The following is a 141,688-nucleotide window of genomic DNA, read 5'->3' as shown; positions in this document are numbered from 1 at the left end:
ACGTCATATTCTCTGTTAAATAAATCAGGAACGTCATGGAGACTCACAATCCGCTACGGAAAAACTCAAACCGGACCAGGACAGGACCAGACTCAGCTGAGCATACAGTACTCTACTTAAGTGTACTTTTAGGTATTTGTCCTTTACATAAGTACATTTTACAGTGGATATTGTTATGACTTTCTTTACCCTAAATCACATGTGTCAAACTCAAGGCCCGTGGGCCAAATTCGGCCCGCCACGTCATTTTATGTGGCTACGACAAAGTGAATTAAAAGGTATGACTGTCTTAAAATGTCAGTTTATCAGAAGATACACAGTTAAACAGCCATTTTTTTTCATGTCTCTTGCAAATCCAGATGCAATATTTGTGACGTGAATAAGTAATAAATAAAAACATAGTGACAATTATCTTACAGTTACCTTTGAGACCCTAAATCTTTACTTGTATTTGAAACAGCTCATTCTTTTACCCAATTTTAGATCTGGAGTCACAGTGGCACAGTTTTAATTGAAGCTGTGTGCCCCGATGGGGAAAGAAAACAAATTTAAAATCAACTGCTAATAATGAATTAAACTGGATATGTGCAAGATTAGTGCAACGCTTGTTTAAGAATGATTTTAAGTGTTTGTGTTGTGTAATTTGTCTCACATTCTACTAAAGGTTAGCGAATGTTCCAGTATTGTTATGGATCTTTTTGACCTAACCTTTGTGATATTATCTGTTGTTACTCGGGGGTGTGTCTCTTGTTTGTTGTGTCCAGCCGCCTCGAGACTTGTCCTGACGCTATAAACACACTGTATGTTTATTTGTCGGCTGAGGGTGAGACGACACGATTCCGACGACGATTATGCACAAATGATTCAATAAATCAGACTTTTTGTCAGGATTTGTTTTTTTTTGTTTTCTTGTGTGTATGTTCTGTGCTGTTTTCCCCCCTCCCGTCTGTGTTTGAGCCTGGAGCTGGGGGCGGAGACTCTGGCGACACCTCCGCACACCTCCTTCTCATCAGGCAATCAAGCTGCACCTGCGAGAAGAAAAGGACTGAGGAACCAAAACTCAGGGCCAAATCGGTTTACTTGCTCGTCTTTCCACTGTGATCCCACTCCCTTTAATCTACCCTGCTCCTCCGTCTCCGACCCAGCTCTCCATGTCCGGTACGAACACCCCTTTGCCCCTACGCCTTTGAACCTGCTTACAACACCGCTCCCAATTTTCTGTTAAGACGACTGTAATCGCCCGGATAGCAACTTTAGCGGTTCAAAGAGGAACAGAGCAGAGCTGAGACAGTTAGTCCAGTGCAGACCCAAGTGCGTTTATTGTTCACCAAACAAATGTAAAAAAAAAAAACAAGAAAAAAGTTTAAAAGAATCAGCATTTGCAGTACCTGTTATACATACAGCCCCTCTCTCGTAGCCACTGAGATTTTCTCCTTTTATAGAGCCCCTCCATAATTGGCTGAGCCCATTCTGTATAACAGGTAAGTTTTTCCCAACTCCAATTCTTTTGTTAAATTTTAGCTCCAATCAACCAGTGTAATAATTTATTCAATTAAGTTGTTAATTGAAATAGAGCTCTATGTTTTACTTTAATTGATTTAACAGTGAAAACTAATCACATGTCATGATGTGTGTATTTCTGTTCCTGTTTTGTCTCCCTGTGTGCTCTTCCCCCTCCCTCACCTGCCTGAACACAGAGCTGGGCGGAGCTCTCTGCTCCTCCCGCGCGCACCTGCCTTCCATTAGCACAATCACAACCACCTGCTGCGGTGTATAAGAGGGGCTTGCTCCAGACACTCGGGGCCAGATCGTCTGCTCGTCTACACCCTGTTCCCAGGACCATCTCAGACCAGACATGAGGGGCCAGATGGTCTGCGTCTCAACGTGATGCTCCATCTTAGTTTTTGTATTTTGTTACCTGCCTGAAATTTTCTGACTTTCCGTTCGTTAAATCAATGATCCTAAGAGGATTTATAAAAAATACATCGCATTGATTTACCCGCAATAGGCGAAATCTGAAGTATCAGCTTTATTTTTTACTTTTATTTATCTGTTTTTGGCTGTAAAACCCCTCTCCACACACTTTATACACTTTTCTCTGACAGAACGCAATGCACGTTCATACGCTGGGAAAAAAAACCATGCAAAACTGCGCTAAAAAACATGCGAAACAGTGACGCGGCGGAAGGTAAACCTCGTTATTATCGTGAGGGACGAACAGAGCGACTGGGAGGGCATCCGGCTCTTCTGAAGGACCTGCTCAAACTCACACTAAAGCGACAGAAAAGGAGACTTCAACCTTTTTTTTTCTTTTTTTTCCCCCGACCTAATTCCTTGTCTCCTATGCCCTTGTTTCCTAAATCCTCGTTCCCTAAGTCCTCACTCAACCCCTCATTAACCACCACCTCTCCTAACTCCTTATTACCTACATCCTAAATCCTAATTCCTCGTCTCCTACATCCTCAGAAGTACATTAACCCCTCCTCCCTCCTCCTCCTCTTCCTCTCCTCCCTCCCCTCACTTACTCCTCTCCCTCTCTCGTTCTCTCTCTCTGAATAAAGTATCATAAAACCTCGGTGCGTTTAATGTGCCGGTGACAGTGGCTCCGATTAAACTCAGAAATATGAAGTGCAGATGGAGGAAGTGCAGATGTGAAAAACCTCCTGATCTAATGTAATAAAATATAATAAATATATAATGTGATGTGACACAGGAGCAGCTGAAGCAGACGAGACGACGGGCGAGCTGCAGGTGAATGGACCTTAATGACACAGACACAGGTCACCTTCAGCGTTCAGACCTCCTCACACCTCCTCACACCTCCTCACACCTCTTCAGACCTCCTCAGACCTCCTCACATCTCAGACCCTCACACCTCCTCACACCTCTTCAGACCTCCTCACAACTCAGGCCTCACACCTCCTCACACCTCTTCAGACCTCCTCAGACCTCCTCACATCTCAGACCCTCACACCTCCTCACACCTCTTCAGACCTCCTCACAACTCAGGCCTCACACCTCCTCACACCTCTTCAGACCTCCTCAGACCTCCTCACATCTCAGACCCTCACACCTCCTCACACCTCTTCAGACCTCCTCAGACCTCCTCACATCTCAGACCCTCACACCTCTTCAGACCTCCTCACACCTCCTCACATCTCAGGCTTCACACCTCCTCACACCTCTTCAGATGCCTTCAGACCTCCTCACATCTCAGACCCTCACACCTTCTCATTCCTCCATACATCTCCACACATCTCATCACATCTCAGGCCTCCCACCTCCTCCCACCTCTTCAGACCTCCTCACACCTCCTCACATTTCAGACCCTCACACCTCCTCACACCTCCTCACACCTACTCACACCTCCTCACATCTCAGGCCTCACATGTCCTCACACCTCTTCAAACCTCCTCACATCTCAGGCCTCACACCTCCTCACATTTCAGGCCTCACACCTCACACCTCATCATTCCTTCACACTTCTCCTCACATCTCCTCAGACCTCACATCTCCTAATTCCTCCTCACACCTCTTCAGACCTCCACACACCTCCACACATCTCAGGCCTCACACCTCCTCAGACCTCCTCAAACCTCCTCAGACCTCCTCACATCTCAGGCCTCACACCTCCTCACGCCTCCTCAGACCTCCTCACATCTCAGGCCTCACACCTCCTCACACCCCTTCAGACCTCCTCACACCTCCTCACATCTCAGGCCTCAGACCTCCTCACATCTCAGGCCTCACACCTCTTCAGACCTCCTCACATCTCAGGCCTCAGACCTCCTCACATCTCAGGCCTCACACCTCCTCACACCTCTTCAGACCTCCTCACACCTCCTCACATCTCAGACCTAACACCTAACACTGACACTTTATTTCTTATTGCATGACACTTTATTCTTATTGCACAAATTTTATTCTTATTTAAATGACTTTTTATTTTTATTCTTAAATTCTATCCTGTGGTTGTGGCATCTGGTAACTAAGAGAATTTCCCTTCGGGGATCAATAAAAGTGATTCTGATTCTGATTCTGATTCTTATTCCTCCACACTCCTACTCACTTCTCCTCACATCTTCACACAGGTCCTTACTCGTCCACACATCTTCTCAGACCCCACACCTCCTCATTCCTTCTCATTCATCCTCATTCCTCACTCCTCACGTCTCCACCCATCTACTCACATCTCCTCAGATCTCTTCATTCCTCCTCAGATCTCCTCACACCTCTTCACATCTTCTCAGATCTTCTCACATCTCTACACAAGTCTTTCTCCTCTTTACACCTCCACACATCTCCTCAGACCTCACATCTCCTAATTCCTCCTCACTCCTCCTCACATCTCCTCACATCTCCTCACACCTCCTTCCATCTCCACGCACACTTTTTTTTTTTTTGCATTTTTTTCTGTACATTTTTTCACATTTTTTCATCAGTTTACCACATTTTTCCCTAATTTTCCTTCAAAAGTTTCCTCATTTTTTCATCATTCAACTGCCAATCAAACCTGTTGCTATCGGGAGCAACCACAGTGAAAGAAGGCGCCTGATTGGTCTATGATTAATGTTCATATCTTGATTATTAATGTTCATATCTTGATTTAGGGACAAAATAGAGAAATAAAAAACCCCCAGGACCATGTAGAGCAGGTTAATACGAACATTTTAAGGTCAGAATGATGAGCCTGACAGCAGCAGTTACAGAGGGGCCACGGATTTTCTATAGAAAGTGAATTGGAGCCAGAGTCGATGAAGCTGAATCATGCCCATGCTTCTCACTTCCTGTTCTCTGTCATTGTCGTCCACATTATATTATGTACAGTGTGTGTGTGGAGTGGATGTGGGGGTTGAGGGGTGGGGTGGTGGGTGGGGGCCGCTCTGATGTGGTCCGACTCCGCAGGTCTCCAGGGGGGTCTGGACTGACAGGGTCTAATACAAGCTCGAGGAGGTCCTCAGCTCTGGTCTGTGATTTCAGAAGGGTCAGGCTAGGAGCGTGCACGAGAGAGTGTGCATGTGGAGAAGCGTGTGTGTGCGTGTGTGTGTGTGTGTGCGGAGGAGGGAGGTGGAGGAGGAGGAGGTGGGGAGGCTCGTCTCGAAAAGCAGAAACAAACTGGTCACAGTCGAAGGATTAAGCAATTAACTCCAGTTCTGACCTCCTCCACTTTTATTGCAACTGTTCATCTGAGGTCACCCCCGGGAATCGAACTCACAACCTCCGGACGAGACTAACCACTGTGCCACAGCAACACAGGGAATCGAACCCGGAACCTCCAAACAAGACTAACCACTGTGCCACAGGAGTCTGACATGCAACCTCCCACTGAGACTCCAAGACTAAACCAGGACTGAACCAGGTCTAAACCAGGTCTAAACCAGAACTAAACCAGGACTAAACCAGAACTAAACCAAGACTAAATGAGGCAAGAATGAACCAGGTCTAAACCAGGTCTAAACCAGGACTAAACCAGGACTAAACCAGATCTAAACCAGGACTAGACCAAGACTAAACCAGGACTAAACCAGGACTAGACCAGGATTAGACCAGGACTAAACCAAGACTAAATGAGGCAGGACTAAACCAGGATTAAGCCAGGACTAAACCAGGACTAAACTAAGATTAAACCAGGACTAAACTAAGATTAAACCAGAACTAAACCAGGACTAAACCAAGACTAAAGGAGGCAGGACTAAACGAGGACTAAACTAAGACTAAACCAGGACTAAGCCAGGACTGAACCAGGACTCAATTAGGACTGACCAACCACTCTGTCACAGGTGTGATTGGCAGGTGGTTGCCGCGGTTACGGCCTCATTAATGGGTTTATGAGCTCGTTAAAGGGGCGGAGTCATTAAACTGGACTCTGCCTCTGGACACGCCCCCAGACAAACGCCACTGGACTCCTCTTTTCTCGTGTCCTCTCTCATCGTTTCCTCATCTTCTTGTTTTCTTCCTTCTTTCCTCGTTTCCTCATCACTTCCCTTATTTCCTTCCTCGTCTTCTCCTTTCTTCATCTCCTTGTTTCTTTCCTTGTTTCCCCCCTTGTCTCTTCATCTCCTTATTTCCTTCCTTGTTTTTGTTCTTGTTTCCTTCCACATCTCTTCGTCTCCTCCCTTGTTTCTTCCCCTTGTCTCCTTGTTTCCATATCTCCTTATTTCCTTCCCTGTCTCCTCATTTCCTTCCTTTTCTTCTTGTTTCTTTCCCTGTCTCTTTGTCTCCTTCATCGTTTTCTTGTTTCTTTCCCTGTGTCTTCGTCCCATTTGTCGTCTCCTTGTTTCCTTCCCTGTCTCCTCGTCTCCTTTGTTGGTGTCCCATCTCCTTCCCTGTCTCCTCGTCTCCTTAGTCATCTTCTCATTTCCTTCCCCGTCTCTTCATCTCCTTCGTCGTCTTCTTGTTTCCTTCCCTGTCTCCTCGTCTCCTTAGTCGTCTCCTTGTTTCCTTCCCCGTCTCCTCATCTCCTTCATCGTCTTCTTGTTTCCTTCCCTGTCTCCTTGTCTCCTCGTTAGCGGAGGTCGTTAACTCTCTCGTTAGGAGCATCTCGTTAAAGTCTTTATGGAGATTTTAGTGTCGACCTTTGAACAAACTCTCAGCCTCCACACTTCAACTCGTCTCCTGTGTCCTAGCTCCTAGCTCCTACCTCCTTCTCTCCTTCCCTCTTTCTTTTCTTCATCGTTTTAATGGGACATGTTTAAAGGTTAATAAAATGAACCGTCTTGTCTGAGGACCTTGGAGCAGGACCTTAAAAGAGGGGGGTATTTTACTTCTATGGGGTATTAAAGAGGAAGTATTTTACTGTATGGAGTATTAAAGAGGAAGTATTTTAATGTATGGGGTATTAAAGAGGAGGTATTTTACTGTATGGGGTATTAAAGAGGAGGTATTTTACTGTATGAGGTATTAAAGAGGAGGTATTTTACTGTATGGGGTATTACAGAAGAGGTATTTTACTTCTATGGGGTATTAAAGAGGAGGCATTTTTCTTCTATGGGGTATTAAAGAGGAGGCATCTCACTGTATGGGGTATTAAAGAGGAGGCATTTTACTTCTTTGAGGTATTAAAGAGGGGGTATTTTACTTCTATGGGGTATTAAAGAGGAGGTATTTTACTGTATGAGGTATTAAAGAGGAGGTGTTTTACTGTATAGGGTATTAAAGAAGAGGTATTTTACTTTTATGGGGTATTAAAGAGGAGGCATTTTACTTCTTTGGGGTATTAAAGAGGGAGTATTTTACTTCTATGGGGTATTAAAGAGGAGGTATTTACTTCTATGGGGTATTAAAGAGGAGGTATTTCACTTCTACGGGGTATTACAGAGGAAGTATTTTACTGTATGGGGTATTAAAGAGGAGGGATTTTACTGTATGGGGTATTAAAGAGGAGGTATTTTACTTCTATGGGGTATTAAAGAGGAAGTATTTTAATGTATGGGGTATTAAAGAGGAGGTATTTTACTTCTATGGTGTATTAAAGAGGAGGTATTTTAATGTATGGGGTATTAAAGAGGAGGTATTTTACTGTATGGGGTATTAAAGAGGAGGCTTTTTACTTCTATGTGGTATTAAAGAGGAGGTATTTTACTGTATGGGGTATTAAAGAGGAGGTATTTTACTGTATGGGATATTAAAGAAGAGGTATTTTACTTCTATGGGGTATTAAAGAGGAGGCATTTTACTTCTTTGGGGTATTAAAGAGGGGGTATTTTACTTCTATGGGGTATTAAAGAGGAGGCATTTTACTTCTATGGGGTATTAAAGAGGAGGCATTTTACTTCTTTGGGGCATTAAAGAAGAGGTATTTTACTTCTTTGGGGTATTAAAGAAGAGGTATTTTACTTCTTTGGGGTATTAAAGAGGAGGCATTTTACTTCTTTGGGGCATTAAAGAAGAGGTATTTTACTTCTTTGGGGTATTAAAGAAGAGGTATTTTACTTCTTTGGGGTATTAAAGAGGAGGCATTTTACTTCTTTGGGGCATTAAAGAAGAGGTATTTTACTTCTTTGGGGCATTAAAGAAGAGGTATTTTACTTCTTTGGGGTATTAAAGAGGAGGCATTTTACTTCTTTGGGGTATTAAAGAGGAGGCATTTTACTTCTTTGGGGTATTAAAGAGGGGGTATTTTACTTCTATGGGGTATTAAAGAGGAGGTATTTTACTTCTGTGGGGTATTAAAGAGGAGGTATTTTACTGTATGGGGTATTAAATAGGAGGTATTTTACTGTATGGGGTATTAAAGAAGAGGTATTTTACTTCTATGGGGTATTAAAGAGGAGGCATTTTACTTCTTTGGGGTATTAAAGAGGGGGTATTTTACTTCTATGGGGTATTAAAGAGGAGGCATTTTACTTCTATGGGGTATTAAACAGGAGGTATTTTACTTCTATCGGGTATAAAAGAGGAGGCATTTTACTTCTATGGGGTATTAAAGAGGAGGTATTTCACTGTATGGGGTATTAAAGAGGAGGCATTTTACTTCTTTGGGGCATTAAAGAAGAGGTATTTTACTTCTATGGGGTATTAAAGAGGAGGCATTTTACTTCTTTGGGGTATTAAAGAGGAGGCATTTTACTTCTTTGGGGTATTAAAGAGGAGGCATTTTACTTCTTTGGGGTATTAAAGAGGAGGCATTTTACTTCTTTGGGGTATTAAAGAGGGGGTATTTTACTTCTATGGGGTATTAAAGAGGAGGTATTTTACTTCTGTGGGGTATTAAAGAGGAGGTATTTTACTGTATGGGGTATTAAATAGGAGGTATTTTACTGCATGGGGTATTAAAGAAGAGGTATTTTACTTCTATGGGGTATTAAAGAGGAGGCATTTTACTTCTTTGGGGTATTAAAGAGGGGTTTTTTTTTACTTCTATGGGGTATTAAAGAGGAGGCATTTTACTTCTATGGGGTATTAAAGAGGAGGTATTTTACTTCTTTGGGGTATTAAAGAGGAGGCATTTTACTTCTTTGGGGTATTAAAGAGGGTTTTTTTTTTACTTCTATGGGGTATTAAAGAGGAGGCATTTTACTTCTTTGGGGTATTAAAGAGGTTTTTTTTACTTCTATGGGGTATTAAAGAGGAGGCATTTTACTACTATGGGGTATTAAAGAGGAGGTATTTTACTTCTTTGGGGTATTAAAGAGGAGGCATTTTACTTGTATGGGGTATTAAAGAGGAGGCATTTCACTGTATGGGGTATTAAAGAGGAGGCATTTTACTTCTTTGGGGTATTAAAGAGGGGGTATTTTACTTCTATGGGGTATTAAAGAGGAGGTATTTTACTTCTATGGGGTATTAAAGAGGAGGTATTTTACTTCTATGGGGTATTAAAGAGGAAGTATTTTACTGTATGGGGTATTAAAGAGGAGGCATTTTACTTCTTTGGGGTATTAAAGAGGAGGTATTTTACTTCTTTGGGGTATTAAAGAGGTTTTTTTTTTACTTCTATGGGGTATTAATTTAAATAAACAGTTTAATTTCACAAAAGTGATTTCAGGTTTGAGCTGCGTTTAAATCTGAAAATAAAAAGAGAATAAAACTCTTCACTGTGTTTTATATTCATCATTTTCCTCCCTCTTTACTCTCACTCCTCTCCATCCTCTTCTCCTCTCTCTTTCCTCCCTGTCTCTCTCAATCCTTTTTCTCGCTCTTTCTTTTATTACAGATTTTTCTTAAAACATAAAACGCACTCTTTCCTTTGCTGCGTTCTGATTGGCGGACGGTCCCAGAGGAGAACTGTGATTGGCAGAAGAACACGGCACTAATTAACTCACTGTGAAATCCACAAGAGACTGAACCAGAACTAAACCAGGACTGAACCAAGACTAAACCAGGACTAAACCAGGACTGAACCAGGACTAAACCAGGACTAAACCAGGACTGAACCAGGACTAAACCAGGACTGAACCAAGACTAAACCAGGACTAAACCAGGACTGAACCAGGACTAAACCAGGACTAAACCAGGACTGAACCAGGGCTCAACCAGGACTAAACCAGGATTGAACCAAGACTAAACCAGGACTGAACCAGGACTAAACCAGGACTAAACCAGCACTAAACCAGGGCTGAACCAAGACTAAACCAGGACTAAACCAGGACTGAACCAGGACTAAACCAGCACTGAACCAAGACTAAACCAGGACTAAACCAGGACTGAACCAGGACTGAACCAGGGCTCAACCAGAACTAAACCAGGATTGAACCAAGACTAAACCAGGACTAAACCAGGACTGAACCAGGACTAAACCAGGACTAAACCAGCACTAAACCAGGGCTGAACCAAGACTAAACCAGGACTAAACCAAGACTGAACCAGGACTAAACCAGCACTGAACCAAGACTAAACCAGGACTAAACCAGGACTGAACCAGGACTAAACCAGGACTGAACCAGGGCTCAACCAGGACTAAACCAGGACTAAACCAGGATTGAACCAAGACTAAACCAGGACTAAACCAGGACTAAACCAGGACTAAACCAGGACTGAACCAGGACTGAACCAGGACTGAACTAGGACTAAACCAGGACTTAACCAGGACTAAACCAAATCTAAACCAGGACTAAACCAGGACTAAACCATGACTGAACCAGGACTAAACCAGGACTAAACCAGGACTAAATGAGGACTAATCCAGGTCTGTGAGGTTCTGAAGTTGGAGGACAGAGTCTGAGGATCCTTTAGATAAAAACACAAAAGTGAAGTCTGAGACGCTCCTGTCCGTCAAAGCCCTCCTCCTCCTCTCCCTCCTCTCCCTCTCAGCTGCTCCTCTTCTCCTCAGCTCCTGCCTCTCTGAAAACTCTACTTAGACTTTTTTACCCCAGATGCCCTCCCGGAGCCTTACATCACAGTGTTCAGCTGTTCCTAACTCTAGTCTTTACACTATAATTTAAATGCAACTGCATTTAAATGCAACTGCGTACAAAAGTATTCAAAGTATTCAGAGTACAGTACTCTGACTGGACCATGTACTAGAGTACATTACAAAACACATTTTAATTCAGATATTCAGTGTTCTATAACTAAATACATTTTCAAACTTTTATTCCCATCACTGCAGAAATGAAACACAAACCAGGACCTCAACACTGTCTCTGTGAGGTCAGGGCCTCAACACTGTCTTTGTGAGGTCAGGGCCTCAACACTGTCTGAGGACGAACTCGTCTAAATAACACACCAGGACAAATATGTGGGTTTGGTCTAAAGAACTGGTCTAGTTCATTTACATTAGGCGCAGACCTGGAGAGGCGTTCAACTGCACAAGGTAAAATACAGACAGGTAAATGTTAGATGACTGTTTGGACATTTTTCATTTTAGATCTGCAGCGATGAGCACATGCAGCTTTGTTTTGGTTTGGTACATTAAAGTATCCCCCATTCACAGCTATTTGTTTCTTTGACCTTTGACCTTCTGTCGAGTGGGACAAGAGTCTGAGGTTTTGGGCAAAGACGATTTAAACTGAGGTGGATTTCTTTGTGCTTGTAAATGCTGTGACTACTAGAGTAATAAACCAGGACACAGGTCTTGGTCTCCTCTCGTCTTTGCTCCCGTTTCTACAGCGTCAGCGTTTTAGTTTGAAATGAAATGTTTTATTGTGAAAAGGCCTGAGGCAGAGCTGTGAGTGACAGCTGTGATCGTCCAATCAGAGCGAGTCCTGAGGCGGGAACAAGAACACACAAAAAATGACATTTCATTAAATTTACACTAAAATCAATCAGAAATATCTCCTCCCTTTGCAAAACGTGCAGCCCCAACAAGACCTGCTCAGACCCTCCCGTAGACCGGTTATGATCCTGTTAAACCCACTCGGATCCTCCCGTAGACTGGTTATGATCCTGTTAAACCCGCTCATACCCTCCTTTAGACCGGTTATGATCCTGTTAAACCCGCTCAGACCCTCCTGTAGACCGGTTATGATCCTGTTAAACCCGCTCATACCCTCCTTTAGACCAGTTGTGATCCTGGTTAAACCTGCTCAGACCCTCCCGTAGACCGGTTATGATCCTGTTAAACCCCCTCAGATCCTCCCGTAGACCAATTATGATCCTGTTAAACCCGCTCAGATCCTCCCGTAGACCGGTTATGATCCTGTTAAACCCGCTCGGATCCTCCCGTAGACCGGTTATGATCCTGTTAAACCCGCTCAGACCCTCCCGTAGACCGGTTATGATCCTGTTAAACCCGCTCAGATCCTCCTGTAGACCGGTTATGATCCTGGTTAAACTCGCTCAGATCCTCCCATAGACCGGTTATGATCCTGTTAAACCCGCTCAGATCCTCCCGTAGACCGGTTATGATCCTGGTTAAACTCGCTCAGACCCTCCCGTAGACCGGTTATGATCCTGTTAAACCCCCTCAGATCCTCCCGTAGACCGGTTATGATCCTGTTAAACCCGCTCATACCCTCCTTTAGACCAGTTGTGATCCTGGTTAAACCCGCTCAGACCCTCCCGTAGACCGGTTATGATCCTGTTAAACCCGCTCAGATCCTCCCGTAGACCGGTTATGATCCTGGTTAAACTCGCTCAGATCCTCCCATAGACCGGTTATGATCCTGTTAAACCCGCTCAGATCCTCCCATAGACCGGTTATGATCCTGGTTAAACTCGCTCAGACCCTCCCGTAGACCGGTTATGATCCTGTTAAACTCGCTCGGATCCTCCCGTAGACCGGTTATGATCCTGTTAAACCCGCTCAGATCCTCCTGTAGACCGGTTATGATCCCAGTTAAACCCGCTCAGACTTATTTTTGTTTTCTACCTTGCACATGTGTCATTCATTTTGTTGCTTCAGTGACAATGTGTAGTGTAAATAATCTTGGAAATAAAGAAGAAACATAAATGAACTGAAATGAACAAACTTTTGACTGGTCTTGTAGATATATTTTTTCTTTTTCTTTCTTTCTGCAGGTTGTATATTTTGAGTGTCAATGCTGTTTTGCACGTTCCACATGTATAGTATATTGCTGTATATTGGGGGATATTGTTTTGCTCGGTGACATTTGGGGGACTTCCTGTTGAGATCAAAGATGCCTCGATCATGTGACCCTCTCAGCTGGAGTCATGTGACCTGACATTCTCTCTGCGCGTCTGATTGGTCGACGGCGACAATGGAGAGAGTGAGGTTCCGTGAAGGAGGAACACGTTTAGAGTCACAACAGAAATCTGAAAATACTCTGTCCTGGTCCGGGGTTAGTATCAGTGTAGTCCGGGTCCTAGTTCTGATCCTAGTCCTAATCGTAGTCCTGGTCGTAGTCCTGATATTAGTCCAGTCTGATCTTGGTCTGATCTTTGCTCTCTGATCTCTGTTCTGGTCCTGGTCTCTGGTCCTATCTGGTCCTGGTCTGGTCCTGGTCTGGTCTCTGGTCTGGTCTCTGGTCTGGTCTCTGGTCCTGGTCTGGTCCTGGTCTGGTCTCTGGTCCTGGTCTGGTCCTTGTCTGGTCTCTGGTCTGGTCCTGGTCTGGTTCTGGTCTGGTCCTGGTCTGGTCCTGGTCTGGTCCTGGTCTGGTTCTGGTTCTGGTTCTGGTTCTGGTTCTGGTCTGGTCCTGGTCTGGTCTGGTCATGGTCTGGTTCTGGTCCTGGTCTGGTCCTGGTCTGGTCCTGGTCTGGTTCTGGTCTGGTCCTGGTCTGGTCTTGGTCTGGTTCTGGTCTGGTTCTGGTCTGGTCTGGTCCTGGTCTGGTTCTGGTCTGGTCCTGGTCTGGTCCTGGTCTGGTTCTGGTCCTGGTCTGGTCCTGGTCTGGTCCTGGTCTTGGTCTGGTTCTGGTTCTGGTCTGGTCCTGGTCTGGTTCTGGTCTGGTCCTGGTCTGGTCCTGGTCTGGTTCTGGTCCTGGTCTGGTCCTGGTCTGGTCCTGGTCTGGTTCTGGTTCTGGTTCTGGTCTGGTCCTGGTCTGGTCCTGGTCTGGTCCTGGTCTGGTCCTGGTCTGGTTCTGGTCTGGTCCTGGTCTGGTCCTGGTCTGGTCCTGGTCTGGTTCTGGTCTGGTCCTGGTCTGGTCTTGGTCTTGGTCTGGTTCTGGTCTGGTTCTGGTCTGGTCCTGGTCTGGTTCTGGTCTGGTCCTGGTCTGGTCCTGGTCTGGTTCTGGTCCTGGTCTGGTCCTGGTCTGGTCCTGGTCTGTTTCAGTTTTATTTCCATGTAGTTTCTTTCTGAATATTTAACTCTGTTTAAGGTGGAATGATTTAACAGCGCTGCCTTAAAGAGCCATTAACCTCTGAATGAAATATTAGACTCTGAAACCAAAGAAGGAGAGAGGAGAGAGGGAGGAGAAAGAGGGAGAGACGGAGAGGAGGGAAACAGGAGAAAGAGGGAGGAAGAGAGAGAGGAGGGAGGGAGAGGAGGGAAAGAGGTGAAAGAGGGAGGGAGAGAGAAGAGGGAAAGAGAGAGGGGAGGGAAAGACTGAGGGAGAGAGAAGGGAAAGAGAAGAAAGAGGGAGGGAGGGAGGAGAGAGGGAGGAGCGAAAGAGAAGAACAACTGCGAGAGAGAGGAGGGAAAGAGAAGATAGAGTGAGGGAGAGAGGAAGGAGAGAGAGGGAAAAGAATGAGAAGAATGACTGCGAGAGAGAGAGAGGAGGGGAAGAGAAGAAAGAGGGAGGGAGAGAGGAAGGAAAGAGAGAGAGGAGGGAAAGAGAAGAAAGAGGGAGGGAGAGAGCAAGAAGACACAGTGAGGAGAGAGAGAAAATGGGGAGAGAGAGAGAAAGAGGAGAGAGAGAGAGAAAAGGGACAGAGAAGAAAGAGTGAGGGAGAGAGAGAGGAGGTCAAATGAGAGGGGGAGAGTAAAGGACAACTGAAGAAAAAGTGAGGAAGAGAGAGAGGGGGAGAAGGGCGATAAAGAGGGAGAGAAAGAAGAAAGAGGAGGGAAAAGCAGAAAGAGAGAGGAGGGAAAGAGAAGAAAGAGTGAAGGAGAGAGCGTGAGGAGAACAGGAGGGACAGAGTGAGAGAGATGAAGGAGAGAAGGAGAGAGAGATGGGGAGAAGAGGTCAGGGGTTGAAGGGTAGAGGAGAAGAGAGGGCGGAGCTCTGAGAGAACTGGACCTGAGTCACACATTACAGAGTTTTTGGTTGTTGTTTTTTTTGTCTTTTTTGTTTGTTTTGTTCATCTGATCTTTAAAGCAGACACACTGTGCTTGTTTCTGCTCTATAGTTATAATCTCTGACACTCGTGGATCATTATGTTATAATTTAGACATTTTAAATCACAATATTGATCTAAAACGACTAAATAAAAGTAACAAATCTGCTGTAAATCCCACAACTGAGAAGCAGATTTTTTATGGAAATTTGTACAAAAATAACAACACGACGCTGCCAAATCTTATATCTATCACTGATTAAGAAAATAAAAGAAGGAAGTGTGTACGTGAAAAAGGGGGTAGATCAGAACAATGACGTCTTAAATACAAAAGAATAAAGATTACTCAAATACAAAAACACAACTTCAGAGGGTCAATGAGAAGGAGAGTAGGTCTGATTTAATGAAATACTTAAGTTAATTATTTCTTTAAAGTTGCTGAATCTCTGTAAAAACCCGAAAGTCAAACTCCGAGACTCAGACTGTGTTTTTCTCAGAGCAGAAATTCGTGCTTCACAAAGTCCAGATTCTTTGCGCCCCCCACAGTCCGGCCGGGGTCAGAGGTCAGCGCTTTAATCCCACTTCCTGTCCATTTTCCGTCAGAGCTGTCCACTTCCTGTCACTGCCTGATCCGTGCTCCTGATCCGCATCACGCTGCAGATTTGTCGTTTTTCTGTTATTCTGTCGTTCACAGGGTCACATCATTACGGAGGCCGGCCGAGCGGAAAAAACGCACACACACACACACCCCCACACCGCTTAACCACACACACACACACACACATACACACAAACAGCATAACCACACACACATACACACGCTGCAAGCCGGAGAGAAACTGGGAGTGTGCACGAGGATTAGACTCACAAACACACACACACATCGATACCAACGCCGCAGAGAGAGCAGGGAGTGTGCACGAGGCAGGGACGTGCACGAGGAGGAGCATACACAAGCGCACACACACATCAACACCAACGCCACACAGAGAGGGTGCACGGGGAGGAACACAAACACACAACTAAACACTCGCACAGGCCTCAGAGAAGGGCCTTCACACGAGAGAGGAGAGTGCATGAGGAGAGTGCACGAGAGAGGAGAGTACACGAGAGAGGAGAGTGCATGAGGAGAGTGCACAAGAGAGGAGAGTGCATGAGGAGAGTGCACGAGAGAGGAGAGTGCACAAGAGAGGAGAGTGCATGAGGAGAGTGCACGAGAGAGGAGAGTGCACGAGAGAGGAGAGTGCACGAGAGAGGAGAGTGCATGAGGTAAGTGCATGAGAGAGGAGAGTGCACGAGAGAGGAGAGTGCACAAGATAGGAGAGTGCACGAGAGAGGAGAGTGCACGAGAGAGGAGAGTGCATGAGGAGAGTGAACGAGAGAGGAGAGTGCACAAGAGAGGAGAGTGCACGAGAGAGGAGAGTGCACGAGAGAGGAGAGTGCACGAGAGAGGAGAGTGCACGAGGGGTATTGTGGCTTGACTCCGTGACCACAAATATTCCGTGTAATTAAAACTACTTATGTTTCGTGCTCCATTTCTACTGAGGTTCTGATGAGATCCCACCCAGACACAGGGAGAACATGCAAACTCCAATTAGACACAGGGAGAACATGCAAACTCCAATTAGACACAGGGAGAACATGCAAACTCCAATTAGACACAGGGAGAACATGCAAACTCCACTTAGACACAGGGAGAACATGCAAACTCCACACACAGACACAAGGAGAAAGTGCAAACTCCTGTATCTGAGACAGGGCGAACATGAAAACTTCACACAGACACAGAGAGAACATGCAAATTCCACACAGACACCAGGAGAACATGTAAACTCCACTTAGACACAGGGAGAACATGTAAATTCCACAGACACAGGGGGAACGTGCAAACTCCACACAGACACAGGAAGAACACCAAAACTCCACACAGACACAAGGAGAACGTGCAAACGTCACACAGACACAAGGAAAGGTCCGGGAGTCGAACCGGAGACCCTCTGGCTGTGAGTGTGAGGAGGCCGTGTTTAACCTTCATCGATGAGGAAGAGGAGTTTGAGACGTTTCACACCAGAGGGTTTATGACTCTGCTCCAGTCCTCGGCTCTCCATCTCACTTTGAGATTCTACCACTGCTCATTATGATTACAGAGGGAGGGAGGGAGGGAGGGAGGAGAGGGGGAGACAGAGGAGGAGGAGGGAGAGGAGGAGAGGGAGTGAAGGAGAGGGAGACAGGACTCTGCTCCATCCTCATCTCTCCATCTCACTTTGAGCTCATCTGAGTCTGTGACAGGAGGTAATTCTACTGCTGTTCATTATCAATAATATCTATTACAAGAGGAGGAGGAGGAGAGGAGGGTATAAAAGGTAAGACACAGGTTGATTCTATTAAGAGACAAAATGTCTTGTCTCTCTCGAAATATAGAGTCCCCCCCACCACCACCACCACCATCGCTCTCTCTCTCCTCCTCTCCCCATACTCTGTCCTCCCTCTCTCCTCCTCTTCTCCTCTCTTTCTTCAGTACTTTCTTTAGTACATCTGTAACATTACAGTGCAGTCACATTCACAGACACTTATTCACATTAGACTCCTCTCTCTCTCTGTCTCTCTGTGTCTCTTACTCTCCCTCCTCTCTTCCCCCTCTCCTCCTCTCTTTCTTTTCTCTTTCTTGTGGACATTAGAGTCAGTCACATTCACAGACACTTATTCACATTAGACTCATCAGCTTCCTCTCCCCCTCGTCCCCCCTCCTCTCCCTCTCTCACACCTCCCTCTCTCCCCCCTCTTCCTCTCCCTCTCTCCCTCCTCCCCCTCTCCTCCCCATCTCTCACTCCTCTCCCTCTCTTTTTATTCACATTAGACCCATAGTGTGAAAATGACTTTAATAAAACTCATTATTCTGAATCTGACAATAAAACTACAGCCCTCAACACACACTACTGTTCAAAGAGTCACATGTGTGAGTGTGCACGTGTGGGAGCGTGCACGTGAGAGAGTGCATGTGCAGGTGTCTGATGAGCCTGAGTTCTGCGAAAGTGTGACAGATCTGAGTCTGGTCCATTTCACTGTGGCAGGTTAAATAAAACCAGTTTAACCCTCGTCTCGAACGTTTAAATAAAACCAGTTTAACCCTCGTCTCGAACGTTTAAATAAAACCAGTTTAACCCTCGTCTCGAACGTTTAAATAAAAACAGTTTAACCCTCGTCTCAAACGTTTAAATAAAAACAGTTTAACCCTCGTCTCGAACGTTTAAATAAAAACAGTTTAACCCTTATCTGAAATGTTTAAATAAAAACAGTTTAACCCTCATCTCGAACGTTTAAATAAAAACAGTTTAACCCTCGTCTCAAACGTTTAAATAAAAACAGTTTAACCCTCGTCTCGAACGTTTAAATAAAAACAGTTTAACCCTTATCTGAAATGTTTAAATAAAAACAGTTTAACATTTGTCGCCAAATGTTTAAATAAAACCAGTGTAACCCTCGCCTCAAACGTTTAAATAAAAACAGTTTAACCCTCGTCTGAAACGTTTAAATAAAAACAGTTTAACCTTCGTCTGAAACGTTTAAATAAAAACAGTTTAACCCTCGTCTGAAACGTTTAAATAAAAACAGTTTAACCCTCTTCTCAAATGTTTAAATAAAAACAGTTTAACCCTCATCTGAAAAGTTTAAATAAAAACAGTTTAACATTTGTCACCAAATGTTTAAATTAAAACAGTTCAACTCTCGACTGAAACGTTTAAATAAAAACAGTTTGACTCTCATCCCAAATGTTTAAATAAAACAGTTTAATAATCGTCCCAAATGTTTAAATAAAAATAGCTTAACCTTCCTCTCAAATGTTTAAATAAAAACAGTTTAAGCCTTGTCCCAAATGTTTAAATAAAATCAATTTAACCCTTGTTTGAAACGTTTAAATAAAACCAGTATAACCCTCGTCTCAAACGTTTAAATAAAAACAGCTTAACACTTGTCTCACACGTTTAAATAAAAACACTTTAACCCTCGTCTCAAACATTTACATAAAACCAGTATAACCCTCGTGTCAAATGTTTAAATAAAACCAGTATAACCCTCATCTCAAATGTTTAAATAAAAACAGTTTAACACTTGTCCCAAATGTTTAAATAAAAATAGCTTAACCTTCCTCTCAAATGTTTAAATAAAAACAGTTTAAGCCTTGTCCCAAATGTTTAAATAAAATTAATTTAACCCTTGTTTGAAACGTTTAAATAAAACCAGTATAACTCTCGTCTCAGACGTTTAAATAAAAACTGTTTAACACTTGTCCGAAATGTTTAAATAAAAACAGTTCAACACTTGTCTCAAACATTTAAATAAAAACACTTTAACCCTCGTCTCAAATGTTTAAATAAAACCAGTATAATCCTCGTCTCAAACGTTTAAATAAAAACAGTTTAACACTTGTCCCAAATGTTTAAATAAAAACAATTTAACCCTCAAACATTTAAATAAAAACAATTAAACCCTTGTCTCAAACATTTAAATAAAGCTGTAACCTGTGATCCATCCTAAACTCTGACCTCCAGATCCTCTTGAAAAACAAATTCTCCAAAACATATTTAAATGATCAGAATAGAATTTTTTATTAGTCTATTAGTTTTTATAATCATCATCAACACTCTTCCACAGTGTTAGTTAGTCAATTGTACCGTCACCTTGTCTCCTCTCTTTGTCTCCTCTCCTCATCTCCTCGTCTCCTTTCCTCTTGTTATTACGACCTTTCACTTCTCATATTTCTTGTAAAATCTGCAGACTCAGCACCGACTCTAAACGCTGCACTGTGATTGGCCAACACCCCCTTCCCTTTACTCTGATTGGCTGACATTTCCCACGGTCCCGCCCCTCGCCCTGACAGGTGAAGTACACCTGAGTTACTGTTAAATTTACGGCAGGTGTTAACCTTCTGCTCAGAGGCTCTTTATTTCACATTTTACATTAAAATTTTATATCTCATCATAAAGAGTTCTTCAGACTGTTATGAAGTATAAAGAGATCAGGAGTCGAACCCACAACCTCAGGATAACCACTCTGCCACAGTCACACAGGGAGAACATGCACACAACACTTAGACAGGAGGAGGAGACAAGGAAACGAGGAAGGAAACGAAGAAGGAGACAAGGAGGCAAGTGAAGAGATAAGGACATGAGGAGACAGGAGGCAAGGGAGGATGAAACGAAGAAGGAAGAAACGAAGACATGAGGGAAGAGACAAGGAAACGAGGAGGCGAGAAGAGAAGAGACAAGGGGGGAAGTAAGGAGACAAGGAAGGGAATGAGGAAGGAGTCAATGAAGGAAACGAGGAGACAAGAAGTCAGGAGGCAAGGGAGGAAACAAGGAGACAAGGGATGAAACAAGGAAGGAAATGAAGAAGGAAACAAAAAGACAACGTTTGCTGACAAGGAGAGGAGGAGACGAGGAGAAGGACAGGCGAGGAGATGAGGGGAGAGGAGACGAGGGGAGAGGAGACGAGGGGAGAGGAGACGAGGGGAGAGGAGACGAGGGGAGAGGAGTCCAGTAGGGGTGTGTACAGAGGCTGAGTCCAGTTTAACAACTCCGCCCCTTTAATGAGCTCATAAACTCCTTAATGAGGCTGTAACTGCGGATACCACCTGCCAATCAAACCTGTGGCAGAGTGGTTAGTCCTGATTCAGTCCTGGTTTAGTCCTGGTTCAGTCCTGGTTTAGTCCTGGTTTAGTCCTGGTTTAGTCCTGGTTTAGTCCTGATTCAGTCCTGGTTTAGTCCTGGTTTAGTCCTTGTTCAGTCCTGGTTCAACCCTGGTTTAGTCCTGGTTCAGTCCTGTTTTAGTCCTGGTTCAGTCCTGGTTTAGTCCTCGTTCAGTCCTGGTTCAGTCCTGGTTTAGTCCTGTTTTAGTCCTTGTTCAGTCCTGGTTCAGTCCTGGTTTAGTCCTGGTTTAGTCCTGGTTCAGTCCTGGCGTCTCACGAGGAGGTTGTGGGTTTCACTCCTGCCGTGTCTTGCTGTAGCAGAGTGGTTAGCCTCATTAGCGCTCGTCTCTCTGGTTTCTCTACAGAATCGATATTTCTTCTTTGCATAAACACTTATTTAAAATCGTCGCTTTATGACGTTTTATGATTTATTATATTTACTGGGGCCTGGGTTTGATGCTGACCTTTGACCTCTGCAGTGCGGCCGGTTTCATAATGAGTTAATAAAGACGATTATTTTAAAAAGCAGAAGTGAGACCAAGAATCTGCAGTCAGCGAAAACAAAACAAAAACACACGGAAAGTTTTGTGAAGCGGACGACTCTACGTGCATTCTACATGTATGTCTATGGTGGTATGTTCAGCGGTTACCACAGTGACACGATGCACAGTTAGCAAATGCAGCCTGATGAGTTTTAAGATCGTCTGAAAACTCAAGAAAAAAAATACAAAATGGATTTAAACGGCGCATTTTCAATATGAGCGTTCAAAAAGATGAATGAAAAACGTCAGACAGAGCAGAGCCTCCAGTTAGCGTCACATCTCGGCGAATGGGTGACATCAGCTGCAAAGTATCAATAAAACTATGACATAAATCTAGGACAAATGCACTCAGGTTTTTTCATCATTTAATGTTTTAATTTGTTATAAATGTATTGAAAAAGAAGAAAAAAGAAAAACAACAACATTACTATCAAAATAAAAAAATATAAAATGTGTCATGAGGTAAACTGACCCGTGTCATTCAGGATTCAGAAACTCAGAAAGAACTTGAGTTTTTACAGATTTTAGTTTTAGAAAAATCACTTTTGAAGCACAAATATGAAGGACACATGAAGGACACGTCGTTTTCTGAGCTCTGAGTTCAATTCCTCTTTTATCCATCCCTCCTTCTCTCCTTCTCTCCTTCTAACCTTCTAACTTCCTCTTCCTTCTCCCTTTTCCCTGTTTCCTTCCCCTCTCTCTCCCTCGTTCCCTTCTCTCCTTCTCCCTCTCTTCTGTTTCTTCTGTGTTTTCGTTTATCGGGTGAAACAGGCTCTGAGGCTGGACTCAGACCTGACAAAGTCCTGGTCCAGATCCGAGACCCTCCTGAGGGACTTTAATCCAGGATTCTGGTCTAGACCTGTTTCTCACAGATTAGACTGAGACAGACCTGGTTTGGTCCTGGTTTAGACCTGGTTTAGTCCTGGTTTAGTCCCGGTTTAGTCCTGGATTAATCCTGGTTTAGTCCTGGTTTAGACCTGGTTTAGTCCTGGTTTAGTCCTGGTATAGTCCTACTTTAGACTTGCTTTAATCCTGGTTTAGTTTTGGTTCAGTCCTGGTTTAGTCCTGGTATAGTCCTGGTTCAGTCCTGGTTTAGTCCTGGTTTAGTCCTGATTTAGTCCTGGTTTAGTCCAGGTTCAGTCCAGGTTCAGTCCTGGTTCAGTCCTAGTTTAGTCCTGGTTCAGTCCTGGTTTAGTCCTGGTTTAGTCCTGGTTCAGTCCTGGTTTGGTCCTTTTTTATTCTGTTATTTTTTTTATGTATTTATCAGAAATAGTTAAATAAAGAGTCTTTTTTCCTGAATCGTTCAAAAACACATTTATTTGATCAAATCTGATCAAACATTTGTGTCTGAGCCGTGCAGACAGAGTGCCCCCTGCAGGACACTCACAGTCATAACAGCTGTATTTTTTACTTTATTTACTTTTATTGAGTTAGTTTGACTGTTTTTGTTGCTTTGGGACTTTTATGACTGATTTAAATCTGCTGCAGATAAAATAACTAAATATTTGTATGTACAGTTCACATTTAACATTACACACACAGTATTTCCATAGTAGCTCAAAGAGGAGGAGGCTGAAGTTTATACAGATGCAAAGATGCTCAGCTAAGGTGAATTTAGGGGTCAAATTTGTCGGTACGTAATTTTAGTAGTTACTGAGGTTTATATGAGTTTTTGTTGTATTCTGTACATTATGTTTCCAGACTCAGTTCTGACATTTGCAGCTTTTGGGACTTGCTGGACTTTATTTAAGTTTATCACACCTCTGCTTCATAATGGAAAGAAATCCAAATATTCACAACTAAATATTAAATGTTGACTTACTGGGGATTCACTGTGCTTTGGTAGGATGTTTTTTACACTATTGTCTTGACCAAACAAGTCAGTTCTTTATTTGGAAAGTTGAGAATGTTTTATGTCTGCATCAGTGGATCTGTGCACAGGCCCACTGTGATAGAGAATGTTTCACAATGAGCTTTTTGCCTGAGTCATGTTAAATGTATTTATCCTCACAGATCTTTGGTTAACTTTTATTCAAATGTTCACAGCATGAACAGTTTACACAGCTCTTCTTCTTCTTCTTCTTCTTCTTCTTCTTCTTCTTCTTCTTCTTCTTCTTCTTCTTCTTCTTCTTCTTCTTCTGTGGAGTTGTTCATTGGCTGACATAAAGTGTTTCATCTCATGGTGTTTGTCCTTTAATTTAATTTAATTTAATGTATTTTCACATCAGATCTTCACAGGGAGATGCACTGACAAGGACTAAACCAGAACTAAACCAGGACTAAACCAGAACTAAACCAGAACTAAACCAGAACTAAACCAGAACTAAACCAGGACTAAACCAGGACTAAACCAGAACTAAACCAGGACTAAACCAGAACTAAACCAGAACTAAACCAGGACTAAACCAGGACTAAACCAGGATTAAACTAGAACTAAACCAGGACTAAACCAGAACTAAACCAGGACTAAACCAGAACTAAACCAGAACTAAACCAGGACTAAACCAGGACTAAATCAGGACTAAACCAGGACTAAACCAGAACTAAACCAGGACTAAACCAGGACTAAATCAGGACTAAACCAGGATTAAACTAGAACTAAACCAGGACTAAACCAGGACTAAATCAGAATTAAATCAGGACTAAACCAGGACTAAACCAGGACTAAATCAGGACTAAACCAGGTTTAAACCAGGACTAAACCAACTAAACTAATCGCTGTTGACAAACTGAGTCATGAGTTTATAGTTCTGTCCTAGTTTTGTCATGATCATAAACATGGTCCTGGTTTAGTCCTGGTTTAGTCCTGGTCTAGTCATGGTCCAGTCCTGGTCTAGTCCTGGTCCAGTCCTGGTTTAGTCCTTGTGTTTTTCAGTAAATACTCTTTAAACTCTGGGATGGCGGTTTGTCGTGTTTTTCGCTCTGTTTGGTGAACACAGTTTTCCAGCCGCTGCTCGGCCTTCTGGGAAACGCGGTCCGGTCTGAGGCAGCCGCTCGGGGCTTGTGGGAAACGCAGTACACGGCTCTGCACTAAGTGTAGTTTCTGCTCCAGTGAATGAGGAGGTCGCTGGTTTGAGTCTCACAGGGACAGAGACCGGGACAGGGTCAGAGAGCGCCCCCCTGTGGACTGACCATAAACTACTGCTCAGACTCAGAGCAGAAGAAACATGAGATTTACTTAAACACTTTACAATCATCTTATGCAGTGATGGGAGGAATACTTTGAACATGTATTTAGGTACAGAATACTAAAAACTGTCTCATAGAAATCGTAGTCGTTTCAGTGGCTTCTGGGATTTCTACGATTCTCTGCCGATGCCCGATATCAACCGATACCAGAGCAGAGACTGAAAAAAGCATTTATGTCCTTAAAACTAAAATAAAATAAGACAAAACTGATCCATGTGTGTTATGTAGCTGCTTTTTATCTTAAGTAACTACGGAACAACTTTATGTACATTTCTGGGCCGACTCCGACCATCTGATATTTCAATATTATTTAACAGTCTTGAATTTAAACTATTTTACCAAATGAATCAACATTTTCACCTTTTTAAAACCAAATATTCAACATGTTCTGTGTTTTGGGAGGCTGGGGGAATGTGAGAGAACTCAGACACAGGCAGAAAATGCAAACCACAGAGAAAGACCTCGCTCTGCTCACTCTGCTCTTCTCACTCTGCTCTGATCACTCTGCTCACTCTGCTCTGCTTATTCTGCTCACTCTGCTCACTCTACTGGCTCTACTCACTCTGCTCTGCTCTACTCACTCTGCTTTGCTCACTCTGCTTGCTCTGATCACTCTGCTCTGCTCACTCTGCTCTGCTCATTCTGCTCACTCTACTGGCTCTGCTCACTCTGCTCTGCTCTACTCACTCTGCTTTGCTCACTCTGCTTGCTCTGATCACTCTGCTCTGCTCACTCTGCTCTGATCACTCTGCTCTGATCACTCTGCTCTGCTCACTCTGCTCTACTCACTCTGCTCACTCTGCTCTGCTCACTCTGCTCTGCTCACTTTGCTCTGCTCACTCTGCTTTGCTCACTCTGCTCTGCTCGCTCTGCTCACTCTGCTCTGCTCACTCTGCTTTGCTCACTCTGCTTTGCTCGCTCTGCTCTGCTCACTCTGCTCTGCTCACTCTGCTTTGCTCACTCTGCTCAGCTCACTCTGCTCAGCTCACTCTGCTCTGCTCACTCTGCTTTGCTCACTCTGCTTTGCTCACTCTGCTCTGCTCACTCTGCTCTGCTCACTTTGCTCTGCTCACTCTGCTCTGCTCACTCTGGTCTGCTCACTCTGCTCTGCTCACTCTGCTCTGCTCACTCTGCTCACTCTGTTCTGCTCACTCTAGTCTGATGGTTTGGAGGTCTTGTCCTCAGAGCGTCGGGTCTGAAGGATACGACAAGCTGAGAGGGACCAGGGTCATGAGCGTCAAAGGAAAGATGTATCGTCTTTGAAGAAGAGAAGACGCCTCCAATGTCCAGGAGGTTTGACCTGCGGCTCAGGTCACAGAATAAGACTCGAGTTCAGTTGAATTAATAAACTGTTGACTTGAAAATCTACATTTGGAAAAATGTGAAAAAGCAGCAGTGTGTAATGAAGTACAAGGAGTAAAGTACTGTTTTATGAAGTAAAGGTTTAGTTCTGTTAGATCTCAAAATCTGGGCAAAATCATTTTTACTTTTTACTGTCTAAGTACACTTTTAAAGAGATGCTTTAATACTTTTACTTCAGTAGATTTTTTCATGTGATACTTTTACTATTTTACTCTATCATCTGTGTTTTTACTTAAGTAACAAAACTGAGTTCTTCTTCCACTGAAAATCAGCTACAGTAATTTGAATAAAAACATGTCAAAAGACGTGGAATATTTTTGGGAGAACTGGGAGTTTTACCTCCTCGGGTGTTGTCACTTTTGTTCCACAGAGATGAGGAGGAGATGAGGAGGAGATGAAGAGGAGATGAGGAGGAGATAAGGAGATGAGGAGGAGATGAGGAGGGGATGAGGAAAGCTCAGCCCTTGTGTGTCTCTTTCCTCCTTTTCTGCTCGAGGATCTGGTCAGTGACGTCCAGCTGTGTCTTTTATCTGGATCTCAGTCATGGCAATTTATATGAATTTACTTTAGTCAAAGGGTCCTGGTTTAGTCCTGGTTTAGTCCTAGTTTAGTCCTGGTTTAGTCCTGGTTTAGTCCTGGTTAAGTCCTGGTTTAGTCCTGGTTCAGTCCTGGTTCAGTCCTGGTTTAGTCCTGGTTTAGTCCTGGTTCAGTCTTGGTTCAGTCCTGGTTTAGTCCTGGTTTAGTCCTAGTTTAGTCCTGGTTTAGTCCTAGTTTAGTCCTGGCTTAGACCTGGTTTAGTCATGGTTTAGTCCTAGTTTAGTCCTGGTTTAGTCCTAGTTTAGTCCTGGCTTAGACCTGGTTTAGTCATGGTTTTGTGTTGTGTTTGGACGCCCTCTGGTGGACACATGTCTGAACTACATGTTTAAAGAATCACAGATGTAGTGTATGAGCTGTCCTTTCAGAATAAAACACAGACCACAGAAAAGACCTTCAGAATAAAAGCCTCAGGCTGATGCAGTCATTTTATTTCATTTTTACAGAAAGAAGAATAAATATCTGTCTTTTATTTTGACACAAATAAAAAGTTCGACTCGAGTCGACGTTTTCAGCACCAAAACAGACGGAAGTCAGTAAACAGCCAGGACGGAGGGAGAGAGGGAAGAGAGGTGGAGGAGGAGGAGGAGGAGAGGAGGAAAGGAAGAGAGAGGGAGGAGAGAAGGAGGAGAAGAGGAGGAGAAGAAAGGATAGGAAGAGGGAGAGAGAGGAGGAGAGGAGAAGAAGGAGGAGAGAAGAGAGGAGGACCAAAACAGACAGAAGTCAGTAAACAGCCAGGAGAGGAGAGGAAGAGGAGAGAAGGGAGAGGAGGAGAGAAGGAGAGAACGGAGAGGAGGAGAGGAAGAGAGAAGAGGAAAAGAGGAGACGTGGAAGAGGAGAGGAGCAGAGAAGACAGGATGAGAGGAGGAGGAGAAGATGAGAGGAGAGGAGGAGACAATGGAGGAAGTCCATAAAGTCCAGTAAACTGTGGTTAAGGTTCACCTCTGATCCATACCAAGTTTAGTCCTTCTTCTGATCCGGGGTTAGACGAGGTTTAGTCCGGTTATGATCTGGCTTTAGGACCACATTTAGTCTGGTTATGATCCAGGGTTAGGACCACATTTAGTCTGGTTGCGATCCAGGTGTGATCTGGAGTTAGGACCACTTTTAGTCCAGTTGTGATCCGGGATTAGGACCAAATTTAGTCTGGTTATGATTCAGTTGTGATCCGGGGTTAGGACCAGAGGATGAAGGCCAGAGAGAAGAAGAGGAACAGGAAGAGGAACTGAAACGTCACAATAAAAGCTCAGGTTAGAGTCTGTGACCTGCCCTTCACAATAAGAGCCTCAGACATAAAGCCCCAGCACAAGATCCAGTCCTAAAAAGGGCCTTGTGCTGAGACCCTTTCAGAATAAAAGAGCACTGAGACTGACCTTCTCCTCGAGCTCTTTGATCTGCCGTTTCTGTGCTTCGATCACCTCCTCCAAGTCTTTGTTTCTCTGGACACAAAAAGACAATATTTAAATTAAAGTGAGATTAGGGTCAATAAAAAAACCAAAACATTCAAACAAAATTCAGTTCAGTTTAAGACCAGGCTCTATGCTGCTGTTGTGTCCATGAGCAGCACACCTCCTCTCTTCGGTGTAAATGAATAAGTAGAAGTAATAGTAGTAGTACATATACTTACAGCAGGGCCGGCCCAGTCTATGCACAGACTGAGCAGCTGCTTAGGGCCCCCAGGCCACTAGAGGGCCCCCAAGAGCCCATACGTTTATAGTTAAAATAATGTTTGGAAAGTTTTTTTTTCTGAAAACTAAATGTCGCTCGTGTGTTCATACTAGTCTACATATCCATCTTAAATGAGTATATGTATTTTATTTCCAGTAGTTAGACATGTGCTGCTACATTTGTTTTTGAGTGGGGCAGTGGTGTGGGCAGCTACATGTGTGAAGGACCCCTCCCTCCAGGTGCACTCTGGGAAACAGAGGCAGAGGGACATTTGAATGAGTGTTTTACAAACTAAAAGACTATTTAGTGAAGTTCAGTTTATCTAAAGTACAAGACAATATATGAAAAGGCCCAGAGGGAGATGTTTTGGGGAAAGAGGAACTTTTCAGAGAAAACTCAAAATATGTCCCACTTGACACGTCGGACCTGTAGATAAAACAGAGATGGTGGACGTGTGTAATTGTGCAGAGAAGGACACACCTGAGAGGGACAGAGGACAGACAGGACACACCTGAGAAGGACAGAGGACAGACAGGACACACCTCAGAGGGACAGAGGACAGACAGGACACACCTCAGAGTCTGTTGTGTCTGGTCCTTTTGTCTCTAAACATCAGATGAAGTGCGTGTGGTTAAATCTTCTTCTGTGACATTAACACAGATGAACCTCTTTGTTACATCTGCTGGACCAAAGAACGACCTGAACGACTCCTGAATGTGAATACTCATATAGAGATGAACCGATACCACTGCGGAAACGAGTACTAGTACTTCATTTTGAGTACTCGCCGATACTGAGTAAAAATACAGTTTCCAGACATTATTTTTATCCATTTCGTAGGATTTTTATAGTATGGCCTAGTTTTTCATCTTAGAATTCTTATCTTATCACTGAAATCATTGTAGTAGCCCCTGGCTTTAATATGTACCTCTTTACAGACTGCGCTAACTGCTAACAGGCTAACTGCTAACGAGCCACTCTTAGCATAACAGAGACTGTTGTGTTACTTTTACCACAGACGCCATATGGACATGATATGCGTCTTTTTAAATCTCTGAACTCGCTCTATTCAGTCTCTAAATGTGTTTGTTAATTATAATAAGTTTCACTGCAGCACAAATAATCACCAGAGCCACTTAGCTACTGTTGTAAACACAGGCACTGCGCTGATCCTCTGTGAACGATACAAACATTTAGAGTCCTAAATATTTGTATATTTCATGTGTCACAGCTGAGCTTAATGTGCAGAACAGTGAATGTGCACTTTTATGGTCACCTCTGTGCATGTGCAGCTTTATGACTCTGATCTATGGAGAGACGAGCTGTGAGTCTCAAACAAGCAGCACAGACACAGTGGTATCGGCTCTTGGTATCGGCAGCCCATTGACGAGTACGAGTACTGGCTCCTGATACTGGTGTCGTATTGGTGCATCCTACTCTTTAATATTTGCATTTACGTGTAATCACAGGATCCAAAGCCTGACAATAAACATAAAAATAATATGATCCTAAAATCCTCTTATTTAAAGTTCAGTCCAAATGATCTGATGATTATAAATCTGATGTTATGTCCAGGATGTTTCTCTTGTACAACGACTTACTTGGATCAATACTTTGTACTTCTTGAGTTATGTGATTTTGAAGACAGTGTACTCTTTGTTTAAGTACGTCATTTGCCAACTCCATTCACTTCTGCATTTTATATAAAGAATATTTGACATAAAGAATTGATAAATGTAAGTCCACGTTAGTCAAATGAAACATTAAAATGCACCAGAAACCAAGAAAAAATGTCCATAATTTTAAAATTTCTCTGACAGACGCTCCTTCGTCTCATGTTTTTACTCTGTTGTGGTTATTTCTGTTGAGCCTGTAGCATGTTCAGTCTTTGTATCAGTGGTTGTGATGATGTCTTAAAGTTGTTAAATATAAATATGTGGCTCTGAAGTGGAGAGGGCCCCTGAGGACAGATTCAGATTAGGGCCCTTAAAGGTTTGGGCCGGCCCTGACTTAAGTGCAGCAGCTCCATTCGCTCCTTCAGGTAGTATTAATATTCGTTGTTGTTGTAGTTATAGTGGTAATAGTATAGTAACAGTAGTAGCAGCAGTAGTAGTACAGTATCAGTAGTAGTATTTATACAGCTGTTGTACTAGGTGCAGTAAAAACAGTAGTAGTAGAACTAGAATCAGTAGTAATACATTTGCTTATACATATATTAGCACCTGTTGTGCTAGATGCAGTACCTCCATTCACTCACTCAGGATTATTACTATTATGATAAGTTGTAGTATAAGTAGTAGTAGTTGTACAGTAACAACAGTAGAAGAAGTATTAATGTACCTGTTGTGCTAGGTGCAGTAATATTAGCAGTAGCAGCAGTAGTAGTAGTAGTAGTGGTAGCAGCATTTACTATGTAGTTGTAGTAGTAGTATCAGTAGGTCAATTTGCTATTTATTTATTTATTGATTTAATTTTAATATATTTCCAGTCTTAGTAGTGGTAGTAGTAGTAATAAACTAACAGTAGTAGTTGTAGTAGTACTTACTCATATATTTCTAGAGTACCTGTTGTGCTAAGTGCAGTAACTCCATCCGCTCCCTCAGGATTTGTGCGTCGCGTTCTCGGAGCTCACACATCACGTTGCGTTTCCATTGGTCCACGGCTCTGCTTAGCTCCGCCCTCTGCTCCTCCGTCAACCTATCAGCTCGCACCTCCTGTTTGAGAGACGTCTGCTCCTCGAGACGCAAGGCCTCGTACAGCATGGCCTCCAGCTCCAAGATACGCTGTGAGTATAATGAAATATAAAACACATAGTAATAATACAAATACAGTATTTAAAGTCTGTGTACCTCATTTTACCGTCTTAAAAATGTGAAAATCTACAGAAACTTACTCTAATTATTCACCACAATGAGTTTATAAGCACTTTTCACAGCTCTCAGAGACCAGAGCGCAGGTACAGTAAAAAATAAAAACAACTAGCATGCCAACACGCATTTCCTGATTCTCAGACAATAAAATGGGGTCAGACCTTATGAGCTTCATCCATCGACTGTTTCCTGAAGTCCAGCTCCTCATCCAGGTACCCCTTTAGTTTAGAGAACTGCTCCTGTAAACACAAGTACTGTCATAGTACTTGTACTACTACTGCTACTGCAGTATATAGATACCCCTTTAGTTTAGAGAACTGCTCCTGTAAATACAAGTACTGTCATAGTACTCGTACTACTACTGCTACTGCAGTATATAGATACCCCTTTAGTTTAGAGAACTGCTCCTGTAAATACAAGTACTGTCATAGTACTTGTACTACTACTGCTACTGCAGTATATAGATACCCCTTTAGTTTAGAGAACTGCTCCTGTAAATACAAGTACTGTCATAGTACTCGTACTACTAATACTACTACTACTACTACTACTGCTACTAATACTACTACTACTACTACTATTCCTGTTGCTATACAGATATTCCTTTATCTTGTACACAAATACAAGTACTCTCAGAGTACTACTACTACTACTAAAACTACTACCACTACTATTACAACTGAAGTATGCAGGTATACCTTCAGTTTAGCTTCTCCTTTGTGCTCATATGACTATTCATACTGTAGTACTGTTTAAAGTACTGTAGTACTACAGAGTATTATTCTGCAGTATTATGGGGGAGTGAAGTACCTTCTCGTTCTGGATGTCCAGTCTGGTTTGGTTCAGAGCAGAACGAGTCATTTCTATCGACTCCAACCACTGACAGAAAGAAAGAGAAGAGAAAAGAGAGGGAAGACAGGAGAGAAAGAGAAAAATGAGAGAGGGAAGACAGGAGAGAAAGAGAAAAATGAGAGAGGGAAGACAGGAGAGACGGAGAAAAATGAGACAGGGAAGACAGGAGAGACAGAGAGAGAAAAATAAGAGAGGGAAGACAGAGAGACAGACAGACAGAGAGAGAGAAGAGCGGAGAAAGAGATAGAGGAGAGGAAAAACAGGGAGACAGAAAAAGGAGAGGGAAGACGAGGAGAGAGAGAGAGAAGAGAAGGAAGAGAGGAGAGAAAGAGCAAAGAGAGGAGAGAGAGGGGAGAGAAACAAGAGATGGAGAGAGGGGAAAAAGAGGAGCAAAGGATGAGAGGAAAAATTAAGTAAGAACCACCATTATATGAACATATTTATTACAGAAGTGTCCAAACATTTGAAGTCACATGAAGAACTGACTTTGCTGAACTACAACAGATGAGCTAATCTGTGCCGTTAAACACGTCTCTCTCAAATAATATTAGTCACAGTGTAGCTGGCGTTAGCCAACAGTTTAGCCAATTTTGAACATTCCACCATAGACATGCATGTAGAACCCCCCAGTGTGATGTCACTGCAAAGAATCGATATTGTGATGAGTGTAAAAGTGTGTACCTTCTCCGCCAGAGTCAGCACCGTCCGCGCCTGTATCACCACCACCTGCTCCTCATTTGACAGGTTCTGAACAAAAGACCAGACTGAGACTGAGTCCAGATCTAAGGCCAGGTCTGAGTCCAGGTCTAAGGCCAGGTCTTAGTCCAGTTCTCTGGTCTGGTCTCTGGTTCCTGGTCTGGTTTAAGGTCTGAGGTCCCTGTTCCAGTCTAAGGTCTAAGGTCCCTGGTCTTTATGGCCCTGTATCAGCCTTTAAACAAATGTAACATAAATAAAGGAACATACACTTACGGCGTTATCGCCCAAAATGTCCAACTTCTTCATCAGATCAGTCATCACAATGTCCTGCAACAGAAGCACCAGACACATGGGGTTTCAGCCTGGTCTAAGGTCCAGGTCTGAGCCAGGACCCAGATCTGGTTATGATCCTGGTCAGGAGAACCTCTGGACCTTTCAGAACTGGTTATGATCCTAAGTACCTCTCTGGAGCTTTCAGAACTGGTTATGATCTTAAGTACCTCTCTGGACCTTTCAGATCTGGTTATGATCCAGGAGCCAAGTGCACCAGTTGGTCTTAAGTCGTGTTGGTCCTAGTTCTTCTCTGGGCTTAGCTACGTCCAACACAGTGAATGGAGTTAGTACAAGTGCAGCAGCTCAAGTTAAGCCCAGTCTCAGTTGCACATGGTCGTAGCTGCACCCAGTCGTAGTTGTGCCCGACTGAAGCTGTACCTGATCGTAGCGTGTGTCTGGCCGTAGCTGTGCCTGGGTTCTGTGCTTGTTTCCTGGTTCAACAAAGGTTCTTTAGTCAGTGTAAATTATCCAGTGGAGCTGCAGTACTGGAAGGATCTGTAATTAAAATATGAGTTCAGAGTGTGAAGCAGGCTGCAGTGGCCAGCACTGAGAGCACACGAGAGAGAAAGAGCCTACGGGACAGAGAGGGAAAGAGGAGAGAGGAAGAGAGAGAAAGAGCCTACGGGACAAAGAGGGAAAGAGGAGAGAGGAAGAGAGAGGGAGAGACCACAGGGCCAAGAGCGAGTCACCACATCCCCGCTGAATCAGAGCCACAGCAGTGGGCACATATGAGCAGACAGAGCAGTTTCTCATGTTCTCTCAGGACTTACACCTGCTCCACATTGAGAGTAAAGGTTACACCTGGGCGTAGCACTGGGTGGTGCACTGCTCCTAACTTTCAGATTTTAAGTCGGGCGCAAGGTTAAGACCATAGACTGTATAAACAAGTGGACTAAGTAAGTGTGACCCACAGTGTTCAGCTCCAAACAAAGCTCATCAAGGAGCAGTTATTCTGGCAAATCTGGAGTCCAGTTTCATATTTGAGGGTAACGCCCCTCCTACAGGGGGGCAAGTGCTTAGCAATACTGTCAATCAAACCAGTCGCTAATGCTAATGAGTGCAACCTCGAGCAAAGAAGGCGCCTGATTGGTCTGTTATTAATGTTCATATCTTTGACATGGTGAAATAAAAACCCCAATCATTTTAAGACCAAAAGGACCAGCCTGTCAGCAGCAGTTACAGGAAGAGGGGCCACAGTTTTTTTCAATAGAAAATTCAAGTTCAATAGAGTTGATGGATCTGAATCGTGCCCCTCCTCACTTCCTGTTCCAAACAGGAAGTGAGGAGGCTAGCAGGTTAGCTATGTCCAGACATATGTACAGTTTATGGTTAAGACTAGTCCTCAGTCAAACTGGTGCACTTGGCTCCTGAGTACTTGAGTACTTCTCTGGACCCTTTAGATCTGGTTATGATCCTGGTAGTACTCACAGTGATGCCCTCGGCCTGGCAGTAAATCTGCAGAGCACTGAGGCCTTCTGGGAAATGTAGTTGTTGGAAGGTGAGAGCTGGAGACCGGCGCTCCCTCTCCTATAGGGGGCAGACAAGCTCAGGGTTAGGGTCATAGGTCACAGAGGACAGGGGTCAGAAGTTAGGGGTCAGACTGACCTCCAGTTCTAGGATCCTAAACTCTAACAGTTCATTCTGGTCCCTCACGTCCTGGATTTCACTCCTCAGACGCAGCTCCTCACACTCAGAGTCTGACAACTGAAATACAACACAGATATGTTATAAACAGATACAGAACAAAAATACAACAGCAACTGTATAAAAACTACAGCTCCCATCATCTGTGAGGAGCACGCAGCTGTGATTACAGTGCTGCAGTAAAAGTACTCTGCACAGAGTATTATAAATGATGGTAAATGCTAATGTCCATCTGCAGGCCTACATACAGAGCAAACTCCATCTCCCATCATCCTCTCTGTTTGCCACAGTCTCCATGAAGCACAGAACATCTGACCTTCTCCAGGAGCTCCTGGTTCCTCTGGAACAGAGCCTGCTTCTCCTCCACCCACTTCAAGTCCTGAACAGATAAACACACACACATGTTCTATAGGTATAACACAAACACACACACATGTTCTATAGGTATAACACAAACACACACATATACACATGTTCTATAGATAAATAAAAAAATAAATACCTGTCCCTGTTGTTTGAGAGCTGACTCCAGGTCTGTGACTTTGGTTTGATATAAACTGAGCTCCACCAGAAGCTGCTCCCGACTCTGGAACATAAACAAAACACACAAACATTTAAACATGTAAATATAAAAACATCCATCCATCCATTTTCTTCCGCTTATCCGGGGCCGGGTCGCAGGGGCAGCAGTCTAAGCAGGGACTCCCAGACTTCCCTCACCCTGGACACTTCCTCCAGCTCCTCCGGTGGGACCCCAAGGCGTTCCCAGGCCAGAGAGACATAGTCCCTCCAGCGTGTCCTGGGTCTTCCCCGGGGCCTCCTCCCGGTGGGACATGTCCAGAACACCTCCCTAGGGAGGCGTCCAGGAGGCATCCTGAGCAGATGCCCGAGCCACCTCAGCTGGTTCCTCTCAACGTGTAGGAGCAGCGGCTCTACTCCGAGCTCCTCCCGTGTGACTGAGCTCCTCACCCTATCCCTAAGGGTGCGCCAAGCCACCCTGCGGAGGAAACCCATTTCAGCTGCTTGTAGGACCTTGTCCTTTCGGTCATTACCCAGAGCTTATGACCATAGGTGAGGGTAGGAACGTAGATTGACCGGTAAATCGAGAGCTTTGCCTTTGGGCTCAGCTCCTTCTTTACCACAACGGACCGATACAGCGACCGCATCACTGCAGATGCTGCACCGATCCGCCTGTCAATCTCATGCTCCATCCTTCCCTCACTCGTGAACAAGACCCCGAGATACTTGAACTCCTCCACTTGAGGCAGAAACTCACCACCCACCCGGAGAGAGCAAACCACCTTTTTCCGGTCGAGCACCATGGCCTCGGATTTGGAGGAGCTGATTCTCATCCCAGCTGCTTCACACTCGGCTGCAAACCGCCCCAGTGCCTGCTGCAGGTCCTGGCTCGAAGAAGCCATCAGGACAACATCATCCGCAAACAGCAGAGATGAAATCTTGTGGTTCCCAAACCAGACCCCCTTCGGCCCCTGGCTGCACCTAGAAATTCTGTCCATAAATATAATGAACAGAACCAGTGACAAAGGGCAGCCCTGGCGGAGTCCGACATGCACCGGGAACAGGTCTGACTTACTGCCGGCAATGAACACAGCTCCTGCTCCAGTCATACAGGGACCAGACAGCCCTTAGCAAAGAGCCCCGGATCCCATACTCCCAGAGCACCTCCCAAAGGACACCATGAGGGACACGGTCGAATGCCTTCTCCAGATCCACAAAACACATGTGGACTGGTTGGGCAAACTCCCATGAACCCTCGAGGACCCGATGGAGAGTATAGCTGGTCCAGTGTTCCACGACCAGGACGAAAACCACACTGCTCCTCCTGAATCTGAGGTTCGACTATCGGTCGGATTCTCCTCTCCAGTACCCTGGAATAGACCTTACCGGGAAGGCTGAGGAGTGTGATTCCCCTGTAATTGGAACACACCCTCCGGTCCCCCTTCTTATACAGAGGGACCACCATCCTGGTCTGCCATTCCACAGGTACTGTCCCGCTACGCAATGTTGCAGAGACGTGTCAGCCAAGACAGCCCCACAACATCCAGAGACTTGAGGTATTCAGGACGGATCTCATCCAGCCTTGCCACCGAGGAGCTTGCCAACCACCTCAGTGACTTCAGCCAGGGTGATGGACGAGTCCGCCTCCCCAGTTTCTGCTTCCTCCTCGGAAGAAGTGACAGTGGGATTGAGGAGATCCTCAAAGTATTCCTTCCACCGCCCAACAACATCCCCAGTCGAGGTCAGCAGCTCTCCACCCGCACTGTAAACAGTGTTGGTGAAGCATTGCTTCCCCCTCCTGAGGCGTCGGACAGTTTGCCAGAATCTCTTTGAGGCCGTCCGATAGTCCTCCTCCATGGCCTCCCCGAACTCCTCCCAACCCCGAGTTTTTGCCTCTATGACTGCACGAGCCGCGGCACACTTGGCCCACTGGTACTCATCAGCTGCCTCAGGAGTCCCATGAGCCAACAAGGCTCGATAGGACTCCTTCTTCAGCTTGACGGCATCCCTTACTTCCGGTGTCCACCACCGGGTTCGGGGATTGCTGCCGCGACAAGCACCGCAGACCTTACGACCACAACTACGAGTAGCCGCATTGGCAATAGAGGTGGAGAACATGGCCCACTCAGAGTCCATGTCCCCAGCCTCCCCCGGGATCAGGGAGAAGCTCTCCCGGAGGTGGGAGTTGAAGACCCCTCTGACAGAGGGCTCCGCCAGACGTTCCCAGCAGACCCTCACGATGCGCTTGGGCCTGCCAGGTCTGTCCGGCTTCCTCCTCCGCCAGCGGATCCAACTCACCACCAGGTGGTGATCAGTTGACAGCTCAGCCCCTCTCTTCACCTGAGTGTCCAAGACACGCAGTCGGAGGTCAGATGACACGACAACAAAGTCGATCATCGACCTCCGACCTAGAGTGTCCTGGTGCCACGTGCACCGATGGACACCCTTGTGCTCGAACATGGTGTTTGTTATGGACAAACTGTGACTAGCACAGAAGTCCAATAACAAAACACCGCTCGGGTTCAGATCAGGGAGTCTGTTCCTCCCAATCATGCCCCTCCAAATGTCACTGTCATTACCCACATGGGCATTGAAGTCCCCCAGGAGAACAACGGAGTCCCCGGTTGGTGCACTGTCTAGTACCCCTCCCAGGGACTCCAAGAAGGCCAGGTACTCCACACTGCTGTTTGGCCCGTAGGCCGACACAACAGTGAGAGACCTGTCCCCGACCCGAAGGCGCAGGGACGCGACCCTCTCGCGGGCAACGCCAGAGAAATGGAGAGTCCAACCCCTCTCAAGAAGTTGGGTTCCAGAGCCCAAGCTGTGCGTGGAGGTGAGGCCGACTATATCTAGCCGGTAACGCTCAACCTCCGCACAAGCTTAGGCTCCTTCCCCCCCAGCGAGGTGACATTCCATGTCCCCAGAGCTAGTCTCCATGTCCGGAGATCCGGTCGTCGAGGTCTCCGCCTTCGACTGCCACCCAGATCTCTCTGCACCCGCCCCTCATGGCTCCTCTCACAGGTGGTGGGTCCACGGGAGGACGGCCCCACGTTGTTCCTTCGGGCTGGGCCCGGCCGGGCCCCATGGGGAAAGGCCCGGCCACCAGACGCTCGCTAGCGAGCACCCACCCTAGGCCTAGCTCCAGGGTGGGGCCCCGGTTTTCTTCATGGGCTTCTGAACCGCTCTTAGTCAGACCCGTCTCCCAGGACCTGTTTGCCATGGGTGACCCTACCAGGTGCATGAAGCCCCCGACAACATACCTCCCAGGATCATTCGGGTGCTCAAACCCCTCCACCACGTTAAGGTGGCGGTTCGGGGAGGGGGATATAAAAACATAAATACATAAATACAGGGTTAGGGTTATGTCGAAGGTGATCACTTACCTTGATCTCAGTCTCTGGGTCATAACGCCCTCCGCAGGTCTGAGACAGGAGTGCATATGCCCTCTGTAGAGCCTGGTACTCCTGATTCAACTGACGATACCTGAGCTCCGCCTCCTCACGCACCTGAGCCAATCACAGACAGGGCAGCAATAAGAACCAATCAGAGGACAGAGAGGAGATGACTGACAGGACTAGTTCCGGGTCAGCAGCAGGATCAGGGTTTGTCCAAGTCCACTTTGAGCTTTGAGTCCTTTGAGATCTACAGACTATATATTTCTGGACGCAGTAAACCCACTAGCCACTTTTTTACACAGTCTGTGAGAGGATCTGACGGTTCTGGTCCAGTACCTCTGAGTCCGGCTCCTGGTCTGGGGTCCGGTCTGTGTGGATCGAAGGAGTCGATCCATCTGAGTCGAACGAAGCCTCTTCATCATAACCAAAAAACGTCTCGATAACCTGAAACAGTAAAAAAAATGAGAGTTTAGTCCTGATTTAGTACTGATTCAGTCCTGGTTTAGTCCTGGTTTAGTTTTAGTTTTACCCCTGATTTAGTACTAGTTTAGACCTGGTTTTGTCCTGATTTAATTCTGGTTTAGTCCTGATCTAGTTCTAGTTTAGTCCTGGTTTAGTCCTGGTCCAGTCCTTGTCCAGTCATGGTTCAGTCCTGGTTTAGTTCTGATTTAGTTCTGGTGTAGTCCTGATCTAGTTCTGGTCCAGTCCTGGTTTAATCCTGGTTTTGTCCTGATTTAATTCTGGTTTAGTCCTGATCTAGTTCTAGTTTAGTCCTGGTTTAGTCCTGGTCCAGTCCTTGTCCAGTCATGGTTCAGTCCTGGTTTAGTTCTGATTTAGTTCTGGTGTAGTCCTGATCTAGTTCTGGTCCAGTCCTGGTTTAATCCTGGTTTAGTCCTGGTTTAATCCTGGTTTAGTCCTGGTTTAGTCCTGATTTAGTCCTGGTTTAGTCCTGGTTTAGTCCTGTTTAGTCCTGGTGTAGTCCTGGTGTAGTCCTGGTTTAGTCCTGGTTTAGTCCCGGTCTACTCCTGGTTTAGTCCCGGTCTACTCCTGGTTTAGTCCCGGTCTACTCCTGGTTTAGTCCTGGTCTTCTCCTGGTTTAGTCCCAGTCTAGTCCTGGTTTAGTCCCAGTCTAGTCCTGGTTTAGTCCCGGTCTAGTCCTGGTCTTACTCTACAGGCTCTGAAGGTTCTTCTCCTCTTCAGTGAGTCCTGGCGTCTGTGTCTCAAGAGCAGGTCTCTCTCCTGCAGGACACAGAGGAGGGTTAGGGGTCAGAGGTCAGGGGTCAGAGTTAGAAGAGGATGTCACTGCCCATTTAACAGTTTTAAGCATGTTTATCCCGTGTTCTGCGTCTGTAGTCAAGTGTGTGTCTCATCATAAATATATTCATATCAAAGTTTGACAGAGTTTATTCTTAGAGACAGAATATTGTGTGACATGATGTAACGATGATGATGTCATGATTTCAGATTAGATGATTTCAAACTGGATGATTTCAGACGGAGCAGGTGTGACTCTGTGGGAGACTTATATGAGACACGTGTCCACACTTTCACACTTTAGCTCTGCTCTTTTGTTCGTGTGAAGGTTTGGCTCTACAGATGTCAGGTGTTGCTGCTTCATTATAAAGTCATACTCACGATCACGTTCTTGACGTAGCCGGCCGTCTCCAGGGCCTGGGATCAGAGGTCAGAGGTCACAGGGTTAGCGCAGGATTGGTTTTCTACTGCCCATAACTACATTTGAAAAGATTAAACTCTTTGTGTGTGTAACATTAGAAAACTGTGGCCCCTCTTTCTGTAAACGCTGTACTGAGGCTCGTCATCTGAGTCTTACAATGTTTGTATTAACTCGCTCTACATCCTGGTGTTTTTATTTCACTGTTGTGTCCGTAACTCAAGATATGAACATTAAATAAAATCAGCTGCCTTCTTTCCCTGAGGTTGCTCCCGCTAGCGTTAGCAACGCAGGGAGCGTTACCCTCCACAGCTTTGCTTCAGATTGGCTGTTTGGTTGCTATGATAGCAACCGGTCAGACTTCCAGCCGAACACTATGGGTGACATCACCCCTTAGTCCTCGTCTTTACACAGTACAGTTGTACATGGTGTGGGGGGACAGGTGTTACCTTGCTGAGGTCATCGATGATGTTCTGCTGCTCCATCACCTGTAACCGTAGAAACTCCATCTCCCTCTCATCCACGGTATAACCATGGAAACCAGAGCAGTGGGAGCGGTCCAGGTCGTTCAGAGACGATGGTCTCCTCTGACAATAGTATAACAAGAACAACACAACACATTTAGAACAACATGTGTTTAAAACAACATGTGTTTAGAACAACATGTGTTTAGGACGTGTGTTTAAAACAACATGTGTTGTTCTAAACACACATTAAACACACGAAGACATGTGTCTAAACATGTTTCTAAACACGTGTTTAGAATAACAGGTTTAGTAGAATAATGTTTAGAGTAACACGTGTTTAAAACAACATGTGTTATTCTAAACACATATTTAGACACATCTTCATGTGTTTAGAACAACATGATTTTATAAGAGCATGTCTTGTTCTAAACACGTGTTCTTCTAAACAAGAACAACATATGATTATTCCTCAGTGTAGTAGTAGTGGTAGTGGTAGTGGTAGTGGTAGTGGTGGTGGTGGTGGTGGTAGAAGTGGTAGTAGTGGTAGTAGTGGTAGTAATGGTAGTAATAGTAGTAGTTTAACAGTAGTATTCTCACCATAGATTGTATTTCCATGTTTTCCTGCGTCACAAAGCGCAGCTTGTTGCCGAGGCGACGGACGCTCAGAGCCAGCTCCTCGTTCTTTTTACTTAGACGTTTGTTTTTGTCCAGAACCGGAAGAAACTGTGACTCTGTGTCTCTTAAACGCTTTAACTATAACAGAAACATATGGTTAAATAAATAAACAACGTATAAAACCAGCCAGAACAGAAGAAACTGAGACTTTGTGTCTCTGAGACGCTTCAGCTACAACACAGAAATATATATGATCAAATATATAATAAATATGTAAAAGCAGCACACACTGACACTCTGTCTTTTAACTGTAACAGAGAAATATACAAAAAAAAAACATGTCCACAATAAAGATATAGCAGATGTTTGCAGAGGCTGTAAGAAACATATTTGTAGAAGACGATAAGTTACAGTTCATTTCTCCCCTAAATGTATTTATGTGTACTATATAACTGTGTATATATGATGTTTATGTGTACTATATAACTGTGTATATATGATGTTTATGTGTACTATATAACTGTGTATATATGATGTTTATGTGTACTATATAACTGTGTATATATGATGTTTATGTGTACTATATAACTGTGTATATATGATGTTTATGTGTACTATATAACTGTGTATATATGATGTTTATGTGTATTATATAACTGTGTATATATGATGTTTATGTGTACTATATAACTGTGTATATATGATGTTTATGTGTACTATATAACTGTAAAAATGATGTTACTACATGTTTAGGGTCTGGTTATACTTTAACTTACAGCTCGTCGTAAATGTATGTGTCATGTGTATAAGTTGTGTTGTTATAAACATGTATAGAGTTCCAGATGTTACCAGTTTGTTGTGTTTCTATAAATGTGAGTATGTGTAGTATATAAGTGCATATATGATGTTAGAGTTTCAGAGTACTTCATGTTTGTGTATTGTCTTGTTTGTATGTGTACAGTCTTTGTCCAGATGATGTTGGGCAGCGTTCCAGACGTTCCAGTTCATTGTGTTCCCTCAGTGTTTGTGTGAGTGATGTACAAACATTGTGTGTGTATTGGTGATTTTATAATACACATATATATAGTTAATAGTTCCAGATGTTACCAGTTCGTTGCGTTCCTCCGACAGAAGTGCGTTACGATCCTCCAGTTTCCTAACGACTGAACTCAGCTCTGCGATTTTCAGCTGAAAACGCCGAAGGTCTCTGTCCTCGGGAATCTGAAGGTCAAAATATAAAATTAAATATTAATGAAAAAAACACGTCCTCTTGCATCTGAGATAAAAGCAGTTTGGTCCTTTCCACGCTCCCACTGTGTGAAATATGTTTTACTGTTCAACCCCCACAACATCATTCACCTATCCTGAGACAGAACCTGCACCAAACCAAGGACCAAGAGTAGATCAAACAGGACTAAACCTGGACTAAACCTGGGCTAAACCTGGACTAAAACAGGACTAAAACAAGACTAAAACAGGACTAAAACAGGACTAAAACAGGACTAAAACAAGACTAAACCTGGACTAAACCAGGACTAAAACAGGACTAAACCTGGACTAAAACAGGACTAAACCTGAACTAAAACAGGACTAAACCTGGACTAAACCTGGACTAAAACAGGACTAAATCAGGACTAAAACAGTACTAAAACAGGACTAAAACAGGACTAAATCAGGACTAAAACAGGACTAAAACAGGACTAAAACAGGACTAAACCTGAACTAAAACAGGACTAAACCTGAACTAAAACAGGACTAAACCTGGACTAAACCTGGACTAAAACAGGACTAAATCAGGACTAAAACAGTACTAAAACAGGACTAAACCTGGACTAAAACAGGACTAAAACAGGACTAAAACAAGACTAAACCTGGACTAAACCAGGACTAAAACAGGACTAAACCTGGACTAAAACATGACTAAACCAGGACTAAACCTGGACTAAAACAGGACTAAACCTGAACTAAAACAGGACTAAACCTGGACTAAACCTGGACTAAACCTTAACTAAACCTGGACTAAACCTGGACTAAAACAGGACTAAACCTGGACTAAACCTGGACTAAAACAGAACTAAACCTGGACTAAAACATGACTAAACCTGGACTAAAACAGGACTAAACCTGAACTAAAACAGGACTAAACCTGGACTAAACCTGGACTAAACCTTAACTAAACCTGGACTAAACCTGGACTAAACCTGGACTAAAACAGGACTAAACCTGGACTAAAACAGGACTAAACCTGGACTAAACCTGGACTAAACAGGACTAAAACAGGACTAAATCAGGACATAGCCAGTTCTAAACCAGGACTAAAACAGGATTTAATCAGGACTTAACCAGTTTTAAACCAGTTCTAAACTAGAACTAAACTAGAACTAAAACAGGACTAAAACAGGACCAATGAGCCTCCTCCAGGTCTGAGAGGACTGTAGACTTGACACCATTGCATGTATCTCTCCTTTATCCTCCACCTGTCGCTCCACCTGCCCATATGTGACCTGTGGAGTCCCTCAAGGGTCTGTTCTTTGCCCCAAACTCTCCACCTTTGTAATCTCTAAACCCCACCCTCTGTGCATGTCTTACACTCTGATTGGCCTGTCCTGGCCCTGGCCCCGCCCTCTGTGCGTCTCGGAGCGCAGCGATTTGCTGCTCGGCCGCTTGAGTCTGGAGCTGTAGTCTGTGAGCGTGTCCGGCCTGAAGACCCAGAGCTTTGTCCAGGACTGAGACGGCCCGGTCCTTCAGTCTGATCTCCTCCATCTGAAACATACAACACGCAAGGATTTATATACTACATACTGACAGAGGATATGAAAGTACAAGAAAGACTTCTCTCTCTCTTCCTCCTCAGTACTACAGATGCCCTGCCCTGTCCCTCTCGCACCAGTCGTCATATCTCACTGTCCCTCCTCATTACTCCAGATGCCCTCCCTCCTCCTCTCTCACCAGTCGTCGTATCTCCCTCTCGCTCTCCCTCCGGCTCCTCTGTAGCTCCTCCTGGTGTTTGTAGTGGGCGTTGCGCAGCTCGTTGGACCGGGCTTGGACGTTCTGTTGGGCAGAATTCAGCGCCTCCTCGGTGCTCCTCTTGGAACCGCGCAACTCCAGCACCTCCTGCTGCAGACGGGAACGCTCCAGCTCCCAGGAACGCCGAGCCTCCTCCAGGTCCGAGAGGAGGGAGGAGCGGACCTGAGGGGGAGAGGAACCGGGTTGGAACCAGGACTGAACCAGGACTAAACCAGGACTAAAGCAGGACTAAAGCAGGACTAAACCAGGTCTCAACCAGGTCTCAACCAGGACTAAAGCAGGACTAAAGCAGGACTAAAGCAGGACTAAAGCAGGACTAAAGCAGGACTAAACCAGGTCTCAACCAGGTCTCAACCAGGACTAAACCAGGACTAAAGCAGGACTAAAGCAGGTCTCAACCAGGTCTCAATCAGGACTCAACCAGGTCTCAACCAGGACTTAACCAGGGCTAAACCAGGGCTAAACCAGTTATAAACCAGTTATAAACCAGCACGTCTATTTCCTTGGTCCTTTAGTAGTAGTAGTAGTAGTAGTAGTAGTAGTAGTAGTAGTAGTCGTAGTAGTCATAGTAGTACCTTGTCCGTAGATCCCTGTTGTAGACTGGACACCAGAGCGTTGAGTCGGTGTATCTCTTGGTCTTTTATTTTGATGACCCTCATCAGCTCCATCTCGTGTTGCCGTAGTAACTGCTCCCTGACTCCGCCCACCTCACGCATCTTCTCCTCGTGGAGTTTGGACCTGAGCGCTGTGATGGCGGCGGTGGAACGGTGATGCTCCGCTTTAAGCTCCTGGGCCTTTTCACGCTCTAGCCTGCTCACCTGTACACACACAAAGTACTGTTAATACTACTACTGTGAAAATACTACTACTACTACTATCACAATGAGACATGACACACTGAGCCCAGATCTCACTTGATAATTTTGTTCATTTTTACGTTCGTCTTTAAAACATGTTTATAATATTTCAATAGATCTGATGGGGTTTTTTCCGTGGTGTAGCTTTTTAAAAGTTTTCGTGAAAAATAAATCTTAAATTGAGTCTATTTTCACCTTTTCACTATTAACTTTATGAAAAATGTTACAATATAAGACTAACTATTCACATCTGGAACAAAAAGAAGTGAACCCAAGACTGATCCCTGTGGTACCATTTAACAGATTAGGGTCAGGGGCGTCCAAACTTTTTAATGGAGGAACAGTTATTGAAACACAGTAGTAGCAGTAGTAGTAGTGTTGTTTGTAGTATAAGTATGTGCAGTATATTCTGTACCTCTTTTCTTGATATAGCAGTAGTAGTATTTGCTGTAGTAGTTGTACTGTAAGTAGTCTTAGTATATTCTGTACCTTGCTCTATTCTTGATATAGTAGTAGTAGCATTTGCAGTAGTAGTATTAGCAGTAGTAATAGCACTGGGAGTGGCAGTAGTATTTGCAGTAGTAGTAATAGTATATTTCGTACCTTGCTCTTTTCTTAATGTAGTAGTAATAGTATATGTAGTGGTAATAGTATATTTAGTACCTTGCTCTTTTCTTGCTGGAGCTCGATTTGAATCTCCGTCAGCTTAGACCGCAGCTCCTCATTGGCCGCCTGCAGTGTCGCCATGGTGTCGGTTTTGCCCCGCCCCCCATTGCCTTTTTTGGCCATGATCCTGATGTGACAGCTGTCAATCAAACACAGCCCCGCCCCCTGAGACGGGACTCGACTTTCTGCAAGAGAGAAAAAAAACAGGACTAAACCAGGACTAAACCAGGACTAAACCAAGTCTAAACCAGAACTAAACCAGGATTGAACCAGGACTGAACCAGGACTAAAACAGGTCTAATTCAGGACTGAACCAGGTCTAAACAAGGTCTGAACCAAGACTAAACCAGGACTTTACTATAAAGTAAAGTACACATGAGTAGTATTGTAGCATAGAGTACATACGAGCAGTAGTGTAGTTTAGAGTACACATGAGGAGTACTGTAGTATAGCGTATATACGAGCAGTAGTGTAGTTTAGAGTACACATGAGGAGTACTGTAGTATAGAGTACATAGGAGCAGTAGTGTAGTTTAGAGTACACATGAGGAGTACTGTAGTATAGGCTCACAGTACACATGAGTACAGTAGTACAGAATACACATGAGGATTACTGTGATATAGGCTCACAATACACATTAGGAGTACAGTAGTATGGAGTACACATGAAGAGTACTGTAGTATAGGCTCACAGTACACATGAGGACTCCAGTAGTATAGAGTACATATGAGCAGTAGTGTAGAGTACACATGAAGAGTACAGTCGTATAGAGTACAGACAAGCAGCAGTGTAGAGTACACATGAAGAGCATAATAGTATAGGCTCACAGTACACATGAGGATTCCAGTAGTATAGAGTACATATGAGCAGTAGTACAGAGTACACATGAAGAGTACAGTCATATAGGCTCACGGTACACATGAGCAGTACTCTGAGAGCAGCAGAGTAAAGTTACTGCATTTGGGATCAGACTGAAGTTGAGGCAGTACTCACAGCGTGTGGTGGACCCTGGGCTCCTGCATGTTCCTCGGGTTCTTCAGATGTTCCTTAGATGTTCTTTAGATTGTCCTCGGTGCAGTATAAATATATATAAATATGTATATGCACTAACACAGACACACACAGACTCACATAGAAATGAATGGGCTCAGAGTTAGCTCGTGTGTTAGCCTCTGAGCTGCTCCTCTGCAGTGAGGAAAGGAAACAAGGAGCTAGGAGACGAGGAAACGAGGAGCTAAGAGATAGGAGCTAGGAAGTAGGAGATGAGGGGGTAGGAGATGAAGGGGTAGGAGGGAGGGGGTAGGAGCTAGGGCACAGGAGGCGAGGATGGAGGAAAGGAGACGAGGCAGCAGAGTGACAGCAGCATCCTTCTGCCTCCTCCTCTGTCTCCCAGAATGCACCTGTGCTCTGACTCACAGCAGGGCGCCCCCTCAGGCCCAGCGCGGCACTGCAGCAGAGCGCCGTCTGGTGGACATCTGGTGGAACTGCACTCACTGGTTTTAAAAGGGTGCGCTCTGGTGGACAATAAAGGTATTACATGTCACACTTGAAAATGAGCAGCAGAAGAGATTTATTCATGAGATAAATGTAATAAAAACATGGGAATTGTAATAAATATGTGAAATATAAGAATTTAAATATTTATTATTATTATTATTATTATTATTATTATTATTATTATTATTATTATTTATTTTATTTGTTTTTTTAGTTTCTCAATTTGTGTTTTTCAGAACTCCCAGATAGGGTCAGATGTCTCTACTCATAACTGGTGTTTGCAGTAGTAGTATTTTTAGTAGTTTGCTCGAGTACTATGTTTAGAATTACTGACAGTACCTTGCTTCTGTTCTAGTAGTAGTCATATTATTTGTAGTAGTAGTAAAAGTGGTATTTGTTTTATATTTGGTTCCTTGCTCTTTTTTATATAATAGTAGCATAGTAGTAGCATTGTTTGCAGTAGTAGTAGTAGTAGTAGTAGTAGTATTTGGAGTAGCAGTAGCAGTAGTAGTATATTCTGTACCTTTCTCTTTTCTTGATATACCAGTAGCAGTATTTTCTGTGGCAGTAGTAGTATTAGTAGTGGTAATAGTACTAGGAGTGGCAGTAGTATTTGCAGTAGTAGTAGTAGTTTTCTGTGATTATTCCAGTTTCTTCATTGAAATCACATAATGATCCATTTTACTTTTGCCTCCAGTGGCAGAATTCAAAATGGTTTTGTTTACAAACTTTTAATACTTTGCAGCTGATGCCATCAAAATCCCCTAGGGGTGTGATGCTAACCGGAGGCACTGCTCTGTCGGAAGCTCTGTTACTCAAATTAGACTTTAATCTGAGTTTTATTTTAACACAATCAGAAGAATTGATTTAGCTGAACTACAACAGGCAGAGATTATTTGTGCTGTTAAACAAGTCCCCCTCAAATAACATTACAGTCACAAGCTAGCTAGCATTAGCCAACAGTTAGTCACTCTCATCTTTTTGTCTAAAATTACACTTCTAAACTTCTGTGCTTTTTAAATCTTTTATTTTTTCAGTTTATCTTAAAAGCACTGTCTCCATGGTAACTGATGAACATTCTGCCATAGACATTCGGGAAGAACCCCCAGCGTGATGTTACTGCAAATCTATAATATCTACCTAAAATAGTAATAGAGCGTTGTGATGTCATCTGAAACACAACACCATTTGTCCCACATGAGTCCTGGTCCAGAGGAGAACCTAAAGAACATCGAACATGAAATAAACCCAGGAACTTAACCTCAGACCCTCCAGCTGTGGGGCAGGAGGGCTAACCACTCTGCCACGCGTTGCTTATTCCCTTAAAGTGTTTCTCAAATTGTGTTCCAGCTCCTTCAAGTGGGACTTGGAGCTCTTCAGTTTGTGGGTTTAGCTCAGTGGGTTAGGTCGCCTGGAATAGTCCTGTTATAGACCTGGTTTAGTCCTAGGTTAGACCTGGAATAGTCCTGTTATAGATCTGGTTTAGTCCTAGGTTAGACCTGGAATAGTCCTGTTATAGACCTGGTTTAGTCCTAGGTTAGACCTGGAATAGTCCTGTTATAGACCTGGTTTAGTCCTAGGTTAGACCTGGAATAGTCCTGTTATAGACCTGGTTTAGTCCTAGGTTAGACCTGGAATAGTCCTGTTATAGACCTGGTTTAGTCCTAGGTTAGACCTGGAATAGTCCTGTTATAGACATGGTTTAGTCCTAGGTTAGACCTAGAATAGTCCTGTTATAGACATGGTTTAGTCCTAGGTTAGACCTGGAATAGTACCGTTATAGACCTGGTTTAGTCCTAGATTAGACCTGGAATAGCCCTGTTATAGACCTGGTTTAGTCCTAGATTAGACCTGGAATAGCCCTGTTATAGACCTGGTTTAGTCCTAGATTAGACCTGGAATAGTCCCGTTATAGTCCTGGTTTAGAGTTTGTTTAGAGTTGGTTTAGACCTGGTTTAGACCTGGCTTAGACCTAGAATAGTCCTGTTAAACTCCTGGTTTAAATCTGGTGGTACTCGTGGAGCCAAATCTTTCCTTTTGTGATACTTGGTGTGAGATGTTTAAGGACCAATGCCTTAAACAGTTCCAGTCTGTGTGGTCTGAGCTGCCTACATTTCCCAGAGTGCTTTGCTCAGAGGAGGGAGTGAAGAATGTGAAGAATTTGTTTCCTGTTCAGAGACTCTCACAGACTCAGAGACACAGAGAGCAGAGACAGAGACAGAGTGAGATACCCGAGTTTAAGGAGGTCTGAGGAGGTCCAGGGTCATATTTTGTATTTTGAATTTGAGTTTAGTGAAGTTTTATCTTGATTTTTGACGTATTTTTACAGTTCTGTGGAGTTGAGTTTGCGTGTCGTTCTCATGGAGTTATGGCAGAACCGCTGCTGAAGAGAACCCTGTCAAGATTCAGGACCAAATCTGGACCAAAAGCCAAAGGTAAGACCAGGACCAGGACTGAACCGGGACTGAACCGGGACTGAACCGGGACTAAGCCAGGACAGAACCAGGACTAAACCAGGACTAAACAGGACGAAACCTGGACTGAACCAGGACTAAACCAGGACTTAATCAGGACTGAACCAGGACTGAACCAGGACTAAACCAGGACTAAACCAGGACTAAACCAGGTCTAAACCAGGACTAAACCAGGACTAAACAGGACGAAACCTGGAATGAACCAGGACTAAACCAGGACTAAACCAGGACAGAACCAGGACAGAACCAGGACATAATCAGGACTGAACTAGGACTGAGCCAGGACTGGATCAGGACTAAACCAGAGAAGAAACCAGGATGGAACCAGGACTGAACCAAGACTGGACCAAGACTGGACCAAGACTAAACTAGGACTAAACCTAGTTTTTAAAGACTGACTGACCCAGAACCAGCCAACCTCTGGATTCAAACCCAAGGACCTTATGGTGACAGAGGATCATACACAGAGAGATAAGACACACAGGAAACATGCACACTCCTCACATGCACACTCTTCCCGTGCACACTCCTCACATGCACCTCATGCTCCTCACACAGTAATGACAGGAAATACACTATTACACAATTTACTCCAAAATCCCCAATGGCCATGACCTACTTAAGTCCTGGTTTAGACCTGGTTCAGTCCTGCTTTAGTCCTGCATGGTTTAGTCCTGGTTTAGTCCCAGTTTGGTATGAGTGAATGAATGAATAAGTTTGTGTTTAATGAATGGTGCCAGTGTTGCCGCCACCCCACCTCCTCCCTGTGTGTGTGTTTATGAGTGTGTGTGTATGTGTGTGTGTGTGGGGTGTGTGTGTGTGTGTGTGTGTGTGTGTGTGTGTGTGTGTGTGTGAGAGAGAGAGAGAGAGTGCATGTGCACATTTCTCAGTAGTGTCTCTGTTCTGTGTCTCCCTCTGGACCAACCTCACCCCTCACCCCCTCTACAGCAGCAGTCCTGGATCAGTTCTGGTTCAGTCCTGGTTCAGTCATGGTTTAGTCCTGATGTAGTCCTGGTTTAGTCCTGATTTAGTCCTGGTTCAGTCCTTGTTCTGTCCTGGTTTAGTCCTGGTTCAGTCCTTGTTCAGTCCTGGCTCTGTCTCGGTTTTGTCCTTGTTCAGTCCCGGTTTAGTCCTGGTTCAGTCCCGGTTTAGTCCTGGTTTAGTCCTGATGTAGTCCTGGTTTAGTCCTGATTTAGTCCTGGTTCAGTCCTGATTTGATCTCATGAATGGTGCACAGCAGCGGTGGACAGTGCATGAGGAGAGTGCATGTGAGGAGAGTGCACGTGAGGAGCGTGCACGTTGATGGTCTGTGTTTACTGTAGAAATATGTGAGAGTTTATCTGTGGAGGATTAGACTGAGACCAGGGACAAAGACAAGGTCTGGACAAGGTCTCAGGACTGGACTTAGGACTGGACTTAGGACTGGACTCAGGACTGGACTCAGGTCTGGACTCAGGACTGGACTCAAGTCTGGACTCAAGTCTGGACTCAGGTCTGGACTCAGGTCTGGACTCAGGTCTGGACTCAGGTCTGGACTCAGGTGGACTCTGATAAAAAAAAAAAAGCTCAAGATTAAAACACCTAAGACTTCTCCATATTCTGAGAGACTTTTCACTTAAAGACAAACAGCTGGAGGAATAAAATACTGTTCTGTTTAGATTTTACATAAAGTCTGTGTTTAATAATAAAAATCAAAATAATACATTGTTTTTATGTCGCACTTTTCACAGTAACTCAAACACACTTCACAACAGTTTCCCACAAACATCTAAACCAAAATGTTCAAATCCTCAGACTCACACTGTCCCACCCCCCTGTTCACCTCATGATGACTGACAGGCAGAAGAACCAATCAGAGGAATCCAGTTTCAGACATTTTCTCCATAAAACTCCAGAATGTGGCTTTAACCGGGACGGAAAGGTTTGACAAATGTTTTTTTGGTTTTTGTTTATTTGTTTTACAGACGTTCCTCCTGCAGCTACACCCACCTCACCCCCCCACCTCCACCTGACACTGCCCTGCACCAATCAGAGCACAGCACTTGCAACCAGCTCCCACAATGCACCTGGACATGAGGCTGGACCTGGTCTAAATCGGAGTCTGGACTCTCCCTCTCTCTGTGTCCCTAAGTCCTGCTCTAGTCCCAGTTCTGGTCTCAGTCCGGATCCTATTCTTGGTCCCAGTCCTGGTCCCGGTCTTGGTCCTGTCCTCCGGTCACCGCGGCGCGGGGCGTACCTGCAGAGTCTGGAGAGTAGCAGCAGAGCCTGGGTCCTGTCTGACCACACCCACGCCCCGCCCCCTGTGCAGCGAGGGGAGGGGCTTATCTGGTACAACCCAATCCCAGAGGACGAAGATGGGCTAGAGGGCAGAGGGGCGGGGTTAAAGATCAGTGGGGCGGGGACAGAGGAGCAGACTGAGGACACGGAGGACAAAACAGAAGCCAAAGTGACGCCGGAGCACTCAGGTGAGGGAGGGCATCTAGTTTAAAGCCTCACACTGCCCTGATGTGACCCTGATATCTTTAGTCATGTTATTATTTTTCGGCCCGAGCATCAGGATGGCATGACATTATTGTTATTATCTCCCCAGGGGGCGTGTCCGAGCGCGTGATTGACAGACTCCGCTCTCCGGCGCTCAAACTGCGGCGTAAACTCAGCCTGAAGTCTCGCCGCGATCGCCAAGGCAACAGCAACCAGGACACGCCCCCCACTGTTCAGGACACACCCCCTCAGGACAGCTCTTCCCCCTCCAGGAAGCGTCCAATCAGACGTCAGCACAGCGGGCGCAAAGGTGAGCGTCACTGGCCGATTTGTCATGTTTTTCACACTGAGCATGCCCAGATACTTTGGCGCTGAAGTTGCTATAGTAACCGTATTTTGAGATTGTTTGGATTAAATTGACTCTTATATATAAAGTGTTTTACTCATAAATTCTTGTTCTGTGTCTGTGAAAATGTGAAACACAATAACACCAATCATGTATCAACTTTTGTTTAAACATTCTTGGACAGAATATTAGGGACTTCCTGTTGTCTTCAGGTTGCCGTAGTAACGATGAGGAGCTGTTGCCACAGCAGCAGATGTCACCACAGCAAGGGGAGGAGCCGAGTGTCTACAGCCCCGCCCACGGTCTGACGGGTGTGCTCACAGTGCACCTGCAGAGACTGGACCTGCCCACACACAGGTGAGGCCTAACAGGACTAAACCAGGACTGAACCGGGACTAAAACGGGACTAAAACAGGACTAAAACAGGACTAAAACAGGACTGAACCAGGACTAAACCAGGACTAAACCAGGACTAAACCAGGACTAAACCAGGACTGAACCAGGACTGAACCAGGACTGAACCAGGACTGAACCAGGACTAAATCAGGACTAAATCAGGACTGAACCATGCAGCTTGCTCAGTCTTGGCTCTGTGCTGAGGTGCTCTTGAGCAGCACACTTTAGGGTTGTCACGTTGGTGTGTGCTGCAGGTCGGGTGAGTCCAGGTGCGTTTCTGTGGTGATTCAGGTGGATGATGTCATCAGGGCCCGCACCGCTGCCATGACGATGACAGGCCCCACTCTTCGGCTCGACCACGCCTTCCACCTGCAGCTGGAGCGAGCTCAAAAGCTCCGGGTCCTGCTCCTGACCCGAGGTAAGACAATAACAGGTGAGAGACAGGTGAGAGACAGGTGAGAGACAGGTGAGAGACAGGTGAGAGACAGGTGAGAGACATAAACAGGTGAGACACTGGACTATTAAATTGCCTGGGGGGGTGATGCTAACTGGCAGGACTTCTCTGTCTGAAGAGCTGTTAGATTTAGACTGTTCAAAATCAAACTCCTAAACAGGACCATAAACACATTGAATTTCAGACTATTTTAAAACTTTTTTTTACTTTGTTTGCTAAAGAGTACATTGTGTCACCCTCCACCACCACAACTGCTGAACATTCCGTCATAGACATACATGTAGAACACTCCCATGTAGCATTATTACCAGATGAGTGCTAGTATTTGTTGCAATAGCAATGCATTGGTTACCAGTGAGCAGTTATCATCTCCTCCTCTCCTAACTGCTGCTTAGTTGTTTTGCCTTCTCCATTATTCACTCTGACTCTGTAACACAGTGTTTTGATCAGTTTGGTCCTGCTCTTGAGGAAGTGGAGCAGTTACCAGGGGTTTTCAGATTTTAAACGTAATGTTGACTAGTATCTTTCAATACAAAATGTTTGTAGTACATTTTAAATCCTTACAAATACACTTCATGTGAAAGAACTTTCACCCTCAGATCCCATAAAACCCTCAAGTCTGAACCTGGTCCTAATCCTGGTCTAAACCCTGTGTCCTCAGTGAATCCAGACCCTCAGGTGAAGACCATCTCCAGGACCAGACTGTGTGGAGCAGGAGGAGCCTCTTTAGCATCAGTGTTCACACCCAGAGGTGCAGACCCATGCACACACACATGCACACACACGCACGCACACACATGCACACACCCACACACACATGCACACCCACACACACACATGCACACCCCCACATGCACACACATGCACAAACGCACACATGGACAGACACATACATGGACACACGCACACACACATGCACATATCCCACTAGCTGTCGCTTTCCAATCAGGAACTGAGCATGAGCGCAGTTCAGCTCCATCAACTCTGGCTCCAATTCACTTTCTATTGAAAAACTGTGGCCTCTCTCTGTACCTGCTGCTGTCAGGTCATTCTGATCTTAAAATGTTGCTTTTAACCTGCTTTACATGATCCTGTTTTTATTTCACAATTTTATTTCTAAATCAAAATACAAACATTAATAACAGACCAATCAGGTGCCTTCTTTCCCCGAGGTCGCTCCCATTAGCATTAGCTCGCCCCCTGGTGGGTAGGGTTGTTATCTTCAACAGCCTCTCTCCTCATTGGGTCTTTGGTTGCCATGATACTCACGATCGGAACTGCAAATATGGAACTGGCTCCAGATTAGCCTCACATCGTCATCCCTCCACTTTCCTCTCTCTGACTCTCTCTCTTTCCGCTCCTATGTTCAGAGGTTTACTTCAAGTCCTCTGTTCTCCCTCACAGTCCTGCTCTTTTTTAGGTCCTCTTCTCTCCCTCACAGTCCTGCTCTCTTTCAGGTTCTCAGACTCAGGACCTGGCTCTGGCCCTGGAGCCCAGAGGGACCCTGCTCCTCAGACTGTCTCTTCAGGTAAACGTGTAAATATCCGTGTTTCAAATGACATCACAACATCCTACACTATATTTAATGCAGATAAAGTCATATTTAATCGGTCATATTTAGTGCAGATAAAGGCAGGCAGCGAAAATGAATATTGTTTAAATGCAGGTTTGTGTGAAAATGATCAGGTTCAACATTTGTGGATTTTCCTTTTGGATATTTCATTGTAAAGTACAGTGTCATCAATAGAACTGTCTCTTTCCTCCTTGTGGGAGTATGGAATCATTATATTCTACAACCTGAAAACCAACATGAATATCTACATGAATATCGATGGTGGAATATTCAGCAGTTACCATGGTGACACAATGTACATATTAGCAAAAAGATGGGTCAAAAAATACAAAATATATTTAAACAGCATATTTTCAGATGCCTGTGTAGTTCCAGTTAAGTCCATTCTTTATGGTCAGATAGTGTTAAAATAAAGCTCAGATTAAAGTGTAACAGGCCTCAGACAGTGCAGTGCCTACAGTTAGCATGACACCCTCAGGGAATGTTGATGACATCAGCTGCAAGACAAAAATAAAATATAATAAAGAGATATACAGATATAAAGAGAAATACATCTCTCACCTCACCCCCCCACTCCCCGCTCCCCCTCCTCAGGCAGGTGAGGAGACCGGGGTCGGAGCTTCCCTGTCAGTGGGCGGGGCTCAGGTGTTTGGGGCGGAGCTTACAGACCTGGTCCAAAGAGAGTCCTCAGAAAAACCAGTCCCTCTGATCATCCAGAAAACTGTGACCGAGATCAACCGCCGAGGACTCAAGGTGAGACCAGGTTTAGACCTGGTTTAGATCTGGTTCAGTCCTGGTTTAGTCTTGGTTTAGTCCTGGTTTAGTCCTGGTTTAGACATAGTCTTAGTCCTGGTCTTAGTCCTGGTCTTAGTCCTGGTCTTAGTCCTGGTCTTAGTCCTGGTCTTAGTCCTGGTTTAGTTCTGGTTCAGTCCTGATTCAGTCCTGGTCTTAGTCCTGGTTCAGTCCTGGTTTAGTCTTGGTCTTAGTCCTGGTTCAGTCTTGGTCTTAGTCCTGGTTTAGTCCTGGTTCAGTCCCGGTTCAGTCCCGGTTCAGTCCCGGTTCAGTCCCGGTTCAGTCCTGGTCTAGTCCTGGTCTAGTCCTGGTCTTGTTTCAGGTGCAGGGCGTCTATAGACTCTGTGGATCGTCATCTCTGAAGAAGCAGCTCAGAGACAGTTTTGAGTCGGACAGTTCTTCAGTGGAGCTCCAGGAGTGTCCCGACCTGCACGCTGTAACGGGTAAGAGCCATGACCCCTGACCTCTGACCCCTAAGCCTAACCCCATAACCCCTGCACCTACTAAACTAACCCAAACACCAGAAGTATTTTAATCTCTAACACTTGAGAGACCAAAGCATTAACACATCACTAAACCTGTGGGAGCTGTAATGGGTGCGATCCCTGACCCCTGACCTCTACGCCCTAAACTGAAGCACCCACTCACCCCTAACCCAAACCTCCCGGAGTGTCCAGCTCTACACGCTGTCATGGGTGAGACGCAAGAATCTCTGAACATAAAACAGACGACAGGAAACATGTGATCGCCAGACACTGAAAGAAGTAAATCATGGTCATAAAAATCATAGAAGCTGTTCCAGGTCTGAGTCTGTGGATCCGACAGAGCGGCCGCCATGTTGGAACTGAGCCGCCATGTTGGGACTGGACCCTGAGCTTCTCCCATAACAATCATTTAGCCCCAGTAAAAGTCACGTTTCAGTTTTACAGAGATTTTAGATTTGACACTATCTATACAGACACTACTTATATCTTTTATTAAATAAAGTTGGTTTGAATTTTTATAGCAACAAGTTTCACTACATTCAGTACATAGAGCAGCTGTAGAGCGCTCTCAAGTGGCCACTAACATGTACTACACTTAACTGTGAGTTCACGTCAAAACTGATTTAAACAAATGATTTATGACGAGGACTGAAATCATTGCTAACATTAGTTTTCTGCTACTTATGTTTTGTTATTTTAAATATCTTTATTACTAACATAAAAGTTTATTTTGTGTATTTTTGGGTGTTAACTGTACATTTATTGGCTGCTTGCTTTGCTAAAGTAACACATTTGGAGCAGTGAGTGTGTCTGACATGGCGGCCATCTTGGCACAATATGGACGACATCTGTCACTGTTGCTCATGTCGCTTGTGACGAGCTTTTATGTGACTTATTATTTCAAATGTTTCTTGGAAGAGTGTAATGTTTTTTTTCAAAGCAATCACCGCAAGAACTGGCTCACTTCTTATGGGGTTTTATTCCACCTGGTAACAATATAAACCAACCCAACAGAAAAGTACATGCTCTGAGGATATGCCTCATGTAGTACACAGCAGGATTTAAATATACTTGTTTACTTCAGGTGTTCTGAATCTAAGGTCATGGATTTCAGGCTGTAATATAAATGTAGTACACGGTTATGTATTTTCGGTAGAATCAAAGGATTACCTGTAATATAAATGTAGTACATTGTAGTATATACTTATACTTGTATTTTACAGAAGTACTGAAGAATTACCTGACTGTAGACTGTAGTCCCTACATGTGTATTTTCAGGAGTACTGAAGGATTACCTGACTGTAGTACGCGGTCCGTACATGTGTATTTTCAGGAGTACTGAAGGATTACCTGACTGTAGTACACGCTGTCCGTACATGTGTATTTTCAGGAGTACTGAAGGATTACCTGACTGTAGTACACGCTGTCCGTACATGTGTATTTTCAGGAGTACTGAAGGATTACCTGACTGTAGTACACGCTGTCCGTACATGTGTATTTTCAGGAGTACTGAAGGATTACCTGACTGTAGTACACGCTGTCCGTACATGTGTATTTTCAGGAGTACTGAAGGATTACCTGACTGTAGTACACGCTGTCCGTACATGTGTATTTTCAGGAGTACTGAAGGATTACCTGACTGTAGTACACGCTGTCCGTACATGTGTATTTTCAGGAGTACTGAAGGATTACCTGACTGTAGTACACGCTGTCTGTACATGTGTATTTTCAGGAGTACTGAAGGATTACCTGACTGTAGTACACGCTGTCCGTACATGTGTATTTTCAGGAGTACTGAAGGATTACCTGACTGTAGTACACGCTGTCCGTACATGTGTATTTTCAGGAGTACTGAAGGATTACCTGACTGTAGTACACGCTGTCCGTACATGTGTATTTTCAGGAGTACTGAAGGATTACCTGACTGTAGTACACGCTGTCCGTACATGTGTATTTTCAGGAGTACTGAAGGATTACCTGACTGTAGTACACACTGTCTGTACATGTGTATTTTCAGGAGTACTGAAGGATTACCTGACTGTAGTACACACTGTCTGTACATGTGTATTTTCAGGAGTACTGAAGGATTACCTGCGCGAGCTGCCATCTCCGCTCATAACACCGTCTCTGTACGAAGCAGTGAAAGAGGTCATGACCTCTGACCCCTGTGTGACCGCAGACCCGGTGCAGCTGCTGCAGTGTCTCCCCCCGGTGCACAGGGTGAGTACTGCAGTGTCATGATCAGTACCTCATGTTTTTATTTAATTTTTTATTTTATTAATCTCTTAACTCTCTTTTTAAATATTTATCTGATGTTTTCCAAGCACATCACAGCTCCTTCTCCCTCTGTCCTCTCCTTCTCCCTCTGTCCTCTCCTTCTCCCTCTGTCTTCTCCTCCCTCTGTCTTCTCCTTCTCCCTCTGTCCTCTCCTTCTCCCTCTGTCTTCTCCTTCTCCCTCTGTCCTCTCCTTCTCCCTCTGTCCTCTCCTCCCTCTGTCTTCTCTTTCTTCCTCTGTCCTCTCCTTCTCCCTCTGTCCTCTCCTTCTCCCTCTGTCCTCTACGCTTCTTGCTCGTTTGTATTTTTAACCCTTTTCCTTGTCTCCTAGGCGACGCTGTCTTACCTGATGGACCACTTGTCTCTCGTGTCCAGCTTCAGCTCGTTAAACAAAATGTCCGCTCAGAATCTCGCCGTGTGCTTCGGGGCTGTGTTCTTCGCCGCCGTTCAAACCGACCAATGGGAGTGCGGCGCCGCAGAGAGGAGCCTATCAGCGCAGGGCGTGGACTTTAAGCAGCACATCGAGGCTCTGCACTTCCTGCTCTCCCATTGGCCTGGTACAGTCTTACATCACACTTAGGGCTTCATTTATCAAGTGTTTGCTCATGTGCTAAACGGCTAAACATGCTAAACACGCTAAACATGCTAAACAGAGAAACAAAAACCCCACACAGTTTTGCTGAAGAGATGCTAAAAAGATGCTAAAGAAGATGCTAAAAAAGTTGCTAAAGAAGATGCTAAAAAAGTTGCTAAAGAAGATGCTAAAAAACATGCTAAAGAAGATGATAAAGAAGATGATAAAAAGACGCTAAAAATCATGCTAAAAAAACATGCTAAAGAAGATGCTAAAGAAGATGCTAAAAAGATCCTAAAAAAGATGCTAAAGAAGATGCTAAAAAACATGCTAAAGAAGATGCTAAAAAAGATGCTAAAGAAGATGCTAAAAAACATGCTAAAGAAGATGCTAAAAAACATGCTAAAGAAGATGCTAAAAAAACATGCTAAAGAAGATGCTAAAGAAGGTGCTTAAAAAAGATGCTAAAAAAGATGATTATAAAGATGCTAAAAAAGGTGCTAAAGAAAATGCTAAAAAGATGCTAAAGAAGATGCTAAAAAAAAGATGCTAAAAAGATGCTAAAGAAGATGCTAAAAAGATGCTAAAAAAGATACTGTTTAGAATATGCTAAAAGGGGGTATTTTTGCCAAGATGTGCAAAATTTGAAGCGGAAGAAATGCAAAAGATTTTGTTTAGCAAGTGCTGTCATATTTATTACAACTATATTAGAGCTAGAGCTGTGTGTGTTAAGCATAGACTGGACAAAGAAATGGACTAAGTGAGTGTGACGTCGCCCACGGCATTCGGCTCCAGTCAAATGAAACTTTCAGAATCAGAATCAGAATCAGACTTTTATTGCCATAGTCTGTGAACACAGTTCACAAACTAGGAACTTGCAAACAGTGCAAACATGGCTTATTAAAGTGACCGGTGTTATTAAGTGTCCAGTTTAGTGCAGATATTATAAAGTGAGTGCAGATATTATCGAGGCTAACAGTTATAGCGGTGAATTTGGACCTGATTTTCATATTTGGGATTCCAACCACAAGTATCATAGCAGCCAAAGAGCCAATCTGGAGCAAGGCTGTTGAAGGTAACGCCCCTTCTGGCTCACACTGTTGGTTTAGCAGGAACACTGTCAGTCAAACCTGTTGCTAGCGCTAGCGGGAGTGACATCGGGGACAGAAGGCGAATGATTTGTTTGTTGTTAATGTTTATATCTTGATTTACGAACATAAGAGCGAAATTAAAACCTCAGGATCATGTAGAGCGGGTTACTACGAACAATTTAAGACCAAAATGACGAGTCTGTCAGCAGGTAGCAGGTTAGCTAGGTCCATTTATATATAGAGTCTATGGTAACACCAGAGAGATAGCTGCTGTAATTCGTGCACCAGCAAGACATTTGATAGTGATTTTAAATGACTCACAAGGACAGATGACATAATAACATGTTGTTTTCAAAGCAGCAGTAATAAAATATAAACTCTGTGACACCTGCCTCTGTAAATCTCCAGTGCCACAGGCGTTTTTCGTTCCCGTGACCCATCAGCCCGCGTTTAAGTCCGAAGCGAAAATGAAAGGCCCTGTATTGCGCCATTTCTCTGTTATAATGTTGTTTCCTCATCACAAACAGACCTGGAGTTGTGTTTTGTTTCATTCACACATGTTTAAGACACCAACACTGCATATTTAGGATGAAAACACTCCACCTTGTGATGTCATCATGTGGTGATACAGGAAGTGCTCCACTGTGTGTTTAAACTCCATACACCTTCATTTCTAGAATCATTTGGATCATTTCAGACCTGGAATTACCAATCTCTACGGAACTAAAGGTCAAATGTAGCTGTTAACTTGAAAACTACCACTTCATGACATCACAAGGTGGAACAGAGCATTTTGAGCAACATGCCAACAAACTGCACATGCTGTTTTTCAGTTTAACACGTGGGTTGATAATCTTTCTGTTATGTCCTCACGTGTTTAAAAACTGACTGTGTCTCTGTGTGTTAGTCCCACCTCTTCACGTCCCACAAGAGGAAGAGGGCGGGGCCGGAGACCGCTCACCTGAGGCAGTGGGTGGGGCTCCAGAGCACAGGTGCAGAGGGCGGGACCTTAGACACAGACAGGCGGGAGACTGGAGCCGCTACCAGCAGAGGGAGCCAGGTGAGTGTTTTTCGTAAACTTTGTCTTTTGCTAACGTTAACCTTATTTTTTTGATATTCTACCACTTCTGTCAAACTGTGTGTGATTGTAACACCTCTGTGTGTTTAAATGTGTCAGGTCCCGTGGAGGAGGAGGAGGCGGTCCTGGACTTCGAGGCTCCGTTTAACTGTCGCCTGAGTTTGAAGGACTTTGACCTGCTCATCCAGGATTTCCACAGACAACTGAACCAGGTCTAGACCAGGACAGAACCAGGACAGAACCAGGACAGATCCAGGACAGAACCAGGACTGACCAAGTCTAGACCAGGACTCAACCCTCCAGTCTGAACAGTCCCACAGTCTTTGCCTTCCCTGTTTAAATGTGTTCTTCTGTAATCTGACCAAAACCCCACAAAAGTTCAGATTCAGTTCAGATTCTCCTTGAACCAGGTCTAAACCTGGTTTAGACGTGTGTGATCCAGTGTTGCACTCTCAGTGTTGTTTGGTACCACAATAGTGTTAATAATAATAATATTCATCTTTGTAATAATAATCTTCTATGAGACAAACATGGGTCATGTATTTGCACTTGCTTTATATTGTTTTATATTTTGTTTTTTATGTTTTGTTTCTGTCGTAGTTTTATTGAAGCACTTGATCCAAACCAAAGACTGAGACTGTCTCTAAAATAATAAAGCCTTATTTTCACTTCTGCCTCAGATTCATTTCATAAGTAGAACATCTCCCTCTCTGTTGCCCTGTTCTAATGTGGTGAAATCACACAGTGGAGCTTTAATCCTGTTCTGGTTCAGCTCAGTAACCTTCAGATCAGTGTATTTCAAAACAACATTTTAAACTTCTTAGCAAAAGATGAAGTTTAAATCTATCAACTGGACAAATCATTATAATTGTTCAACGATTTGTCCAGTTGATGGATTTAAACTTCATCTTTTGTTATGGATCAGACCTGGACGACTGACAGTTTACACAGACATTTCAAACTTCTCATAAAAAACATTAAACACAGAAAGAGTCAAAGAGCTTTCTTTATTCAAACGCTCAGGTGCATGTTACAGACCAATGGGAACGGCCGATTCAGAGCTCTGCGCTGTGATTGGGCGAGGGGCAAGAAGTGTGGGGCAGGGACAGGAAGTGGAGCAGGATTTGTAGTTTTTGTAGTTTTTAGAAGCATTTGCGGTGGACAATGGATGGACCCGCCTCGTCGTACTCCTGTTTACTGATCCACATCTGCTGGAACGTGGACAGAGATGCCAAAATGGAGCCGCCGATCCAGACAGAGTACTTCCTCTCAGGAGGAGCGATGATCTACGAGAGAGGAAAAGAGAACTGAGTCAGAACAGATGATCTGTGTGACAACAGACAAGAATAAAACTGTTTCAGAACTAGGACTAAACCAGGGTCAGAGCCAGGACTAAATCAGGGCTAAACCAGACCCAAAACAAGGTCAGAACCAGGATAAATCAGGACTAAACCAGCGACGTCATCAGAGCTTTATTCTGTGCCATGTGCCCAGTGCTGCTCAAGCTCCTTTGGCTCCCTCGGAAAGATTTTTGCTATTTTGAACTGAATGAACACCATTTCCTGTCATCTTTATGTTCTCTCAACCAATCTAGCATTTACCTTGACTGAGCTGCCTGGGTACTTCTGTCTTTTTGCTCTGTCTTAGCTCTGTGTTAGCTCTGTGTTAGCTCTGTGTTAGCTCTGTGTTAGCTCTGTGTTAGCTCTGCCTAAGCTCTGCCTAAGCTCTGTCTTCGCTCTGTCTTCGCTCTGTCTTCGCTCTGTCTTCGCTCTGTCTTCGCTCTGTCTTCGCTCTGTCTTCGCTCTGTCTTCGCTCTGTCTTCGCTCTGTCTTCGCTCTGTCTTAGCTCTGTGTTAGCTCTGTGTTAGCTCTGTGTTAGCTCTGTGTTAGCTCTGTGTTAGCATGTTACCTTTATCTTCATGGTGCTGGGGGCTAACGCGGTGATCTCCTTCTGCATGCGGTCGGCGATTCCCGGGTACATGGTGGTGCCACCTGACAAAACGTTGTTGGCGTAAAGATCTTTTCGAATGTCGATGTCACACTTCATGATGCTGTTGTACGTCGTCTCGTGGATCCCAGCGGACTCCATCCCTGAAAAGTACCACAAATACTTTAAATACTACTACTACTACTACTACTACTACTACTACTACTACTACTACTACTACTACTACTTTTTTTTTTTTTTAATTTTAAAATACAAAAAAAAATACTACTACTACTACTGCTGCTGCTGCTGCAAACTCCATACCTGAAACATACCACAATACTTCAAATACTTCTACTAATACTGCAAATCCTACTGCAGACTCCATCCTTACAGAGTACCACAAATACTTCAAATATGCTTCAAATACTACTACAACTGCCAGCCCTAAAGAATACTTCAAATACTGCTACTACTGCTGCAGACTCCATCCCTGAAAAGTTCAACAAATACGTTAAATACTACTAATACTACTGCTACTACAGACTCCATCCCTGAGAAATATTAGAAAAATACTGCAAATACCATTACTACTACTACTATTGTTGCTGCTGCTGCTGACCCCAAACCTGAAACATACCACAATACTTCAAATACTTCTACTAATACTACAAATCCTACTGCAGACTCCATCCTTACAGAGTACCACAAATACTTCAAATATGCTTCAAATACTACCACTGCTGCCAACCCTAAAGAATACTTCAAATACTACTACTACTGCAGACTCCAGACTTGAAAAGAACCACATACACTTCAAATACTACTACTACCACTACTACCACTGCCCTCCCGATGTTCTCCTCTGTGTCAGATGCCCTCCCCGTGCGTCAGATGCCCTTCCCGTGCGTCAGATGCCCTCCCCGTGCGTCAGATGCCCTCCCCGTGCGTCAGATGCCCTCCCGTGCGTCAGATGCCCTCCCCGTGTATCGTCTGTATCAGTTGTCCTCTCGTACCGATGAAGGAGGGCTGGAAGAGCGTCTCGGGGCATCTGAAGCGTTCGTTGCCGATGGTGATGACCTGTCCGTCGGGGAGTTCGTAGCTTTTCTCCAAAGACGAGGACGTGGCGGCGGTGCCCATCTCGTTCTCAAAGTCCAACGCCACGTAACACAGCTTCTCCTTAATGTCCCTCACGATTTCACGCTCCGCTGTGACAGAAGAGCAGAGTTAATCTTTAGAGAGGAGGTATTTTACTTTTATTTTACACTTAACATGTTTATCTGAGATCACTAGATTACTCAGACATGCATGGATGACATCTAAAACCTCTTCAGGCGTGTTTTTGATGAAGGAACAATGTTATAACTTGACCTCTGCATAGTTAAAGTTTCATTTGGGGGGGAAAATCAACTCGGCGTCATTGAAAGTGTTAAAATAAAGGTTTATGTCTTTCATTAAAGCAGCAAAATATGAAAAGTTCAAAATTTGTCTTTATTAGAACACAGAGAAACATCCCTCCTGATCTCATGCTCCGCTGGGACAGAAAGCGGAGAAAACTGGGTCAGAACCAGGACTGAAGTTTAGGGCAGACGTCTCTGTGTCTGTGTGAGTGTGAGAAAAAAATGCTGAAAAGTTTGGGGAAAAATACAAAACTTTAGAGGAAAAAAATGCTGAAAATTTTTGGAAAAAATATAAAACTTTAGAGAAAAAAATGCTGAAAAATATTGGAAAAAATACAAAACTTTAGAGGAAAAAATGCTGAAAAATATTGGAAAAAATACAAAACTTTAGAGGAAAAAAATGCTGAAAAATATTGGAAAAAATACAAAACTTTAGAGAAAAAATGCTGAAAAATATTGGAAAAAAATACAAAACTTTAGGGGAAAAAAATGCTGAAAAAGGTGGAAAAAATACAAAACTTTAGAGGAAAAAATGCTGAAAAATGTGGAAAAAATACATAAAATGAAAAATTGATTAAAAAAAATTGAGGGAGAAATTTGTTAAAAATAAGGGTGTGAATGTGAGTAATGGAGGTGGGAGGAGCCTGAGTCTTAGGAGCAGCTGTGAGGCAGTGCTTGGGCTCCTGCTCTTCACCCAGATCAGGTCTCCTCTGGGTTTGTTTTGGTCATTTTTTACCTGTGGCTGGGATCAGGTTTCTCTGGGTCTTATGTATGGTGATATTGAGGTGACACTTTTGTCCTGAGGGCTGTTACTCACCTCACACTGCCCTGACACAGGATCTGACTGAGCTGCACTGACACACTGAGTTTTTCTGTTTTTATTGTATTTTACTGCTCAATGTTTTGGTGATGTTTACGTTATGTTTAAGTGATGTTTTGGTGACTTTACCTGTGGTCACAAAGCTGTAGCCTCTCTCGGTCAGGATCTTCATCAGGTAGTCGGTCAGGTCACGTCCTGCCAGGTCCAGCCTCATGATGGCGTGAGGGAGAGCGTAGCCTTCGTAGATCGGGACATTATGGGTCACTCCATCTCCACTGTCGAGGACGATACCTGAAAAGAGACGAGACCACGGATAAGACGAGGACTAAGTTTTAGACCTGGTTTAAACCCGGTTCTTCTCTGACCTGTGGTGCGTCCAGAGGCGTAAAGCGACAGCACCGCCTGGATGGCCACGTACATGGCCGGAACATTGAAGGTCTCAAACATGATCTGAAACAAAACAAACAGAAAAACATGACTCTGCTGAGCGTGTGTGTGCTCAGTGTCATAGTCTGTATATTTTCAAAGGACTGAGGCAGTGTCATCCACAGAGTTCAGCTCCAAATGAAGCTCATTGAGGCTAACAGTCAAAGTCATATTTGATTCAGATCATCAGGAGAGAGGTGTTTGACTGTAACGATGTTCACTTCCTGTTTGGAACATGGAGACTAGTGGGACATAAATGTCATGAGCCGTACAGGCCGTGGTGTCACGTCACTCAAATGTTTAAAATCACATGTCCACAGTCAATTTGCCATGTGTCGTCTTGTCATGGGCACATGCAGTAGTTGTAGTACTACAGTACTTTATACTTGTAGTGTCCTCTTCTCTCTGTTGGCTTTGGGGTACTTTACACTACTTACAGGGGTGCACCTGTGTTTGCAGTACTTACCTGTGTCATTTTCTCTCTGTTGGCTTTGGGGTTGAGCGGTGCCTCGGTCAGCAGAGTGGGGTGCTCCTCAGGGGCCACGCGCAGCTCGTTATAAAACGAGTGATGCCAAATCTGAAACACACAACACACAGAGAGAGGTGATATCTGAAACACACAACACAACACAGAAACAACAGAAACAACACAACACAGGTCTGAGACACAGAGAGGTGATGTCTGAAACACACAACACAGAAACAACATAACACAGAAACAACACAACGCAGAAACAACACAACACAGAAACAACACAACACAGAAACAACACAACACAGAAACAACACAAAAACAACACAGAAACAACACAACACAGGTCTGAGACACAGAGAGGTGATGTCTGAAACACACAACACAGAAACAACACAACACAGAAACAACACAACGCAGAAACAACACAACACAGAAACAACACAACACAGAAACAACACAAAAACAACACAGAAACAACACAACACAGAAACAACACAGAAACAACACAACACAGAAACAACACAAAAACAACACAGAAACAACACAACACAGAAACAACACAGAAACAACACAACACAGAAACAACACAAAAACAACACAGAAACAACACAACACAGAAACAACACAACACAGGTCTGAGACAGAGAGAGGTGATGTTTGAAACACACAACACAACACAGAAACAACACAAAAACAACACAGAAACAACACAACACAGAAACAACACAACACAGCTCTGAGACAGAGGTGATGGGGTGGTGCTTGTATCTGGTCCAGGTCGTTCCAGTTGGTGATGATGTTAGTAGTATTTTCAGTATAAGTAGTAGTAGTAGTTGTAGTAGTAGTTGTAGTTAGTCTTCAGCTTCAAGTCCTCAAAATGACGTACTGCAAACAGCTTGTACTTTTGCAATGGATATGATTTTTAAACAAACTTGTACTACTTGAAAAAGTCATGGTAATAAATTTAGTATGTGACAATATCCAAATCTCACAGTACAATAATTACTGCAATACTTTGTAGAGGAACAGAAGTGTAGATACGCTGCTGATCATTACAGTCATAATCCAAACAATGAAGATTTAAAAGTGCTTAATTATCATTTCTTCCTGTAAAATGAAACACTGAAAGTATCAGCCGTAGTTAATTAGAGAAGTCACAGGGTCCAAGTCCAAGTCACAACCTGTAGGACTCCACCTCCGGTATCTGCAGTTGGTGATGATGTTAGTAGCAGTAGTAGTAACAGTATTTGCAGTAGTAGTATTTGTAGTATTTGTACCTTCTCCATGTCGTCCCAGTTGGTGATGATGCCGTGTTCGATGGGATATTTGAGCGTCAAGATTCCTCTTTTACTTTGAGCCTCGTCTCCAACGTAACTGTCCTTCTGCCCCATGCCCACCATCACACCCTGAGGAGAAACCGGGTCAGAACCAGGACTAAACCAGGACTAAACCAGGACTGAACCAGGACTAAACCACCATCACACCCCTGAGGAGAAACAGGGTCAGAACCAGGACTAAACCAGGACTAAACCAGGACTAAACCAGGACTAAACCAGGACTAAACCACCATCACACCCTGAGGAGAAACAGGGTCAGAACCAGGACTAAACCAGGACTAAACCAGGACTGAACCAGGACTAAACCACCATCACACCCTGAGGAGAAACAGGGTCAGAACCAGGACTAAACCAGGACAAAAACCAGGACTGAACCAGGACTAAACCACCATCACACCCTGAGGAGAAACAGGGTCAGAACCAGGATTAAACCAGGACTAAACCAGGACTAAACCAGGACTAAACCAGGACTGAACCAGGACTAAACCACCATCACACCTTGAGGAGAAACAGGGTCAGAACCAGGACTAAACCAGGACTAAACCAGGACTAAACCAGGACTAAACCAGGACTGAACCAGGACTAAACCACCATCACACCCTGAGGAGAAACAGGGTCAGAACCAGGACTAAACCAGGACTAAACCAGGACTAAACCAGGACTAAACCACCATCACACCCTGAGGAGAAACCGGGTCAGAACCAGGACTAAACCAGGACTAAACCAGGACTAAACCAGGACTAAACCAGGACTGAACCAGGACTAAACCAGGACTGAACCAGGACTAAACCAGGATTAAAACAGGATTTAACCACTATCACATCCTGAGGAGAAACCAGGTGAGAACCAGATCTAAACCCGGACTAAACAGGGGTCTCTCTGACCTGGTGTCTGGGTCTAAACCTGGTCTAAACCCGGTCTAAAGGGGGTCTTTTGTGTCTCTGACCTGGTGCCGGGGTCGTCCCACAATGGAGGGGAACACGGCTCTTGGGGCGTCGTCTCCGGCGAATCCGGCCTTACACAGACCAGAGCCATTATCGCAGACCAGCGCCGTGCTCTCCTCCTCGTCACACATCTTCAATAAAAGGGATAAACCGGGACTAGAACAGGACTAAAGGAGGAATAAAACGGGTCTGGGACCAGGGACCAGGACTAAAGCGGGACGGGATCAGGACTGGGACTACACCAGGGCCGGATCACTGTGGAGAGAGACAGAGAGACAGATTCAGTACAACTGAGGGAAAAAGATGTACAGATGGAAAATATATGGATCAGAGAGAGCGAGAACTGGACCAGGGTCTAGACCAGGGATGCACGAATCCAGTTTTTTCAGATCCAAGACCAGTTCCGATACTGTAGGTTTAAGTATCTGCTGATCCCCGACATCAGCGATACCAGAGACACTGAAAACAACTTTTATGTAAAACAAAACTGATCCAGATGTGATTTATCCTCAAGTAATTACAGAACAACTTTGTTGAAATAAAAGTTCAAGCATTTTGATATTTTCTGCTACTGTATTGAATCAGTGCATCTTTACTCTGGACCAGGGTCTGGACCAGGGTCTGGACCAGGGTCTGGACCAGGGTCTGGACCAGGGTCTGGACCAGGGTCTGGACCAGGGTCTGGACCAGGGTCTGGACCGGTCTCCAGCACAGCTCATTCACTCTTCCTCTCTCTCTCTCCATCCTTTCTTCCCTCTTTATTCCCCTCTCCCCCTCCCTTTATCTCTCTATTTCTCCTAACCCCCCTCCCCTAGTGCCCCTGCCTCTCTCGCTCTCACCCTCCTCCTCTGCCTCCCTGTCCCCCTCCCGCCCCTCTCTCTCTCCCTCCCTGTCCCGCTCCCTCCCTCCTCCCCCCCTCTCTCTGTCTCTCCCTCTGTTGTGTCTCATTCCTGCTCCTTATTTGGGTGCAGACATGAGGAGCTGCTCTGGTTCTGCTCAGGTCCATATTTGGAGATGTTTCTTTTTCTGTAGAAACATCTCCGTCTCCTCTGAGCCGTAAACGTCCCCTCTGCCCCTACTCCCTCTGTCCCTCTGTCTCCCTCTGCCCACCTGCCCCTCTATGTGTGTCCCCCGTGTCCCCCGTGTCCTCCCTGTGTCCCATCCACCGAAGGGGTTAAACCTGCAAGAACCGGGACAAAGATCAGAGCTAGGATCCTTCAGCTAGGAGTACCTCGCTGGGGGATTATTGTGCAGGTTTTGGGGGTGATGGGAGAGAGCAGGACGTCCAAACAACCCCCACCCCCCAAATACTTACATATTTCTACTTTCTGCTGTTTTTAAACTGTGGAATGTCCCCGCTGTGGGAAATCGAAGCTTCTCTTATCTTCAAAATTCATTATTCAAGACCAAATACATGGCTTTTATTCTGTTTGTCCCCCCTCCCTCCCCGAAACAGTTTAGTTCAGATGCCCTCCCACGTGGTTCTGAAGTCTGATTGGACAGAAAACTGATATTATATTCTGTAAATGCAGTAAAAAAACGGTGCATGGAGGTAGAGTTTTTAGCACGTGGTTCGACTCCCAGGCCTTTCTGTGTGGAGTTTGCACGTTCTCCCTGCGTCTCTGGGGGCTTCCTGATTCCCTGCATCAACCCAAAACGTGCACAACAGGTCATGTCCTCACGCTGAGGTACTCCAGACCGAGACAAGCTCAAGATCTGGAGATGGGTCCTGCTCCTGACAGGTTCAACCCAGAGACACTGAAGGACGGGACAAATGCAGAGACACGTTTCCCTCATGGGGGATCAATAAACTGTGACTTATCTTAAATGTATTTGTGGGTCTTCAGTACTTTCTCTGTGCCATCAGTTCTCACATAGTTTACCAAACATGGACAACATCAGTACATCTACTACTGCAAATACTACTGCTCCTACTACTACTACTACTGCTGCTACTGCTATTAATACTACTACTACTGGACAATAATTAAACCAGGACTAGAGAAGAACTAACGCAGGACTGAACCAGAACTGAAATATATAACTAAACTCGAGCTGGTCAAGAACTAAACGAGATTTAAAAACAGGACCTAATCCAGATCCACACCGGTGAGATAATCCCAGGTGTAAACATCACGTACTACTACTACTACTACAACTAACACAACTACTACTACTGCAGACCTGTGTATGTCGCCCAGAGGTCCAGTGATGATCTTGTTTCAGTCTTTTTTCTAAACAAAAGCAGTGAAATTCTGAAACTGATTGAGCTGGAGATGTGTTTTGTAAGGTTTGGGTGATGGGAGAGAGCAGAACACCCAAAGGACACCCAAAGGACACCCAAAGGACACCCAAAGCACGCCAAACCCAAAGATGCCAGTGAAACATTTCAACTCTGACTCAGTGAACATCCTCATTAATCTTAATCTGATTTGAAGTCTGTTTAATCTGTAAATGTGTAAAATGATGTGGATTGTAAAACTGATAAAGGCAGAACACTCAAATAATCCAATAACACGTGAATAAAAGAGCATTTTAAGTGTTCAAGTCTGAGCTCTCAATGTGACGGAGGAAATGCAGTGCACGGTTTTATATAAACATGACATATATAAACAGATAAATCCAGACAACTCAGTGTGAGACGGGATCTGTCTAAAAAATACATCAGTCCTACTATAAACACACATATGATGAAGTCACGAGCACCAAAGTCTGATTTCTACTGGTTTGAGACTTTAAATGAAATGCAAACAACAAAATGTCACGTATAATTAAAAAAATTGAAAATACATAAATACATTTGTCCCTACATAAACATGATAAACAGATATTAAAGTCACAGTACTCAGAGTGAGGAATGTTAAAGCTAAAGAGAGGACTCACCTCGAGGAGCAGGTCAGAGGAGTGGACCAAGCTCAGAACTTCACGTCCATAAAACCAAGTCTGGGGCCGGTCCCGAGTCTGGTCCAACTTCTCCAAAGATGGGCACCAAGGAACACAGCACCTTATAGGGCAGGAGGGAAGAGAGCAGCCAATCAGAGAGCAGGAGAGAGGAGAGGAGCCAATCAGAGAGCAGGGCACCAGGGAACACAGCACCTTATAGGGCAGGAGGGAGGAGAGCAGCCAATCAGAGAGCAGGAGAGAGGAGAGGAGCCAATCAGAGAGCAGGAGAGAGGAGAGCAGCCAATCAGAGAGGAGGAGAGAGAAGAAGAGACAATCAGAGAGGAAGACAGAGGAAACAAGACAATTAGAGACAAGGAGAGAGGAGAGGAGCCAATCAGAGAGGAGGAGAGAGGAAACAAGACAATCAGAGACCAGGAAAGAGGAGAGCGACCAATCAGAGGGCAGGAGAGAAAAGAGGAGCCAATCAGAGAGGAGGAGAGAGCAGACAAGCCAATCAGAGAGGAGGAGGCAGGTGCGGAGCCAATCAAAGAGCAGAATACCAGGGAACACAGTGCCTTGGAGGGCAGGAGGGCAGTGAGCAACCAATCAGAGAGCAGGACTGAAGAGAGAGACCTATCAGAAGATAGGACAGAGGAGCCAATCAGAGAAGAGGACAAAGGAGACAAGCCAATCAGAGCACAGGGCACCAGGGAACTTAGCACCTTATAGGGCAGGAGGAAGGAGAGGAGCCAATCAGAGAGCAGGAGAGAGGAGAGGAGCCAATCAGAGAGCAGAGGGACTGCTGTACCAGGAAGTGTTGAAGCTCCTGTATTCTTCATTATTGGAGATAAATATCTATATGTGATGGAGCCTGAGACCAGAGAAGGATTTTAAAAACTCAGAGAAGCTCCACCTGATGACATCACCAGGTGTAATTGTTTCATTCACACATAACATGTGTGAATGAAACAAAACACAACTCTGGCAATGTTTCAGGGGAGGATACTACATGAGAACAAGGTTAAAGCTCCACTGCGGGACATTTCATCACATTAGAACAGTATTACAGAAAGTTAATAAAAGATTTCAATCTAAATCCTGTAAGTGCAGACATTACCCTAGTTTGGTCCTGGTCCTGGTTTAGTCCTGGTCCTCATCCTGATTTAGTTCCAGTCTGGGACCTAGTCTAGTCCTGGTCTAGTGCTGGTCCTGGTCTAGTACTCTGGACTGTGGTGCTACAGAGGTTTATGTCTTAGTCCTGGCGACGGTCCTGGTCTAATCCTGGTTTTAGTCTAGTCCCAGTCCTGGTCCTGGTCCGGTCTGTGCTGTTAAAAAGGATAATGTCCCAGTCTCGTCTTGGTCCTGGTTTAATCCCGGTCCCTGTCTAGTCCTGGTCCCAGTCTAGTCCCAGTCTTATTTTAGTCCTGGTCCTGGACTAGCCCTGGTCCCGGTCTAGTCCTGATCCCGGCCTAGTCCTGGTCTAGTCGCAGTCCTGGTCCTGGTCCGGACTGTGATGTTAAAAAGGGTAATGACCTGGTCTTAGTCTTGAGTCTTGGTTTGGTCTCAGTCCCAGTCTCGTCTTGGTCCTGGTTTAATCCCGGTCCCATTCTAGTCCTGGTCCTGGTCTAGTCCTGGTCCTGTTCTTCTCTCTGGTCTGTGGTGTTAGACAGGTTAATGTCCTGATCTAGTTTTGGTCCTGATCCAGTCTTGGTCCTGGTCTAGTCTTGGTCCTGGTCTAGTCTTGGTCCTGGTCTAGTCTTGGTCCTGATCTAGTCTTGGGCCTGGTCTAGTCTTGGTCCTGATCTAGTCTTGGTCCTGGTCTAGTCCTGGAATGTGGTATTACAGAGGTGACTGTGCAGTTGTTGATTGACTGAAAGTCTTAAACAGCTGAGAATGAAAAACACACAGGTCCCTGAACGCACCAAGGTCAAGACCAGACCAGGACTAGACCAGGACCAAAACTAGAGACCAGAGACCAGGACCAGGAACCAAGTCCAAGTCTGGTCCAGATCTGAAAGTATTTACAACCAAAGCATCAAAACTAGGACTAAACCAGGACTAAACCAGGACTAAACCAGGACTGAACCAGGGCTAAATCAGGACTAAATCAGGACTAAACAAGGACTAAACCAGGACTGAGCCAGGGCTAAAGCAGGACTAAATCAGGACTAAGCCAGAACTAGACCAAGTCTAACAGGACCCTCCTCTGTTGGTGGACGACACTTGGTCCATAAAAGGAAAAAGTCGAGACTTAAACATCAGAACAGACACTCTCCAAAAAAGGACACTCCACTATCTACAAATACTACTACTACTACTACTACTACTACTACTACTACTACTACTACTACTACTACTACTACTACTACAAGACTACTACTAGTATTCCAATACTGATAACTATAATATTACAACTATTGCTCCTTACTACAAGTACAGAATAACAGTACACTCTGTAATACTTATGTTGTGACTGGGCTCGTGTCACTATCACTGCTACTGCCATACTACTACTACTACTGCTGCTACTACTACTACTACTACTGCTGCTACTACTACTACTACTACTGCTGCTGCTGCTACTATTACTACTACTGCTGCTGCTACTACTACTACTATTGCTGCTGCTACTACTACCACTACTGCTGCTACTACTACTACTACTACTACTGCTGTTGCTGCTACTACTACTACTACTGCTGCTGCTACTACTACTACTACTACTACTACTGCTGCTGCTGCTACTACTACTACTGCACACAGTACTACAGAGGGTGGACATCTTACAGTATTTCAGTTCTAGTCCAAATCTGAGCCACTGGTCTTGTCCTACACAGACCAGGGACTAACTCTGGTCTCAGGTAAGATTTTAAACAGGATTAAACCTGGACTAAACCAGGACTAAACCAGGACTGAACCAGAACTGAACCAGAACTGAACCAGGACTGAACCAGGACTGAACCAGGACTGAACCAGGACTGAACCGAAACTAAACCAGGACTGAACCAGGACTGAACCGAAACTAAACCAGGACTGAACCAGGACTAAACCTGGACTGAACTAGGACTAAACCAGGACTAAACAAGGACTGAACCAGGACTAAACAAGGACTGAACCAAAACTGAAGAAGAACTAAAGCAGGACTGAACCAGGACTAAACTAGGAGTAAACCAAGACTAAACCAGGACTAAACCAGAACTAAACTAGGACTAAACCAGGACTAAACCAGGACTAAACCGGAACTAAACTAGGACTAAACCAGGAGTAATCCCGGACTAAACTAGGACTAAACCCGGACTAAACTAGGACTAAACCAGGACTAAACCGGAACTAAACTAGGACTAAACCAGGACTGAACCAGGACTAAACCAGGACTGAACCAGGACTGAACCAGGACTAAACCGGAACTAAACTAGGACTAAACCAGGACTAAACCGGAACTAAACTAGGACTAAACCAGGAATAAACCAGGACTGAACCAGGACTAAACCAGGACTAAACCGGAACTAAACTAGGACTAAACCAGGAGTAAACCAGGACTGAACCAGGACTGAACCAGGACTAAACCAGGACTAAACCGGAACTAAACTAGGACTAAACCAGGAGTAATCCCGGACTAAACTAGGACTAAACCCGGACTAAACTAGGACTAAACCAGGACTAAACCGGAACTAAACTAGGACTAAACCAGGACTAAACCGGAACTAAACTAGGACTAAACCAGGAATAAACCAGAACTGAACCAGGACTAAACCAAGACTAAACCGGAACTAAACTAGGACTAAACTAGGACTAAACCCGGACTAAACTAGGACTAAACCAAGACTAAACCAGGTCTGAATCAGATCTGAGTGTGACCTAAAATGGAAACAAGAGGAGTGAGCTGTGATTGGCCCAAAATATAAACAATTCACTCTCACATGCACGCTCACACATGCACGCTCACACTCACACACGTGCACACTCTCATATGCACGCTCAGAGGAATGTGAGAGGAGACAGAGGGCGCCCCCTGTGGGACATTCTGTAAATGCACTGACATGTTTATGGAGATGGATGTTTCTCTCCTGCTTCTGTCCTCTCTCTTTTTTCCATCTCTCTCTTTCTCTTCCCTTCTTACCTCCTCCTCCCTCTGCCCTCTCTAACTTTCTTCTTTCCTCCTCTCTCCCTCCCCCTCTCCTCCCCTCTCTCCTTTTCTTTCCTTCTCTCCTTTTCTCTCCACTTCCTGTCTGCACTTTGTTGTTATTCTTCCAGTGTTTTCATTGGTCGGATTTGAGCCAATCAGAGCTCGTTCTGATGCCTGATCAATAATCGTTCATAAAGTCGACCTTCAGTCCCAGATAACACACAGAGCGAGAGCACAGGTGAGTGACACCGGGTTTAGACCAGGTATATTATTATTATTTTGCACTTATAAAACATGTAACAACAAAAATTACATAATAGATAAAAAGTAGAAGCAAAAAGAGGCAAAAAAAACCCCAAAAAGTCATTATTTCTTTGGGCTGAAAACACATCGTTTGAGGAGAGCTGCGCTGGATCTATAAGAGGTTGACATGTTCTTTTAAAAATAGCACAAAAATATGATTACATTTGTGCGGGACTTTCATAACAGAGCATCATTTTGGAGGATTTGGTCTGGTTTATTTGGCCAAACTAAATACTTTTTTCTTGCAAATTGTAATGAATGGACATAGTTGTTTCTTGTTGTTTGACCGGGTTCAGTTCGGGTTCAGTTTGTTTGTTTTTCTTTAGTTTTAAACCGTAAATAGTAAAGTGTAAGAGGCACTATCCGAGGTGTGTATCCTGCAGAATAAGTTAAAGCCACATTATGTCACATTTTAGCAAAAAGTCTTAAATAAAATATTTTTTTTTATTTTGAAAAACACGTCTTCTTTCCATAGACTGTAAATGGACATAGTTAAGCTCAATTTCAATTCATTTTATTTTTGTAACGCCCAAAATCACAACAACAGTTGTCTCGAAGGGCGTTCATGTTTTGGTTGATGGGGAAAACCGGAGTACCCGGAGGAAACCCATCCACACGGGGAGAAACATGCAAAACTCCACACAGAAAGGCCTGGGCGACACGGGGATCGAACCAAACCTTCTTGCTGTGAGGCATGAGTGTTGCCACTCAGCCACCGTGCTGCCTACACACAAAAACAAACAGGAAAATCAAACAACAGGAAAAATCAGACAAAACAAGAACAATCGGCCAGACGAGGAGGAGCGAGGGGGGTGGAGGAGGGCCAGGCGAGGAGGAGGAAGACCAGGCGAGGAGGAGGAGAGCCGGGTGAGGAGGAGGAGAGCCGGGCGAGGAGGAGGAGAGCCGGGAGAGGAGGATGAGAGCCAGGCAAGGAGGAGAGGGAGGCGGGTGGAGCAGGGCCAGGCGGGGAGGAGGAGAGGGTCCAGCTGTCATTGGGGCATCTGAAAGAGTTACACTCCACAGGGGGAGTGGGACAGGGGACAACATGTGAATAGCATTGCTGCTCAGGTTGCCATACTTCCCCCAGCTAGTTATCTCCTACTGCAGCCTGTCTTATCCCGGGTTTTAATGTTACTCCCTAACTCCCTCACTAAGTAACCTGGTCTATACCGAAGAGGAAGGTTTTAAGCCTGGTCTTAAATACAGAGACTGTGGGGGCCTGTTTAACATCAGCAGGGAGTTGATTCCATAGCACAGGAGCTTGGTAACTGAATGCTCTCCCTCCCACTGTACTTTTGGACACTCTAGGAACCACTAATAGTCCTGCATTCTGAGAGCGGAGTGCTCTGTTTGGCTGGTACGGGACAATAGCATCTTGCAGATAGGATGGGGCGTTTAGGGCTTTGTATGTCAGGAGGAGGACTTTGAATTTGATTCTAAGCTCGACAGGAAGCCAGTGCAGATATTTTAGTACAGGACTGATGTGGTCTCTTCTTTTAGTTCCTGTTAGGACTCTGGCCGCTGCATTTTGGACCAACTGGAGGCTCCTTATAGTACTTTTGGGGCAGGCGGCGAGCAGAGAATTACAGTAATCAAGTCTGGAAGTAACAAATGCATGGATGGGTTTTTCAGCATCATTTTTTGGTAAAATATTTCTAATTTTAGTTATATTTCGCAGGTGAAAGTATGCGGTTTTACAAGCTAGGTTTATATGGGCTGTGAATGAGAGATTTTGATCAAATAGGACTCCAAGATTTTTTACAGTAGGGCTAGAAGCTATACTCACATTGTCGAGCGAGATTATCTGGTCCGACAGAGAATCTCTTTGACCTTTGGGACCAATGACAATGACCTCTGTTTTTTCAGGATTTAAGAGCAGGTAATTCAAGGTCATCCAGGTTTTGATGTCCTTCACACAGGCACTGAGGTTATCTATTTGATCAGTCTGATTTGGTTTCATTGATAAGTACAGCTGAGTGTCATCAGCATAGCAGTGAAAATTAATGCCATGTTTTCTGATAATGTTACCCAATGGCAACATATACAGAGTAAATAGGATTGGACCAAGCACAGATCCTTGTGGAACACCACAGGCTACTTTAGAACAGGGAGAGGTGCTCTGGTTTATACTAACAAACTGGTACCTATCTGATAGATAGGATTTAAACCATTTGAGGGCGGTCCCTCTGATTCCAATGTCACATTCTAACCTCTGCAGTAGAATGTTGTGATCAATGGTGTCAAACGCTGCACTGAGGTCCAGTAGGACCAGGACTGAAGCCAGCCCGTTATCAGCAGCTAGTAGTAAGTCATTTGTTACTTTAAGCAGTGCAGTCTCTGTGCTGTGGTGAGCTCTGAATCCAGATTGAAATTTTTCAAATATATTATTGTCCTGCAGGTGGCGGCAGAGCTGTTTCACCACAACTCGTTCTAGAATTTTTGAGAGGAAGGGAAGATTAGAGATAGGTCTATAGTTGGCTAGTTCAGGATTTAGGTTAGTATTTTTCAAAAGGGGTTTAATCACAGCATACTTAAAGGACTGAGGAACGTAGCCATTTTCTAACGACATATTTATTATGTTATGGATGGAATCTATTATTAGGGGGAGGGCTTCTTTGAAGAGTCTGATTGGAATAGGGTCGAGCAAACAGGTTGATGGTTTGGACGACATGATGGCTGAGGTAATCTCCACCTCATCAACAGGAGTAAATTTATCTAATATTATTAGAGGATCCATGTGGGACATTGGTATTACAGACTGGATTAGCTCAGAGCTGATTTTTGGAGTAGCTTTGTTGATTTTGTCTGTAATGGTTGTAATTTTGTAATCGAAGAATTGAAGAAAGTCATCACATCTAATGTTCAAGGGGATAAGAGACTCATTAGCAGTGTGGGATCCGTGTTTCTAACTCTGAAACCCTGGCCTGCAGGACTGCCACTACACTACACTTAACGCAGCTGTCCCTATCATCGTCAAATAAGCCAGGGTCATCACTCCACATATGGCAACCAGGGCAGGGAAGAGCGAGAGAAGAGGAGGATGGTTTAGCCATGATGCTAGTTGGCTAGGCTAGTTCAGGCTGAACCGAGAGATAGAGGGGCTTAATCCACGATGTACGGAGCAATAGATGCTGAATGAAACTTCGGTGTTTTTTTTAACAAAGTATTCAGGCACTAGTGTAGATGTTAGAAACTGCTTTTAAAACTGTAAGGATTCATGGATTAACAATTTCAGGAGAGAGACGCTAGATATACAACTCGCAAAACAGAATGCACTCACCCGGAAATGACGTCAGATCTAGGCCAGATCTAGGCCAGATCTAAGCTGTTGTCATGGTCTTTGCGTTTTTCTTTGACTATTGAGTTGGACCAATCAGACGCCTTCTTTCACAGCCTCGCTCCGGATTGGCTCTTTGGTTGCTATGATACTCACAATAGGAATTTCAAACATGGATCTCGGCTCCAGATTAGCCGCTGTGGGTGTCGTTCTTCACACAGTCTGTCGTCTTTTACTGACACATGTTTTATACAGTTTCCGTACTGGTGCTTTAAAGTGTGGAGATATTACATTGAAGTCTATGGTCAGGAAAAGAGCAGCAGATCTCGCGAATCATTGTACAGGCAACGGATGAATCAGAACAACACAACAAACTTCAAACTAGAAGGGGTCAGGGGTTAGGGGTCAGAGGTGCTTATATAATCTCATTGTCCAGTTTGTGTTAGGGTAAGGCGGTCAGGAGTTTAGCGTTAGAGGATCAGGGGTCAGATTTGTGGGTTGGGGGTCAGAGGGTCTTATAAAATCACAGTGTCCAGTTTGTGTTAGGGTCACAAGGTCAGGAGTTAGGGTCAGGGGTCAGGTTTAGGGGTCAGAGGTTCTTATATAATCACAGTGTGCTGTTTGTGCTAGGGTCAGGGGGTCAAACGTTAGGGTCAGGGGGTCAGGTGTTCGGGTCAGTGGGTCAGGGGTCAGGTTTAGGGGTTGGGGGTCAGAGGGTCTTATAAAATCACAGTGTCCAGTTTGTGTTAGGGTCACAAGGTCAGGAGTTAGGGGGTCAGGGAGTAGGGGTCAGAGGTTCTCATATAATCCACATTGTCCTGATTGTGTTAGGGTCAGGGGATCAGAAGTTTAGGGTTAGGGGTCAGGTTTAGGGGTTAGGGGTCAGAGGTTCTTATATAATCACATTGTCTAGTTTTTTTTAGGGTCACAAGGTCAGGAGTTAGGGTTAGGGAGTTAGGGGTCAGGGGGAGGGGTCATGGGTTCTCATATAATCCACATTGTCCTGCTTGTGTTAAGGTCAGAGGGTCAGGAATTTAGGGTTAAGGGTCAGGGGTTGGGTTTAGGGGTCAGATGTTCTCATATAGTTCACAATGTCCTGATTATGTTAGGGTCAGGAGTTAGGGTTTGGGGTCAGAGGTTCTCATATAATCCACATTGTCCTGCTTGTGTTAAGGTCAGAGGGTCAGGAGTTTAGGGTTAGGGGTCAGGGGTCGGGTTTAGTGGTCAGAGGTGCTTATATAATCACATTGTCCTGCTTGTGCTAGGGTCAGAGGGTCAGGAGTTTAGGGGTTTGGGGTCAGAGGGTCTTAATTAAGCACATTGTCCTGTTTGTATTAGGGTCAGAAGGTCAGGAGTTAAGGTTAGGGGGTTAAGGGTCAAAGGTTAGCGGTCAGGGATTCTTATTATATTTTCATTATTATACTCGACATAAATGTACAAATTTTATCTGTCAATTGAAACCTTAGTTCACTTTTATTTACGTTAAATTGAGTTCACAAAGAAAGTCCTGTGTGTGTGTGGTTCCTGCAGTTCCAGACATGGGCTCCAGGGTCCTGCAGGTGGCGCTGTCCGTGCTGTTGGCGATCATGACAGCGACGACGGTGGGCCTCATCATCGCTATGGTGACAAAAAACAACAACATCACAGGTACAAGTACAAGTTTTATTACCGATCTTACTAATTGATTTCATCCACGTTCACTGGGGGTGTGATGCTAACTGGGGGCACTGCTCTGTCTGAAGTTCTGTTACTCAAGTTACCATGGTAACTGATGAACGTTCCACCACAGTCATACATGTAGAACACCCTCAGTGAGATGTCACTGCAAAGTATCAATACGACTGAAATTAAAGCCAGGATCCAAAGACCTGGTCCTGGTCCCGGCTCTGACCTGATCTCTGGTCTAATGTTTTGTCTCATGTCCAGGATCTACACCAGCCCCTCCCTCATCTCCCCCGTACCTCATCGGACTGGGACGAGCCGACTGCACCGGGCCGCCCGCAGAGGTCCCACTGGTGAGTCTGGAACAGGACGAAACCAGGACTAAACCAGGACTGAACCAGGACTAAACCAGGACGAAACCAGGACTAGACCAGGACTGAACCAGGACTAAACCAGGACTGAACCAGGGCTGAACCAGGACTAAAGCAGGACTAAAGCAGGACTAAAGCAGGATTAAACCAGGACTAAATCAGGATTAAACCAGGACTAAACCAGGACTAAACAAGGACTAAAGATGGATTAAACCAGGACTAAACCAGGACTAAACCAGGACTAAACCAGGACTAAGGCAGGACTAAACTCTTTGTTTCCTGATCGTCAGTGTCAGACCTTGTGTTTATGATCAGATATAATAATGTAATAACTTTTATGATCTGGTCATAAACTCCCTGATAAAGAGGATTATATTTATTATGCAATGTTCTATAATAAATGTGTAATGTGTTGGTGCTGGGGTCAGTGGCTCTAAAACATGTATATAACGTGTGTTTAACGTGTGTTTATTCTGTGCATGTGACAGGGTCTGGACTGTTTTTGTGTTGAGTCTTGGAGAGCTGTACAGAGTTTTAGTTTATCTGAGGTCAGGATCTAGACGTTTATCAGCTCCTCTGGACTTTGGCCAGGATAATGCTCTCTGATTTTATACAGTAATTAATATTTCTAACTCTTGTTAGACCTTGTTATCTTGTTTTATTGGATGTTTATCACTTTTTGCACTTTATGAGATCTGTCAGGACAATAGACTGTATATATAAAGCAGTAGAGTGCATTGATTCTATGGGCGGACATCAGTATTCTGTCAAGAACATTCAATAAAACCACTTTTTATAGAAATTACATTGCAAAAGAGTATATTTATATTTACCTACATTAATTGCATATATACTGAGCCATTTGGAGTCAACTAGAGACAGTTTGACCTACATAGTTTATTAATCTGTGTCTGTACAAACGGGGCTGGTCAGTTTGTTTCTTCACAGATTCGTCCTGCTCCTACACCTCATTTACCATAGAGTTATTGTGTATTATTGTGTTGTTGTTGTTGTTGTTGTTACAGACGCTAACTCTTTGTTCATATTTACAGATGGGTTATGCTAACGCGGGTCAAACCATAGAGTTATTGTGTATTATTGTGTTGTTGTTATTGTTGTTGTTACAGATGCTAACTCTTTGTTCATTTTCACAGATGGGTTATGCTAACGCGGGTCAAACCATAGAGTTATTGTGTATTATTGTGTATTATTGTGTTGTTGTTGTTGTTATTGTTGTTGTTACAGATGCTAACTCTTTGTTAATTTTCACAGATGGGTTATGCTAACGCGGGTCAAACCATTGAGTTATTGTGTATTATTGTGTATTATTGTGTTGTTGTTGTTGTTGTTGTTGTTGTTACAGATGCTAACTCTTTGTTCATTTTCACAGATGGGTTATGCTAACGCAGGTCAAACCATAGAGTTATTGTGTATTATTGCGTTGTTGTTGTTGTTGTTGTTATTGTTGTTGTTACAGATGCTAACTCTTTGTTAATTTTCACAGATGGGTTATGCTAACGCGGGTGAAACCATAGAGTTATTGTGTATTATTGTGTATTATTGTGTTGTTGTTGTTGTTGTTGTTGTTGTTACAGATGCTAACTCTTTGTTCATTTTCACAGATGGGTTATGCTAACGCGGGTCAAACCATAGAGTTATTGTGTATTATTGTGTTGTTGTTGTTGTTGTTGTTATTGTTGTTGTTACAGATGCTAACTCTTTGTTAATTTTCACAGATGGGTTATGCTAACGCGGGTCAAACCATAGAGTTATTGTGTATTATTGCGTTGTTGTTGTTGTTGTTGTTACAGATGCTAACTCTTTGTTCATTTTCACAGATGGGTTATGCTAACGCGGGTCAAACCAAAGAGTTATTGTGTATTATTGCGTTGTTGTTGTTGTTGTTATTGTTGTTACAGATGCTAACTCTTTGTTCATTTTCACAGATGGGTTATGCTAACTCAGGTCAAACTGCCGCAGGGATCCACACTCGTCTGTTCAGCCGAGCGTTTATCGTGGACGATGGTCAGAAGAGGGTGGTGTTTGTGTCTGTGGACATCGGGATGGTGTCTCAAAGACTCCGCCTCGAGGTAAACAACGTTTCCATGGTAACTTTTCTGTTTCCATGGTAACACGAGGTAAACACTGTTTCCTTTTGGCCCTGATATGTGTATATGTATATGTGTTTAAACTGTAGACTCTTTACCTGCCTCATGTCAGACTGATCAGTGCAGTGTTCATGGGACGAGACACATGAGCTGGGTCCATGAAAACAAAATGAGTTATGAATAAATTGTGCAATTTGGTTTCCAATTTTGGACACTTGTTTTTTTAAAATTTCATTCCCGTTATGCCTTTTGTAAATAAGAGATGTGTAAATAAGAGATTATTTTTGGTTGTTGTCAGGTCTGTGTTGTTTACATTGTTGTTTTTCTTATTAGTTGGTTGTTGGTTTGTGTTCTTGGGTGTTGTGTTGTTTATTTATTTGTGTGTTGTTTACATTGCCTGTATGTTTTTATTGTTTATTCTTCTCAGGTTCTGTGTTCTCTGGAGCAGAGGTTCAAGTCTGTGTTGTTTATGTCGTTTGTTTGTTTGTTTGTTCTCAGGTTCTGTGTTCTCTGCAGCAGAGGTTCAGGTCTGTGTTGTTTATTTGTTTGTTTATTTGTTTGTTTGTTTGTTCTCAGGTTATGCGTTCTCTGGAGCAGAAGTTTGGTTCTCTGTATCACCGTCAGAACGTTCTGCTCAGTGGGACTCACACTCACTGTGGACCTGGAGGATACTTCCAGTACACACTGCTTATGATGAGTACTAAAGGATACATCAAGTCTGCAGTACAGCCTCTGGTACAGGCTATAGTCAAGGTACTAATACTACAACTACTGCTACTACTACTAATGATGATGATAATAATAATAATACTACTACAACTACTGCTACTAGTACTACTGCTACTACAGGATCTTTAGCGACACATTTTGGGCTTTAGCTCCTCTTGGATTTGTTTTATCCACTGCTTCTGTTTCTTACCTTTTAGTTTCCAGTCTGACCTTTTGACCTTGAATTTCTTACCCTTTGCTAATACTTCATTGTTCTTTTTGAGGTTTTACTCAGGATTCTCGAGCATTTTTCTCTTATTCTCAGTTCCTCTGATGTGACATGAGAACATATGGATTTGAAATGCTTCAGTGTCACCGTGTTCTCTTGATATGTCATAACACTGTTCCCTCCTCAAAAACAGACCTGGAGTCGTGTTTTGATTCATTCACACATGTTTGAGTTGTTGAGACACATGTTTTATTATTTATTAGTCTGTCTACATTAATCAAACTCAAAATTCTCTGTTCTACTGTGATTTAAAACACAGTACTTCCTGTATTACCTCACGACATCACAAGGTGGAACAGAGTGTTTTCAGTTTGAGAGAAATTCTCAGCCTAAATGTGCAGGTTTGTGTGTTAAACGTGTGTGAATGAAACAAAACACAACTCCAGGTTTGTTTCTGATGAGGAAACATAGATCAGAAAATAATCTACTATGAGTCTTTAATTACTACAACTAATACTACAAATACTAACTATTACTGTTCCTAGACATGATCATTTGTGAGGGGAGAGCATCTGTCTCTTTGTGTCCCAGACCATAGAGCTGGAGCACACACAGGAAGACAGACTGTGGGAGGGCATCTGACTCTTTGTGCTACAGACTGTGGGAGGGCATCTGACATATTTGTGGTGTGTTCCAGAGCATAGAGCTGGCCCATGAGAACATGAAACCAGGACGAATCTTCAGGAACTTTGGAAAACTGGAGCAGAGCAGTTTGAACCGAAGCCCCCAGTCCTACAAGAACAACCCTCAGGACGAGAGAGACAGGTGAGACAGAGACAGGTAATATGAGCCCCCAGTCCTACAAGAACAACCCTCAGGACGAGAGAGACAGGTGAGACACAGACACGTGAGACAGAGACAGGTAATATGGGCCCCCAGTCCTATAAGAACAACCGTCAGGATGAGAGAGACAGGTGAGACAGAGACAGAGACAGGTAATATGAGCCTCCAGTCCTACAAGAACAACCGTCAGGACGAGAGAGACAGGTGAGACAGAGACACGTGAGACAGAGACAGAGACAGGTAATATGAGCCTCCAGTCCTACAAGAGCAACCCTCAGGACGAGAGAGACAGGTGAGAGAGAGACAGCTGAGACAGAGACAGCTGAGACAGAGACAGGTAATATGGGCCCCCCAGTCCTACAAGAACAACCATCAGGACGAGAGAGACAGGTGAGTCAGAGACAGCTGAGACAGAGACAGGTAATATGGGCCCCCAGTCCTACGAGAACACCCGTCAGGACGAGAGAGACAGGTGAGACAGAGACAGCTGAGACAGAGACAGCTGAGACAGAGACAGGTGAGACAGAGACAGGTGAGACAGAGACAGGTAATATGAGCCCCCAGTCCTACAAAAACAACCCTCAGGACGAGAGAGACAGGTGAGGGACAGCGAAACAGGTGAGAGACGGAAAACTGCAACCGCAACCTTGAGTCACACAAGAACAACCCACAGGACGAGAAGGACAGGTGAGACAGAGACAGGTAACATAAGACCACAGTCCTACTGTCCCAAAGATGAGAGAAATACAAGGAGACAGTAGCTCAGTTGGTAGAGTGTTTGTCCACTGATCCGAAGGTTGACGTTTCAAATCCCGCTCTCGACATAAACATCATTGGTTGAGCGGTCAGATCCACTGATCCATAGGTTGGCGGTGCGATTCTAGCTCACACAGATGAATGCTGTCGTTGTGTCCTTGGGCAAGACACTTAACCCACCTCAGTGTCTGCGTACACTGGTGTATGAATGTGTGTGTGAATGGGTGAGTGGTTCCTTGTTGTAAAGCGCTTTGAGTGCCTTGAAGGTGGAAAAACGCTATAGAAAAATGTGACCATTTACGATGATGATGATGATATTTAACCCTTTGTGCTCAGGTACTCTGAGGACACAGACAAACAGGTCACAGTTCTGAAGTTCACCGACTCAGATGGAGATGGCATCGGGGTCCTCAGGTAAAAAAAACACTCTACTAACTACTCACTACCTCATCTACTACAACTAACTACTGCTAACCTACCCACTGTACAACTGTACCAACTACTACTGACAATGGTACAGACAGCATCAGGGTCCTCAGGTAAAGACAAACTCAATACAACTAATTACACTTTAAGCAGACTCATTATTTTGGTCTTACAATGTTCATATTAACCCGCTCTACATGATCTTTCTCCTGATTGACTCTTTGGTTGCTATGATACTCACAGTCAGAACTCCAAATATGGATCTTGGCTCTAAATTCACCTGATATCTGCTCTCCTCGATGAGTTTAGGTCGATTGGGTCACACTCACGTCTTTATACAAATGATGGAATTAACTGACCGCTAACTAACCGACCAAACAATGTGACAGTTATAAGAACCCAGCCACAAACGCCATCGGAGTTCTCGGGTAAAAAACTCAACAAACTCACGACTAACTATCAAAACACCTCCACACAACTACCACTACTACTAACCTACCAACTGTATAAGAACTACGGTAATTAACTACTAAAGACCTCGGTGTTCTTAGGCCAATAACTCATTTAACACACTGCAAACTGACCAAAGAGCTGTCCAGTTATAAGCAGTAACTTCCTGTTTGTGACATCACTTCCTGTGTGTGATGGACAGCTGGTTCGCGGTGCACGCGGTCAGTATGAACTACACAAACAGAATGGTCAGCAGCGACAACATGGGCCTGGCCTCCCTCATGATGGAGCTGGACAAGAACCAGGGGCTGCCCGGAGAGGTAATGTAAATACTACTACTACTACTACTACTGCTACTGCTACTACTGCTACTACTACTACTACTACTACTACTACTACTACTACTACTACTACTACTACTACTACTACTATTACTACAACACATGGACAAGAACCAGGGGTTGCCTGGAGAGGTACTGTGAACATGACTACTACTGCTACTCCTACTGCTACTCCTACTGCTATTACTACTGCTACTACTACTACTGATACTACTCCTGCTGCTATTACTGCTACTACTACTATTACTACAACACATGAACAAGAACCAGGGGCTGCCTGGAGAGGTACTGTACACTACTACTACTGATACTAATACTGATACAATTACTGAGTCTCTTGTTCCTCCCCTCTGTCTCTACAGTTACCTCTCTCCTCTTTTTCAGGGTCGCTTTGTGGCAGGTTTTTCAAGCTCGAATCTTGGAGATGTGACTCCAAACACCAGGGGGCCCTACTGCGCCAACACCGGCCTCAAGTGTGACTATCTCAACGGCTCGTGTCCTGTTGGAGGGGTAAGAGAGTACTACTGCAAACTGCTACTACTAATGCACCTGTTCAGTAGGGAGTTTGTGAGTGTTACTATAAACACTACTGCAAATACTGCTACTACTACTACTACTACTAATATGCTTATCCTGGGGAAAGCTTGCAACCCTGAGAACACCATCCCAACTGTCTAAGGAACATCTCAAGAAGTCAGACAGGAAGTGAAAGCTTGGGCGCAAATGGGTCTTCCAAATGGACAATAACCTGAAACATACTGCCAAAATGGTTACAAAGTGGCTTAAGGGTAACAAAGTCAATGTTTTGGAGTGGATGCATCATGAGGAAAAAACATTATGTGGAAATACTGAAGGAACATCTCAAAACATCAGACAGGAAGTTAAAGCTTGGGCACAAATGGGTCTTTCAAAAGGACAATAACCTGAAACATACTGCCAAAGTGGTTACAAAGTGGCTTAAGGGTAACAAAGTCAATGTTTTGGAGTGGCCATCACAAAGTCCTGAAGACCTGAAAAGACATGTGTGAGCCAGGCAGGCCTACAAACTGTTCATTATTGTTCATATTTTTATTTTTTATATTTGTTTCAGACAAAGATGTGCATGGGGGTGGGGCCTGGAGTCGACATGTTTGAGAGCACCAGGATCATTGCTGAGAACATCTACAAGAAGACCAAGGTAAGACCGGGACTAGAACCAGACTAGAACCAGGACTGAACCAGGACTAAATCAGGACTAGACTGAGACTGAACCAGGACTAACCCAGGATTAGATTGGGAGTGAACCAGGACTAAGACAGGACTAGACTGTGACTAAACCAGGATTATAACAAGACTAGAACAAGACTAGAACCAGACTATAGTAGGACTAAACCAGGACCAAACCAGGACCAAACCAGGCCTAAATCAGCACTAGACTGGGACTTAACCAAAATTATAACAGGACTAGAACCGGACTACAACAGGACTAAACCATGACAAGACTGAAACTGAACCAGGATTATGACAGGACTAGAACCAAACTAGACCAGGACCATAATGGGACAATAACAGGACTAGAACCAGACTAGACCTGAACTGTAACAGGACTAAACCAGGACTAAAACAGGATTAAACTAGATCTAAACCAGGACTAATCTAGGACTAAAACCGAGACTGTAAGAGGACTAAACCAGGACTAAAACTGTATACATTTACAGGAAGACCAAGGTAGAGACTGATAATTATGTAATGGTGTGGTACTGACATGTGTAGTACTCTGATGTGTACTTGTGTATACTTGTACTTCAGGAGCTGTACAGTACTGCAGTGGAGGAGGTGACGGGGCCGTTACACTTCGCTCATCAGTGGGTCGACATGAGCAACGTGACTGTGAAGATCAACAGTACTCACACGGTACTAATACTACTGCGAATACTACTACTGCAGTACAAATATTACTGTAAATACTGCTCTACTAGTACTACTACTGCATTACCAATACTACTACTGTAATAGGCAAGGCAAGTTTATTTGTATAGCACAATTCGTACACAAGGTATTTCAAAGTGCTTTACAGAATAAGAAAGACATTAAAATCACACAAAAATCAAAACATAAATAATCACCCAATCTGCAACTCTCTCACCCACTCGTTTGCCCCTTTTAAAACTCTCTCTCGCACTCTTTAAACACTGTCTTGCTCAGTTTAAGAACTTTCCCATTACTTTACAAAAAAACCTTTCCTGTCACTTCTCAAATACTTTCCTGTCACTTTACTATGTCTAATAAAAGTCCATCAGTCCATGTTTCTTTTGTCATCATAAAATTACCATTAAAGGAGAAGAGTGCAGAATAAAAACCTTTCAGTCGTATGCACAGCTAAACAGAACCGTTTTGAGCCTGGATTTAAATATTAAGTAAGTAAGTAAGTAGAGGCCTGTCTCACATCTTCAGGAAGACTGTTCCAAGTTTTAGCTGCATAAAACTGAAACACTGATTCCTCATGTTTAGTCCTGACTCTGGGCATTAGCAGGAGGCCGGTCCCTGAAGTCCTCAGAGTGAGAGATGGTTCATATGGCACTAACATGTCAGAGATATACTTTGGACCTAGGCCATGGAGAGACTTATACACAAGCAGAGCTGCTTTAAAGTCTATTCTTTGAGCTACAGGAAGCCAGTGCAGAGACCTGAGCACAGGACTTATGTGCTCGTACTTCCTGGTTCTAGTCAGGACCCGAGCAGCAGCGTTCTGAATGTACTGCAGCTGTGTTAAGGCTCGTTTGGAGAGGCCAGTGATGTGAGCAGGCCGTTACAGTAGTCTAACCTACTGGAGACAAATGCATGGATAAGTCTCTCTAAGTCTGGTTTTGACAGTATACCTTTGATTTTTGCAATGTTTTTTAGGTGGTAAAAAGCTGCAGATGTTATTGATTTGATGTGGCTGTTAAAGTTCAAGTCTGAGTCCATTATTACCCCTAGATTTCTAGCCTGATTTGAAGGTTTTAGAGAGAGAGACTGGAGGTGACTGCTGACACTTTCTCTATGTTTCTGTGGGCCAAAGATGATGACTTCAGTCTTGTCTGAGTTTAGCTGGAGAAAGTTGTTTCACATCCACACACTGATCTGTTGATGCAGTGAGTGAATCCACTGGTTCATATTCACCTGCCGCAGTGAGACATAGATCTGAGTGTCTTCTGCATAGTTGTGGTAAGACACATTATAGCTGCGTGTTAACTGGCCTAACGGCAGCATGTAGAGATTGAACAGCAGGGGTCCCAGGATTGAACCCTGGGGTACCCCACAGGTCAGGGACATTTTATCTGATATACATTTTCCAATTTCAACAAAGTACTCCCTGTTTTCTAAATAGGACTTGAACCAGTTTAGTGCCGTAGCAGAGATGCCCACCCAGTCCCCTAGTCTCTGTAAGAGAATCCCATGATCCACAGTGTCAAAGGCAGCACTCAGATCTAACAGGATCAAGACTGAGACTTTGCCTGCATCAGTGTTCATGCGGATGTCATTTGTCACCTTGATAAGAGCAGTCTCAGTGCTGTGGTGGGTCTAAAACCTGATTGGAGGAAATCAAAGGAGTTGTTCATTTTGAGGAAGTTAATAAGCTGTTGGTAAACAACTTTTTCGAGGACTTTGCCTAAAAACGGCAGATTTGAGATTGGTCGATAATTGTTCAGTATTGTGTCATCATAATTGCTCTTCTTCAGGAGAGGCTTGATAACTGCAGTTTTCAAAGCGCTTGGGAATGTTCCAGATACTAACAGTGGCACACCTACACAAAATACAACCTGCCTGTGAAGATCAACAGCACTCACATGATACTAATACTACTGTACATACTACTCAGGGGTACTGCAGTAGTATCAGTCCTGTGTGTACTTTTTGGACTATAAATACTTCTACTTCAGGTGTCAACATGTAAACCTGCTCTGGGACACAGTTTTGCCGCTGGGACGACAGACGGAGGAGGAGACCTCAACTTCACTCAGGGTACAAATACTACAAATACTACAAATACTGCTAATAATACTGCTGCTAGTAATACTACAAGGCAAGGCAGGCAAGTCAAGTTTATTTGTATGACACAATTTGTACACAAAGTAATTCAAAGTGCTTTACAGTCTTTATGAGCTCTTATTTTAGCATATTTAAATGTATTTTATTTTGAAGGGGCGTGTTAAATTGAGTTTTTTATTTTGAAGGAGCTGTGGAGGGTGACGTTTAAGCTCTTATTTTTTGTAGCGTATTTAAATGCCTTTTATTCTGAAGGGGTGCATTAAATGCAGTCTTTTATTTTGAAGGAGCGGTGGAGGTTTTTCAGTTTAAGCTCTTATTTTGTAGTGTATTTAAATGTGTTTTCTCTTGAAGGGGCAGTGGAGGGTGCAGTGTAAAGTCTTTTATTTTGTAGGTCCTTAAATGTAGTGTTTTATTTTGAAGGAGCAGTGGAAGGTGCAGTTTAAAATCTTATTTTGTAGGTCCTTAAATGTAGTGTTTTATTTTGAAGGAGCAGTGGAAGGTGCAGTTTAAAATCTTATTTTGTAGGTTGTTTAAAGATGTTTTATTTTGAAGGATATTTAAAACAGTCATTACAGCTCTTATTTTGTATTGTATTTTATTTAAATGTATTTTCTTTTGAAGGGGCAGTGGAGGGTGCAGTATAAAGTATTTTATTTTATAGGTCCTTAAATGCCGTGTTTTATTTTGAAGGAGCAGTGGAGAGTGCAATGTAAAGTCTTTTATTTTGTAGATCCTTAAGTGCCGTGTTTTATTTTGAAGGAGCAGTGGAGGGTGCAGTGTAAAGCCTTTTATTTTGTAGATCCTTAGATGTAGTATTTTATTTTGAAGGGGCAGTGGAGGATGCAGCGTAAAGTCTTTTATTTTGTCGATCCTTAGGTGTAGTGTTTTATTTTGAAGGAGCAGTAGAGGGCTCAGTTTAAAGTCTTATTTTGTAGGATGTTTAAATATGTTTTACTTTGAAGGATATTTAAAAGTCTTTTATTCTGGAGGGGCCTGTTTAATTGTAGTGTTTTTTAGCCATCCGCACGTTCATACAGCAGTGAACGCAGACACTGGGGGGCGAGGTGGGTTAAGTGTCTTGCTGAAGGACACAAGAACAGCATTCACCTGTGTTTATGTTGAGAGTGGGATTCAAACCGTCAACCTTCGCCCTTATAAACCTGTGTGTGGGCCTGTAGTTTGTCCCAGGAGGGGGGGTCAGCGCTGCGTACAGGGTCTTGTAGTTTTATTTTGAATGAGTGACACAGGGCGACATTTGAGCTCATGTTTTGTAAAGATGTTTTATTTTGAAGGAGCGGTGGAGGGGGACCCGTTCTGGGACGGGATCAGAGACGCTCTTGTGGGTCCTCCGTCTAACGAGACTCAAGCATGTCACCGTCCCAAACCCATTCTGTTCAGTACTGGAGAGGTACTATTACTACTACTACTATTACCACCACTACTACTACTACTGCTGCTGCTGATGATGGTGATACTGCTACCGCTACTAATATTACTACTACTTCTACTGCCTCTAATACTATTATGCTGCTACTACTACTACTACTACTACTACTACTACTACTACTACTACTACTACTGCTACTGCTGCTACTACTACTGACTCTAATACTACTATCCTGCTACTACTACTACTACTACTACAAACTACTACTACTACTGTCACCAACCTCATACTGTTCAATACAGGAGAGGTACTTATACTACTACTACAGATTTTCCTGATGTCATGGCATAGACCTAAAGTCATTTCACTAACAGAGATGTAAAAGTACTGCTATGGCTACTATTGCTGCTATGTGTACTATATACCTCTACTACTACTAGTACTACTGTAAAGTTTGTTTATTTGTTTATCTACTAAGTCTGTTCCAGTGTTTATTGCATTAGTGGTATTTTCTGTGTATTTTCTGTGTACTTTGTGTCAGATACCCTGGCTGATGTGATACATATTGAATATTTGTACTACAGTATGTAAACACCTTTTGAGTATTGTGTATTTTCCGTGTACTTTGTGTCAGATGACATGGCCGTTGCCGTGGCACCCAACCATCATCGACGTGCAGATGCTCCTGATCGGGTCTGTGGCTGTGCTGGCCATTCCCGGAGAAATCACGTAAGACTCACACAAAACACACAAAACACACAAAACACACACATATAAAACATACACAAAACACACATAAAACACACGCACAAAACACACACAAAATACACATAAACACACATAAAACACACACAAAACATACACATAAAACACACATAAAACACACAAAACACACATAAAACACACACAAACACACACAAAAACACATACAAAACATACAAAAACACACACAAAGCATACAAAAACACACACAAAACACACATTTTATATACCCCACAGACTTAAAGTTGATCCTAACTGTCCCTCTGCTCCGTCCCAGGACCATGTCGGGCCGAAGACTCCGAGAGGCCGTCAAACAGGTGAATCACAGCGACAGGGTCCTCGGTTTTAATCCCCAACCGTGTTTCATGTTTCTGCGTGAAGTTTAGAAAAGGATACATCTAACGTAACAAACAGGAAGTGAGCACGCGCAATTTAGCTCCATCGACTCTGGCTCCAATTCACTTTCTATTGAAAAAACACAGCTCCTCCCTCTGTAACCTCTGACCTTACAATGTTGAGTTTAACCCACTCTCCATGATCCTGCAGTTTTTATTTCACTATTTTCACTAAATCAAGATATGAACATTAATAACAGACCAATCAGGCGCCATCTTTCTCTGACGTCGCCGCCGCTAGAGTTAGCAACAGGTTTGATTAACAGCGCTGCTAACCGCCCACTCCCTCCTCCATTTCACACTTCACTGTTTGACTTAATTGCTGTCTGTATTTCTAATTTAACATCTAAATACTAAAAATGTGAAGCTAAAAGTAAGTTATTTCAATCACTTGGGTTGAAAGTTAGCGCTGCCGTCGAGCTACAGCGTCACAAATATATAAGTAAATATGTAATTTTTCTTTGATCGAGGCAGTCAGTGATATATTTATTAAATGATTCAAATATATTTTGTCTGTGCCACTCTAGTCTCAGTATAAACCTGTGCATGGACGTGTAGTTTGTCTCAGGAGCTGCAAGTCAGTGGTGCGTTCAAAGACTATACGAAATAAAATTACATCTCTGTTATAATGCTTCCTCATCACAAACAGACCTGGAGTTGTGTTTTTTTGTTTGTTTCATTCACACATGTTTTAACACACAAACTCTGCGTATTTAGGCTGAGTTTTTCTCTCAAACTAGAAACCCTCTATTCCACCTTGTGATGTCACGCGGTGAAACAGGAAGTGCTCCAGTGTGTTTTTAAACCCCAGAATCATTTGGATCGTTTCAGTCCTGGAATTAAAAGTAAAAGGACATGACATCACGAGGTGGAACAGAGCATTTTGAGCGTTGGAGATGTGCTCAAATATGTGTGAATGAAATAAAACTCAAATCCAGGTCTGTTTTTAACGACATTATAACGTGTTTTTTTTTTTTGTGTAATGTAGGACCTTTAATGACCTGTAGTGTCTGTGTTTCAGGAGCTGCAGGTCGATGGAGGGTTCAGGGACCTGGAGGTGGTCATCGCCGGCCTCAGTAACGTGTACACTCACTACATCACCACCTACGAAGAGTACCAGGTGAGAGCCAGGGGTCAGAGGTCAAAGAGGGTCTCGTACCTGGACAAGTGTAATATTCTATCTATTTTTATTATTCTTTAAGTGAAATCTGAGCTGCATTTGTGTTAATATCACATTTAACTGCTAAAAAACCCGAGTAAACAGATGAGTAATATTTCATGTGTTTGTGATTACGGTGATACAGGATTTTACCGGCGTTTTTGTAAAAATAAACCTCATGAAGCTTTCTTTGTGAACTCTATTTAACTTAAATGAAGGTGAGCTAAGGTTTTAACTGATGGAGAACGTTTTGAACTGTTTCTGGAGAAAAATAAGGAAAATTAAGTCAAGCTAAGGAACCAGGAATGAGCCAGGTCAGCTGGGAGTCAGAGGGGGCCAGAGGGGGGTCAGAGGGGGTCAGAGGGGGTCAAAGGTTCACATGGAAATTTAATGATGTCACACTGTCATACAGACAGGGGTCTATGTAACTCTATGGGAGGTTCATTGTTTCACACACTGGGAGGGCATCTGACACACTGGGATAACCACTCTGTCTCTGTCTCAGGTGCAGAGATACGAAGCCGCCTCCACCATCTTTGGACCCCACACCCTCACAGCTTATATCCACAAGTTTACACATCTGTCAAGAGCCATCAGAGAAGTACTGGACCAGGACTAAACCAGGACTGAACCAGGACTGAACAGGACTAAACAGGACTAAACCAGGACTGAACGAGGACTAAACCAGGACTAAACCAGGACTAAACCAGGACTGTATATATATTCTTATTCCTGACCGGGTCTTCCTGTGGTCTAGGACTCAGTCTCAGGTCTGGATTCTGGACCGGAGCCTCCGTTCTTCTCAAACCTGTTTAACCTGCTCCCAGCTGCCACCGCCGACAGGAAACCAGTGAACACGAGCTTTGGACAAGTCCTGGAGCAGGTCTACCCAGTCTACAGGAAGGTGGGTCTAAACCAGGTCTAAACTAGGTCTAAACCAGGTCTAAACTAGGTCTAAACCAGGTCCAGATAGCATGATCATAATTCTATTAAATCCTGATTATCTTACATGTTTCAAGTCGAGATTTGAACCTAAATCCTATGGTTTCAGGGCGACGTGGTGTCTGTGACGTTTGTGGCAGGAAACCCTCGACACTCTGGAGATATTGTGAGAATCACTCGTTTATAAACTCATTCATAAAACCACAGCTACAGAAACGTACAACCCGAGGCACAGCATTCACTACAGACCAGAGCTACAGCCACATTCACTCATTCATGTTCATGTTCAATCACTCATTTTACAGACTGAAGATCATTATATTTAAGATTTAGCTAAGAAAAAATATAATTCTCTTCCCAGTTTGGCAATTTTTTAGGTTTAAAATTTTACTTCCTGGTTGTAAATCATGACATCACACCAGGGAATCGCACTGTTACCTAGCAACCATACGGTACATTGGGCCAATTCTTCTCTAATGTCACAGAAATGATGATTTGGCAAATAAAAATAGAATAAAACGCCTTTATTTTATTGACATCATGTTTAATTGTTTGTTAAATTGGGGTGAACTGTTTGACGTCATCAGTGTGTTCAAATAAAACTCTACCTTTTTAAATTTTCAACATATTTTTCAACTTTTTCATTCATAAACTCACTTGCACACACACACTCTGACCTATGACCCTCCCGTTTAACCTTTGACCCATAGAGTCAGAGGAGACGCTTGTTCAAAAAGACAGAAGTGAAAACAACGATCAAGGTTTTATTTGTTTGATTTTATTTTGGTTCCACAGAGAGACAAGACGTTTGTGACGGTGGAGAAGTTTGACAATAACACCAAGAGCTGGGACGTGGTCCACACTGATGCATCATGGGAGACCAGGTCAGACTAGAGACCAGACCGGAGACAAGAGACAAGAGACAAAAGACAAGAGACAAAAGACCAGAGACAAGAGACCAGAGACAAAAGACCAGAGACAAGAGACCAGAGACAAGAGACAAAAGACAAGAGACAAGAGACAAAAGACCAGAGACAAGAGACAAAAGACAAGAGACAAGAGACCAGACAAGAGACCAGAGACCAGAGACAAGAGACAAAAGACCAGAGACAAGAGACAAAAGACCAGAGACAAGAGACAAGAGACAAAAGACAAGAGACCAGTGACCAGAGACCAGAGACCAGAGACCAGAGACAAAAGACAAGAGACCAGAGACCAGAGACCAGAGACCAGAGACCAGAGACCAGAGACCAGAGACCAGAGACCAGAGACCTGAACCTGCATTAGACCAGGACTGAACCAGGACTACACATGTTTATGAAAGATACAGTCCTAGTTGCCATTAATTTAAACAGTTTCTGGTTTAATCTTCCCCATAAAATATTGTCTAATTTTGGTGGTGTTGATTTTGAATTACCGTAAGTAAATTCCCAATGAAACAAAATTCCTTGAACAATGCCTCAAATATTGGAAATTGGCACATACACAAATGGTCACTTTTACATTTGATGCCAGTTTCAGTTGTATGTATATATTTATATGGCTGTATGATTTGTTCAGACTATTATTAAAAAGAAAAATAAATAAAAAACACAACATAATCACATTTGACTGGCTGAAAAATACAGTCCCGGTTTAGATCCTGTTTTAATTCTGTTCTCTGATTGGCTCTCGTTTTTGCCTCCTCAGATTTCATTGGCTGAAAGGCGCCGATCGCCATAGCAACACCACAGTGGAGTGGTTCATCCCGGACAGCGCCCCCTCTGGTGTGTACAGGATACGACACTTTGGTCACTACAAAGAAATAAAAAACTTCAGACCGGTGATCCTGCCGTACGAGGGCCAGTCGGACGAGTTTACTGTGGCAGCCAGCTACTACAGCGCCACCTAGAGGACAGCTACAAACATGCACTTCTTTAAAATGACTCCTGTGCAATTTATAGATGTACTAGTAATTTTTTTATAATTTTTTAAATAAAATGTAATGTGTAATTTATTAATAAATACTGACTGATGTCTCTGATCTTGTCTCACTCATTAACACTCACTTGATCAAAAGTTAAAGAGGGAGTATTATGAAAAATGCATTGTTTTGGAGCTGTCTACCGTTTTATAATGTTCTCTCATCAAAAACACGTCTGAAGAGGTTTTATATTTCTCATCCATTCATGCTCAAAACCTCCTTACGGTCTGCAAAATGAGCCAGAGACCAGGCCAGAGACCCACAACCCTACGTACCCTACATGCTCTCACTATAGACCACATGTGTCAAACTCAAGGACAAAATGTGGTCCGCCACATCATTTTATTTGGCCCGCGACAAAGTAAATTAAAAGGTATGACTGTTTTAAAATATCAGTTTTTCAGGAGATACAGTTACACAGCCATTTTTTCATATCTATGCAAATCCATATGCAATATTTGTAACTTGAAAAACTAATAAATATAGAAACAGTAAATTAGCAAGATTAAAAAGTAGTTGCATTTATTTTGCATTACATTTAGTCACATTTCTACTGTCTTAAAGTTATATCTGGCCCTTTAAGAGCCACCATTTTGTTGATGTGGCCCTTTGTGAAAATGAGTTTGACATCCCTACTATAGACTATATATAAATGGACATAGCTAACCTGCCAGCCGTGCTCCAGACAGGAAGTGAGCATGGACGCACTTCCGCCTCCATCGACTCCAATTCACTTTCTATTGAAAAACTGTTGCCCCTTATCTCTGTAACTGCTGCGTTCAGGCTCGTCAGTTTGTTCTTATTAACCTGCTCTACAGAACCACTGGTATTAGGAAGAGGTTTGACTGACAGCGTTACTAAGTGGGAAGGCGCTCTACTTTCAACGGCCTCGCTCTGGATTGGCTCTTTGGTTAAACTCGGCTCCAAATTCGCTCCTATAACTGCTGCCCTCGATGAGCTTCATTTGACTGGAGCTGAATGCTGTAGGTCAGTGGTCCCCAACCACCGGTCCATGGATCAATTGGTACCGGGCCACCGGCCGCCCAAGAAATAATAAATTATTTCCATTGTATTTATTATCTGAGTCTTAACAATCTTTTATTTTGAAAAATCTTTTATTTTAAAAAAATGACCGGATTCTCTCGGTTACATCTCGGTCACTTGAGCGCCAAAAATGTAACCCACAAATTAGCAAAATGAGTGAAAAATAGACGTCTTTGGACATCTTTCAAAGGGGAAAAGTCCCAGTGAAGAGACAGAAAAAGGGCCTACAACTTCCAAGAAAAAGAAGGCTTTTAACAGACAGTACCAGCCCGCTTTGCATAATATGCGGCGACCAGCTCTGTAATGAGGCAATGAAGCCTTCAAAACTGCTTCACCACTTGGAGACCAAGCGCCCTGGATTAAAATACAAGCCCTCGGAGTATTTTGAAAGAAAAAAACAGGGACACGAAGGACAGAAAAAGTTACTGGCGGCCAATGCACTGAGAGCATCATACTTGGTGGCTAACCATGTTTTTTTTATTATTTAGGAGGCAGAGAGGATGTTAACAGAGACTTTGATGTTATACACGTTATGTTGTTGGCGCAATGTTACGAGTAAGCTGCAAATGAAGTTGCATACGTGTACACAGTGGATTCACGTTTATTATTAAATAATAAACGTATGTAACGTATGTAATTATAAATCTGTATAAGTCATCATCAGTCCAGTCGAAAGGACTTTAAACATAAGATTAATATGACAAGTTTATGGAGTCAATCTCAAACAAATAATGAGAATGCTCATTTGTGGATCAGAGGTTTGGAGTCATACTTGTACTGCAGTAGTCGTACTTTTACTCTACTTTCATATAGTAATTCTCAGGCAGAGCATTAATAAGAGACAGAAAGCGTGTTTTTGTCACATATTTTATTGTCGCGCCCTCGATGTTAAAAGTCCAAAGACGTAAAATCAAGTTAAAATCACGTTTACAACATTTCAGATGATTTTTACACAGGTCTGTTCTTTCTTTTCAATGTCACATGACCCTTCCTCCCGCTTGAGGTCACTTCCTCCATGATGATGTCACTTCCTTTTGGAGCGAAGCTGTCTTTTGATCGTAAAATGGTCGCTCTCCTTCTCCTCCAACAATCCTTCACAAGCCTAAAAAAAAAAAAGAAGTCCAGGTTTAGTCCAGGTTTAGTCCAGGTTTAGTCCAGGTTTAGTCCAGGTTTAGTCCAGGTTTAGTCCAGGTTTAGTCCAGGTTTAGTCCAGGTTTAGCCCAGGTTTAGCCCAGGTTTAGCCCAGGTTTAGCCCAGGTTTAGCCCAGGTTTAGCCCAGGTTTAGCCCAGGTTCTGACCGTAACTGGAGAGTCAGCCATGGGGGAGTTGGAGTGAGTTCTGTACAGTTTTCTTCGTCCTCGTTTCAGTTTTGACCCGGTGCTTTTGCTGTCCACCATCAGCCCCATCAAACCTTTGGCTGCAACACAAGAGACCAGTACTGTTATATACCAATACTGATGATGGAGGCGGGTGTGTGGATGCAGTAATAGTAGTAGTAATAGTATTAGTTGTAGTACCTGTAGAGCTGATGATTGAAGGAGACTTGTGGAGGAGATCCCCCAGTTTGTTCAGAGGTCGCTCCTTCAGCGACGAAGAGGAGGCCTGGACACAAGGACATGTCAGTAATAATAAACATTTAAGTTATACAGTTATATTATAATGTTAAAATGAATTATACAGGTACATGATGAGGTAACAGCATTATAACATGACTTAAAGCTCAGAAGAGTCAGCTTTGTGTCATATAGAACCTTTAAATGAGGTGGTCACCTGTTTGCTGAGGTGGGCTCTCCCTCTGTTCCTCTTGTTCTCACTGAAGACCAGACCCTGAGACAAAACACTACAGTCTATATGTGTATACTGAGGACATTAAGACCTGAGCACAGAGACAGAGACAAGAGACAGGGATCTGCACAGACCTAACTCACAGCCATATCCTGTACATATCTCTGGACATATCTATCCTGCTAGCCGCCGTGTTCGAAAAGTAGGTTTAGACTCTTAAGGAGCTGTACCTGGACCTCACAGCTCTTCCGCTTCTTCCCTGTGGTCCTGGGGGTCCTCCTTAGCTCCATCATCTTCTCTGGAGATGACCTCTGCACAAACACACAGGCCACGTGCTCCATTACATACGTGTTCTTTAGCATTTCACAGGCCAGTCACGACGACAAATTTAAGCATGATATATATCGCTACAGAGAAATCCAGCAGTAAACGCAATACAGGAATGTACCAGTGAATCTTTTTTTTTACGCAGACAGAATCATTAAAAGGCCATATATTGAACGATATTGAGTCGATATAGTGCTTATTATGACAGGCCTAGTATTTCATGATGTTAAACAAAACTAAAATCAGAAGAAAGTGGATCAAAAATACTGTATAAAGGTTAGGGATGCACCAATCCTGTTACCGGATATCGGCTTATACTGAAAAACTGCTGGATCGGATCTTGGCTTCCAAATATCAGTTCCGCCGATATCTTGGTTGGACATATAAATTTATGTAATAAGACTATTTACTGGGTGTTATCGGCCCAGAAAGTCTCCGAATGTTGAACTTTCATTTACACAAACTTGTTCTGTAGTTACATGAGAAATAACAGCTACAGGTACATAACATTTTTGGATCAGTTTGGTCTGTTTATTTTTGTTAAAAAGAAATAAATGCTGTTATCGGTATCGGAACTGAATAAGCTGGATCGGTGCATCCCTGATAAATGCATTATGAGCACGCACCTGGACATTGTGGTGGTTTTGCAGCTCTCTGAATCTCTGCACCTCCCTCTTCACAGCCTCCATCCTCCTTTCCTCCCTCCGTTTCTCCTCCCTCTCATTCTCATCTGTTTGGTTCTCTTCCTCCGTGTTCTCCTGTTCTTGGCTCTGCTCCTGTCTTCGGGCCCTGTTGTTCCGTCTCTGCTGCAGTTTTTGGAGCTCTTCTCTCAGCTCTTCCACCACGGTCACCTTCCTCTCCTCCGTCACCTCCTCCTCCTGCAACTTCTGATGATGGTTCTCCTCGAGGTTCTGCTGCTGGTGTTGGGGCTGTCTCTCCTTCTCCTCCTCCTCTGATGGATCCTGGAGCTGCTCTCTCAAACGCTCCAACTCTGAAACAATATTACACAGATTAAACCAGGGACTAAACCAGGGACTAAAACAGGGACTAAAACAGGTCTAAACCACGATGAATCAAAGTTCAGACCTTTCCTCAGAGTCTCCATCTGAGAGTGAGCTTCAGCCACAGTCTGCTCCCTGAGAGACACCATCTCCAACAGGTCTGCAGCCAGAAAAATAGAGCCAGGTCAGAACCATTAGAGCCAGAGGAGCAGAGCCAGAGGAGCAGAGGAGCAGGGCCAGAGGAGAAGAGGAGCAGAGCCAGAGGAGAAGAGGAGCACAGCCAGAGGAGAAGAGGAGCAGAGCCAGAGGAGAAGAGGAGCACAGCCAGAGGAGCAGAGCCAGAGGAGCAGAGCCAGAGGAGCACAGCCAGAGGAGCACAGCCAGAGGAGCACAGCCAGAGGAGCACAGCCAGAGGAGCAAAGCCAGAGGAGCAAAGCCAGAGGGGCAGAGCCAGAGGAGCAGAGCCAGAGCAGACAGAAGCAGACCTCGATTCCGTTGATCGGTGCGTTCTCGTTCCTCTTCTATCGTTTCCAGTCTTTGTTTAAATGAAGCACAGTGCTCCTTTAGCTCCGCCTCCAAGCACGCAAACGCAGCCCTCTGTTTGGTCAATTCCTCCCTCAGCTCCGTACAGAGACGCTCACTACAAACAAACCAGAAGGAAATCACGCCAATTATTTCCCAGGTTTTCCAGGATGTGTGTGAACCCTGGAATTAACAGCAGTAGTAGCAAAAGTACCTGTGCTGTGCTAGTAGTATAAGTAATAGCAGGAGTAATATCAACAGTAGCCGTAAAAGTACCTGTGCTGTAGTTTTTCTTGCAGTTCTTGGATTTGTTGAGTTTTTTCTGCAGATTTGTTCAGAGCAGATTCACTCTCCTCTTTCAGACGATCCATCGCCTCATGGAACATGTTCTCCTCCTGCAAAAGATTTAAGAGTTAAACCAGGACCTAACGCAGGGACCTAAAGGAGGGACCTAAAGGAGGGACGTAAAGGAGGGACCTAAAGCAGGGAGCTAACGGAGGGAGCTAAAGGAGGGAGCTAAAGGAGGGACGTAAAGGAGGGACCTAAAGCAGGGAGCTAACGGAGGGAGCTAAAGAAGGGAGCTAAAGGAGGGAGCTAAAGGAGGGACGTAAAGGAGGGACCTAAAGCAGGGAGCTAACGGAGGGAGCTAAAGGAGGGAGCTAAAGGAGGGACGTAAAGGAGGGACCTAAAGCAGGGAGCTAACGGAGGGAGCTAAAGAAGGGAGCTAAAGGAGGGAGCTAAAGGAGGGACGTAAAGGAGGGACCTTAAGCAGGGGCCTAAAGGGGGGACCTAAAGCAGGGACCTACAGCAGGGAGCTAAAGGAGGGAGCTAAAGGAGGGACGTAAAGAATGGACCTAAAGCAAGGGCCTAAAAGAGGGAGCTAAAGGAGGGACGTAAAGGAGGGACGTAAAGGAGGGATGTAAAGGAGGGACCCAGTCTAAACACAGAAGAAACTAGGGACTAAACCAGGTCAAAACCTTGGCGTCTTGTCTGAGCCTCTCCACTTCTCCTCTGAGCTCGTGGATGGTGTGCTCCCTCTCCTCTGATTGGCTCTGGAGGCTGTTGAGGCGGGTCTTGGTGCAGGTGAGCTCCTCTGATAAGCTGTCGGACCTGTTACTCTGAGAGCTTAGCTGCTTCTTCAGATCGGTCACCTGAAACACCACAGAATATTTAAATTCAACAAAGGCTAAAGAATAAAAGTGAGTCTGAACATTTGTCTGAAGAGGAGGAGACAAGGCGTATGACTGAACCCCGGACGTCCTGGTTAGAGGGCATATTGCTGAACATATTAGTACCTGATTTTGCAGCTGGAACATGCCATTGACCAGAGCCTTGTTCTCTTTGTTGAGTCGAGACGTTTCTTTCTGTTCTGACTCTAAAGACAGGAACACAGATTCACAGCTCGAACAGCCCGTCTCCTCTGGAACAAAGAAACAAACAATATAAATAAACAAAGAAACAAGAGCCCAACGCAGACAGCCCACCTCCTCTGGAACAAACTAATATACGGTTGTCCCTCGCTATATCGCAGTTCACCTTTCACGGCCTCGCTGTTTCGGATATTTTTTTGTGTGCAATTTTGCATATATATATATATATATATATATATATATATATATATATATATATATATATATATATATATATATATATATATATATATATATATATATATATATATATATATATATATATATTTTGTGCCATGTCTCCTGTACAGTACAGAATGAGTTATGTGAATTTACATAAATGGTGGACCTCAGTGTGACTCTGAAGTCTTGTATGTTTGCAAATTGTTTTCTCCGCGACAAAACCCACAATGTCGATGAAACGTTCTGCACCGACAAATTTCAGAAACACTTTGGACTTAAGTGTTTCTCTGCACGGAGAAGCTCCTCTGGAAACCGCTGGAGCAGAGACACGAGATCAACATATTTAAAGTGATAATCGAGGAAGTGGGATATAATATACAAAGGTTTGAACTTTGAGAGTGTTTAAACAAGAGAGAAATGTGAGAATAGTGTATACAGTATGTGGTGAGGGGTTTTACAGCTGCAAAACATAGAAAATTGTAAAAAAATAAGATGATACTTCATGGATTTTGCCTATTGCAGTCCGGATTCAGTCCTGAGGCCTGTACTCCCGAAGTTACCTTGCTAACAGTCCAGCTTCGTAGTACCGTTAAACCAGAGATAACCCTGAAGTTAGAGATCTGGTTCAGTCCCCGGTTCAGTCCTAATGTTCTGGGGTTTTACCTGAGAGCTCCTGCACTTTGGTCTCCAGTTCCATTTGCCTTCTCGTCCCATGCTCCAGCTCCTCCTCCCTCTGCTGTAGATCCTCCTGTAGTCTGGTTATAGTCTGGTTCAGCCTAGACTGCTCCTCCTGTAGTCTGGTTATAGTCTGGTTCAACCTGGTCTCCTCTTCCTCCCTCTGCTGTAGATCCTCCTGTAGTCTGGTTATAGTCTGGTTCAGTCTGGTCTCCTCTTCCTCCCTCTGCTGTAGATCCTCCTGTAGTCTGGTTATAGTCTGGTTCAGTCTGGTCTCCTCTTCCTCCCTCTGCTGTAGATCCTCCTGTAGTCTGGTTATAGTCTGGTTCAGTCTGGTCTCCTCTTCCTCCCTCTGCTGTAGATCCTCCTGTAGTCTGGTTATAGTCTGGTTCAGTCTGGTCTCCTCCTCCTCCCTCTGCTGTAGATCCTCCTGTAGTCTGGTTATAGTCTGGTTCAGCCTGGTCTCCTCCTCCTCGTTGTGTTGTCTAAGTTCACAGATGAGATGTTCTTTTTGGTCGATCTCCTCATGAAGCCTCCAAATCTCCTCCTCCAACAGCGCTGAGGAAACAGACCGGATTTGAGCTAGGACCAGATCTGAACCAGGTCTGAGCCAGGACCAGGCACAGCTAACATCATCCACACTCCCTGGCGGTGTGAAGCTAACTGAGGCAATGTTCTGTCTGAAGCTCCATTAAAATAAAGCTCAGATTAAAGTCTAACATAATCTGACCGTAAAGAACTGATTTAGCTGGACCTACAGGTGAGCAGATTTGTGCCGTTAAGCAAGTCGATCTCTAATAACATTACAATGGTGAATTTCCCTGGCTGGGGATTAATAAAGTATTTATCTATCTATCTATCTATGTATCTATCACAAGCTAGCTAGCGTTAGCCAACAGTTTTTCAGTTTGTCAACAAAAAACTGAGTGACTATCAAACACAGGACCATGAATGTTTGTATTGATCACAGGCTCTTGAAAATGTGCTGTTTAAATACATTTTCTATTTTTTTATTGAGTTTGTTTGTCTCTATGTGTGCATTGTGGTAACTGCTGAACATTCCACTAGAGACACACATGTAGATCACCCCCAGCATAATGTTACTGAAAAGTATCAATACGTGGACCTTCTCACTGTGAGGCAAGGTGCTAACCACTCTGTCGCAGAGCCTTGCAGATCACATGGTTGTGGTTTCTCTTGGTTAGTGCCTGTTTGTCTGAGGGTGTTGCTGAAGTGCATTCTGGGAGTTGTAGTCACCTCTCTTTTTGGATGGACCCGTCTCCTCGTCGCTGGAGCCCCTCGGCCGTTTCCTCTCCTCCTTCCCTTGCTCCTTCATCTCCTCTCCTTCCTCGACTCCTCGTCTCCTTTGACAGGAGCAGTTCTGTTGGAGCTGCATCAGTTCAGTGCGGACAGACTCCACCACAGAGCGCTGGGACAGAAGAAAAATGTTCCATCATTTCATTTTACACCACACGAGAACATCGGCTGTACAACAAGTAGAGAGGTGGACTTATAGATAGGTACATTTGTCTTCAACTGATCATATCCATCCTCATAAACCAGGACTACACCCAGACAACACAGTCTGGTCCTGTCTCAGTTCGTTCCCTCGCCTCAGCCCCTTGCCTGTAGCGTCCTCCATAGTCTGGTCCTGGTTCAGTCCTGGTTTAGTCTCTGTACCTCTCTGGTTGCGTCCACCATAGTCTGGTCCTGGTTCAGTCCTGGTTTAGTCTCTGTACCTCTCTGGTTGCGTTCTCCACAGTCTGGCCCTGGTTCAGTCCTGGTTTAGTCTCTGTACCTCTCTGGTAGCGTCCTCCACAGTCTGGTCCAAGGTGGAGGTGAGTTTGTTGATGATGTCATCTTTTTGTTGACAGAGTTCAGTGAGTTCAGATAGCTGCTGCACATGCTCCTCCACAGACTGAGACACAAATATAATGTCAGGCACATAAACATAACATATTCACACATTATTCTATCAGACCTGCTGCACACGCTCCTCCACACATGGACACAAGACAATTATATAATTAAAATCACATGAGAAGTGCTCAGGTGACAGGGCCTCACCTGCCGGGCTGCCTCCAGCTGCTCCAGAGTCTCCTGCCTCTGCACACGCAGAGTCTGCACCTCTGAGAGAACAGGACTGAGTCAGACTACAGGCCCAGAGACCAGTACATACATATATGTATCTGTATCCAACTTGTATTGTTCCTGTTGCTCCTCTCGTGTGTGAGTGTGTGTGTGTATGTGTATATTTCTATATTCAGTCTCTGACCTCTGGCGTTGTCCTGCTCCTCTCTTGCGTGTTCGTGCATATATATCTGTATACTGTATATGTTTGTTTAAATTCAGACCTCTGGCGTTGTCCTGTTCTTCTCTGATCTTCTCCAGGTCCTGAGCGCTGATAATACTCTCCAACACGGCCCCCTGCTCTGGGTCCTACACACATGCACACACACACAGTCAGAGCGTACGGGTGGACACACATGCTGACACACACACAGGGTCACAGTGCGCATGTGGATTTTTTGACTTATCTTGTTGTCAGAAGATCATATAAACATTTCAATGAGCAGGCCTTCATCTCTGAACTATATTACAGTGACATCGGGTTAACATCAGCATTCCTTGACCCTGATATGGCCTTGAACTTTTTTATTAATACATTTAATGAAATTGTCGACCGGCATGTGCCTAAAAGAAAAATTAGAATGAAAAATTGTAATAATCCCTGGTTCAATTCAGAAACTGCACATTTAATTAGAGAAAGAAATGCTGCCTGGAAAACCACGCACACAACTAGGTCTGAGTTGGATTGGGCATGTTTTCGTCAGAAGAGAAATAAATGTCTATCAGCAATTAGAAAGGCAAAAACATCCTACTTCATGTTTGCATTGATAGAGAGCCACGGAAATCCAACTAAGTTCTGGAGGACAATCAGATCCCTCTCCGAACCTAACAATTACACCTTACCAACTGATATTTTATTAGATTCCGGTATTATAAATTCTAAAGAGGAAATATGTGATGCTTTCAATAGACATTTTATCTCTGCATGTGATATGTTGAACAATGATGGTCCTTCTGATCTTGATTATGTTGAATCTGAACCTCGGACAGATAACCACATTTTTTCTTTAAGACCTTTCAGTTACATGGAGGTCTTAAATGCTCTCCGCTCCATAGACCCAAAGAAGTCCACAGGAGCTGACGATCTCGATCCAAAACTTCTTTTATTAGCTGCCCCATATTTAATTCAACCTCTTTTACACATTTTTAATTTGTCAATTCAAATGGCAATTATACCGGAATTATGGAAAACAGCACATGTTTTGCCTTTACATAAAGGTGGGACAACTAAAAATGTAAATAATTTCCGGCCAATATCTAAATTACCTTGTCTTGCAAAAGTTTTAGAAAAGTTAGTCTCAAATCAAGTTACAGGTTATTTAAATAATTTCTCCATTTTGAAGTCTTATCAATCGGGTTTCAGAAAAGGGCATAGTACTGTCACAGCAACCACAAAAGTTCTAAATGACATTTTCTCAGCCCTTGATGATAAACAAGATTGTGTAGCTCTGTTTATTGATTTAACTAAAGCGTTCAATTCAGTGGATCATGGAGTCCTCCTGAACCGTCTGAAGCAGATTGGATTTGACAATGCTACATGTAACTGGTTCCAAAATTATCTTTCAAACAGAACCCAGGCAGTAGTAGCCGATGGTTTTAAATCAGATTTTTTAACTTTAAGTAAAGGAGTGCCCCAAGGCTCAATTTTGGGCCCCCTACTTTTTACTATTTTTATTAATTCTATTGGTCACAATTTAAAAGAAAGCCACATACATTTATATGCAGATGATGCTGTTTTGTATGCAACTGCTCCTTCTGCTGATCAGGCACTTTTAAAACTGCAGCAAGATTTTAATGAAATCCAAAACTCCCTCATAAATCTTAAGCTGTTTTTGAATGCAAGTAAAACTAAGTATATGATTTTTTCTAAAAAACATTTCAGTAACATGCAAGCTAAAAACCTTTACACACTAAATGGTACATCCATTGAAAGAGTTAAAACTTATAAATATCTTGGGTTTTGGCTTGATGAAGACTTGTCCTTTAAAAAACATATCTCAGAATTATGTAACAGTTTAAAATCTAAATTATCATTTTATTACAGAAACAAATATTGTATCCCAATGAGTTACAGAAAAGAAATAGTGCAAGCAACCTTCCTATCTGTACTGGATTATGGTGATGTGGTGTATATACAGACTTCAGCCTCTGCTTTGAAACCACTGGATCCACTATTTCACTCCGCCCTTCGCTTTGTTACAGGTGATGGATTTGAAACTCATCACTGTACGCTCTATGAAAAAGTAGGTTGGCCATCACTGTCTGTTAGAAGAGAACAGCACTGCATTAAGTTTATCTATAAGGGATTACTTCAAAAACTGCCAGAATACCTCACCTGCTTGTTAATTATTGATACCGGAACATTTAACACCAGATCGCATGACTGCATAAGGCTAAGGACGAGCCACAGCAGAACTGAGATGGGAAAGAGGACTTTTGGCTGTTTTGCGTCACAGAAATGGAATATGCTCCAAGGAAAAGCAAAACTGGACACGTTGGTGACACAATTGCAATTTAATGATCTGATAACAAACTTTTATACACATACCTGCACTTGTTATTGATGTTTTTTATGGACTTATTTGTTTTGATTGTTTTTTCGGTTTGTGTTGTATTTTAAACAGGGCACCCATGAAAAAGAGAGCCCAAGTGCTCTCATTGGGTCCCCCCTGTATAAATAAAGATAAATAAAAAATAAATAAATCCGTATAATCCCCAAGTCCTACAGGTTGGTTCCATCAGAAAAGAACATTTATTTCTGTCACTATACAGTTTTTGGAGTGAGTCCATTTGAATAAAAAACATCTTTCTGTCCGTGTAGAGCCCCAATGTGAGACTCCAGCGCTGACAGATCCATAGCACCCGTTTGTACCTGTCCTCACCTGTCTGTGTCTCCCCAGTGTGGACAGGTTTGTGGGGTTAGCGTCTGGTGTAGGGTCTGTCTCTTGTGTGGTTAGATTTGCTCCTGCTCCTGTCCTCACCTGTCTCTCCAGCGCAGACAGATCCACAGTTCTGTGCACCAGGTTCTTGAGGATTTCGACTCGTTTCTCTGCTCTCTCCTCCAGGATCTCACGCTCCTTCTCCAAACGCTCACTAAAGAGAGAAAGACACAACACCACTGAAGAAAACAGACACAACAGAGACACTGGCAGAGACATGATGCTCATCAAGATCACCAGAGAAGAGAGAGCTATAATATTTGAAGTATTATCAGTACCAGTAGTCTTTGTTGTACTAGTAGTATTTGCAGAATTATTATTACCTGTAGTCTTTCTCCATTTTGTTGAAGAGCTCCATGAACTCGGTGCTGACCTCCTCTCTGATCTGAGCCTCCAGCACCAGCCTCAGGGCAGCCGCTCTGTCACTCTGAAGTATACACAATATATACAAAATATAAGATACTGCATGATACAAGTACTCATCTTATACCATTCTGAGGTACACAAAAAGGTGTGGAATAATACTGAATATCTTTTAATAAACACTCATGTACGTAGCTTTAGTCAGAGTGTTGTTGTGTGATACCTGTGTGCCCTCCATTGTGGTTTCATCTACAGTCACCTCCAAGACTGTGCCCTCCATCTCAGTCTGCTCCTCCTCCTCTTCCTCCTCCTGCTCCTCTTCATCCAACTCTGAAACCAAAACACACATCAGTGCAGTATCTCTCTCAGACAGAGCAGTCAGTATTCTGTGTCGTATGTTCATCAGAAATCTACAAATGTGTTGGTTTTTTTTCCCCTGATCATTTCCATCAGTGACAAGGTCCATTCTACCACAATATTTCTCCAACCACAGCATCTGGGAGGGCATCTGACACACCACAGCATCTGCACCACAACGTTTGACCTGTCCCCCATCTCAGTCCAACACAAATAAGCCCTGATGCCCTACCGTTGTCCCAGTCCTCGGTCTCCAGCACATCCTCCAGGCTGCGCTCCCAGACCATGGAGCTCTTTCGGCCTCTGAAGCGTCGCGTTTCGGCCTCGTCAATGATCAGAGACAGTTCCATCGCCGACCTCTGGGGGGCAGCGTCCATGGGGGCGGGCCGCGTGTTCAGAACCACCACCTGGAGGAAAAGGGTAAAGGATAAAGGTCAAACTGTTCTCTGCACCTCTGACTTTTGGGTGATGTCATTGTCCCATTTGTGCCTTTTTATTGTAACGTGTTTAACTCTTCTAAACATGTGTACAGTATTCCGTGTTCTGTGCAGTAGCAGCAGTAGTTGTACTTGTACCTTCTGAGCCAGAGCGGAGAACTTGAGCACGTTGAGGGTCTCGTCGAAGCTGGAGGAGCTCTGGTTGATGTTGACGACCATCGAGACCTTTCCTGACCCCGAGCCACAGAAGAAAAACTGCAGGAAGTGAGTGAGTTTGGACTCTCGGAACGGAATGTGCTGCTGGAACCTGGGGAACCATGAGAACGCGGGGTTAGAAGAACATCAAGGACACGGCATCAACCGCAAGTTGTACATGTGGCATGTTGCAATGACAATAAAGATCTATTCTATTCTAAGAACAACAACACAACACATGGAACATAAAGAGAACTGTGAGAACGAGGGGTTAGAAGAACATCAAGGACACGGCATCAACTGCAAGAACACAACACATGGTACATAATGAGGAGAACTGTGAGAATGGGGGTTAGAACATAAAGGAACGTGCTGCTGGAACCTAGAGAACTGAGAACGAGGGGTTACAACATTAAGGAACGTGCTGCTGGAACCTGGAGAACCATGAGAACGAGGGGATAGAAGAACATCAAGGACACGGCATCAACTACAAGAACAACACAAGGAACATAAAGAGGAGAACCGTGAGAACGAGGGGTTAGAACATAAAGGAACGTGCTACTGGAACCAGGAAAACAGTGAGTAGGACCATGAGAACAAATGGTTAGAACAGAAGGAACACAAAAAACACGGCATTAGGTAGACAGGGACCTACAGGGAATCTACAGAGAACCAGGATTAATTAATTTGCACAATTAATCTCAATCAAGTCAAAATCATTGTTTGAGGTAACACAATTATGAAATCCCAGATACAAATATTCTGAAGTGTCCCTGTGTGTCAAATGCCCTTCCTGTGTCTCCATGGCGTTTAGATCTGTACAAACATGTTCTGAAATGTGATTCTTGTATTAGTTTGTCAGAATTCTATTAACAAATAAATCAAAAATCTAATCACAGTCACAGTGTTTGAGGACACAAGTGAGATGAGGAGTTACTTCAGGATTCATCTGTTTCTTTTGCAGCTTTTTAACATAAAAAACAAAACACTTTCCAATATTTCATTACCCACATGTAGTAGTGGTGGTTGGTTCTCATGGCGCTGATACAATTCCACAGGGTGAGTACTGCAGTAGTAATAGCAGTAGTAGTAGCAGTAGTATTTGTAGTACTCACTTGCTGTGCTGGTTAGTTCTCATGGCGCTGATACACTTTCCAAGCGTGAGCAGAGAATTGTTGATGTTCCCCGCCTCCTTCAGTCTGTCTCCTGTGTTCTGTGTGCGAGAACATCTCTCTGACCCAGCCAGGTCACACAGCGCCAACCTAAAATCAGGACAAAGCGGACCAAAGAGGGTTAAAGAGGGACCATCAGAGCCAAGTGACCCAACCAGAGACCGGTCACAAAGAGCCAACCTAAACCAGGACAAAGAGGGTAAATTTACAGAGAGTAGAACATTAGTGTAGGAGAGAAAACTCACTCACTGATGGCCAGTTCAGACAAGAGGAGATATGGTTTAGATTAGACATACGGGAGCAGAACAGGGGAGGTTCTTTGGTTTAGAACAGTACAACGGAGAAAGAGGAGAAGAGGACTCACTCGCTGATGGCCAGGACTCGAGGCACTCCCACATCATCGATCTTCATCAGTCTAATGCTGAAGATACTGTGACTAAACACAGTTACACACAGTTACACACAGGAGCCCACGTACTTTACTTACAACAGATTTACAGTTTAGTATGTGTACTATGCATTTGTATATTTAGTAATAATTTATAGTTGTCATGCATTATACAGAAGATGTTGTAGTGCTCTGTGTGCGTGTGTGTGCGTCCTACCTTCTGCTTGAGAGCTGGTTGAGTCGTGTGGCTGAGATGCTTTGATTCTTCTTCCCGATCTTCATGATTCTGTAGGCCTCTTCAGAGCTGCTCACCTGTACCCACCGCAGGTCTACACACAAGTACAGTGTACAGGTGTAGAATAATATGAAACATTCACCAAATATACACAAAGCAATACACATGTGTGAATATAAAACATGAATCTATCACCTAACGCAGTTATGCAATGATATGCAAAAGTTTAATGTAAAGAAGGGCTATTTTACTTCATTTAGATCATCACGTTACCTTTGTTCATTTTGAAAACGCTATAAGGAGACCCTCCCTCAGTTTGCTCCCCTCGCTCACTCCCAATTCAGAGCGACAATGAAACAACTGCACATCGCTTCACGTTTGTGAAGTTGTTGTGTGGTTTTGTATCATGTTTTTGTATATTTATGGAGAATTGTCGTGTGGGAGCCTGGGTGATGTCAGCTTGTGGGAGGAGTCTTGTACAGACTCGTACAGCTAACCGTAAGGAAGGTTCAAATAGGGCCCGGAAGAGAAGGCTCGATTACTCAAACATGCACGGATGACATCCAAAACCTCTTCAACGAGGGAAAAATATAACATGGTAAAAAAGTCCAAAAAAAAAGTATTTTGCATAATACCCTCTTTGATAATGATAAACCGTTGGCCTGCCCCCTCCCCATCTTTTAAAAATCTAAAATAAAAAGTTTAAATGTGATTCTAAGCAGTACCTTTGATGAAGGAGTTCCCCTTCACGTCCTGAGACAGACGCAGCACTGTCCTTTTCTGATGCCCATTTGGAACCTGAAGGCAGCAGCAGTTAGTTCAGTGACACTGGGACATTTAAACTGTCTGCTTATACAATATATCTGCACTGAGGCAAGACACATTTTACTCAAATATATGGGATAAAACCAGGTGCAGGACCTTTAAACATATGCAGCGCTATGGCATGGTATTTGGTATAGTGTGGTGTATGAAATGCACATTACATGCTCCAGCAGGTCGTGGATGTTGTCGTTATAGATTTCACAGAAGGAAACCCAAACGGAGAATTTAACCGTGTCCTCCACCTCCAGAACAAAGGAGTCTTCAGAAGAGCTGCTGAGGCTCGAGTCTGTCACGTTTGAACCTACAAAAAATAATAAAATAAAATGTATTTTATTTTATCAGGAAGTCCCATTGAGATTGCATTTCATTTTTAGCGTTGTCACGATACTAAAATTTTAAACTCCATATTGATACTAAGAAATAGACCTGATACTCAATACTATTTCCAGCACCACAATAATAAAAAACACTTTTTCTTTAGACAATAGAATCGGATTTTCAACATTAAATGGTAGTACTTTCACTAGTATATTACCACCTGACCTTACATCTGTGTAATCCCTCAGTGTCCAGGTACTTGTTCTGATCATTCTAGAGATATTCACGGAAGCTTCATTTCTGGCCTGTGAATGGGACTTTTTTTTAGTATCAATACCTGATCAAATGAGTATCTAGTTTCAATACTAGTTTTAGTATCGATTAATATCTGATTTTATACTTTTGACAACCCTTGTTATTTCACCCTCGACACTGTCACCAGAGATTAAGTGCATATGAGAATCTCCAACTAAATAATGAAAAGGACAAACCATCGAGAAATGTGGACTTCCCAGAGGTCAGCGTTTTGTCAGTCTGCGGATAGAAAAACACATCAGGAACCAGGACTGATCCAGAACTACAGCAGAACTACAGCAGGGCTACAGCAGGGCTACGGCAGGGCTACAGCTGGGCTACAGCTGGGCTACAGCTGGGCTACAGCAGGGCTACAGCAGGGCTACAGCAGGGCTACAGCAGGGCTACAGCTGGGCTACAGCTGGGCTACAGCTGGGCTACAGCAGGGCTACAGCAGGGCTACAGCCGACACAGGCTGAATTGTGTATTACCTCCTTGAACATCTTCATGAGGGTCCTCTTGGAGACGCTCTCCAGGCTCTGCTGGTCCGGGGTCAGTCTGGTGTAGTCTCTGCATCTTTGAGGTTTAAGGTCACAGCGAGAGTAAAGTTTGCCTTCTATACTGTTAAAGATGACGGCCAGGGAGCGAGGGAGGAGACCCAAGTCATGGTCTGGACCTGAAACAGACCAGAGACAAGGTCCAGGTTAAATCAGAGACCAGGAATAGACCAGGAATAGACCAGGAATAGACCAGGAATAGACCAGGAATAGACCAGGAATAGACCAGGAATAGACCAGGAATAGACCAGGAATAGACCAGGAATAGACCAGGAATAGACCAGGAATAGACCAGGACAGGCTTTCTACACTTTGATTGAAATAATTTTCCAGGACATTTTTACTTTACAGTGTCTACAAATACATTACACCCTTTTTCAACTAAAGATGTAGTTGAACTATACCTGAAGCCCACAATGATTGAATTACATTCCAAGGCAAACAAACCAAGAATATTCATATATTTTCATTTCACATATTATACATACGCTTTGCCCATGTGTAATCATGTCTTTAGCAGGTAATATTTGTATTGGGACACCCTTCCCCAAGAAGTGTTGAACAAAAGGAATGTAATTTCCTGCATTTGACTGAGTTTAAGAACTGGTCTTTCTTACAGTGACGACAATATTTTAAATATGGGTCAAGGAGCAAGTAAGGAGGCCCAAGTCATGGTCCAGATATGAAAAAAAAAACAATGTTACGAGGAATGAACCTGGACTGACCAAGGAACGTGAAGGTCTTTCCGGCGTTGGTGACTCCGTAGGTGAAAACGAGACAGTTTCCTCCATCGAGAACATCCCGAACAAGAGAACGGACAGAGCCTTCAAATACAGCCCTTTGAGAGGAGTCTGGACCAAACACCTGGACAGACACAGGAAAGAGGTGAATAAAGATAGATAAGACAGGGAAGATATACAGGGGAGGAGAGCCAGAAGACAGGAGGGAGGAAGAAGAGGGGAGAGGAGCCTTCAAATACTGTCCTCTGAGACGAGTCTGGAGCAAACACCCGGAGAGACACGGGTGAAGACAGGAGAGATATACAGCAGGAGTAGGGAAAGAGGAGAGGAAACAGAGCTGTCAAATACTGTCTTCCAAGAAGAATCTGGACCAAACACCTGGAGAAAGGTAAATAAAAAGGGTACATATATACAGGTGGGAGAGGAAGGCAGAAGAGGGGGGGAGGAGGTGTTAAGGGGGGGGATCTGTGGAGAGGGAGAAGGAGTCTGGATAGAGGGAGAAGGGATGAGAGGGAAAGAAGTTACCTGAGGAAAGCGTCTGGGGAGTGGGGGATGTTACCTGGGTAAAGGTGAACCTTTGGCCCGTCTGAGGCAGAGACTTGTTGATTCTTGGAGCTTTGAGGATCACAGTGTCTGGACCCTCCATCGTCACACAGTCCTGAGCACACATGAGGTACACAATAGTGTTACAATAGTAGTAGTAACAGTAATATTAGTAGTATCCATAGTATTGTTATATTAAAAGCAGTAGTTATATTTGTATCTGTACCTTCCTACTGTAGTAACAGTAAATGCAGTAGTAGTACTTGTTCTTGTGTCTCTCCACTGTAGTATTAGTAATATGAAATGCAGTAGTAGTATTTGTACCTATGTCTCTCCACTGTAGTGTTAGTAATATCAAATGCAGTAGTAGTATTTGTACCTGTGTCTCTTCACTGTCGCTCTCGGCCGAAGTGAACGGTCGAATCCTTAGAAAAACCTGCAGGTTTTCAGACTGAGAGTCCTGTTGGGCACAGAACCCTTTACACATTTGATCCTCAGAGTTCTGTATATACCTGTGTAATTGCACTTCTGTGTACACTTTTGGTACCTGTAGTATGTGAATATAAAATACTTCTGTGTGCCTGTAGTATGTGAGTATAAAGTACTGAGTGTACCTGGGTGGGCAGAGCAGAGAAGTCACTGAGCAGGTCCTTCCTTATGTCCTCCACCTCCACTGGCCCCACCCTCTCCGGTTTACCGGCCAGAGACCACTCCATCATTACTGAAATATAAGAGAAATATAAGAGAAATATTTAAATAAAATTACACAAAATTATACTAAAACACTCCATCAATTTTACAAAAAAAATCAGAAGATAAGATAAATATTTACAACAAAAAAACAAGACATAAAACTACAACAAACCAGGCAGATATGACTCCATCATCTTTAAGAGAAATATTTAAATACAACAACAGAAATGTACATACAAAGCACTCAGAGATGACCATAATCACAGGGAAAGAATTCTATACAGAATACTGCAACGCTATTGGACTGAAATATAAAACCCTGCATTCTAGTAATACTTTTTAATTAGATATATTAAAAATTTTAAGGTCCATGCACAAGTAAAAAATTAAACAGCCACTGAGGACTGCAGAGACAAACACAGCTCCTACATGAAATGAACAAATCTCATTGCAGTAAAAAAAAAAAAGAAGAGATTTCACTTTGACATCAGTCCTCCATGATTTAATTTCCAAAATGTATTTATATCCAAAATTTCAGACATTTTTACATAATCTGCGTGAAATTAATGGATTTAGTGTTTTTGTTAATATGTTTTAATATTTAATGACTGTACAACGATAAATGTTTTGTGAACTGATGTAAATGCGAGTTAGGATCACTGTGATAAACATTTTAAGAAAAACAATGCGGTATTTCGCAGAAAGGGCAATTTTGTGAAACTTTAAACGTTGTTGTTAGCATTAGCCACAGTTAGCATTGATTCAAATGTCGGTCCGATTCTGGAGTTGTATGTGACTTTTCGCGGTGAATACTTTTATAGAGACGTGTCTTAGAACATGGAAAAGGAGTTGTGTGGTCGTGACTCACCGTGGAGCGCGTTATTCCAAAAAACAGACAAATAAAAATAAAAACATGGGCCGTTTGTGTGCGCCGTCGCGGGCTTCTTTTTAAACTGCTAGAGCGGCGCGGGCCAATCACAGAGCGAGGTGAGGGGAAACGTCACAGGTTACGCGAGAAAAGCACAGCACCAAAAAAAATGATGAATTTAAATATATTATCGGTAATATATTTAGATTTTAATAAACACATAAAATAATACACAGCCACAGCATAATATTTTAACAAATAATTACAATGTATCGTATAAAGCCCGTGCCTTTTGATCACATGATTCACGTTGCGTTATTATTCTTAAAATTGTACAATGTATCGTCTAAAAAATGCAAGAAAAGCTCTTTATGAAATTATTACATTACTTTAATAAGAGTATCTATAAGTTAAAGGCTGTAAAAATGTGATAAAAGAGAAAAACTACAAAACTACCCGGTCGCTATTTGTCTACGTCATCATCCTGCGCAGTGCCTGGCGCTGACATCAGAATCAGGTCGGATTTAGTGGATTTTGTGGATTATCTTTCTCCGCAGCGCCTCTAGCCTTCACACCTGGCCTCTATCGGAACATTTATCTGTTTATCGAAATGATTTCAACCGAGGTTCACTAAAATAAACATTTTATTTTGTCCAAAAGACTAAATCCTCCGCGGAAAGAGAGCCTCGAGCGGACGCGTTGCCTTGGTAACGGTGAGAGCGAAACAGAGAGGATTAATGAGCTTCATTTGGGATTAATTCAGATGTTTTGTCATTGATTCAGTTCTGTTTTAGTCTTGGTTTAGTCTTGGTTTAGTCTTGGTTTAGTCCTGGTTTAGTCCTGGTTTAGTCTTGGTTAGGGACATCACTAGACCTACAGCTGTACTGGGGCACCGACCCCTTTCATTTCTACTAACATTTTTCTCAAAACTCTGATGTAGTGCACCTCTTTTACGCAGGGGGGTCCAGGGTCCCCCATTAGGAAGTTCTGTAATCTGGGGGATTTTAGATAAATAAATGCATGTAGCAGCCTAGCGGGAAATTATCTCTCAAGAGCCTTTTACCTATTTTATTATTAGTGCAAACATAGGCTACTCTCATTAAACTCTCCTCCTCTCTAGGCTCTCAGGATGGTGGACTCTGGCCCTAGCCCGTGGTTGGAGGCTCACTCTGACCCTGTAGCTGGTCTGAACACCCTCTCCTCGTGCATGGACCTGGCTGACCTCAGTGGAGATGGGGAAAACTGTCTGGTTGTGGCTGATCTGGGCTCCTCGTCCAGTGGGTCCCTGGGCTCCGGGATGAAACTCAAGGTACCACACATTAGAAATAATACAAAATGGATTTAAACAGCACATTTTCAGGAGCCTGTGATCAATACAACCACTCATCATCCTGCTAAGTCAGTTATTTATAGGTCAGATTGTAAAATACAGCTCAGATTAAGAGAGTAACAGAGCTTCAGACAGAGCAGTGCCTCCAGTGAGCATCACACCCCCAGGAAATGTGGTTGACGTCCGCTGCAAAGTATCAATAGCGCTGTAATTGACTAAAGAAATTCCTGGTCGACTAAAGACGTCTCCTGCCCATTGATTAGTCGACTAAAAAAGGGGGCGTGGCAAAAGCTCTCAAAAGTATCTCTGAGTATCTGACCCAAGCTGCGCTCACAAGACTACACCTGCAGGGGGAGTTCATGCAAAAACTACTATTTATGCAGAAAAAGTTAAAGAAAAACAGATTAAATTTGTGAATCATGATCATGTTTAATCTGCTTTTTTACAGATAAATACCAAAAAAATACCAAAATCTTCAGCTCATTTACTCACTTCTCCTTTCTGCTGTTGTCCCATATTTATCCTTATCATCTAAATAAAATGATGAGTTGACTAATGCACATTTTGGTCGACTAAGACTCCATCTACTCATTAATCGACTAAATGACTAAAGGACTACTATAGCCCTAATTATCTGAGCTGTCTACAGAAGGTGACCTGACAGTTCATGGAAAATCAGATACTAACCAGATACTGAAAATAAAACAAATTATCATGTGAGCAGGTATCAATACTAAAAAAGTCTGGTTAACAGGACAGAAATGAACCTTTCCTGAAGATTTAGAATGATCTTGAGCTGTATCAGAACAAGTACAAGACACATAGACTAGTATACGCCCATGGACCACTATGGAACCTACTGGACTCTGAGGGATTACACAGATATAAAACACATGGGAATAGAAAAGAAAGTACTACCATTTAATGTTGAAAGTCACATCCTACTGTATAAAGAAAGAGTGTTTTTATTATCACAGTGGTATCGGAATTGGTATTGAGTATCGAGTCTATTCCTTAGTAATGAAAGGAAGGAAGTGTGAAGTATTGTGAATTTAGTATTGTGACAACACTAGTCTCTGGTCAGTGAGTTCTCCCTGCTAGACCTCCCCTCCTCCTGTTTGTGGATGTGTTTTGGTGATGTTTTGGTGATTTTTCTTCAGGTTTTTGGTGGTGTTTCCTCAGGTTTTTCATGGCACATCCCTGGTCAGTGAGTTCTCCCTGCTGAACCTCCCCTCCTCCTGTTTGTGGATGTATTTTGGTGATGTTTTGGTGATGTTTCTTCAGGTTTTCCGTGGTACGTCCCTTGTCAGTGAGTCCTCCCTCCTCGACCTCCCCTCGGGTCTTGTGGCATTCTTCATGGACCTAAACGAGCCTCGTGTTCCTGCTTTGGCTGTGGCCTCTGGACCCTGTGTTTACGTCTACAAGAACCTCAGGCCATACTTCAAGTTCACCCTCCCAGGGCTCGAGGTGGACCCACTGGAACAGGTAGGACCAGGCCTAAAGCAGGACTACATCAGGACTAAACCAGGACTGCACCACGGCTAGATCAGAACTAGACTGTTACCTATCATGTCCTCTCTCCTCTGAATGGCTGTTTCTCCCTCTCTGTTCTCTGATTCGCTATCTCACACATTCTCTCTCCTCTGATTGGCCACAGGAGGTCTGGCAGCAGGTGCGCTTGGGACAGATCGACACTGTGGCTCTGAAGGACCTTCTGGAGGGCATCAGGACTAAATCGGAGCTGCCTCTCTCCCAGCGTTCGCTCCGGTTCCTCTCCCTAGAACCAGAGAACATGGAGGAGTTTGTGATGATGCATCAGGGACAGCCAATCAGGAGACAGGTAACACATTCTACAGCCAATCAGGAGACAGGTAACACGTCCTACAGCCAATCAGGAGACAGGTAAAGCTCCAGAGCCAATCAGGAAACAGGTAACACATCCCAGAGCTAATCAGAAGACAGGTAATAAATAGTATAAATAAAATAGTAAACACAAATGTTGAACCTGACCATTTCTATAAGTGATTAGACCCAAGAGCTCACTGTATTACATCATAAATCTGCATTTGAACAATATTTGTTTTAGTATATTCCCCCGTGTGTATTAAATATGATTGGCCGATAAAATGTGGTGATGTCATCTGAAACACAGACATTAGATAATGCTATAATACGTGATGTTTGTATGTTACAGTCATCACAGACACAGCACATATTTAGATTTTTTAGATTTAGATTTATTTGTTTAAAGGGATGATCCACATTTATTGAACATATAATGTGAATATACCAGAATGAGCCTAGTGGCTACTTTTCTTCTGAAGACAATATTTAACTGTACAGACACTCAATAACTAACAAACAGTGAACACATTACTACAATACTTACAGTATGATGCTTTATATGTTTTTATGTGCTCACTGGCCATGTGTATGAGATATAGATATAGTATATGATGTGTATGTTTTCAGACAATATGTATGAGATAGAGTATGATTTATTTATAAAAGCTGTGTTTTAGATCACTACTATAGGCCATCATTTAATACAAATGGGGCCAACTAAAATATATATATATTTTTTAAATGATCAACATTTGTGAATTTACTTTTTGGATATTGCATGGTAAATTACAATTTAATCAATAAGGAAAACTGTCTCTGTCCCATATGTGACCTCGTCACTTCTACAGTCTAAAACCCAACAATATGTGTGTATGTTGCAGACAGTGATCACATGTATGGGGACCCTGAAGAAGAGCACAGCAGACGAGGATGGAGTGAGCTGTTTAGTGATTGGGACAGAGTCCAGTGAGGTGTACGTGCTGGATCCTGAGGCTTTTATCATACTGGCAAAGGTACAAACTAATCCCTAACCATGTGCCCTAAACACTACCACCTACACCTAACCCAACCCCTGTAACCCCTGTTCAAGTGAAGTGTTTGTGCTGGACCCTGAGTTTTTTATCATAGTGACAAAAGTACAAATACCACACCCTAAACCCTAAACTCTACACCCTACACCCTAAACCCTACACCCTACATCCTAAGACCTACAACCTAAACCCTACACCCTAAACCCTACATCCTACACTCTTAACCCTAGACCCTACAGCCTACCCCAGCCCCAGTGAGGTGTATGTGCTGGACCCTGAGGTCTTATATATTATCTTATATTATACTCTTTCTGTCTTGTACTTACTGTCATACATATCTTTCTCCCCCCTCTCTCTCGCTCTCTCCTTTTCCTCTTCCCTCTCTCACAGATGTGTGTTCCAGCGCCCCCAGTGGTGATGGATGTGAGTGGACAGTTTGATGTGGAGTTCAGGATCACTGTGGCGTGTCGGGACGGAGCCGTGTATATCCTGCGCAGGTCTGTGTCACAACTGTAATAACTCTTTAATAATATTTAAGATGAATACACTCAATAAACCTGTGGTAAAAGGGACGTCCTGCACAGTCAGGTTCTGTGTTTATTCTGATTATAAATCATATTATTCATACTCATACATTCATACATGTAAAGAAAAGCAATTATCTTTCTCCCCTGTCTCTCCTGTCTCTCCTGTCTCCCCTGTCTCCCCTGTCTCACCTGTCTCCCCTGTCTCTCATGTCTCCCCTGTCTCCCCTGTCTCACCTGTCTCACCTGTCTCCCCTGTTTCACCTGTCTCACCTGTCTCACCTGTCTCACCTGTCTCACCTGTATATATTGTGTATATTTGTACAGAGACTATGATAAGCCTAAATACTGTGTGGAGCTGTCCTCTCACTGTGTGGGTCTGGTGCGTGTGGGAAAGACTGTGGTGGTCGGCTGCAGTGACCAGACGCTCCAGGGATTCACCCAGAAGGTACAAGTCCTACAGTACTACTGTGTACTACTGCAGTACTACTGCATACTTCTCCTCCTCCTGTGTGTACACACACACACATATATATATATATATATATATATATATATATATATATATATATATATATTATATATATATATATATATATATTATATATATTATAATATATATATATATATATATTATATATATATTATATATATATATATATATATATGCGCTTTAGGGTAAATGCCTGTGGTCCTTCCCCCTGCCGGCCCTCTCTCTCTTCTCTCTATAGTAACAGTATATCTCTGTATCTCTTGTATATTAACAGTACATATATATATTTGTGTCTTTAGGGTAAGCGTCTGTGGTCGGTCCCTCTCCCCGCCCCTATCACCTCCATGGCCCCTATGCGCCTCTCGTCTCGGGGCTTCAGTGGGGTGCTCGTGGCCCTCGCGTCCTGTGAGCTCAGACTATATCAGGACCAGTGGGTGCTGAACACCCAAAGGACCCCGGAGCCCGTCACCGCGCTGACATTTGGTCGCTACGGCCGTGAGGACGGGACTGTTGTCATGGCGACGCAGGGAGGGGCCATGCTGGTGCATATCCTGCGGCGTACAGCGTCTCTACAGAAGCCAGAGGGGGGCGGGCCCCCGGGGGCCCAGAGCGTGCGTCTGAACGTCCCAAAGAAGAGCCAGCTGTTTGTAGATCAGACACTGAGAGAGAGAGAGCAGGGGCCCCTGATGCACCGCGCCTTCCACAGAGACCTGCTGCGCACACGGCTGAGGACCGCCCAGGCATACAGCCGCGCTCTGGAGGCGTCTACCGGCCCCTCGTCCGAACAGGGGCCCGTGAAGCTGCACGCCGCTGTGCAGGGCCTGGGGCCAAACTTCAGACTCACTCTGTATGTGGTGAACGCCGCGGCGCTCCGACCAATCACAGGCCTGTCTCTGTGCATGCTGTATGACCCCGCCCTTTACACTGTGGCCCCGCCCCTGCTGCGACTGCCCCTGTTGGCTCCCGGGCTCACCTACGCCCTGCAGACACGGGTCACCTGCACTGGCCCCGCCCTCTGTGATGTCATCAAGGTGTGCGTGCTACAGGAGGGGAGGAGCGCCCCTCTGCTGACGGCCCACATCAACATGCCCCTCCCAGAGGCCCTTTAACTCAAATATAAATACTAATATATATACTACTATATACTACAGTCAGGGGCCCCAGAATGTGTACAGATACACACTACTGCAAACACATCAACATGCCCCGGCCCGATGCCCTGTGAGCCAGGGGCTAGTAGTACAATATACTAATACTACAGCGAGAACAAACATGTACTACAATAAACCAGGGCATGCACTAATACAGGGGTGTCCAAACTTTTCTCATGAAGGGCCACATATAAAATCACAGACAAAGCCGAGGGCCGATTGAGGGCCATAGACTGGTCGCCAGTACAGTGAATACTTCAAATCTGTGTTATTATTACAAGTTAGACTGAACCACTAGACCTTTATTCATGTTTACATCCTCAATGGAACACATTAAATATTTGATAAGGGCTTGTTAAAGTAGATTTTCAGAAATATATAGTAAAATGTACTGTTTAAAGTAAAATAGGCCAATTCACCTGGAAACTTGAGGGCCAAGAAAAATTGGTCCGAGGGCCGCATTTGGCCCCCGGGCCGCAGTTTGGACATGCCTGCACTAATATATACAACTATAGACGCATCAACAAGCCTCTCCCAGAGGTCCTCAAGGGCCCAGCAGCCAGAGTCCCCAGCACACGGCCCCTGGAGTCTGGATGTGGTTCAGTTCTGGTCCAGGACTCTGTAGTTTTATGGAAGTGTAAATTTTTTTAGTGAAATAAACAATACTTTCAATCAGATGTGCCACTTTAATAAACAAAATTTTACTGATTATATGGTCATTCTTTAGCTACTACTACTACTACTGCTACTGCTACTGCTATTACTACTACTACTACTATTACTACTGCTATTACTACTACTACTATTACTACTGCTATTACTACTACTACTACTACTACTACTATTACCACTGCTATTACTACTACTACTACTGCTATTATTAATACTGCTGCTGTTACTACTTCCACTACTACTACTACTGTGTGTGTTTGTCTGTGTGTGAACATGTCTGTGTGTGAATATGTCTGTGTGAGTTTGTCTGTGTGTGTACATGTCTCTGTGTGTACATATCTGTGTGTGTACATGTCTGTGTGTGTACATGTCGGGGTGTGTTTGTGTGTGAACATGTCTGTGTGTGTACATGTCTGTGTGTTTGCCTGTGTGTGTACATGTCTGTGTGTGTACATGTCGGGGTGTACATGTCGGGGTGTGTTTGTCTGTGTGTGTTTGTCTGTGTGTGAACATGTCTGTGTGTGTTTGCCTGTGTGTGTACATGTCTGTGTGTGTACATGTCGGGGTGTGTGTGTGTGTGTGTGTGTGTATGAACATGTCTGTGTGTGTGTACATATCTGTGTGTGTACATGTCTGTGTGTGTAAATATATGTGTGTGTACATGTCTGTGTGTACATGTCTGCGTGTGTGTATGAACATGTCTGTGTGTGTACATGTCGGTGTGTGTTTGCCTGTGTGTGTACATGTCTCTGTGTGTACATATCTGTGTGTGTACATGTCTGTGTGTGTACATGTCGGGGTGTGTTTGTCTGTGTGTGTACATATCTGTGTGTGTACATGTCTGTGTGTGTACATGTTGGTGTGTGTTTGTCTGTGTGTGAACATGTCTGTGTGTGTACATGTCTGTGTGTGTACATGTCTGTGTGTGTTTGCCTGTGTGTGTACATGTCTGTGTGTGTACATGTCTGTGTGTACATGTCGGGGTGTGTTTGTCTGTGTGTGTACATGTCTGTGTGTGTACATGTCGGGGTGTGTTTGTCTGTGTGTGTACATGTCTGTGTGTGTACATGTCGGGGTGTGTACATGTCGGGGTGTGTGTGTGTGTGAACATGTCGGTGTGTGTTTGTCTGTGTGTGAACATGTCTGTGTGTGTGTGTGTATGAACATGTCTGTGTGTGTACATGTCTGTGTGTGTACATGTCTGTGTACATGTCTGTGTACATGTCTGTGTACATGTCTGTGTACATGTCTGTGTGTGTACATGTCTGTGTGTGTACATATCTGTGTGTGTACATGTCGGGGTGTGTTTGTCTGTGTGTGAACATGTCTGTGTGTGAACATGTCTGTGTGTGTACATGTCTGTGTGTGTACATGTCTGTGTGTGTGTACATGTCGGGGTGTGTTTGTCTGTGTGTGAACATGTTTGTGTGTGTCCGGACTTTCCTCTGGTCTGTATAAAACCACTCACAGCTGAAGCACTGAAGTCACTGAAGCAGAGCTGAAGATGAAGATCCTCCTGTCTCTGTGTCTCAGATTTAAAGGTCCTGTATTACACGAAACTGACTCTTTTGTGTTAATGTTGTTTCCTCCTCAAAAACAGACCTGGAGTTGTGTTTTGTTTCCCTCACATGTTTGAATAACTCTGCTTTATTAGTCTGACCGGTTGCGCAGGCGGGTTTATTGTACTGCAGTTCATTCTCCACAGAACGTGCGCGTTACAATAATAAAACACTGGGTCTAAATGCACACTCTATAAATAGACTAGTATTAAAATGTGGAGAGATGGAGCGCACGTGCCTCTCGTGTTCTCTGCCACCATCAGAAGAGCAGGAGGGACGTGTTTAAGTTTAAACTTTTCGAAAAACAAATTTGGTGAAATAAAAGTTTGGGTTGGTGAGACGTGATTATGTCTGTCTGCTCCTCACGGCTGCGTGTTTCACTGGAGCCTGTCCGTGCTGCTCCCCCCGGTCCAGGTGGGCGACTGGGGCGTGTGAAGCTGAAGGGCAGAATGAGAGGGGCAGAATGAGAGGGGCAGAATGAGGGCGCTCCTCACACACATGGCTCCAGTGAGATGTGACCGGGAGCGACTATTGGGCCGTGACAACAAAACTAAACTTTGGGCCCAAATGAACATTCCATAAATAGAGTAAAAATGACAATATTCTCGCAGGGAGCCGGACTTTACGCACACCTTTACGCACAGCTTTACGCACAACTTTACGCACGAGTGGCACTGCCCGCACGCGACCGCGCGGTGGCAGCAAAACTACAGGCACTTTCAGACAGAAGAAGAGGAACCCGGAAGATCAACAAAACAAACCGCAATGGAACCGGATACCGGGCCGTGCTGCGCGTCTCCGTCCGGGACCGGGCTCCTCCGGGCGGCCACAGGCTCCAGAGCAGCTCCCGGAGGGCTCTCTGCGTCTCTCCCCGGACACAGACTGCTCCGGGCGGCCGTGCTTCTGCTCCTCACCCGCCTCTGCTGCAGCGGGTCGGTCCCGGACATCGCGGTGCACTTCGGGACTAAGACGCGGTACGAAGACGTGGTGAGACCGGGACTGAACCTGTCCTCCGCGGCTGCGGGGTGCTCCCCTGTGCACCTCACCGCCGTCATCCGCCACGGGACCCGCTTCCCCACGGTCAAGAACATCCGCCGCATCGAGCGTCTGAGCCGGCTGGTCCAAAGCCAGGCCCCCCGGGGACACGGCGCTCCGAGCTGGCTCCGGGAGATCCAGGAGCAGTGGCAGCAGTGGTACACGGAGGACATGGACGGTACTGAGTCAGATGCCCTTCCTCTCTCTTATCATAGTCCTGGTTTAGACCTGGGTTAGTCCTGACCATAGACTGTATAAAGACAGTATAAAGACACATACACATAGACACTATATACAGTCGAGGGTCCTGGCTGGTTTATACTTGTTCTAGTTCAAGTTTAGTCCTGGTTCAGTCCTGGTTTTAGACCTGGTTTGGTCCTGGTTTTTTCCTGGTTTTAGTCCTGGCTGATTTAGTCCTGGTTTAGTCTTGGTTTAGACCTGGTTTAGACTTGGTTTAGACCTGGTTTAGACCTGGTTTAGACCTGGTTTAATCCTGATTTAGTCCTGGTTTAGTCCTGGTTTAGTCCTGGTTTAGTCCTGGTTTAGTCCTGGTTTAGTCCTGGTTTAGTCCTGGTTTAGTCCTGGTTTAGTTGGCTGCTCACCCAAGTATCTTCTTCAGTTCTGGTCAGATCGCTGCATGTTTTCACTCATAAAGCATCTTGTCCAGTTGCCAGAATATCATTTTTCTTTTACTATGGATCATACATGGACGACCTCCAGTGCATTATTTAAATCTTTATGGACATTGCGCCGATGGGGCAGTGGTGCAGTGATCTATGCACTCATCTGAACAGGAGGGTCGCCGGTTCTACTTCCGACTGTGCTTACACTGTTGTTGTGTCCCTGGGCAAGACACCCCACCCCCATCGTCAGCTCTAGTCTGAGTGAAGGCGTTACAGGTTTACATAACCCGGAAGTTGAGCTCTGATTGGCTGTTGCAGGTCGACTGGTGGAGAAGGGACGGGCCGACCTCAGGAACCTGGCGATGCGATTATTCAGCTCGTTTCCTGGTCTTCTGTCAGAGGCGGGGCTTCGTGGTGGCGGAATCACCGTCAAAACCAGCTCCAAACATCGATGTGTGAGCAGCGCCGAAGCGTTCCAGGAGGGACTACACCAGGTCTGGGACCGGGCCAGAGAGTCCCAGACTGAGACTGGGACCAAGGTTGGACCAGAGACTACAGGGACCCAAACTGTGGGCAGCGAACAGGGTAAGTCTTGGTCCAGTCTTGGTCCAGTCTTGGTCCAGTCTTGGTCCAGTCTTGGTCCAGTCTTGGTCCAGTCTTGGTCCAGTCCTGGTCTAGTCCCCTTTATAGTCCTCTTCTAGTTCCAGTAGTGGACCCTGGTTTACTCCTGGTCTAGACCCTCTTGTAGTCCTGGTTTAGACCTAGTTTAGGATTAAACTAAGACCCCATTGGAGTCCTAGTTTAGTCCTAGTTTAATCCGGGAGTCGTTCTGGATTAGTTCTGGATTAGTTCTGGTTTAGTTCTGGTGTAGACCTGGTGAAGACCTGGTGAAGACCTGGTTCTGTCCCAGTTTAGTCTTGGTTTAGTCTTGGTTTAGTCCTGGTCTTTACCTTCTCTTTCTGTCTTAGACCCAGAGTATGTTCATGAAGTGGATGATTCTCTGATGAGGTCCTTCGAGCGTTGCCGTGGTTACGTGGAGGGAGTGGAGACAAACGCCACGGCGACAGAGGAGGTGGACCGCTTCAAACACGGACCAGAACTCAGACAAGTCCGGGCCCGGGTCTCAGAGAGGCTGAGGCTAGAACCGGACTTCCTCCCTCCAGGTCTAAACCATAGACAGTACATTTCTCTGGTCAGATCTGTCCTGCTTCGTGTTCCAAACAAGAAATGAGCATAGGTGCGATTCAGCTACGTCGACTCCAGTTCACCTTCTATTGAAAAACCGTGGCCCCTCTCTCTGTAACTGCTGCTTTCAGACTCATCATTCTGACTGTAAAATGTTTGCTTTAACCCGCTCTACATCGTCCTGATTGGCTCTTTGGTCACAGTTAGAATTCCAAATGTTGAACTGGGCTCCAGATTAGACACTATAACCACTGCCCAACGCTGTGGGTGACGTCACTCACTCTTGTCCTGTGTGTCTGTAATTGTATTTTTTATCCTTTTTTGTTTAGTCCTGGTTTAGTCCTGCTTTAGTCCTGCTTTAGTCCTGCTTCAGTCCTGGTTCAGTCCTGGTTTAGTCTTTGTTTAGTCCTGGTTTAGTCCTTGTTTATTCCTGGTTTAGTCCTGGTTTAGTCCTGGTTTATTCCTGGTCCGGTCCTAGTTTAGTCCTGGTTTAGTCCTGCTTCAGTCCTGGTTTAATCTTTGTATAGTCCTGGTATAGTCCTGGTATAGTCCTGGTATAGTCCTGGTTTAGTCCTGGTTTAGTCCTGGTTTAGTCCTGGTTTAGTCCTGGTTTAGTCCTGGTTTAGTCCTGGTTTATTCCTGGTCCGGTCCTAGTTTAGTCCTGGTTTAGTCCTGCTTCACTCCTGGTTTAGTCCTGGTTTAGTCCTGGTTTAGTCCTGGTTTAGTCCTGGTTTAGTCCTGGTCCGGTCCTAGTTTAGTCCTGGTTTAGTCCTGCTTCAGTCCTGGTTCATTCCTGGTTTAGTCCTTGTTTAGTCCTAGTTCAGTCCTGGTTTAGTCCTGCTTCAGTCCTGGTTCAGTTCTGGTTTATTCCTGGTTTAGTCTTTGTTTAGTCTTTGTTTAGTCCTGGTTCAGTCCTGGTTTAGACCTGTTCAAAGTTCACATTTTAAACACATCCAGATGATTTGATCAAAAGACTGAACTCTGAACTGACAAACTGATACAGAGTCACATTACAGAACATGTTTGTACAGTTCTAAACCTCAGGGTGAGCAGTTCTTATGCAGAATAAGAGGAGATTTTGTAGTTTGTGAAGGAAACAGCTTGTATAGAAGTAAGTAAGAAGTCGACTGAGGGAGTGTGACGTCACCTGCAGCGTTCAGCTTCAAATGAATTGAGCCATTATAGAGACTAATCTGGAGCCTGGTTCACATTTTGAACTGTGAGTAGGAAATGATGGTGCCTTTGTGATTTGCTCATTGCGTGATTTCGATTCGATTGAGTCATCTTGCAGCTCTAACTATAGTTGTAGTTTTTAACCCTTTTGTCCTCTGTTCTCACTGTAGTTGTAGTTTTTAACCCTTTTGTCCTCTGTGCTCACCATATCTGTAGTTTTGATCCCTTTTGACAATTTTGTTTGCCATATTTGTAGTTTTTAACCATTTTGTCCTTTGTTCTCACTGTAGTTGTAGTTTTTAAACCCTTTGTCCCCGTTCTCACCATTATTGTAGTTTTTAACTCTTTTGTCTTTGTTTTTTGCCATAGTTGTACTTTTTAATCATTTTGTCCTTGTTTTTTTTAACCATAGTTATAGTTTTCAACCTTCTTGTCTTTCGTTGTCGCAGACCTGGTGGAGGCCGCATTCTTCATCTGCTCTTATGAACTGGCCATCAAATCTCTCTACTCTCCCTGGTGTCGACTCTTCACAAAGGAGGACGCCAAGGTACCAACGGACCCTAGTTTAGTCGTGGTTTAGTCCTGGTTTAATCCTCGTTTAGTCCAGGTTTAGTCCAGGTTTAGTCCAGGTTTAGTCCAGGTTTAGTCCAGGTTTAGTCCAGGTTTAGTCCTGGTTTAGTCCTGGCTTGGTCCTGGTTTAATCCTGGTTTAGTTCTAGTTTAGTCCTGGTTCAGTCCTGGTTCAGTCCTGGTTCAGTCCTGGTTTAATCCTGGTTTAGTCCTGGCTTAGTCCTGGTTTAGTCTTGGTTTAGTCCTGGTTTAGTCCTGGTTCAGTCCTGGTTTAGTCCTGGTTTAGTCCTGGTTTAGTCCTGGTTTAGTCCTGGTTTAGTTCTGGTTTAGTCCTGGTGTAGTCCTGATTTAATCCTGGTTTAGTCCTGGTTTAATCCTAGTTCAGTCCTGGTTCAGTCCTGGTTCAGTCCTGGTTCAGTCCTGGTTCAGTTCTCGTTTAATCCTCGGTTAGTCCTCGGTTAGTCCTTGTTTAGTCCTGCTTCAGTCCTCGTTTAGTCCTCGGTTAGTCCTCGTTTAGTCCTGCTTCAGTCCTCGTTTAGTCCTCGGTTAGTCCTCGTTTAGTCCCGCTTCAGTCCTCGTTTTGTCCTCGTTTCGTCCTCGGTAAGTCCTGCTTCAGTCCTCGTTTCGTCCTCGTTTCGTCCTCGGTTAGTCCTGCTTCAGTCCTCGTTTAGTCCTCGTTTAGTGCTTGTTTAGTCCTCGTTTAGTCCTGCTTCAGTCCAACTTTAGTCCTCGTTTAGTCCTCGTTTAATCTAGCTTTAGCTGAATGGAGAAAGGAAACTGTTAAAATTAGAAGCAGTTGTTGTCAAAGCAAAGGTTGGATTCTTTCAGCATTTGGATAAAAAAAAAAAAAAATTATTAACACTTTTTTTCTTTGTTACACAATCACATCACATTTATTTGACGTCTTTGTAAGCATGTTCCTTTTATCCGATCAGAAGAACCACTGGAGACCAGAGAGTAGAATCACTCGAGTTTTATTATTCCCTATACATCCAATCTAATACAAGTCAGGCGTGATGCTGTCCCTAGTACGTGCACGGAGATCTCAGGGGCGGTCCCGTTTTGATCTGAGTGCCTGACCCTGAACGCCACATTTAAACATAAATCATGAATATTCAGTAGCTGGGTGTGGACATCTTCATCTTCCTTCTGGCACTCCTCTACCCTCCAGGCGCCCTGCTGACGCAGCATTATCTGTAATCTGAGGACATGCTACTCAATCTATCTATTGTCGCAGTACGTTCTTTTCTATGCGATAGGGCAAGAATGGAGTGTGTTTGTGCAGTGTTGGGTGAAAGTCCTAAACCTCCTTTTAGTCTAATCTTTAATATTATGAGCAATGATGTTCACGTCCTTCATTCCCCCTTTTGATCTATTTTTATAGATCACCTTTTATATGTTTTCTTAAAGTTCATACGGTGGGGCAATACCCGTAATGTGGGTTTTACCTCCTCCTGTTTAAGCATTGTATATTGACCTTTTAGCTGACCACGTACAGCGTGTTGAATGACACATTCAATTAAAGATCTAATCAATGGAACACAACAACAACCACCAAAGATAAATAATGCAATCACCATTACTACTGTGGTAGCCATTGACATTGCTACTTGTTTCCAAGAGTCAAACATTTTGGAGAACCACTCATCTAGGGGATTGTTAACACCTGAGTGAGAATGCATTGTGTCCGAGAACATTTGGAGTCCTTTAAGAGTTCTGGTTATGGAGCCATCCGCAGCAGTATTATTAGGAATAAATGTACAACACTGTTCTCCGAACAAATAACATGCCCCTCCCCGTTCGGCTAATAACATATCTAGGGCCATTCTATTTTGAAAGGTAGTTCTGGATACCGCGTCTAATTGTTCAGCCATAGCTGTGCCTAAGGATGTGGTCAGATTGGTTAAACGCAACAAGTTGTAATGGAGATAATTTATACGATCTACATTTTTGTTAGGAGTGATAGGAAATATAGCACTAATGAATGGGAGATTTTCAAACCCTGCAGCAAGTTGATCGACTAGTTTATATTCATCTGGAACACCACGTGATACACCTATAGCATCTACATATGTTGGGTTAGGGCCTAGAGCATGATTTAAATCAGACATAATGTACAATTTTCAGGACAGCTACTTGAGACACAGGTGAAATTACCCACTTTGGGAGTGTAAAAGATTTGTTTTTGGTTAGATTTTCAGCTTTTAGGATAGGGAAGATAGGGCCTAATTGTTTACATGATGAGGCCTTAAGGAGAGCTCCAATGCACATGATGTGTTTTCATAAATGCCCGGGACCAACTGCAGCTGTGGCCTTGCATTAAGGCAAACCACACAGTCTCCTCTTATACCTCAGGCAGCATTTTGTGCGGATTGGAGCCAAATGTTAGATTGTAATTTAGTGCCAGTAGCTGAATAAACAAATTCTGCTGAAGTAAATTGTGATGGGTCCAGAACTTGAATGTATTTAGTATTTTGGTCTAATCTACCAACAGAAGTATAGGGACTAGTCTTGTTAGTTCTGATTGGATCTTGACATATAATTGCGTCGGCGTAATAATCACGGGATGGTCCGGCACATATACATAGAATCTAAATATTGTGCATTCAGAAACATTTGCTTGTTGTGTAAAATCTATTGTTTCTACTAAATGGGTTGCGGTCCTGGTTAAAGTTAACATGTTTTTCCATTTACTAGCTAGTTCTGTGGAGGACCATGGAGTCCAGTCATTACCTGAGTATGCAGCTACGTTTCCCCATGAATTGTCAATTTGTCTGGGCATCACATACCAGTGATAAGAGCGAGGGTTTACCAAAGAAGTTAACTGAGTCCCCTGATATTTAAATAAGTGGAATGGTATACGAAAAACTCTGGATTCTCCGGTGGGAGTACACATTTGAGGTAATGACACGTGACTGGTTTTGTTTTGAACACTTCTGACCTGTTATTGAAATTAATCTGAGGTAGTGGAGGCCCCACCTGCACATGCACATAATATTACACTAAAGCATAACACTGTTAATAATGAAATCCCCTTTTTGTGCGGGGTAGAACCCCGTCCACTAAAAACCATTGCGTGTGTAAGCGTGTGTGTACAAGCCTTTTGACAGGGATGCAGGGTAGCCACCCGTACCGACTCCGACCAGAGCACAATTGTATTCAACCTGGAAGGCACAGAGAAATTGTACAGCATAAGCGAAAATAATTAAACTAAAAACAATTAAGGTAAAAGTTAATTAAGAGGAAGATGAGGGGTCCTGTGGTACCAATGTAGCCCCTGGCCCTGGCATCAAACGTCCAGTGAGCAATTCATAAGGAAAGAAACCAGTAACTTTGTTAATAGTCTGTCTCACTGTCAAAAGAGCAAGGGGTAGGGCCTGGAGCCAATTAAGCCCTAAAGCGGAACAGATCTTGGCCAATTTGTCTTTTAGAGTGCGGTTCATGCGTTCAGCACGTCCTTAACTTTGAGGATGATACACAGAACCAAATTTATGACACAGGCCTAGCATTTTTTGTCAACCTTTTGAAGAGCATGGTTGTTGAAATGTGCACCATTATCAGACCTATTCAGAGCCGGAAAGCCATGAGTAGGAATATAATGATTAATCATGACCTTGATCACAGAAGAGTATCCTCGTGGTTCACAGAATAGGCTTCAGGCCAGATACATTCCAAGCTGTTTCATTTAGTTTAGGTTAGTTTACCATTACCAGTCACCAGGGGATTTTCAGAGATTCTGGACCTGTTGGGAGAGAACTATAGACTTAAGTTAGTCAGTGCTTTGTAATCAAGACCTTATGAATTTGAAGATTTTTAAGGACACTTGTTTCAGGTTGGAGAGGAGTGTCCATCCTTTTCCTAATCAGCGCTAATGGCAAAGCATCCAACCACATCATTCTGGTAAAGTTCATGATTTGTTTCCCCATTTGCTCAAGTGATGAGACCCCCCTCTATAAAATATCACCATATGTAACAGTCTGTCAGTTGTCAGGTGGTCTATTGTGCCACTGGGTCCTGTTGGTTACATATTTGGTACATATTTGTCATATCTGTGTCAGTCCAAATGTTGAGCTCATGCACAGTCAACAATCTGCCAGTGTCTATCAGTTCTACTGAATGTTCAGTTTTTATGTGCAGTGCTGGTGGTAAATCCCTTCAGTATCTATTGAGAGGCATCAGTGTGTATTAGATGCCATTATTACTGCTTTAACCACAATTGTCCTTTGTTAATGTCAAGTTTAGCTCTATATTATACTAACTGCAACCTCCTTGTCCAGTTTAGCCCTATGTTATATGACCTGCAACCTCCCCCCTTTTTAACAACTTTATTCTATCTGATCAACATTCATATAATTCAAACCATTCATAGCAATAATTTATTCCATTTGCGAATACTTAATATTTAAACCGGGTTTTGATTAAGATTTAAATGGGACTTATTTCTTTCAGATTTTCCTAGTATTTAATTATCCTTATATTTAGACACATTCATACTGCTGAACATTTTGTTTTTTATATGTCAGGTGTATTGAAATGGCTTTATTGTGACTACCCTATTTAGTTGTTGTTATTAGCTCAAGAATTGTTTTACAAGCATTAAAAAGCCACTGTTTTATGTTCTGATAATATAATTCAGTTTAAAATACAAATTTCAAACACATTTCAGGAGCATTAACATTTTGATCTAATATAAAGTATCATAGTATATGAACTAAACATTTACACCAAACAATTTAAAGCCTTTCAGACCCCAGCAGTCTCAGATTTCATACATAATAAAGCTACATATTTTGTTCGCTTTGGAAATTATACTGTTTAAAAACTTCGGTTTCTAATTTTGTTAATTGTGGCCATTCTGAATGTAATTTCAAATGAGTTGCATTTGCATTATGTAGGAGCCCCAGTGCAACAGCGCTGATGTACAATGAAAAGAAACAGCCTAAATAATGTTTTATTGGTAAATGGTTGTTTTCAGGAATGGAGCAAAAATGTTTGAAATAAATTAATACACTTCTAAATTTTGAAATTTGGGTTAAAAACAAAGTATTTGACTGTGTGGATCCAAGAACAGGCTCCAGTCATGAGTGCCCAGACAAACACAGCCCAAACGCAGCAGCAGAGACAGTTTTATGGTGCCTTTAGAAGAGCATCAGAGCACTTGTTGAAGCTTTTGATTCAGTTCATTCATTTGTCATGTGACCAGTAGTGGAGGAGCCCAGTCCACAGATGAGTTTCAGAGCCAGAAGGACTTTCTTTGGTTTTAGTTCAGTTCATGTTTCTCAGTGACGCAGCAGCCATGTTTAGACAGCCATGTTTAGACAGCAGAAACAGAGCCAGTCCAGGTCATGAGACCTTTCAGTGCAGAGTTGGAGAGATGCACCCAGAGAGCCACTGCACTCAGTCCACGCCCACCCAGACACAACAGGCCAAAGACCCATCCCAAATTCACTTCAGTCAAAACTAAAATCCATGCAAGGTCTATTCCAACTTGCATGTACAAGTTGTTCATTTTCACCTCAAAAAATGTGTAAACAGTTTGCATAAGAAATGTGTATCTATATTTGCAATATCCTAAAGTTAAAGTGAGGAATTTTCAATAATTATAAAGACATGGTTTGAATTGTTTACTTCAATTTCAGCATGATCTAATTAAACAAAATCTTCTAAAGTTTATTTGAATGCTAAAATAAATCATTACTGTCAGATGAGTTTAAAACATACTGCTCCTTCTTTGCATTGCACAAAACATCATCAACTGTGGCACTTTAACCATTGGTCTTGTATCATGTAGGTGTGATTAAACTCAAGTTTAATTATATTGCTGGGATCATTATTTGGTAAATTGCTTCATTTTAAACCACTCACAGAGGCACCAATATGGGATAAAGTGTATTTATTCATCATTTATCATGGGTACACTTTTGTTTGACATTTTTTGACTATGGGTTCAGATTGTATTTTATAACTATGCTTGTTTATGTGTTCTGCGTCTGCATTTCGTTCTTTAGCTTGATAGAGATAGTTACAAATCTGCTCCACTGCAGCTTTAATGGAGTCACAAGCAGCACTGATAGTTGTTACACGAATCTCTCATATTTTAGGCTGAATTATATTATGATATAATCTAATAGTACAACAATATAACAACATTTTAGTATAATAATATCTTGTCCTAACAAGCCTCCAATCTGCAACTCTCTCACCCACTCGTCTGCACCCTTTAAAAACTGTCTCTCGCACTCTTTAAACACTGTCTTGCACAGTTTAAGAACTTTCCCATTACTTTACAAAACCTCCCTGTCCCTTCTCAAATACTTTCCTGTCACTTTACTATGTCTAATAAAAGTCCGTCAGTCCATGTTTCTTTTGTCATAGTACAATACTTGCCTTTTGTCTATCTTTTGTGGTCTGCCCCATCACATACTGTGCTTTCTCCTCTCATCCTATCCACAACTTACACATATTTCCCCAGCATGAATCTGTCCTCATATCTTTGGGCATAATTACCTGGGCGTGAATCCATTCTTTATTCAAACTTTCTTTTTCCTTTGGCCTTTTCCTTTTCTCTATGCCTGACAGCACTTGCTCCTCCACTTTTTGCCACATATCTAACCATTCTCCATCCAGCGAGTCCTTGCCGCCCTCTAGTTGCAGACATCCACCAAACTCTTTACACTCTCCTGTAAACTCTTCATCCATAGTTGTGTTTTTGTTCTTTTGCTTATTATTATTTCCTTCTTTTTTTTTTTTTTTTATTTATATTTTTTTGTGAGGGACTTTAATCCTTCACTTGGGACTCGAACCCTGTATTACTATCAGGACTTGAACCTGAAGCTCAGCCGTTAACCTTTTTCGTGAGGGACTCTAACCCTTCACCAGGGACTCGAACCCTGTACCCTTATTATTTTTGGGGGACCCAAAACTCCCCAGGGAAGCGCTGTACGCACCCAGCTACGTAGGGACACGTCTGCCCACTACAGCAGTCCACGGTGGGTCACAGGGCTCGAACCTGTCTTAGTATCAGGACTTGAACCTGAACTCGGCCGTTAACCTTTTTCGTGAGGGACTCTAACCCTTCACCAGGGACTTGGACCTTGTATACAGGACTTGAACCTGTTTTACTATCAGGACTTGAACCTGAACTCGGCCGTTAACCTTTTTTTTTTTTTTTTTTTTTTTTTTTTAATTCTTCTTATTATTATTATTATTTATTTATTTTATTTTTTTTTTTTGGAGGGACTTTAACCCCATAATAATTTTACACCTGTAATTTACCAGTTACCCCGTGGCCCTTCTGTCCCTAAAATGCGATTTTAATACGGTCAGTTTGCTAAATTTAACCACAGGCGGCACCAGACAGCATGGTGACTTCCTCAATTTACATGTAGCCAATATGGAAGTTTTGAAAGGTCTTCCTTACCTCTTTAGTTTGCCGCGCGGCGGGAAGTCACAATGTGTCCAGTCGCCTTGGACCTATCCTCGAGGGTCGGTCTCCGTCCCCAGGGCCTCAAGATCGGGTCACGTCGGGGGTCACCAAATTTTAAGCATGTTCCTTTTATCCGATCAGAAGAACTACTGGAGACCAGAGAGTAGAATCACTCGAGTTTTATTATTCCCTATACATCCAATCTAATACAAGTCAGGCGTGATGCTGTCCCTAGTACGTGCACGGAGATCTCAGGGGCGGTCCCGTTTTGATCTGAGTGCCTGACCCTGAACGCCACATTTAAACATAAATCATGAATATTCAGTAGCTGGGTGTGGACATCTTCATCTTCCTTCTGGCACTCCTCTACCCTCCAGGCGCCCTGCTGACGCAGCATTATCTGTAATCTGAGGACATGCTACTCAATCTATCTATTGTCGCAGTACGTTCTTTTCTATGCGATAGGGCAAGAATGGAGTGTGTTTGTGCAGTGTTGGGTGAAAGTCCTAAACCTCCTTTTAGTCTAATCTTTAATATTATGAGCAATGATGTTCACGTCCTTCATCTTCTGTATCTAAAATGTACAGCAGGAACTATAAAGAAAAACATTGTGTAGCTGTGTTTTGTTTTGGGAGTTTTTGAGACTCGAAAGAGACACTAAGGAATAGATTCGATACTCGATACTGATTCTGATACCACGATGATAATAAAAAACACTCTTTATTTAAACAATAGAGTATTTTTTTAAATTAGCTTGAAAATTATCTTGAGCTGTATCAGAACAAGCATCAGTTCTGCCCTGTGAGTGTTTTTTGTATCAATACTTGCTCAAATGAAGTTCAATACTGGTTTTAGTGTCACTTAGTATTAGATTCTTCATACTTTTGACAGTCGCAACCTGTTGTGTTCATGTGCAATACTTAAACATAATGTAAAGGGATATAGAGATGTGGTAGTAGCAGTAGCAGTAGCAGTACAGTACTTTGACAGTACTTTCTGTGTACAGGTCTTGGAGTACAAAGGGGACCTGAAGCAGTACTGGAAGCGCGCTCACGGTCACTCCATCAACGGACTGTCCAGCTGTCCTCTGTTCCACCACATCTTCAGGACTCTGGACAAGGCCGGACGCCCACGCAGGTACTATTACTATGTACTATTGCTGCTACTACTACTGCTACTACTAGTGCTACTACTCCTGGTTCTGGTAGGGCATCTGGATTAAACCTCTGTCTCTCCTCAGAGCCACAGACGCTCCTCCTGAACCTGCCTCTGTTCTGATTGGTCACGCTGAGACGCTCCTCCCACTTATTTCCCTGTTGGGCCTGTATAAGGACAAGAGCCCGCCCACCGCCGCCAACTACCAATCACAGCGTGGTAATGAATCTATCGACCAATCCCGGGCGAGATCTGTCATTAGTCGTCAGTGTAAGAATAAAACTACAGAAAACTTCTCTTTCTCCTTCAAACCCTCCAGATCGTGTGTTCCGCTCCTCTCACATCGTCCCGTACGCCGCTAACCTTCTCTTTGTGCTGTATGACTGTCCCCGCGGGCCGAGACTCCGCCTCCTTGCCAATGAGTCACCGGTTCGATTCCCGGGAATGAGCCACGACCTGCCGCTGTACAGAGACGTCAGAGCCACCTACCGACACCTGCTGGACGGCTGCGACTTCTACAAGGAGTGTGAGGGGAGACCCAGCAGAGCCCCCAACACAGAACTATGACCTGGACCGGGACTGGACTGGACTGGGACTGGACCGGGGCTGGGCCGGGACTGGGCCGGGACTGGGCCGGGACTGGGCCAGGACTGGGCCAGGACTGGACTGGGCCTAAACCAGGACTGAACCAGGTCTAAGGCAGGACTCAACCGGGACTCAACCAGGACTCAACCAGGACTCAACCGGGACTCAACCAGGACTAAACCGGGACTGAAGCAGGCCTAAACCAGGTCTGTACCAGGTCTAGGGGACGACTGGAGACATTACCAGATCTGAAATTGTGACGAAAATAAACTGAAAAGAGAAATGTAAATAATCTTGTGCCAAATGCAGAAAAAACAGGGAATCATTTTGTGAAAAATGTATAATTCCAACAAAAGCACAAATACCTCAACATGAATTATGATTTAAAGTTTAAAAAACCACCAGGAAAACACATTCTGAAAAAAATGTAAATACTGATTTATCAAAGTGATTCAAATCCAGAGGCAGATGTTGGTGGTGATTTTTTCTCTGAAGTCTTCCACTCGTGTAAAACCTGCTACAGTTTTCTACAAATATTTATTTTCTGAAATTTCTCTAAAACATATTTAATATCATTATATTTAAGAGTGTACTTTTCACATTTTTTTTCAAATTTTGGTTTATAATTTTCCTTCCTGGTTGGACAGAGCAGCAGATACGTCGATTTGGGAGCAGCTAATGTGAATATTGTTCAAATGCAGATTTCTGTTGTAACACACTGAGCTCTTGGATGTAGTTTCTAATAGAAACAAATAGAAATGATGTACGATGTGATCAGTAGGAAAATCTGTACCATCTGAAATCCACCAAAACGAAAACACTATTGTTAATCCCACCACCAGAGGAAATGCAGAGCGTTTAGGGCGTCCCCTCGGCTCTTGGGGTCATCGGGGTCATTCAAAAAGTCGATTCAGGGTCAAATCTGCTGAAGATTTGAATGTTTTTGTATTTTTATATGAAGGTGTCAGATCCTCGCCGGGACAGACGCTCGGCTCATCACTTAGTTCCTTTTACTTGAATTGTCTGTTTTTGGTTGAAACTTTGGGTAAATTTGCTGTAAAAATTCTTTTGTGTCTTATTTTTCTACTTTTTGAGATGATTTTGAGTTAATTTTGAAGTGATTTGTGCCAAATGTGTTTGATTTGAGCTTTAATAAAACTGCAAATTTTAAGCTTTGTGTGTGTATGTGTATATGTATATGTGTATATGTATATGTATATGTGTATATGTATATGTGTATATATATATATATATATATATATATATATATTATATTATATTATATTATATTTTATATGTTTGTAACCAAAATGGGATATTAAATGTGGTTCTTCTTTTGTGTGGTATTGAAAGTAAAAAAATTATCTGTTCTGTCACTCTTAGATGTGAAACGGGGCAGGCTTAAATGAGATTTTGCTCCTTTTGAACATGTTGTGGAAATACGACTCCTTTTACAGGCTCTGGTGAATGTTGAAGCAAAGACAAAGAGTTTCTTGGAAGAAATGGATCCGACAGCATCTCCCCCTAATGTCAGACACAGAATGATGGAAATCACCAAGTTTATATAGTTTGAGATGATCAGAGGACACACATTTCCAAATGTGACCCTCTTCCTTGTGGTGTCAGATAAGAATGTTAGATAAGCTCCTGGAGGCTTCATGAGCTGGATCACCTCAGGATT

General features: G+C 43.7%; 7 protein-coding genes across 9 annotated transcripts; 4 read left to right on the top strand and 3 right to left on the bottom strand.

The window, feature by feature from the left end:
• Window positions 1-27,243: 27,243 nt before the first annotated feature.
• jakmip3 (Janus kinase and microtubule interacting protein 3) lies at window positions 27,244-46,732 on the bottom strand. The gene is made up of 23 exons (XM_055229453.1): window positions 46,700-46,732; window positions 45,704-45,891; window positions 44,759-45,001; window positions 44,106-44,345; window positions 43,746-43,919; window positions 42,264-42,377; window positions 41,139-41,294; window positions 40,524-40,661; window positions 40,038-40,073; window positions 39,570-39,641; window positions 38,739-38,846; window positions 38,391-38,513; window positions 34,991-35,074; window positions 34,805-34,867; window positions 34,450-34,548; window positions 34,273-34,371; window positions 32,785-32,838; window positions 32,497-32,562; window positions 31,774-31,842; window positions 31,125-31,202; window positions 30,658-30,876; window positions 27,799-27,864; window positions 27,244-27,650 (listed from the first exon to the last, which is right to left on the bottom strand). Exons 2-23 carry the CDS (start codon window positions 45,827-45,829, stop codon window positions 27,600-27,602), a joined length of 2,478 nt encoding a protein of 825 aa, XP_055085428.1. The 5' UTR covers window positions 45,830-45,891; window positions 46,700-46,732; the 3' UTR covers window positions 27,244-27,599.
• A 2,663-nt stretch (window positions 46,733-49,395) lies between these two features.
• Window positions 49,396-61,889, top strand: LOC117386923 (rho GTPase-activating protein SYDE1-like). The gene is made up of 13 exons (XM_055229482.1): window positions 49,396-49,638; window positions 51,642-52,142; window positions 52,268-52,468; window positions 52,717-52,861; window positions 53,155-53,318; window positions 54,016-54,105; window positions 54,812-54,882; window positions 55,522-55,680; window positions 56,042-56,162; window positions 58,279-58,424; window positions 58,810-59,035; window positions 61,051-61,203; window positions 61,321-61,889. Exons 1-13 carry the CDS (start codon window positions 49,572-49,574, stop codon window positions 61,437-61,439), a joined length of 2,163 nt encoding a protein of 720 aa, XP_055085457.1. The 5' UTR covers window positions 49,396-49,571; the 3' UTR covers window positions 61,440-61,889.
• Window positions 61,890-62,209: 320 nt separating this feature from the next.
• On the bottom strand, window positions 62,210-71,521 carry acta2 (actin alpha 2, smooth muscle). The gene is made up of 9 exons (XM_033984195.2): window positions 71,433-71,521; window positions 68,552-68,804; window positions 67,546-67,674; window positions 66,260-66,370; window positions 65,733-65,817; window positions 65,497-65,658; window positions 64,164-64,355; window positions 63,130-63,311; window positions 62,210-62,507 (listed from the first exon to the last, which is right to left on the bottom strand). The coding sequence occupies exons 2-9, from the start codon at window positions 68,678-68,680 to the stop codon at window positions 62,364-62,366; spliced, it is 1,134 nt and encodes a 377-aa protein (XP_033840086.1). The 5' UTR covers window positions 68,681-68,804; window positions 71,433-71,521; the 3' UTR covers window positions 62,210-62,363.
• Window positions 71,522-75,772: 4,251 nt separating this feature from the next.
• Window positions 75,773-97,651, top strand: asah2 (N-acylsphingosine amidohydrolase 2). 2 transcript variants are annotated; one of them, XM_055229484.1, is made up of 22 exons: window positions 75,773-75,796; window positions 80,669-80,785; window positions 81,065-81,153; window positions 82,562-82,580; window positions 83,137-83,261; window positions 83,856-84,032; window positions 84,914-85,041; window positions 86,152-86,229; window positions 86,894-87,011; window positions 87,417-87,542; window positions 88,123-88,209; window positions 88,821-88,925; window positions 90,935-91,016; window positions 92,336-92,451; window positions 93,065-93,159; window positions 93,470-93,509; window positions 94,609-94,707; window positions 95,252-95,347; window positions 95,504-95,650; window positions 95,798-95,854; window positions 96,484-96,572; window positions 97,378-97,651. In XM_055229484.1, exons 2-22 carry the CDS (start codon window positions 80,677-80,679, stop codon window positions 97,577-97,579), a joined length of 2,184 nt encoding a protein of 727 aa, XP_055085459.1. In that variant the 5' UTR covers window positions 75,773-75,796; window positions 80,669-80,676; the 3' UTR covers window positions 97,580-97,651. The 2 variants fall into 2 exon arrangements, with proteins under 2 accessions (XP_055085459.1, XP_033840624.1); XM_033984733.2 differs by lacking the exon at window positions 82,562-82,580 and having other exon boundaries at window positions 83,118-83,261.
• Window positions 97,652-99,555: 1,904 nt separating this feature from the next.
• LOC117386922 (kinesin-like protein KIF20B) lies at window positions 99,556-117,755 on the bottom strand. 2 transcript variants are annotated; one of them, XM_055229666.1, is made up of 34 exons: window positions 117,652-117,755; window positions 116,705-116,811; window positions 116,470-116,550; window positions 116,107-116,205; window positions 115,533-115,671; window positions 114,742-114,926; window positions 114,448-114,490; window positions 113,800-113,939; window positions 113,539-113,611; window positions 112,796-112,907; window positions 112,555-112,626; window positions 112,134-112,280; window positions 110,962-111,130; window positions 110,619-110,793; window positions 110,253-110,359; window positions 109,990-110,093; window positions 109,709-109,820; window positions 106,952-107,036; window positions 106,665-106,726; window positions 106,396-106,515; window positions 105,855-106,026; window positions 104,741-105,155; window positions 104,586-104,698; window positions 103,626-103,750; window positions 103,308-103,481; window positions 102,607-102,725; window positions 102,294-102,448; window positions 101,894-101,968; window positions 101,434-101,798; window positions 100,711-100,791; window positions 100,466-100,522; window positions 100,213-100,297; window positions 99,994-100,112; window positions 99,562-99,797 (listed from the first exon to the last, which is right to left on the bottom strand). In XM_055229666.1, the coding sequence occupies exons 2-34, from the start codon at window positions 116,807-116,809 to the stop codon at window positions 99,720-99,722; spliced, it is 4,263 nt and encodes a 1,420-aa protein (XP_055085641.1). In that variant the 5' UTR covers window positions 116,810-116,811; window positions 117,652-117,755; the 3' UTR covers window positions 99,562-99,719. The 2 variants fall into 2 exon arrangements, with proteins under 2 accessions (XP_055085640.1, XP_055085641.1); XM_055229665.1 differs by having other exon boundaries at window positions 99,556-99,797; window positions 104,586-105,155.
• Window positions 117,756-118,148: 393 nt separating this feature from the next.
• On the top strand, window positions 118,149-123,983 carry bbs1 (Bardet-Biedl syndrome 1). Its single transcript, XM_033984297.2, has 8 exons — window positions 118,149-118,364; window positions 118,772-118,960; window positions 120,266-120,466; window positions 120,639-120,821; window positions 121,708-121,839; window positions 122,248-122,354; window positions 122,709-122,829; window positions 123,174-123,983. The coding sequence occupies exons 2-8, from the start codon at window positions 118,781-118,783 to the stop codon at window positions 123,981-123,983; spliced, it is 1,734 nt and encodes a 577-aa protein (XP_033840188.1). The 5' UTR covers window positions 118,149-118,364; window positions 118,772-118,780.
• Window positions 123,984-126,983: 3,000 nt separating this feature from the next.
• On the top strand, window positions 126,984-141,177 carry minpp1b (multiple inositol-polyphosphate phosphatase 1b). Its single transcript, XM_055229766.1, has 7 exons — window positions 126,984-127,469; window positions 128,233-128,499; window positions 128,883-129,077; window positions 130,722-130,819; window positions 139,274-139,404; window positions 139,508-139,641; window positions 139,742-141,177. Exons 1-7 carry the CDS (start codon window positions 127,022-127,024, stop codon window positions 139,987-139,989), a joined length of 1,521 nt encoding a protein of 506 aa, XP_055085741.1. The 5' UTR covers window positions 126,984-127,021; the 3' UTR covers window positions 139,990-141,177.
• Window positions 141,178-141,688: the final 511 nt, after the last annotated feature.

Source organism: Periophthalmus magnuspinnatus, chromosome 19 (assembly GCF_009829125.3).
Source record: "Periophthalmus magnuspinnatus isolate fPerMag1 chromosome 19, fPerMag1.2.pri, whole genome shotgun sequence".
Lineage (NCBI taxonomy): Eukaryota > Metazoa > Chordata > Actinopteri > Gobiiformes > Gobiidae > Periophthalmus > Periophthalmus magnuspinnatus.
Note: the sequence above shows the minus strand (reverse complement) of the source record. Positions and strands in the feature narration are given on the sequence as shown.

Bases quoted from the DNA above. Each gene is read 5' to 3' on its own strand.
- asah2 (XM_033984733.2), top strand. From the start codon at position 80,677: ATGGGCTCCAGGGTCCTGCAGGTGGCGCTGTCCGTGCTGTTGGCGATC. The intron at 87,543-88,122 runs GTAAGAGAGTAC...TATTTGTTTCAG, and splicing joins GCTCGTGTCCTGTTGGAGGG to ACAAAGATGTGCATGGGGGT. The intron at 92,452-93,064 runs GTACTATTACTA...ACTTTGTGTCAG, and splicing joins TTCTGTTCAGTACTGGAGAG to ATGACATGGCCGTTGCCGTG.
- LOC117386923 (XM_055229482.1), top strand. From the start codon at position 49,572: ATGGCAGAACCGCTGCTGAAGAGAACCCTGTCAAGATTCAGGACCAAA. The intron at 52,862-53,154 runs GTGAGGCCTAAC...TGTGTGCTGCAG, and splicing joins CTGGACCTGCCCACACACAG to GTCGGGTGAGTCCAGGTGCG. The intron at 53,319-54,015 runs GTAAGACAATAA...CTGTGTCCTCAG, and splicing joins GGTCCTGCTCCTGACCCGAG to TGAATCCAGACCCTCAGGTG.
- bbs1 (XM_033984297.2), top strand. From the start codon at position 118,781: ATGGTGGACTCTGGCCCTAGCCCGTGGTTGGAGGCTCACTCTGACCCT. The intron at 122,355-122,708 runs GTCTGTGTCACA...ATATTTGTACAG, and splicing joins GCCGTGTATATCCTGCGCAG to AGACTATGATAAGCCTAAAT. The intron at 122,830-123,173 runs GTACAAGTCCTA...TTGTGTCTTTAG, and splicing joins TCCAGGGATTCACCCAGAAG to GGTAAGCGTCTGTGGTCGGT.
- LOC117386922 (XM_055229665.1), bottom strand. From the start codon at position 116,809: ATGATGGAGTGGTCTCTGGCCGGTAAACCGGAGAGGGTGGGGCCAGTG. The intron at 112,281-112,554 runs GTGAGTCCTCTT...TCCTGATTTTAG, and splicing joins CGAGTCCTGGCCATCAGCGA to GTTGGCGCTGTGTGACCTGG. The intron at 105,156-105,854 runs GTGACTACAACT...CTGTTTCCTCAG, and splicing joins GGGTCCATCCAAAAAGAGAG to CGCTGTTGGAGGAGGAGATT.
- minpp1b (XM_055229766.1), top strand. From the start codon at position 127,022: ATGGAACCGGATACCGGGCCGTGCTGCGCGTCTCCGTCCGGGACCGGG. The intron at 130,820-139,273 runs GTACCAACGGAC...TTCTGTGTACAG, and splicing joins TCACAAAGGAGGACGCCAAG to GTCTTGGAGTACAAAGGGGA. The intron at 139,642-139,741 runs GTAATGAATCTA...CAAACCCTCCAG, and splicing joins CAACTACCAATCACAGCGTG to ATCGTGTGTTCCGCTCCTCT.
- acta2 (XM_033984195.2), bottom strand. From the start codon at position 68,680: ATGTGTGACGAGGAGGAGAGCACGGCGCTGGTCTGCGATAATGGCTCT. The intron at 65,818-66,259 runs GTAAGTACTGCA...GTTTTGTTTCAG, and splicing joins ACAGAGAGAAAATGACACAG to ATCATGTTTGAGACCTTCAA. The intron at 63,312-64,163 runs GTACGAGAGGAC...GGTACTTTTCAG, and splicing joins CTTCCAGCCCTCCTTCATCG to GGATGGAGTCCGCTGGGATC.
- jakmip3 (XM_055229453.1), bottom strand. From the start codon at position 45,829: ATGGCCAAAAAAGGCAATGGGGGGCGGGGCAAAACCGACACCATGGCG. The intron at 45,002-45,703 runs GTACTAAATATA...GTGTGTGTACAG, and splicing joins TCCAGCAAGAAAAGAGCAAG to GTGAGCAGGCTAGAGCGTGA. The intron at 35,075-38,390 runs GTAAGTGATCAC...TTTATGTTCCAG, and splicing joins ACCCAGAGACTGAGATCAAG to AGTCGGGAGCAGCTTCTGGT.